General features: G+C 40.2%; 4 protein-coding genes and 1 long non-coding RNA gene across 8 annotated transcripts; 4 read left to right on the forward strand and 1 right to left on the reverse strand.

Annotated features, from left to right (window-relative positions):
- Window positions 1-47,109: 47,109 nt before the first annotated feature.
- Window positions 47,110-48,435, forward strand: LOC113174061 (guanylyl cyclase-activating protein 2-like). The gene is made up of 4 exons (XM_026377736.1): window positions 47,110-47,384; window positions 47,479-47,628; window positions 48,027-48,135; window positions 48,231-48,435. The coding sequence occupies exons 1-4, from the start codon at window positions 47,187-47,189 to the stop codon at window positions 48,356-48,358; spliced, it is 585 nt and encodes a 194-aa protein (XP_026233521.1). The 5' UTR covers window positions 47,110-47,186; the 3' UTR covers window positions 48,359-48,435.
- A 1,654-nt stretch (window positions 48,436-50,089) lies between these two features.
- si:ch211-210p4.6 (malignant fibrous histiocytoma-amplified sequence 1 homolog) lies at window positions 50,090-54,871 on the forward strand. Of its 3 annotated transcripts, none has more exons than XM_026379049.1 (10): window positions 50,090-50,197; window positions 50,598-51,462; window positions 51,645-51,942; window positions 52,070-52,256; window positions 52,352-52,545; window positions 52,725-53,224; window positions 53,435-53,592; window positions 53,680-53,854; window positions 54,234-54,301; window positions 54,384-54,871. In XM_026379049.1, the coding sequence occupies exons 1-10, from the start codon at window positions 50,182-50,184 to the stop codon at window positions 54,404-54,406; spliced, it is 2,484 nt and encodes an 827-aa protein (XP_026234834.1). In that variant the 5' UTR covers window positions 50,090-50,181; the 3' UTR covers window positions 54,407-54,871. The 3 variants fall into 3 exon arrangements, with proteins under 3 accessions (XP_026234834.1, XP_026234835.1, XP_026234833.1); XM_026379050.1 differs by having other exon boundaries at window positions 53,435-53,586; XM_026379048.1 differs by having other exon boundaries at window positions 53,435-53,854.
- A 1,855-nt stretch (window positions 54,872-56,726) lies between these two features.
- mapk8ip1b (mitogen-activated protein kinase 8 interacting protein 1b) lies at window positions 56,727-90,960 on the forward strand. The gene is made up of 12 exons (XM_026377828.1): window positions 56,727-56,883; window positions 64,738-64,849; window positions 72,585-72,842; window positions 76,978-77,059; window positions 78,865-80,001; window positions 82,138-82,213; window positions 83,450-83,622; window positions 83,931-84,034; window positions 84,341-84,457; window positions 85,012-85,082; window positions 85,274-85,372; window positions 86,086-90,960. The coding sequence occupies exons 1-12, from the start codon at window positions 56,807-56,809 to the stop codon at window positions 86,156-86,158; spliced, it is 2,379 nt and encodes a 792-aa protein (XP_026233613.1). The 5' UTR covers window positions 56,727-56,806; the 3' UTR covers window positions 86,159-90,960.
- On the reverse strand, window positions 88,258-92,721 carry LOC113174117. 2 transcript variants are annotated; one of them, XR_003299882.1, is made up of 3 exons: window positions 92,130-92,721; window positions 91,718-91,794; window positions 88,258-91,577 (listed from the first exon to the last, which is right to left on the reverse strand). It is a non-coding gene; the product is annotated as an uncharacterized LOC113174117 (long non-coding RNA). The 2 variants fall into 2 exon arrangements; XR_003299881.1 differs by having other exon boundaries at window positions 91,718-91,797.
- A 58-nt stretch (window positions 92,722-92,779) lies between these two features.
- On the forward strand, window positions 92,780-102,677 carry LOC113174116 (N-acetyllactosaminide alpha-1,3-galactosyltransferase-like). The gene is made up of 6 exons (XM_026377829.2): window positions 92,780-92,995; window positions 96,625-96,652; window positions 97,095-97,178; window positions 97,301-97,396; window positions 99,785-99,922; window positions 100,143-102,677. The coding sequence occupies exons 2-6, from the start codon at window positions 96,630-96,632 to the stop codon at window positions 100,825-100,827; spliced, it is 1,026 nt and encodes a 341-aa protein (XP_026233614.1). The 5' UTR covers window positions 92,780-92,995; window positions 96,625-96,629; the 3' UTR covers window positions 100,828-102,677.
- Window positions 102,678-144,179: the final 41,502 nt, after the last annotated feature.

Consider the following 144,179-nt stretch of genomic DNA (forward strand, 5'->3'; position numbering starts at 1 on the left):
ATAGAGAAGACAAAGCTGCATTTACATTAAGTGTCTTCGTCTCCAGACTCTCAAGTGTATCTAGTTCAGTTTTGCTTTCCCAGGTAGGAACAATGATATTTAAGCTCTACTCTGTGTCCTCTTCCCCATAGTGCAGTTTGTCAGGAATGAGAACATAATCACACTGACTGCAGGAAATGGCCCAAAAACAAAAATGTTATGAGTATAGCAAGACAATTTTTGACAGCAGTCCCCTGTGTTTGGAAAATATTACAAAAAAACGACAAAGTCCTAAAAGCCATGACTGAATGCATGATCCAGACAGATCCTTGCCCCATCACCCCAAGAGCAAGCTAAGCTAACATATAAAAATTGGTATACACTCACACTGATGCTACGAATCACACTCTGATTCACAATTCAACATTTCCTTCTCACACACTGTACATGGCCAAAATTGCGTGGCATTAATCAACAATGTGATGATTTCCTTTGTTTTTGAAATCAAGTAGAATTAACTTCACAAAATGTGAGGTGTGATTTTTGCCTCAGTGGCCTCCACAAACCCCTCCACAACCAAAAATGACCAAAAGTCAGTCTAGGAGCTAAAACCAAATGTCTTCCTCTTTATGTATTTTTGATTTGAAGTGTAATTTATCAGCTTTATCAGTACATGTGTACAGATATTTATGCATTATGGAGTGCTAAATTTCATGGTGTCTTGTCTCAGTACACCTTAGCTGATTATAATTTCTATAATATGTCTACCTATGTCTATCTTCACAGCTGTTTCACAGGCTTCACATTTAGTAGATGCTTAAATCCAAAGCGACTTAGGGAGGTCTTACCTAAGGACCTTTACTACCACAGGGATTTGAACGCCAGTCTTCCACACAGAAGGCCCCACTATACGATCCAGCTGATTTTTAACACTACTGCTGCAGTATCTTTATCTCATATGTGTTAAATATCAATAGATCCCCTGATTATTAAATCATCACTTCACTGTATGTAACTCTCATCTCCATCTAATGTGTATTCTAGAAACTCCACAGCGTTCGACTACACACATTGTGTTAAATGTTTGACACAGACAAAAAAATAGGGAAAAAGGAAAAAAAGAAGTCGTCTACAGTATCAGGGAAGCTTGTTCAGCGCCAGTGACCAAGCAGGACTGCACACTGTACATCATCTTCAGCATCTTCATCATCTCATTGCAGCTTAATGATGAGAACTTTGCAGCATCTCCTAATGGAGCTGCAGGGTTTGCACAGTTCCCATAAAACTAATGACCATGGCGTGGATGGATACATAAGTATTTCCAAAGAATAATTCCAAGTCATGGAATATCTCCTGGAAAACAGTTACATCCACCATCATTAAGTAATGGAAGAAATATGAAGTTAGCGTTGCTGCAAAGCATATTTGCCTTCATTTGGTGAAGAGTAACCTCTTTTCCACGCCCTCTCCGGCCTGCTTCAGACCAGCACGTCCTAGACCAGCCTGTTCAGACACACAAACGAGATGCCAACCCTCACATCAAAAAGGCCAAATCCCAAAATGTAGCAGTTACTGGGATTAACAACTTTAATGCGGCATTGCTGGATTCATGCAAAGACGAACAACCTGTTAGTTCAGGTAAGGCATGAAGCACGTGTGACTGTTTTAGTGCGCCAGTGCATCTGTGTGCATGTATTCATTCCCTTGTGTATTATGTTACCACAGCACACATAGGCAATGTTAAACTCACTGCCTGGCCTTGCGGCTGTTGTGTGTGATGGGACTTCTTCAAAGCGAAGGATTCTGATTTAGTTATCTGCATAATGCATCACTCTCCCTCTCTCTCTCCCTCCCTCTCTCTCTCTCTCTCTCTCTCTCTTTCCCATTTACCATCCCAAACCACAACTCTAGTCCAACCTTCAGCCAGTCTGTGTTTTTATTTGCCCTATACCTCCTGGGCGGCCTCATGGGCATTGGTCTGACAGGTGACATGCAGTTTGAAGAGCAAAAATATGCAGGAATACATTTTATTGTTCCCTTTTTTGGTTTTTGTAGGAAAATATAAGATAAACATTGGTAAAATTAAATTCTTATTAATTGAATTGTGATTTTCTTCTTTATGCATTAGTTTCTCTAATAGTGTGAATAAGCAATACAAAATCTGTTATCAGTCATCAGTCATTTTAGTTTATTCTCTTTATTTAATTATTTTAGAGGCTGTGGTTTGTGCTGCTGTTGAACTATACTTCAATACTAAGACGAGTGTTGTCATTATTTATGATAGATATATAGGAGTTTGAGAGTGTTTTTTTAACTTTAATCATTTCAAAAGAAATTCCAAACATGTGTTCACTTTCATGTTTCATGTCACTAGCAGTTACTGTTAACAGCCACCTAATGTCTTTGTTGATGGGCTATTTTCCTTTCTTGTCATCCCTCATCAGGGCTGATATTTTCTATTTATCTCTCTGAGTTAGAATAGAATCTGACCAATGACTCATAGAGCAGAGAGGCACAATGCATGCAGGAGATCAGTCTGTCACAAAGATCAGCTCTATTTGTTCCAACCAAACCAAACAATAATGTCACTGTGCGAGCATCTCTTCTACTGACTGTTATTATCATTATTATTATTATTAGTTACATTCAATAATTTAATTTAATTTGGACTATTACAGATCGGTCATGATGTTTTTCCTAACACTATTGTTTTTGTTTTTTCAGAAATAATTCTTTAGTTGAATATTAACTTTGATGTTGGAGTTTCCATGAAAGAAATGAACCAAATCATTGTCTCATACTGCTGTCGCTGAGCTTTCTTTCAGTATGACTATGAGAAAAGATCTAAAGGAGAAGCGGGACGTAAAGGTTTAGCTAAAATGTAAGACTCCTGCTTGTGTGTGTGTGTGTGTGTGTGTGTGTTTGCCACAGCTGAGTAGGCTAAGAGTTTGGACATAGTGTATTTATGACCGGGAAAAAGCTGTATGAAAGATAGAAAACGAAAATGGCTCCTCCGTAAGTGCATCCAAGCTTGAATCTGTCTGACTGGGCTGCTTATTCATACACAGAACTAGCTTAACCTCCTCACATGAACCTTGAAATAAATTGCTCTTCCAAGTGTAACCAATGCGCTCTCAACTTTCAGAATGGTTGTGACTTTTCTCAAAAAGGGAACAGCCAAAGAGTTGCACATTGCTCATCTGCACAAGTATGGATAGCCTCTTTGCCTTAAAATAAAAGCTTAAAAGGAAATATTCTCAAAGGATAATAAATATGGTGGCCATGCTCTTCAAGGTACTGTAAGTAGCTAAACATGTATGCTTTGCTCTACTACATTCACCAATTTTACAGCTATAGAATGGTTTAAACATTCATGCCGACTCAGATATTCAAGGCCAATTGATTGCCACAAATTTACAGTGTTGCGTAGATCGCAAACCAAATTCCTTTCCCAATCAACTAGTAGCCAGTGCTTTCATTTAAGGAACAACAGAATGGAACTAGATTCATCCTTAGGCGTCCACTAGTTTGCTTCCTTGTGCCTTTTACTTCCTTATTAACTCCAAACCTTTTCTGCACAGACTCAAATTACACTGTGAGGCACCAAATCAACATTTGGAACAAATGTATCTGCCTGAAAGGCAGGAAACTCACTGCTACTATATTCTTTTCAGCTTTGAATTGTTTTGCTCTACAACACATAAAAGATGGTCACTGGTCAATCTGTGAAGTGCAATTCACATATGAAAGCACCCCTGTTTTCAGAAAGATCAATTACAAGGAATATTCTACATTCTTTGATTCTAGGGATTGTTGCGAGATATAAAACAATCTATTACGTTGGTATTTCTCTGTCAAAATAATAGTGAAAAATCATTGTTATTTATTTCTCACAGGAGACCATTAGTTTGCCCTTTAACAGTTATTTCATTGTTCTACAGAGGGCAAAAAAATCTCTCACACAACTATTGTAGCTGCAACCAGTGATCAGAGGTAAGTACAACTTACCCACCTCTGCACGCTTGGCAACCTCTCTCCCAATTAAACAAAAAATCTGCTGAAACTATTCCACAACTTTCTCTTCACTTAAATCATAAAAATAATAATAATAACATTAATAAAAATCTTACTTACACCTCATAAAACGATAACAGTTCTTCCCAGAGCACTTTAAGCACTACTGTGCTTGCCCTGTGCCTCGCTTGTAAGTCACTTTGGATAAAAGAATCTGCCAAATGACTCAGTGTAAATGTAGATTTGTACAGATAACACAATAAATTAATATATAACACGATGATCAGGCGTGTGGCAGGTTTTTATGTATTATAGATCTGGGACTTCTTAGAGAATTGGTTGTCATGCCAGCATCCTGCTGCTCTTCACTCTTTGAAGCAACATTGTTGTTATATTGATGCAATGATGCAATGATGGATGGCGTAATGGTGCAAAAACAATCAAGATAAGAGCTTCCAGATGCCAATATTGTATAAATGCTCATTATCTAAATAATCATGTTCCTGGTTTCGGCACCTTCACAGCAGTTAAACACTGTTTGTAGTGAACATTTACAACAGTAGGGGACAAAGAAACAAAGGTTTTCCATTTTAATCTATGGGGAATGGTTTGCAGTCTTTTGTCCCTTTTGACTTAACAAAATGACATCAAGTTAGTTTGACATACCTGTCTGCAGTGCTCCAATCACTGCAACATTTTATGAACCTCATAATACTCTATCGTTTTTGACATTGTTTCAGAGAGACATTGATTAAACTGTGTGGGAATTTGAAGGTTTATGTCTTTTATACTGTTGTAATACACTGAGAGAGGAAAAAAAGTCAAAACAGTATGTGAACTGTAAGCACATATATTTTCATTGCACTGAATAGTTACTGAATAGTTGAGATGTTAGTGCTGCACTTATTTATTAAAGATTAGATTATGTGTTTATCACCAAATATTCGTCTTATAAATCAAAGAGAGGAAGGAGTAGCTGTTACACTGGAGAAACAAAAAAAACAAAACTAAATAAAAGACAAAACTAAAATTAACACTTTTAGGTTTTATTATTAGCTGTCATAATAAAAGACAGAGAGACCCATCATGCCAGTTATAATTAAAGTGACAAAAGTAATAATAAATAAAAAAAGTACTAAAAATGAACTCGTGAAAATCGAACATTGCTTCTGAGTTAGAAAAGATCATTAAAATAATTTAACCATAGAGACATGTTAAACTACAGTGTGTCCTGTAATTAACATCACAGGTGTGTTCAGACTTCAATCAGTCAGTCTGTGTCTGTGCTTATACACCAAACAGCAGCTCAAAGTATCCAGCCTTCTTGGAGAATTTGTGTGGGGTCCTGAAAAGGGCATTACTGGGGGTCTCCATAGTCCTGCTGGGTGGCTTTTAACACTAACTGGGGCTATGATGGAGAAACATGGGGAGTGATTGGGAGGAAGGGCCTGTCTGATCTGAAGGTAAGTGGTGCTCAGTTAGTGAACATCTGTGCTATTCATGGTTTGTCTGTAACAAACACCATGTGTGAGCATAGGGATGTTCATAAATGTTCGTGGTACTAGGACACCCTGGGTTTAATATTGATGATCAACTTTGTGGTTGTATGATTAGATCTGCAGCCATGTGTCTTGAACACTCAGGTAAAGAGAGGAGCAGAGTTGTCACTCAATCACCACCCAATGGTGAGTCGGCTGCTGGGCAGATCTCGTAGGCCCAAATGTGTAGTGAGGGTTTGCTGGAAATAGTATTTGCAGACATGAGTGATTTGTCGTGATCATGATATTTGACAAAGAAATTCCTTGTTTTCCTTCAGTAATTGTTGCCATGACATCGACAAACACACGCAATGAAGAACAGACTACATGCACTGACCGAATCTTTTTTTTTTTTACTCTAGCCATATCAAGCAAATACTTCAATGTTCAGCAACTATTTCCAGCAAACAGCTCACTATTGAACACACATTTCATCATTTCTCCTACAAGCCACATATCTGCCACTGTTATAAAAAAAAATGTTTCCTTCCTTTTTTTTCTTTGTGTTTCTAATCCTAGGCCGTTTTTCATACTCTCATGATCGCTCACTTATTCTTCTGATCAGTTCTCCTCTCTTTCTCTCTCATTCTCTCTCTCTCTGTTCACTAAGCTTTTAGAATGAGGGGGCGAGAAACCCCAAAGCATGAATCATTAAAAGATGTGAAGAGAAAAATAGATCACTGCAGATGCACCTGCAAAAATAACAGCGTGTGATGAAGGGAGAGGGAGATGGGGACAGAGGAAGAGGGGGAGGGTACATTTGGCATCTCTTCTGCTCATAAGACAAAGTACTGTATCTGTCTTGTGCTTGAGCTGCTCATCACTTTGTTTAAGAAATCCTTCTCAGCACAGAAGGGTTTTAGGGGTTTTAGATGTGTTGCTGAACATATTTTGCTGCTTGATGACATGATGTGTGTGTGTGTGAAGTGTGTATAGTATGTAATTCATGTAAGTGAATTAAACAAATAAAAAGAAAGAATGAAAAAGAAAACAAAACTGAAATACCACCTTGGCAGAAGTAGACCCTTTGCAACAACACTTGGAATTCAGCCTGGATGCTTCCCATTTCTCTTGATCGCTCTTGAGATGTTTCTACACCTTGATTGAAGGCCTATCAGCTGACAATGCATACTGTATCAGAACCCAAAACCCATGAGGTCAATGGATATGCCTACAGAGCACAGGCACAGATCTGGGGAAGGATGGAATAATTTTCTGTTGCACTGAAGTTTTCCGAGATCACAACGGACTCCACAATTCACAAATGGAAGACGTGTGGCTCAGCCAAGTCTCTCCCAATAATTGGTCACTTGGCCAAACTGAGCAACCGTAGGAGAAAGGCCTTAGCAAAAGGAAGTGTCAAAGGATTCAGTGGTCACTCTGATGGAGCTCCAGAGATCCTATGTAGAAATGGCACAGTGGCTAGACAGGAGCCTCTGTTCAATGTAAAACATGTAAAAGCCTACCTAGAAAATGGCATAAGGAGCAAGACTCTCCTTCTCTGATGGCTTCTGTCTAGCCACTATGCAATAAAGCCCAGACTGGTGTAGAACATTTTCACTTTTAAACTTTTCCAACTGCAAATGACTAAAATTATAATACTTAGGCTATGAGGTTACCACATAGTCTAAGTGCCTCCAGCAATTTGAAGAAATCTATTTAATAAATCAACCTAGCCTATGATTACGGCATTTTATCATCCATTAAGGAAGCCCAGTCTGCTAAATAATGAATGAATGGATTTCCAATGACATGCAACAGCGTTAACTTCTTGACAACTATATTAACCTAATAATTAACTTAGATAAATGCAAACACACACGCATTTTTTCTAAATCCACGTGATTAAATTGGAGACTCTTGTTTATCATGAGGAATTACAGAACGTGAACTTGACTGATGATACTTGTTAATTCATCAGTGAGCTTAAAGTTGACTGACTTGAAGCTTTACCAGAATTGTATGAATTCTGAATTTATGTTTAACCTCAGAGTTTGTTAAACCTGCTTTTTCCACCCTTCTATATTCTTAAGTTATTGATAATAAACTCTTCTTTACCAGCCACGCTGCCTGTTTTGTCTGTTTTGGACATTTTTTATGTCTCTGCCTGGTCGTATCTTAACCAGGGACTATATGAATTAACATTTTTTTTAAGTTGTATCTCTAATATTTTTTAAATATCCGGTAAACCCGGGCTGTGATTTTGAGAATGCCCCTCTCCCTAAGAGATTTTGGCCATATTGACTCTTGAATGCTTGCAGGGGTGTGTGTCAATTCATTGTGGTCATTCACTACCCCCACTGTGTGACAAGGCAGAGAAAAAAAAGGTGGTTGTGTCCACCTCTCAGCATTAAAGCAACATTTTAGCAATTAGCTTGCTGCACACAGTTAAAAGCAAAGGAAGGAGGACTTGCTTTGAAATCCAAACACTTGGCACAAAGTAATTAGAAGTAAGAAAGTTTGTGGACGAGCCAGCGGCCTGTTTGAAGTTTTGTAATTCAAAAGAACCAAGCAGCAAGAAGTGTCTGGGCTGATAAAGATCAGCACTATTATTGAAAAGGGATTTTAAATCATGAATATACATTGAGCAGCCTAGACTGCCTCCTGTAGAAGTCAGTGACAAGAGTGTTTTAGTACTGATAAACTTCAAAAGGCTTACAGTATGTCCCACATACTTTCCGCTATTTCCTGTGTGTTTCATCAGATAAAGTCTTCAGGTTTTTCTTCATTAAGTATGGGGCATGCTGCTTTGCTGCATACTGTATGTCAGCATCTTATAGATGGTCTTCAGATTGTCTCCTTTGAATAAGGCAGAAAATGCACTCACCATATTTAGCTTGAGAGAGCTACAAAACTGCTGGATGGCTGTGTTACTGCCATTGCATCACCTTGATTTCCCCACTTTAGACTTCTTAATTGCACCTCGTGCCTTGACTATAAATAAGTGTGGTGGGCTTGCATTATTGCTGCACCATTTTACTCTCTCAACAATGCATGTTCGTGCATGACTGTAACAGAGAGATGAAGACTGAAACCATTATTCGTACAATTATTTGGCCTTTTGGGAGGGTAAGTGGTTTTTGAGCACCTTCAGAGGTAAGGTGGAAAGAGTATTGTTGTGTTTAACCTGTGTTTAGTCTGTCTCCCTATTAGTACCCATGTTGCCGTTCTAAGTGTGACAGTATGACTATCGATTCTAGTGAAATGGTCTTTGACTAGAAGGTGACGCTGAACCAGCAGCACATATCTCTACTGAGTATTGATCGTAATTCCTGCTCTACAGAACTGTTCCATGTTTGTTTTAGGCCTCCAGAGTGTTGACAGAGGAAGGCAATAACTGACCAGGCAAACAAGACAAGCATGTCAAACCAGGTGTAGAGAGCCAAGAGATCCCATGAGAGATTAAATGGATTCAATTACTGTTGTTCTTATTGACCACTCATTAGGGTAGGAGGGGACGAAGTGATGCCATGGATAATAATTTGCATTAACTGGTGTTTAGGCTATCGCTTGTCTTTTCATGCACTCTAGTAACCTGGTTACTATAAATGTATAAGTCACCATACTTAAAGAGCTGATTATCAGTGGGTACCAGTAAATACCAGTAAACACAGTGTATATGCATGTATGTGAAACAATGCTTGTTTAACTATCACTGATTAAATATCAGTTAGGAAAATAGGTCAGTTACACATGAAAATGATAACAGATATTTATATTTCAGTCTCTTGGCCAACTGGTGTTTACTTGCTCATGAGTGGAATGCGAGCATTACTGCATCAGTGATCTTCACTCCAGTCACATATTGTAGCTCATGCCAAGCCTTCATTCATTAATTCATTAGCTTCACTCAACCAGTGTAATTCACTTTTAACCATACTCTCCAAGAAAGTGCAGGGAGTAACACAATATATTAAACTGTACTGTTGAAACTGGCAGTCTGCACACTACAGACCTTTTCATTTAACAAATTATAGACGCCTAACCATTGAATATTGAGTCTGCCCTCATCTGGCTTTAATTGTATTACTGTGGACAATTGAATTTATGTCTTTTGACATATTCATTACTTACTTCAAATTTGGATTTTCCATTAATTTTCATAGATAGACAGGATTACATGCTTGTATTTTGACATGGGTGATACTACCTAACTGCACAACGTGACAAGGATTCTGTGTCATTCTGAACACTCTACAGGCTTCTTTCACTCTCAGAAATTGTAATTTTGAGACATGTCTCACCAGCAGGTGCACTTTTCGATGTTGTCACAAGAGCTGTCATCTATTGTGACATACATTTACTCTTTGGGTGCCTGCTTCAACTGAGGCATACGAGGTTACTCCATCCGTCTTCTGACTAGCTGCCTTGGCCTGGTCAAGTTTTGCAGTCTGAAATAAGATGATGAATATAGACTTATTCTTTATGATATTTCTCCAGTTTGGCATTGGACATGTGTTCATATGTACATCTTTCTGTACGTATGTTTCTGACCAGACCTTTGTAGTATTGTCAAATAAGCATCCTTTTGTTTTAGTTGTTGCCCTGACCTTGTTTCTCAGGTTATGGCAGGTCCAATCACTGGCATCTGATTAGGCCAACAGCATATCAATTCCAATTCTCTAATGGAAAATGTTTGGCACAACCAGGGCACTTTGAACAGCTGGTCACCTGGCCAAACTGAGAAACAGGGGGAGAAGGGCATTAGCAAGAGAGGTGACCAAGAACCCAATGGTCACTCTGACTGATATCCTGTGTGGAGATGGGACAAGGTTCAAGTAGGGCAACCATCACTGCAAGCCTTGCCTGATCTGGGCTTTACGGCAGAGTGGCTAGATGGAATATTTTCCTAAGTGCAGAAAACATGAAAGTCCAAGTTTATAAAAAAGTACCTGAAGGATTCTCACACTGAGAGGATCAAGATTCTCTGGTCTGATGAACCCAAAATTCAAATATTTGAACTACATTATATGTGACGGAAACCAGGCATTGTTCCAACAGTAAAGCATGGTGATGGCAGCTTGCTGTGGGGGCTGTTTTCAACAGTAGGGACCTTAGGACTGGTCGATGTTGAGTGAAAACTGAATGGAGCAAATCTGAAAGATGAGTCATAAAAACTGGACTTCTTTCTTGATAGGTCAAAATGTTTCACTACTCATTAAAGTAGCTTGTTCAGTCTAAAACTAAAGAAGACAGAATGTCCTTTTGCCATGACTGAACATCCAGATAACTTCACCTGGAGGACTTGGAGAATATTCACCGACTTAAAAGAGGAAAGTACGGAGATATTATGACAACCTGTATGACACAGCACTCAGGACCTCAAACTGGGCTGAAGGGGTTTCCTTCCAACATGACAACAATCCTAAACCCACAGCCAAGACGGCACAGGAGCGGCTGCAAATGCCCTAAAGAGGACCAGGCAGATCACTGACTTGAACCATATTGAACATCTCTAGAGAGACTTTACAATGGCTGTCCACTGACAGTCCCTGTACAACCTGACTGAGCTTGAGGGGATTGCAAAGAATGAAAAACAAATCTCCCAATCCTCATGTGCAAAGCTTGTTGTGTCCCAAAAAGTCATGAGTAATTGCTGCTAAAGGTGTTTAAATAAAGAACACTTAATTGCAAATCATAATTCAGTTTCTTTTTAATATATTTACAGATATGTCTGAAATACTGTTTTCACTTGTAGATTCATGAAAAAAACGAATTTAAACAAGTGTAATATCAGGCTGCAACATAATTAAACTGAATTTGCTGTATATATGTTGTTTTATATGGGCACTGACCTCACTACTACCCTTTTATTTAGCTTGTTAATTAGGTTTGATGCAGGTTATTCTGAACCAGTGGCAAAATAATACTGTATACCAGTGAATACAATGTGTGCTCAATAGACAAGCAAACGACGATATACATTCGGTGGCTTCGTCACATTTAGGACTTGACCTGGGGCTGTCATTTCCAGTCATACCTTGTTTGAATCCAGTCCTCACAAACCTTAGCTTGACCAGGTAGTGTGACACATAAGGTCCAATCACAAAACACCAATTTGATACCGAACTCATGAGCTGTAACTGTGTGAGCTGAGCCATGTCACCAATTGTCTTCAATCAAACCAAAAATAGAGTTGCTGTCACATAGCATGTAATGCTTGTCAACACTTGTCATTCAGAGAGACGTTCAGCTTTTGGATAAGTTGCTGTTAGTCACCTCAGGCATCCAGCTGTCATTCAATGTTCCCTTCTTACACGGTTCCAAGTGCTTCATTTCAAAACAAGATGTCCATTTAAGTGGTATTCAGTGCCAAAACTCAAATCAAATTACCAGAGTGTGTAAACAATGTCTGAACTTCAGATCAGAGAAAAGAGACTATTTCAGATCAGAAAACCCTCAGCTCAGTGAAGACAAAGGGTTCTTCTCATTACCTAAAAATCTGTCCTGATTTTTCTGACTGGCATTTTAGTCCCTACCATATACAATGACACAAGGAAGCAGGGATACGATGCGAGGAGAGACCACTTCAGGAACAGAGAGAAAAGAAAGAAACAATGTATTTATATTGCAAATAAACTATGTTGTAAGTCATCAGACAATAAAAGCATGTTTTGCATGTGTATTTGGAATATTACCTGTTTGCATATTCATTATACAGACATGATTGTACACTATCTCGTGTATCCCTGCTGTAAAAGCTGCTGAGGACATTTGCCATGAACATTTTGGAGGTGGAACAGGTTCCTTTATTGGCTAGCATCATAACTAGATAAACTGATGAAATAGCAGAAGACACTGAGGCACAATTGCCAGAGGGTATTAATTAGTCACCGTGGTACACTATCCAGGCTGATGGGTGTACCACTGTTGACAACAAGGCAATAATGTTTGTCTTGCGTGATATAATTCTCAGGAGGATGTGCATGACAGTATGTTATGTACATAATTGTTGCCAATCACTTCTGCAAAACTATTCAAGTCTTTGAATGAAGACACATGAGGAAATCTGGTCATTTTACTCGATGAGTGTGCACATATGGAGCAGTTATCATGATGGACGGCTATTGGGTTTCACTAATATTGTCAAGGTGATCACATCATGCGAATCCCTCTATAAGGTTGCAGGCACTTAACCACTGTCTGCTGTATCTCATAAATTCAGACAGTTAAGTCTGAGCAAATTAACTGCACCTCTTGCAAATGTGTGCATTAAATGTTGCTTGACATCACTGAGTTTAAAGAAATTACCTTCACAGCTTCAGCCTACACAGTATCATGTTGACAAGCATGTGTGTATGCTGTAATACAACCTTCTCTCATATAAAAAGTAAGAATTTTTCACTGTCAAATGTAATTCCAATAAATCCAATGTTATTTTTATTTTTTATTTTCTATTCCTCATGTTTTAAATTAAACTACTGTTGACCCCTCTTTTACCTAGAAACACTGTCAAATTGGTGAGAGGTGTCCTTCTCTTTAAGGTGCTTTTGCTTATTTACACTGCACTTTAAAACGCTGCCATGAACATGCTCCAGTGTGCGTTTTACACAGGTAACTTTCCAGTGCTACCACTGTGATATGTAACATGCACGGATATGCGTCTCCTTCGATCAGTGAATGAACTATCATGTGCTTGTCCTGCAGCAGTGACAGGGTGATGAGATGCTGGAAGAGACGTGCTTCTCAGACTGCTGGTCTAGGACGGGATTACTGGATAAAGTTGGAGTTGGAGTAAGACTGGGGTCATTCAGTTGTGAACTGGTAATCCCATTTTTATTAAGCTTTTTAAACACATTTCTTTGCTTTATATACTGTTGGTGAATAATCAAATTCATGCACAGATATATCATATAGAAGCTAAAGTGACTTCCAGGATGAAATATACATCTTAGCTGTCATGATCTCAGTTTTAAGATCATGTTTTGGCAGGTTACTGTTTTCTTATCTTTAGGCCTTCCTAGAGCCCCGCTTCTTCTTGAAAGAAGCAGCCATTCTGACACACAACATACAAGACAAGGTAACTTGGCTGGTAAGCAGTGTAAATCAGTGCTTCAATCAGTCAATCAAGGTAATGAGTGAAGCCGGAGACATGAAACATGGTAGGGAACAGGAAGATGACCAAAATAAAAGCATGGAACAGCATCGCTTTGTGCTCAATTCTCTGCTGCATTCACCTGTTCTACTTAATAAATTAATTAATAAAACTCTCTTAAAGATTTTTCTAATTTCTGGCTCCACGGAAAGCAAAACCATCACAGTAGCCTAATTCTTTGCCAATAGTGAATCCATTCATCCATCCTTTTAACTGCTTGTCCACTTAAGGGTCATGGGAATGCGGGAGCCTATCCCAGCTATTACTGAGTAAGAGGCAGCGTAAACCATGGACAGGTTACCAGTCCGTTGTAGAGCAGACAAACATTTACTCCAATGGGAAATTTAGTGTCACCAATTAACCCTAACTGAACGTGCATGTCTTTGGAGGAAGCCAGAATACCTGGAGAAAACCCACACAGACACAGGGAGAACATACAGAATTGGTGGGATCAAACCTGGGTCCTTCTTGCTGTGAGGTGATAGACTACACCACCGTGCCACCCCCGCTGGGTACAACAGCGCAGATTATGACTTTGTGTCTCTTGCATGCTCCTGCATTTTCTGCGACAGAGCTCTATTGTAGTTTTGTGTGTCTTATGCTACTTTAGATCTAACATGAGCATGCCTCAGTGGTTTTTACAATGTATTTACATAAAACTAAAATGGTTTCATATACATCTAGGTTAATACAGAGGGGTTTGAAAAAAGCAGAAGTAGGGCAGCTACAGTTTATTTGGAGTTTTGTCAATAGAAGCTCATTCAATATGCATGGTCTGGATTGGAGATGAGGAACAAGCAACACCAGGTGCCATTAATTTCTTCTGATGAAACTGTCAATAGTAATAACAGTAGCTGCAAAAATTACTTCTTTCAGCTTTCTATAGTATCACAATTTACCTGTTTGTCCTTTGTGTTAAAAAGAAGAATGAATTGACTGGACTCAGTAATGTGGAAAAAAATAAACATCTGGAAGTGTAAATAGATTTTTTAAACTGCATTAGTTAATTAATAAAACAAACACTAAATTGCTTATTTATAGTAGTATTTCACACATTCTGAACATGCACCAGTATTACACAACATGTCCCTGTTTTTACTAATCATGTGATCCTCAGCTCCACATCGGCCTCTCATTAACCCATAATCTCCAACGTATATGTAGATGTCTGCTAACTTAGCCAAAATAAATCTTTGGCTATGGTCTGTTTATTAATGTATACCATTCTCCTGTCCCGTAGTTTTATCTTAATTAGTTCTAAGTAGAAATAAAGTAATTATAGTGGGTGACTTTAGCATTCATGTACAGTTTATAGGTTGACAATAACTGACACAACACTGCATTTAATTCACAATGTTTTTTTAGATTTGTTATACTCAAAACATACTGTAAATCACACCCTCAATTTTGTTCTGACATAAGGCATTGAAATTGACTATTTAATTTTCACCAAATCCTCTTTTGTCTGATAATTTTTTATCATTACCATTGAAATTCAGTGTCATCTTTTCCTTCAGTGCCATGTACCTACACATAGAAGGGTGGTCATCTTAATTTAAGTTTTGTACAATTTAAAAATCAATACCCGTTGATGATGCTGCAGCCTTATTGTGAATGAAACATAACTGTGAAAAAGAAGGCAATGACTCAGATGGGAGCTAGCTCTGTGGCACAATTCACAGATCCATAGCTTAAAACAGACATTGCAAAGGTTTGAAAGGAGGAGCATGGGAAGACAGTCAAATAATATATATAATATATAATATATAAGACGCCCTTCATAATTCTAGAACCACATATTTTTGCATATTTAGTATTCATCATCAATAGAGAAAAATAAGAACAACTCCAGGTTTCCTATTAGGATGACTTTATCTATAACCTACCAATAACTTGTTTAATTTATTTATAATCGTCTTTATTAGAGAAAGAATTTTTCACATTCACAGTGGTGTTGTGATTGTCACTGTTGCCTCACAGCAAGAAGGGTTGAATCCACGGGTTCAAACCCTCGAAGCCGGTTGCCTTTCTGTAAGTTTGCATGTTCTCTGTGTGTCTGTCTAGGTTCTCTGTGGGTACTCTGGCTTCTTCCCATCATCCAAAGACACGCATGATTGGTTAAATGGTAAATCTAAATTGCCCATAAGTGTGAGTGCAAGTGTGAATGGTTGTCTAGCTCTATATGTCAGCCCTGTGATAGCATGGTGACCTGTCCAGGGTGTAACCCACCTCTTGCCTAATGACAGCTGGGATAGGCTCCAGCACTCCTGTGACCCTTAAGAGGACAAGCGGATAAGATATTGGATGGATTGATGGATTTTATTACAGAGACTGGTGCGTCATAACTAGGTTCTTTTAATCTCATCTGTCTCATAGATTCCAAATCGTTCATGTTAATGATGAGTCATCCATCCACATAAATGTTAGTTATGGTGTTCTACAGGGTTCTGTGCTTGGACCCATACTTTTCACTTTATACATATCTCATTTAGGCAATATTATTAGGAAACAACACATTTCCATTACTATGCAGAAATCAGCTGAATATATTTATCTTTGAAACCAGATACATAAAGACATAAAGGGCTTGATGTCCTGTAACCTTCTACTTGTAAATTCAGACAAGACTAATAATATAAGTACTCTAGATGTCATATCCTTGGCCTCAAGAACCACCATGCAGTGAAGTTGTCTTTGACCAGAACATCTCTTTTATCTCATAGAAGAAAGAGAAAGAGTATTTCTAAAATCAGAAGGATCCTGTCTCAAAGTGCTGCTGAAAAACTAGTCTGTGCATTTGTCACTTCTAGACTACTGTAATTATTGCACTGTACTAATAGAATATACCAGTAAAGAGAGAGATATTTATTTATTTACATATTTCTCCTACACTAGCCTTAAAATCTAGAATAGACTTCAAAATCCATCTTCTTACCTGCAAAGCACCATCATGTTGACCTCATAATAGAAAATTATACCAAAAACATCACTTTTAAAATACATGTCCTTGTAGTTCCTTGGTTAATAAGATTATATTCTTGTATTTATTTATTTTTAATATTTAGCACAGTAATCGTCATTCCTCAAGTGAAAAGCAGTTTTGTGTTTTTGCAGGATGTTTTGGATCTGGGATTTTATTCAGTTTTTAGGTTTACAAACCCGAATTCACAGAGCCATTTATAAAGGTCAACTCCCATACACATTTGCCCATATGCAGCCCAGTATCAGCGCGCTCCATGTTTCAAGGTTGGCACAATTCACTGTGGTAGTCCTCGCCAGGCCCATGCCAAACATTCTGGACCACATCTAATCCAAGCAAATTTATTTGATTTTATTTGACTACGGACTTTCCTGCCATTAATAAGCAGGCTTATTTTCATAGTGTTTGGCAAAGTTTGGTCTCGAAGTCCTGTTCCATTTTGTGAGTAATTGTAATCTTCCTGGACACTGTCTGTAGAAGTTGGCTTTGTGAAGTGTCCTTCACACTGTCTGTTCACCCAGTGAAATGCCAATTTCCACAGGTAATCCTTGTGCCAGGACAAATACTTGTCTGTTTTTTATGTGCATAATCGCATAAATAGTGAATTGTGTATGGAGTCAGCCACTCCAGCCTCGGTGATCAGAGTCCTGTCCCACCTAAGGTCTCACAATTAACTTTAATTGGAGATCACAACAGAAGTGGTGATGCTGCTAGACAGAACACTCAGTTTGTCAACAGACTGTTCCCATGATATATTCCCAGCAGTGACGAACAATGTTTACTGAGCTATAAAACAACCCAGCTTGCCTACATAGACTTTTGTGACTCTGCTTCTTTAGTTAGCATCAAATCCACTGTCAATGTGATTGCATTTTATTATGGTCTATTTTCAGACTGAAACCACATACCGTATACTTTAGATCTATACAACCAGACTAACATGCACGAAATTGTTGCTTAATAAGGTTAATAAACACTCAGTACATCTGCTGCTGACGCACACATTCATAGAAAGAGGCCCATTTTTCACACTTAAATTATTGTAGAAAGCACATCATCATTTTTCTGCTGATCTCATTAACACTTTTACTGACATACAGAATACCTAGAATTCATTGTGAAAATATAACACAAGAGCTCATTACATTTACAAAACCATTTTGTGCATGTATTGTCTGTTCAATTACTCTGAGTTTGTATAAATATACATTTAATGTATGTGAACAGCCACATCTTTTCTCGCTAGTTGCACACAATCAATCTTCAAGCTTCTGTCACACCGATAACGCTGAATGTGCCTTGTGTAGAATTCTAATTTACTGTATCTTTTAACCTCTGCTATTCATAAATATATGCAGTTACGCAGTCTATGAAAGACTCTTGGAGATAACTGACACTCAAGTATCAAAAGCTAATCAATAACTGAAAGAACTGGGCACTTCATGAAAGACACGGGTTAAATATTAAAATGAATTGGCAAATCTCTCTGCAGCGTTCTTACCATGCTTGACTCTATATGGATCTGTCAGCTAGAGTTACTATAAATTCCCATCTATTTCCAGTGTAAAGCTTATTGGAGCGTTCCACAAAGTTACAATACCTTAACAAATTGGCAAATGCTGACAGCCCATTTCTCTACTTTTCCCCATTGTTTGAAATCCTAAAGTTTGGATTTGTAAAGGGGAAAATGTGTTTGTTTGTGAGTGTGGCGTTGTCGTGCTCAGCTGGCACTAGGAGGTGAAAGAAATGTGGGTGGAAATCAAAACCAATTACAGCTTTAGGTTATTGGTTTTAGGGGGTTTTCAGGTGGTAGCAAGTGGGGAGAAGATGGCAGAAAAACAGACTAGGTGGAGGGACTGACTGATGATGTCAGTGGCAGAGGAGGGAGTAAGCTCCTAGAAGCGCCTGTGAAAATCAGTGGCCCCCTGGGAGACCAGCTGAGCTCAATTACCAGGAGAATACAGTTGCAAAGGGAAGCCGAAAGGATACAGCATCGATCTGTCACACACTGACAGCGGGGAAGAGAGCACAGGCGGAAAGGGAGGGGTGGGCGGCAGACTAGAAACAGAGTGAGAAAAAGAGATGAAATTGGAAGAGGGAGTGCGCCAGAATAAATAGTGAGGTAAAGAAAGGTAGGAGTAAGTGAGAAAAACAAATTCTGCTGTTTGAAGGAGGATATTACTACATCAAATGTGTGCACACAGTAAGTTCAATTTATAGTCTAATTGTGCTGTTTAAATGTGCGTTCAGTTTTCTCTAAAATCACATCAGATTTCAGACATAGCATTTCCAAATAACTGACAGTAAGGCAGGAAAACTCAACCCAACATGCCCATACAGTATAATGTGTCAAATAAAATAAGTGCTGCATTGGTTCCTGGGAAATACTGTCTTTTTGAGCACTTGTTTTTAGTTTTTGTACCATAATTATAAAGGTAAATAATTTATTTCAATATAATACTGCAATTACAATTCTTTGATTTTATTTTAGCAAATCTCTGTGCTACTATTTATTCACATTATTTGGGTGCATAGCTCAACTCTGGTTATTAAGCCACTAGTTTGACTAGCATTTAATGATTTAAAATTTCATCCATTGTTGACAGATGGTCAGAAGATTATTAACTGGACTAGAATTTTGCATTAATTAGAGTAAAATAATATTAAGCTGGGTGATTATATAGGATCAAACAGTGAAATGATGAAAAACAATAGAATATAGCATGACACAAGATGTTTTTTTGATGTTACCCTCACTCTGTTTTCCCGCACTTTGCTGTATTTTCATCACTCTAAGGTAGAAAAGCTCTAACATACCGCAGTGTGGGTGTATGTGTATAAACACATGACTTATTGCTAACTTCCTGTTTGAATAAACACATAAAGTAATAAAACTGGCTGCTGTGTTTATTGCATGAAAAAGGTAGTTTTGCATGATGGAGCTCTGCTCAGAGCTATTTTTCGACTAAGATATATGACCTTTACAGCCAGATGGAAATTTGATCGGTGACTCGTGAACGTGTGCAACAAATATCATGACAGCCTGCCCAATGACGTAATAGCACAATATCAACCTCATTGTGGCACTAGAGAAAAGATCATGTGGTTTTCCAAGACTGCAAGCCACAAATAATCACATTTCATTGCAATCTAAAAAACTGTAACACGAAATATCAACTGGTGCAACTAAAATGAAAAGTCAGCAGATCCTAAAGCCAGTGAGACTGATTATCTGGGGAAAATGAATGTCTTTAAAATCTTAGTAGTGGCCCAACTGACAATAGAGCACTAATCATACTGTATTATTATAAATGCTTAAAATGTTAATAAGCCTTGAAAAGACTTTATTATTACCCATTCTTGAAATTCATGAACCAAATACTGGGGTACTGCAAACAAATCTTATGCAGATTTTATGAAAACATTATGGTGGTCTCTGCTCAACCTGCGCTTCATCAGCAGGACTCCTGCTGATGAATCAGGATGTCATGAGTTTGCTGTAGGCACCAAGGCGAGGTAATAGCTGTTTGTGAAGTATGATGTACAGCTGCCTGATTTGCTGCCTGATTTTTTTCTCCTCTGTGGCCTCCATCAACTGTGGGATGCATGCGACCTACACCCTGCATTCAGCTGTGTATGAATAATTTTTAAAGAAAGCCTTCATCCTTGTCTGAAAAGATTCCTGCTAATTTCCAGGACATGAGCGTATTTCAGGTTAAGAATAACAAGGACCTAAACTAGTTCAGCTGTGTTTTTGTTCATGAGTATTACAGAAGCCATAGAAATTGTACAATGTGCAAAATAAATTAATTTTGCTATTTTAAAATGAATGAATGTGCCAGAGCCGCAGGTGTTGGCTCAGGCTCATTTTCAGACGCAATTATTAGATTGGATCAGAAGGGTACATGAGTAATAATTTGTGGAAAATCAGTTTTCATGGAATTTTGATGACACCCACTGTCTCAGCGTGCGAAAGTAGCAGATATTTGAACGTTGCAGACAGTCACACTTGATTGGTTATCCCCTGCAGCATGTTTTTTCTGGCTATAATGAGGTTGTCTTTTATGTAGCAAATTTTCAAAACTATATCAATTTTTCAAGGTTTTAAAGTAAAATGCAGGCCCTCAGTCCAAGGATCAGTAATAGAATACAGTATAAAAGCAGAAGTTGAAATTGCACATATATGCTCCTTTGAGCATAGATGTGGCACCGTGACAAAGCCCGGAGTTTGGGTTCCAATTAGTCTGTTGGGATCTGATGTGCTTTTATCCTTTGTGAAACTGTATGTCATGAACCCCACTGTGTTATAGGAACGAGGTGTTAAGTGATTACAAACAACCTATGGCATGTGTGCTTCCACAGTATACAGCAGAGTGATACACAGAGTTGTTTTACTCCTTTGTGATATCGCCAATTTAAGTTGATAAACTTGATAAAGCTCATAAATGTGTTTTTGAACTTCCAAGGTTTGGATTTGGAAGATCCTGGTTCTAAATAAGGTGTAATTTCCATTGCAGTAAAAGCATAGGTTTAACCGGATTATGCTTAACAAATATGTGTGTTTGAAGTGAATGTATTGTTGATGTAGTTAAAGAACTGATGCCACCATATGAATTAGCTTTACAAAACTTTTTTAGTTGTATTTGTTTTGCTTCTGTTTAAAAAGAACATCTGCATATTTATCCAACATGCACATTCAATGCGCACTCAGGTCTGTCAGAAGCATGTAAGACAGTTTGCTTAAAATGGTTGGTTTCTGTTGGTCCAGAAAGTTCATTTCTGAACTTTTTTTGCAAGCAAGTCGTTTGCAGTGCTGGAGAATTTAAGTGCAAAAAGTTTTTTAGTGATTTGTTTTACAGATTTTGTTGTAGCAAAAGTGATGAGCTATAGTATTCTTCAAGGCATTTTGTGTTTCAAGTAAAATTTTTAAGTAAAACAAAAAAAACCTTTATGAGGCTTATGACAGCTCAGTTTTTAGACTTTATCAAAGAAGCGTATGTTGTTCATTTTATTCTCTCATTACAAATGTTATTGCTTTCAGAAGCAATGTTCTTGTCTGAATTATCACTGGTAATTCTTTCTCGCTTCACTTTTTTTGTAGGAGAAGAATCAAAACTTTTCAATATTGCTTTTCCAGAATTGAGAACAGAAGTACCATCCACACAGGCTAAGCTGCTCCCAGGTGTATAGATTTGTTAGCTCCTTGTATATTGCGGGTTTTCAGAGCGCCGTGCTCTTCCTCGAACTTCCTTGGCATCCTGCAGGGAGTCAAATTGCCTGGCCTCTCAGGGAAGTGATGTGGACATTCATTGGCACTACAGTACTCATTTGTCTCCTGTGTGATGATGAGCCTAGAGCTTGAAATATTGTGAAGGTGTTCATTCAATGATATGCCTTCAGGGCAACTTTGTAAGTGTAGAACTTATTATTGGTCCTGCAGCTCGTTAGATTTGGGATCTGCTTGTTTTTATTCTGCTGACTTCTCGGACTTTGACAATGATCCTGATTGACAATGAAAACAGACAAGTCTGATTCAAACGCAGAGACATTTTCTTCTTCAGTGTGACAAGTTTGACAACCCTCTCACTCTCTGGATATCATCCACCATGCTCGTTATTTTTCATACCTCTACTGAAGCTTCCCTCGAACATGTGTACATTATTTTTTGGTATTAGTCTTCAAGGCGTATATATATTTCAGAACTAAATGTGAACAAAAATAGTCAAAGATGATTTGAAAAGTCAGGTACTCAGAGCAGCAGCTGGCCACCAATTAAGAGGACAAATGGGCCTTTTAACTTCATTGCTCATTAAAGGCCTAATCTCCTGTCGTATATTAAAATTGCATCGTAGTTGTAAAACTTCTTGTGCTCAGATAGACTGTCAGAGGCTGATGCACATTAACATACAGCCACACACTTGAAACACAAATTATAGGGAATTTGGCCTTCAACCTTCAAATCTGATATCATGACACACCCATCTCTTAAAGCAGACAGCTTCAATGGCTCTGATCATCCACCAGCTTAATGTAGCTAATACATAACTGCCAGTGACATTCCAGTCTGGCTTTCATTATAGCGTCCTCAGGACAGAAGTGATTATCCATGAAAGTAATGTGACATCTTCAAAAGAGCAGTAAGACTTTGAAGAACAGCATGTATTCATGCGTGGAACAAATGATGTTTAAATACTACAATAGAACCCAAGCTTTTGCTGAAAATGACAGCAGTAAATTGGAAGCTATACAGCAAAATTGTATGTTCAAGTAATTTGTAGAATAGGAATAGTATGATAGGTAGAATAGGGAATTTTCTGAGTCTGAATAAAATACAAACTAAAAACAGCTTACATGAGCCGTACCACAATACCTGAATGCGTTGAATAGTGCAGGAGTAGAAATACAACAGGGAATAGTTCTGTTTGCCTGTCCGCTGTTTGCAGCGTGATGCCTGAAGTGTACACATTCAGCCGAGCCAGTATTCCCCGTGCTTAGACAGAGTATGCATATTTTCATGTGAGCAATGCTTAGTCACTGAGTGTGTCACATTGCTTTGGGCCTCCTAGACATCAGGTGATGTTTTGGTTGTGTAAAGTGCTAGACGCAAAATGGATATTAGGACACTGCAAATCACAAAAGGAAGAAACACAGTCCAACCTTGATCTAAAACACTTAATCCTTAATCCGACTAAACATTCTATATTTTACCATTGAAAATAATATTCTTGGCAACAATCAATATTTGTAAAGGAAAGCAACTGAGCCATCAGATGAACTTGATGATTCAGATGACTGTAACCTTTACTGCATTAGCAAATCTGTGCACATCAAACATTGCTGCATTGTGGTTTTATGTGTTACATAACTGTGTAGACAGACATTTTTGGAAAACAGTTAACTGATAGATGGTTGACAGACACCTAAAATCTGTACTCTGAACAGCTCCAAACTGATAAATAATATGTACAGTATCAACAAAGGCCTGGGAAAGTGTAGTATTATGTCACACTGTAGCTCTGTGAATGACAACGTCAGTGTCTCAGTCAGTCACTGAGGATGGAAGTGTCTGAACAACCATGGTGCACTGCATTCAATCCTTTACATACATTCATGATCCCCAAAGGACATCCTTCTGTGAATACCTTACCATTCCTGTTGTGCCAAAGTGATTTGGTTTTTAACAGTGAAATATGTGAGGTTGGGTTTAGGCAAGAAAAGCACTTCATCAAACTACTGCTTAATCAAAATTGAATGAAGCAGTAGATGTTTTGCTATTAATGACCCAGTGCCATGAGTGCCTGAATCCAACCATAAAAAAACTTAACTTAAATAACTCACAGACAAAAATACATTGCCTACAGTATGTACATTTAGTTGTTATGTTAAGTATCAACATATTTGTGACTTGTCATTTATTTGACTATGGTCATTAAGTTATTCAGGTTAATGTCTGTTATTGTGTTATTGGGTTGCAATAGGTTTGAATAGGTTTGTAATGGTTTTGTTCCATATGTGTGTAATCCAAGTTAAATACTCAAAACTCTCACTCTTCAGACATCTTTGTGATCTTTTTCAATGGACGAGTGTCTGTATCATTCACCCATCACATTCCTAATGACCCAATGTGCAGAGTGCAGTGTCAATAGTATGGCTATTGATTTGTCCTTGTAGTTAGTAATTTAAATTTACCCTATAAATTACTGATACACTTTTCTCTTGTAGGTTGTATTGTAGTCAGGTAGTCGGTGCAAAGGTTATGGATCATTAACATTTAGCATAGCTATTTTATAACGGTCACATTTCCTAAGATACTACGTGTTCTTTTCACCAACTTGGGCTTGCAAAGGGACAGGACATTTTGTGTGCAGTAAGATTTTCACATTATTTGTTTAAATCTATTTGTTTTATTCTCTCTTAACCTCTGTTAGAAAGTGCTAAGGAGATAACGACAAAGACTGTACTTTAACAATGTCTCATAAGATCTCTCTCAGCTGTTATTTAGGATTATGTATAGTGAAGGGAAGAGTAGGTACAACAACAGAACTGTGTTCATCTCTGTATGTGATAAAATAAGCCTCTCTCTTCTTTGTTATGTTTTTTTATCCTTCCCTTTTACCATTTTAGCTACTTCAATTTCACATGGCTGTAATTATAAAAAGCTTGGCTCCTCCAAGCTTCTGGACAGTGGCAGATAAGAGAAGGGTTCTGGACTGTTCAATGCTCCGGATTAGCCTTACACTCTTTCACTAAACACAACACATTTGACAGGAAAAGAGCAACTTCAATTAAACAGTGTTTTTATTCTCCTAAAAAATTCAAAGAAGTATCCATCAAAAATGGTGTCTGAAAGAAGTCCAGGATGCTGTAGCAAGACTATATCTGTGACCTTGACCATTGACCTACACTCATTTCCAAAGACCAAGGACATGATTTATAAAAAACTACCTCAGGCATGCACATACTGTACAATACAGTATGCACCAACAGCTATCATCCCTGTCTGCTTAGCCATGTGGTCGATATTCACTGGTGCATGACATTACACCTGAGGACGGGAGACAAAGGTTAATGATGGGGTAAAGGGCAAAACCTCCTTCCCCTGTGTGCAGTTTGTGTCCATTATAAACAGAGATGAATACAGAGAACACACCACAAGGGAATAAAACAGGACAAGGGAGAGGGTTTAAATGTCCTTAAAATGTCTGAACCTAGATTGAACTATATGATTTCTCATTGGGCAGGATTTTTTTTTCTACTACATTAGTACAACACTTTCATCATCTTTTTGTGTTCTGGTATTTCATGTACACGTTTGTGAAGTCGGGTGTCCATGTTACAGTCAGAGGCCCAAATCCTGCTGGCCAACTTTCAGGCTGGTCAGTTTGTGTTATTCTCCATATTTTTATTTAATAAAAAAAATTTGAACTGGGCTTCAAAACAATGCTTCAGATGATTATCGTGTTTACAGAAGTTTAAGTAGACTACTGGACAGGTTCTGCAAAGCTAAGAAAAAACCTATAGATATCTTTGTTTTACTTTAATGATCCCAGGGCTACAGTGAAAGCAGACTCCAGTTGGAAGCCCAGATGCCTTTAATCCTCCTTAACTGCACCTTGCGTCTCTCCCCAAAGAGAAACCAGCAGCAAAAAATCATTTTTCTACTCCATAACCCATCAACAAAGGTTTACATTTGGCTCACAGCTTTGTGCAGTTTAATCATGGAAAGCATGAATTAGCAAGATAGAGAGACGGAGAGTAAGAGACGGAAGAAGACATTAACAGCTGGTCACAAAAACACTGTGGCATGGCTGAATTTAATGACGTCTTTTATTCCAAACAAAGAACATCATCTACTATGAATTATTTGCTCAGGCTCAATTTAATTCTTTTGCTAATTAGCCAGTGTTGGCCTTAACATCCCTGCACTGGGTTTCCCGTGGTGAAAATGATGGTGATTGTTTTCTCAATTCTCAAATGACCAATTATGCGACATGTGTCTGCACAGGTCTAAAACGTTTGTCTTATTTTTTTGTGTTGAGAGATTAAGTTGAATTGTGGCAAAAAATCAGCCACTCTTAGTGTTTTTGCAGAATGAACCTGCGTTTATTGTACAAAGCTGAGACCCCACTGCATCAACACAGTGGCTTCGTTGAAATTAATATGTGGGCATCATTTCTTCACATATACTTATATCACTCTGAACATTGCCTAAGGGAATTGAAGCATTCAATCTGCACCGGGAAGTAAAGCCTGTTAGAGTTGAAAGATTTTCTGTGGTTCAAAAATCATTACTGCCTCTTTTCTTGAAATTACTTGGAGTCCTGAATGAAATTCATTTTTGTGGATCATTAATTATGAAGTGATTATTATAATTTTTCCTGCATATGTATTAGTTGCTGCGATAGAAGAAAGATAATTTCTAAGTAAAATGTATGAGATGGAAAAACACATTACAAACCCCCTGATAGCTTTGATGGACTCATGCTGAGGAGGGTTACAATATTACAAACTATTTCACAGTTAAAGTGAAATAGTCTGGTGTTTGAGATGTGATGATAAACTTTATTTGTAAGAAAGTTGTTTGTACATTTCAGCAAAAAAGGCTGAATTCAACATGTTTTAAAGCTTTTGTAATTATGAAGAACAAGAATAGTGTGTCTGCCTCCAGTATTCAGTATTTGTGCTCCCTGTAATAGTTCTAGAGCAATTTGGAGGCTCAAATGTGGAGAAAAGCTAGATGTTCAGACAATTTCCTGTGTGAGGAAACCTCCATTGTAGTTTCCATTAAGGAGTGACATTTGACTCTTGTTAGTATGAGATTTGTTTGGGCAGTGTGAGCATGTGAGCCAGAGCCTGAAAGTTTGAGTTGGCAGTCTTGTATTATATAAACAATATTTAATCATAAAGCTGCTCTGTGTGGTTATGTGATGTTTAGATCTGTCCAGTTCCTGTGGGTAGTAAACGCATCACATATATAAATATCCATTTAATTTGTCTTTGTCTGTCAATCTATCTCTAAACAGGTAATATTGCCTTGAGGTAATAAACAACTCATTAAAGTCTGGTGTTAATCTGGGATTTCTTCCATTAGACAAATCATGTGCAACTATGAATGACTAATATAGATAAAGACATGATTTTACCACCCGAGGGAGCATTTCAGGAGGGGAAATCATTTTTGGAGGAGATAGAGATGTTTTCCTTGAATGTAACAGCGCTGTTCATTGTTTCTGTTCCAGTGCTGGTTTGGTGTTGGTTTGATTTGTCCCCATACCTATGGGTACCTCTTATCCCCGCAGGATCCTTTGCACAAAAACCACACAATAACATATTCTAAAGCATTCACAAACACACAGCACTACCCCGAAGAAGAATTTTTTTTTGTATTGTAGATTCCATTTTAGTTGAAAAGTAAACGTGGAAGTAGATTTTTTTAACTTAATAATCTATAAGGGCAAAGCCAGAGATGCAAAGTGCAGAGTGAGTTTAGTGTGGGCGATGAGGCAATGTTTTCCATTTCAAATTAAATTTACAACTGAAATCTTACATTTTATTGTCACAGATATAATCAGTGGGGTGATAGAGGTGAACACAGGAAGCCGACAGGGAAGCAGGGGGATCTAGGAGTTGTTGATTCTGAATACAGGGTGCAGGTATAGTGTACTCCCCCTAACATCCATCCATCTATCTTCCTCCGCTTAACAAATATACATGTAGCCCCTAGACTATTATCTTAGGCAGATCAGCAACATTACTTGTTAAGTTTAGGAACTATGCATAACTAATTATTTTGTTTTGTAAAAATGTTACAGCTATGCTAAGTTTCTTCATTTCTTAATTTGGTGCATTGAGGCTGAAGTGTATATTGTAGTTTGGTTGTAGTGTACTATGTACAATGTGCTTGTTGTTTGAACAACCAATCATGTTTAATCCTGTTATTATGATTGGAAGATGAAGTGTCACAACAATGGTTTAGTAGTGTGATTGGCTAAGGGGCGGGAGTTCGAGAGAGGTCAAGGGGTCAGCAGAGAGAGGGTGAGCCACGAGGGGAGCGGCAGGTGGCGCTCGGAAAAGAACACGTGAACGAGAGAAACAGAGACATTAAGAAGGAAATTACAGTTTTACGGTGAATATTGTGCTTGTTAGTCCTGTTGCTGCACCCGCTGCAGCACAGTGGACTACAGTACGTAAAGCAGCCGTTTTAATGTGCACTGAGTCTCCAAGCAACGACGAGGAGGTCGGCGTAGTGCGATTAGCATTACGGGCTAACAACCAGCTAGCCTGAGCAGAGACTTCCCTAGACTTCCCAGATAGTGCTCCAGGTGACCAGGAGAAAGCCTGGCAGCTCCTCCGGCGACGAGAGAGAAGGACACGGTTCACCTCACAGATGAACTGACACCTGATGCTCATCGAGGCTAGCTGTGAGCTAAGCTACAGCGTGGAGTTGCAGTGGATGGACACTGACATTGACACTGGCTGTTTGTGAGTTATCCTAACTTTTATTTCTGCTCGCTAGAGTGAAAGGGCTTCCACGTTTTTGGCCACCACGTTCCCAAGCGCCGACCAGGCCTGCAACAGGGGGTTTGTTGTAATTTTATTTGCTTTTCTGTTTTCCATTTGGTCGCCGGCTGGTGTGTGTGGGCCCACAATATTGAGTAAAAATAAGAAGGTGATATTAATCCACATTTTCTTTTAGTTGAGACTCTAGTTACCATTTTTCATGACTGTGAAATATATTAAGTATTGTACACTTATTTTGAAAGGTTGAACACAGTACCTGTATGTGACAGCAATCTGCTGATATTTTATTTGGCTCAACAAAAGTACTTTTTATTTATTTTCTCTTTTAGTTAAGAAATTTGGAGATAATTCGGGCACATAGTTGTTTTGGTGATCTGTTTTATAAGTTGACACAGAACTATAGACAACTATAAGGAATGTTGTACTAATTAATTTCATTCTGTTGCTCGTTAACCCTTAAAGGGGTGTTCATAAACTAACTTAGGGAAGTAAAATTGTGAACTCAGGGCGCTGTCCTTCTGTTAAAGGGTGAAGGAAGCGTTATACAAATTGGAGGCACTGCTGGGATCTGTGGAACACAGTCTAGTGTGTGTTGGAAAAGGGCCGATGATTGACCCGAATGTCCAGAGAGAGTGCAAGACGCATGAGTGTGGGTGTGTAAAGTGGGTCAGTACCCCTCCTTGGTTTCTCTGTATTGGCCTTCAGGGAGTGGAATCGCTTTCCTGACCTCACCAGAGAGAACAGTCCATTGCTGTGGTGACTGAGGTCCTTCACGATCTTCCTGGCCTTGGTCCAGCACCACTTGCTGTAGATTGAGTGTAGGTCAGGGAGCTCGGTGTGGATGATGCGCTCAGCTGATCTCACAACCCTCTGTAGAGCTTGTCTGTCCTCGTGATGTTTCCTGTCAGGAAGCTCTCTATGGTGCAGGAGTGAAAGTTCCTGAGCACCTTGGAGGGCAGTCTAAAGTCTCTCAAACGCCTGAGATGGTAGAGACGCTGTCGGACCTTCTTCACCATGGTGTTGATGTGATCGATGTGGACACCGAGGTATCTGAAGTTATTGTTGATGACAGGGGTCTGGTAGTTCCTCTCCTGCTTTGTGCTAAAATCCACTACCAACTCCTTTCTTGCTGACGTTTAGAAGGAGGTTGTTCCTCTGGCACCAGTGCTCCAGATTTCGAATCTCCTCCAGGTAGGCCGGTTTAAAGCTATTGAAAATTAACTTAAAAAGCAAAAACAAGGTAAAATAGGTTGGAGCCGTTGTGACGGCGCCATGACCTAATTAATTTAACATTTTAAATATAAGTAACTATAACCTGCGCACTGATGTGCAGTGTTGTCCCTGTAGTCTCTACAGGTGTGTATCGGTCTTCGGCTCTGATGGGGACCTTGGAACTTACTCCAGTGTGTGCACACCTGCCATGTGTTGTTTGTGCTGAGGTTGTCCTCAATCCTCTGTTTGTAGTCCAGTTTGGCCTGTCGGATGCCTCTCTTTAGGTTGGCTCTGGCAGAGCTGTACAGGTTCATGTCACCGGACCTGAAGGCTGTTTTCCTCTCCCGCAGCACTCGCTGGACCTCTCTGGTCATCCAGGGTTTTTGGTTTGGATACACTCGGATGCACTTGTCCACAGTAACAGTCTCTGTGCAGTGTTTCATATAGCACAGGACTGCTACTGTGTGATCCTCCAGGTCTGGGTGGTCAAAAATCTCCCAATTGGTTCTCTCAAAGCAATCCTGCAGCTGGTGGGAGGCACCTTCGGGCCAAGTTTTAATAGTCCTTCTTTTGGTAAGAGCCTGTTTCCTGAGGGGGGTATATGCTGGGGCTAGGAGCAGGAACATGTGGTCTGACTGGCCCAGGTGTGGGAGCTGTATAGCTCTGTAGCCATGTTTTATGTTTGGTTAGACCTTATCTAGTGTCTTATCTCCTCTGGTGGCACATATCACATGCTGATAGAACATAGGGAACATAGTCTTTAATTCAGCATGGTTAAAATCCCCCGCAATAATATGCACAACCTCAGGGTAGTTGCCCTGGTTGCTGGTAATCGTGCTATGCAGGAGTCCCAGTGCCGAGTTAGCATTAGCATCTGGTGGTATGTACACAGGAGTTGCCATGACAACAGTGAACTCTCTTGGAAGATAAACAGGTCTACATCTGACAATCACATGTTCCACATCCGGAGAGCAGTGACTGGCTACAGTCTTGGAGTTGGTGCACCAGTTGTTGTTCACGTATATGCACCGTCTCCCTCCTTTGCTCTTACCAGAGTCCCCGCTCCTGTCGTGGCGATGTGCCGTGCGGCCTGCTAGCTCGATAGCCGCGTCCGGTGTGGATGAATAAAGCCAGGTCTCTGTAAAAATCAAAACCCAACAGTCCTTGACGATCCTGTTTGTTGCCACCTGAAGCTTTAGTTCATCCATTTTGTTTCCAAGGGAACGTACATTAGCAAGAATAATGCTAGGGAGCGGTGACTTGTTTTGGCTCTTATGCAGCTTCACCAGTACACCAGCCCGGCACCCCCGCTTTTGCCTTCTGTCCCTACACCGCCTTCGCCTCCTCCCTGTGGGGATGGTAATCCACAGGGAGCCCGGGGTCCTGGTAATATCCTTCGGGATGTTACCAGAGCGAAAAAAGTCGGCTGTAACCGCTTGTTCACTTTGTAGTCCTAACTTTAGGAGCTCATACCAGCTGTAGATGTTATTCGCCCAGCAGGATGTAGTCCAAACGAGTAGTAACTCACACAAAAATAGCCATTTAAAACACCGAAAAGGAGAGCACAGAGACGCTGTGCCATCATAACTGGGTTCCTCACTACATGTGCTTGTGACAGGCGTTTTTCATCTGAAGAGGCTGCCTCCTCATCCAAATCGAGCATGTCCTCTTGAGAGTGTTTTTCCACAGCCATCTTCAGTGCCTTGATTCTCAGTTTTCTTGTCTTGTAGCTTGTATGTTTGTCTGGTAGGGCCACGTAAAACTTCTCTGCAGTGCTGGGATCGTGGCACATAGATTTTGCCACCTTGCCTTTTCAGAGAGATGTTGATGGGCCTGAGTTGAAACACTGCCCCGGATTCTGTTGAAGGTGACAGTACCTGCCATCCGAGAGTCCCGCCAAGCCAGCTGGAGGAAGCGTCGGGGCTTCTCAATCTGTTTGCGGAGTTCTGTGTGGTACACATAAGTGCTGGAATGTCCAGAGAGAGTGCAAGACGCATGAGTGTGGGTGTGTAAAGTGGGTCAGTACCCCTCCTTGGTTTCTCTGTATTGGCCTTCAGGGAGTGGAATCGCTTTCCTGACCTCACCAGAGAGAACAGTCCATTGCTGTGGTGACTGAGGTCCTTCACGATCTTCCTGGCCTTGGTCCAGCACCACTTGCTGTAGATTGAGTGTAGGTCAGGGAGCTCGGTGTGGATGATGCGCTCAGCTGATCTCACAACCCTCTGTAGAGCTTGTCTGTCCTCGTGATGTTTCCTGTCAGGAAGCTCTCTATGGTGCAGGAGTGAAAGTTCCTGAGCACCTTGGAGGGCAGTCTAAAGTCTCTCAAACGCCTGAGATGGTAGAGACGCTGTCGGACCTTCTTCACCATGGTGTTGATGTGATCGATGTGGACACCGAGGTATCTGAAGTTATTGTTGATGACAGGGGTCTGGTAGTTCCTCTCCTGCTTTGTGCTAAAATCCACTACCAACTCCTTTCTTGCTGACGTTTAGAAGGAGGTTGTTCCTCTGGCACCAGTGCTCCAGATTTCGAATCTCCTCCAGGTAGGCCGGTTTAAAGCTATTGAAAATTAACTTAAAAAGCAAAAACAAGGTAAAATAGGTTGGAGCCGTTGTGACGGCGCCATGACCTAATTAATTTAACATTTTAAATATAAGTAACTATAACCTGCGCACTGATGTGCAGTGTTGTCCCTGTAGTCTCTACAGGTGTGTATCGGTCTTCGGCTCTGATGGGGACCTTGGAACTTACTCCAGTGTGTGCACACCTGCCATGTGTTGTTTGTGCTGAGGTTGTCCTCAATCCTCTGTTTGTAGTCCAGTTTGGCCTGTCGGATGCCTCTCTTTAGGTTGGCTCTGGCAGAGCTGTACAGGTTCATGTCACCGGACCTGAAGGCTGTTTTCCTCTCCCGCAGCACTCGCTGGACCTCTCTGGTCATCCAGGGTTTTTGGTTTGGATACACTCGGATGCACTTGTCCACAGTAACAGTCTCTGTGCAGTGTTTCATATAGCACAGGACTGCTACTGTGTGATCCTCCAGGTCTGGGTGGTCAAAAATCTCCCAATTGGTTCTCTCAAAGCAATCCTGCAGCTGGTGGGAGGCACCTTCGGGCCAAGTTTTAATAGTCCTTCTTTTGGTAAGAGCCTGTTTCCTGAGGGGGGTATATGCTGGGGCTAGGAGCAGGAACATGTGGTCTGACTGGCCCAGGTGTGGGAGCTGTATAGCTCTGTAGCCATGTTTTATGTTTGGTTAGACCTTATCTAGTGTCTTATCTCCTCTGGTGGCACATATCACATGCTGATAGAACATAGGGAACATAGTCTTTAATTCAGCATGGTTAAAATCCCCCGCAATAATATGCACAACCTCAGGGTAGTTGCCCTGGTTGCTGGTAATCGTGCTATGCAGGAGTCCCAGTGCCGAGTTAGCATTAGCATCTGGTGGTATGTACACAGGAGTTGCCATGACAACAGTGAACTCTCTTGGAAGATAAACAGGTCTACATCTGACAATCACATGTTCCACATCCGGAGAGCAGTGACTGGCTACAGTCTTGGAGTTGGTGCACCAGTTGTTGTTCACGTATATGCACCGTCTCCCTCCTTTGCTCTTACCAGAGTCCCCGCTCCTGTCGTGGCGATGTGCCGTGCGGCCTGCTAGCTCGATAGCCGCGTCCGGTGTGGATGAATAAAGCCAGGTCTCTGTAAAAATCAAAACCCAACAGTCCTTGACGATCCTGTTTGTTGCCACCTGAAGCTTTAGTTCATCCATTTTGTTTCCAAGGGAACGTACATTAGCAAGAATAATGCTAGGGAGCGGTGACTTGTTTTGGCTCTTATGCAGCTTCACCAGTACACCAGCCCGGCACCCCCGCTTTTGCCTTCTGTCCCTACACCGCCTTCGCCTCCTCCCTGTGGGGATGGTAATCCACAGGGAGCCCGGGGTCCTGGTAATATCCTTCGGGATGTTACCAGAGCGAAAAAAGTCGGCTGTAACCGCTTGTTCACTTTGTAGTCCTAACTTTAGGAGCTCATACCAGCTGTAGATGTTATTCGCCCAGCAGGATGTAGTCCAAACGAGTAGTAACTCACACAAAAATAGCCATTTAAAACACCGAAAAGGAGAGCACAGAGACGCTGTGCCATCATAACTGGGTTCCTCACTACATGTGCTTGTGACAGGCGTTTTTCATCTGAAGAGGCTGCCTCCTCATCCAAATCGAGCATGTCCTCTTGAGAGTGTTTTTCCACAGCCATCTTCAGTGCCTTGATTCTCAGTTTTCTTGTCTTGTAGCTTGTATGTTTGTCTGGTAGGGCCACGTAAAACTTCTCTGCAGTGCTGGGATCATGGCACATAGATTTTGCCACCTTGCCTTTTCAGAGAGATGTTGATGGGCCTGAGTTGAAACACTGCCCCGGATTCTGTTGAAGGTGACAGTACCTGCCATCCGAGAGTCCCGCCAAGCCAGCTGGAGGAAGCGTCGGGGCTTCTCAATCTGTTTGCGGAGTTCTGTGTGGTACACATAAGTGCTGGAATGTCCAGAGAGAGTGCAAGACGCATGAGTGTGGGTGTGTAAAGTGGGTCAGTACCCCTCCTTGGTTTCTCTGTATTGGCCTTCAGGGAGTGGAATCGCTTTCCTGACCTCACCAGAGAGAACAGTCCATTGCTGTGGTGACTGAGGTCCTTCACGATCTTCCTGGCCTTGGTCCAGCACCACTTGCTGTAGATTGAGTGTAGGTCAGGGAGCTCGGTGTGGATGATGCGCTCAGCTGATCTCACAACCCTCTGTAGAGCTTGTCTGTCCTCGTGATGTTTCCTGTCAGGAAGCTCTCTATGGTGCAGGAGTGAAAGTTCCTGAGCACCTTGGAGGGCAGTCTAAAGTCTCTCAAACGCCTGAGATGGTAGAGACGCTGTCGGACCTTCTTCACCATGGTGTTGATGTGATCGATGTGGACACCGAGGTATCTGAAGTTATTGTTGATGACAGGGGTCTGGTAGTTCCTCTCCTGCTTTGTGCTAAAATCCACTACCAACTCCTTTCTTGCTGACGTTTAGAAGGAGGTTGTTCCTCTGGCACCAGTGCTCCAGATTTCGAATCTCCTCCAGGTAGGCCGGTTTAAAGCTATTGAAAATTAACTTAAAAAGCAAAAACAAGGTAAAATAGGTTGGAGCCGTTGTGACGGCGCCATGACCTAATTAATTTAACATTTTAAATATAAGTAACTATAACCTGCGCACTGATGTGCAGTGTTGTCCCTGTAGTCTCTACAGGTGTGTATCGGTCTTCGGCTCTGATGGGGACCTTGGAACTTACTCCAGTGTGTGCACACCTGCCATGTGTTGTTTGTGCTGAGGTTGTCCTCAATCCTCTGTTTGTAGTCCAGTTTGGCCTGTCGGATGCCTCTCTTTAGGTTGGCTCTGGCAGAGCTGTACAGGTTCATGTCACCGGACCTGAAGGCTGTTTTCCTCTCCCGCAGCACTCGCTGGACCTCTCTGGTCATCCAGGGTTTTTGGTTTGGATACACTCGGATGCACTTGTCCACAGTAACAGTCTCTGTGCAGTGTTTCATATAGCACAGGACTGCTACTGTGTGATCCTCCAGGTCTGGGTGGTCAAAAATCTCCCAATTGGTTCTCTCAAAGCAATCCTGCAGCTGGTGGGAGGCACCTTCGGGCCAAGTTTTAATAGTCCTTCTTTTGGTAAGAGCCTGTTTCCTGAGGGGGGTATATGCTGGGGCTAGGAGCAGGAACATGTGGTCTGACTGGCCCAGGTGTGGGAGCTGTATAGCTCTGTAGCCATGTTTTATGTTTGGTTAGACCTTATCTAGTGTCTTATCTCCTCTGGTGGCACATATCACATGCTGATAGAACATAGGGAACATAGTCTTTAATTCAGCATGGTTAAAATCCCCCGCAATAATATGCACAACCTCAGGGTAGTTGCCCTGGTTGCTGGTAATCGTGCTATGCAGGAGTCCCAGTGCCGAGTTAGCATTAGCATCTGGTGGTATGTACACAGGAGTTGCCATGACAACAGTGAACTCTCTTGGAAGATAAACAGGTCTACATCTGACAATCACATGTTCCACATCCGGAGAGCAGTGACTGGCTACAGTCTTGGAGTTGGTGCACCAGTTGTTGTTCACGTATATGCACCGTCTCCCTCCTTTGCTCTTACCAGAGTCCCCGCTCCTGTCGTGGCGATGTGCCGTGCGGCCTGCTAGCTCGATAGCCGCGTCCGGTGTGGATGAATAAAGCCAGGTCTCTGTAAAAATCAAAACCCAACAGTCCTTGACGATCCTGTTTGTTGCCACCTGAAGCTTTAGTTCATCCATTTTGTTTCCAAGGGAACGTACATTAGCAAGAATAATGCTAGGGAGCGGTGACTTGTTTTGGCTCTTATGCAGCTTCACCAGTACACCAGCCCGGCACCCCCGCTTTTGCCTTCTGTCCCTACACCGCCTTCGCCTCCTCCCTGTGGGGATGGTAATCCACAGGGAGCCCGGGGTCCTGGTAATATCCTTCGGGATGTTACCAGAGCGAAAAAAGTCGGCTGTAACCGCTTGTTCACTTTGTAGTCCTAACTTTAGGAGCTCATACCAGCTGTAGATGTTATTCGCCCAGCAGGATGTAGTCCAAACGAGTAGTAACTCACACAAAAATAGCCATTTAAAACACCGAAAAGGAGAGCACAGAGACGCTGTGCCATCATAACTGGGTTCCTCACTACATGTGCTTGTGACAGGCGTTTTTCATCTGAAGAGGCTGCCTCCTCATCCAAATCGAGCATGTCCTCTTGAGAGTGTTTTTCCACAGCCATCTTCAGTGCCTTGATTCTCAGTTTTCTTGTCTTGTAGCTTGTATGTTTGTCTGGTAGGGCCACGTAAAACTTCTCTGCAGTGCTGGGATCGTGGCACATAGATTTTGCCACCTTGCCTTTTCAGAGAGATGTTGATGGGCCTGAGTTGAAACACTGCCCCGGATTCTGTTGAAGGTGACAGTACCTGCCATCCGAGAGTCCCGCCAAGCCAGCTGGAGGAAGCGTCGGGGCTTCTCAATCTGTTTGCGGAGTTCTGTGTGGTACACATAAGTGCTGGAATGTCCAGAGAGAGTGCAAGACGCATGAGTGTGGGTGTGTAAAGTGGGTCAGTACCCCTCCTTGGTTTCTCTGTATTGGCCTTCAGGGAGTGGAATCGCTTTCCTGACCTCACCAGAGAGAACAGTCCATTGCTGTGGTGACTGAGGTCCTTCACGATCTTCCTGGCCTTGGTCCAGCACCACTTGCTGTAGATTGAGTGTAGGTCAGGGAGCTCGGTGTGGATGATGCGCTCAGCTGATCTCACAACCCTCTGTAGAGCTTGTCTGTCCTCGTGATGTTTCCTGTCAGGAAGCTCTCTATGGTGCAGGAGTGAAAGTTCCTGAGCACCTTGGAGGGCAGTCTAAAGTCTCTCAAACGCCTGAGATGGTAGAGACGCTGTCGGACCTTCTTCACCATGGTGTTGATGTGATCGATGTGGACACCGAGGTATCTGAAGTTATTGTTGATGACAGGGGTCTGGTAGTTCCTCTCCTGCTTTGTGCTAAAATCCACTACCAACTCCTTTCTTGCTGACGTTTAGAAGGAGGTTGTTCCTCTGGCACCAGTGCTCCAGATTTCGAATCTCCTCCAGGTAGGCCGGTTTAAAGCTATTGAAAATTAACTTAAAAAGCAAAAACAAGGTAAAATAGGTTGGAGCCGTTGTGACGGCGCCATGACCTAATTAATTTAACATTTTAAATATAAGTAACTATAACCTGCGCACTGATGTGCAGTGTTGTCCCTGTAGTCTCTACAGGTGTGTATCGGTCTTCGGCTCTGATGGGGACCTTGGAACTTACTCCAGTGTGTGCACACCTGCCATGTGTTGTTTGTGCTGAGGTTGTCCTCAATCCTCTGTTTGTAGTCCAGTTTGGCCTGTCGGATGCCTCTCTTTAGGTTGGCTCTGGCAGAGCTGTACAGGTTCATGTCACCGGACCTGAAGGCTGTTTTCCTCTCCCGCAGCACTCGCTGGACCTCTCTGGTCATCCAGGGTTTTTGGTTTGGATACACTCGGATGCACTTGTCCACAGTAACAGTCTCTGTGCAGTGTTTCATATAGTACAGGACTGCTACTGTGTGATCCTCCAGGTCTGGGTGGTCAAAAATCTCCCAATTGGTTCTCTCAAAGCAATCCTGCAGCTGGTGGGAGGCACCTTCGGGCCAAGTTTTAATAGTCCTTCTTTTGGTAAGAGCCTGTTTCCTGAGGGGGGTATATGCTGGGGCTAGGAGCAGGAACATGTGGTCTGACTGGCCCAGGTGTGGGAGCTGTATAGCTCTGTAGCCATGTTTTATGTTTGGTTAGACCTTATCTAGTGTCTTATCTCCTCTGGTGGCACATATCACATGCTGATAGAACATAGGGAACATAGTCTTTAATTCAGCATGGTTAAAATCCCCCGCAATAATATGCACAACCTCAGGGTAGTTGCCCTGGTTGCTGGTAATCGTGCTATGCAGGAGTCCCAGTGCCGAGTTAGCATTAGCATCTGGTGGTATGTACACAGGAGTTGCCATGACAACAGTGAACTCTCTTGGAAGATAAACAGGTCTACATCTGACAATCACATGTTCCACATCCGGAGAGCAGTGACTGGCTACAGTCTTGGAGTTGGTGCACCAGTTGTTGTTCACGTATATGCACCGTCTCCCTCCTTTGCTCTTACCAGAGTCCCCGCTCCTGTCGTGGCGATGTGCCGTGCGGCCTGCTAGCTCGATAGCCGCGTCCGGTGTGGATGAATAAAGCCAGGTCTCTGTAAAAATCAAAACCCAACAGTCCTTGACGATCCTGTTTGTTGCCACCTGAAGCTTTAGTTCATCCATTTTGTTTCCAAGGGAACGTACATTAGCAAGAATAATGCTAGGGAGCGGTGACTTGTTTTGGCTCTTATGCAGCTTCACCAGTACACCAGCCCGGCACCCCCGCTTTTGCCTTCTGTCCCTACACCGCCTTCGCCTCCTCCCTGTGGGGATGGTAATCCACAGGGAGCCCGGGGTCCTGGTAATATCCTTCGGGATGTTACCAGAGCGAAAAAAGTCGGCTGTAACCGCTTGTTCACTTTGTAGTCCTAACTTTAGGAGCTCATACCAGCTGTAGATGTTATTCGCCCAGCAGGATGTAGTCCACACGAGTAGTAACTCACACAAAAATAGCCATTTAAAACACCGAAAAGGAGAGCACAGAGACGCTGTGCCATCATAACTGGGTTCCTCACTACATGTGCTTGTGACAGGCGTTTTTCATCTGAAGAGGCTGCCTCCTCATCCAAATCGAGCATGTCCTCTTGAGAGTGTTTTTCCACAGCCATCTTCAGTGCCTTGATTCTCAGTTTTCTTGTCTTGTAGCTTGTATGTTTGTCTGGTAGGGCCACGTAAAACTTCTCTGCAGTGCTGGGATCGTGGCACATAGATTTTGCCACCTTGCCTTTTCAGAGCGATGTTGATGGGCCTGAGTTGAAACACTGCCCCGGATTCTGTTGAAGGTGACAGTACCTGCCATCCGAGAGTCCCGCCAAGCCAGCTGGAGGAAGCGTCGGGGCTTCTCAATCTGTTTGCGGAGTTCTGTGTGGTACACATAAGTGCTGGCCTGACTTCGAGGACAGCACTTAGCCACCGAAACTCCTCTTTATTGAGACTTATTCTGCAGTTGTACGACCCTCTCACGGAGCTGACCCCCCCCCCCCCCCCCCCCCCCCCCCCCGCTCTAGGAACTATGCATAACTAGTTCTTTTGTTTTGTAAAAATGTTACAGTTGTGTTCAGTTTCTTCATTTCTTAATTTGGTGTTGATGTCGATAGAAGTAATGTGCATTGAGGTTGAAGTGTATATTGTAATTTGGTTGTAATTTACTATGTACAATGTGTTTGTTGTTTGAACAAGCAATGATGTTTAATCCTGTTATTTTGATTAGTTAATGAAGTGTCAGGAAAGTGGTTTAGTAGTGTGATTGGCTAAGGGGCGGGAGGTTGAGAGGTCAGCAGAGGAGGACAGCATGGCGAGCAGCACGTGCTGTTTTAATGTGCACTGAGTCTGCAAGTGACAACGAGGAGGTCGGCGTTGTGTGATTATCATTACGGGCTAACAACCAGCTAGCCTGAGCAGAGACTTTTCTAGACTTCCCAGATAGTGCTCCAGGTGACCAGGAGAAAGCCTGGCAGCTCCTCTGGCGACGAGAGAGAAGGACACGGTTCACCTCACAGATGAACTGACACCTGATGCTCATCGAGGTTAGCTGTGAGCTAAGCTACAGCGTGGAGTTGCAGTGGATGGACACTGACATTGACACTGGCTGTTTGTGAGTTATCCTAACTTTTATTTCTGCTCGCTAGAGTGAAAGGGCTTCCACGTTTTTGGCCACCACGTTCCCAAGCGCCGACCAGGCCTGCAACAGGGGGTTTGTTGTAATTTTATTTGCTTTTCTGTTTTCCATTTGGTCGCCGGCTGGTGTGTGTGGGCCCACAATGTTGAGTAAACATAAGAAGGTGATATTAATCCACATTTTCTTTTAGTTCAGACTTTAGTTACCATTTTTCATGACTGTGAAATATATTAAGTATTGTACACTTATTTTGAAAGGTTGAACACAGTACCTGTATGTGACAGCAATCTGCTGATATTTCATTTGGCTCAACAAAATAATAATAATAATAATGTATACTTTATTCATCCCCTTGGGGAAATTCGTTTTGGACAGCTGCCAGACCGAGTCGGCGCTACTACAGGGTTTCGGTGTCTTGTCCAAGGGCACCTCAGCTAGTAGCCAGGCGGAACCGGGAATCGAACCACTCACCCTGGGGTCCGTAGGCGACTGCCTAACAAGTGAAGACACAAAGTAACAGCCAGTTAAAGAATTAGTAGTCAAAAGGGATAATAAAATAACAAGGGATGTAACAATGCTCAGTCACTGCTATTTGAGCAGGTGCAGGTCCGAGCAGTAGTTTCATGTTTTGTGTTTCTATTTAGATTTTAAAAAGTCATTGTGTGACGTGATGACAGCTTAGCACACACATCAAACCACAGGAGGTTGCCATGTAGAATCATTGTCAATGAACAGACACGCCTTGTCAAAAGTTAACCATTGGAATTTTTTGCCTTCTTAATGTGTTTGACAGTTTTAGCTGTGAAGTGCGGTGGTAGTGTTAGTATGTGGCAAAGAACTCTACTGTAGTAATTCATAAGCATACTAGAAACAAGAATCAATAGTCCGCCTTCACTCGAAGACACGAAGGTCAGCCAGTTGAGGAAACTAAGAGGAAAATACATATCTCTGAGACATATCTCAGAATCAACTGCTCGTAAGAGACTGTGAGAATCACGCACATGAAACCTATCGTCTGTGCTAAATTGAAAGTCCCCACTTCATTGAGCGTTTCTGTATACGGACCAGCAATTTAAAAGGTCAAAGATATCATTATTATTATGTATTGAAAAGATACAGAATTTCATATTTTCAAATGGCAAATGGTGGCAAATGACCCCATGTCAGGAGAGCACTAGTCCTCATCATGTCTCGAGATTACTAAGTTTGTTACAAATGTCACCTGTTCTGACCGCTATTTGTTGCTCCTAAGGAATGGGGATGTGATGGAGAAGAACCTAGGTACCTCTCTTGTAAATCCAGCAAATAATTCATCTTTCTTGTCCTTGGGATACCTTTCACTGTTGTGTGTGTGTGTGTGTGTGTGTCTGCATGTGACACAAAGAAAAGAATAAGGGCCGTATGTTGACAGATCATTGTGCAGAGAGAAATTAAAAATCAATGCACCCTCCGTGCTGTTCTTCCCTTTCATCACATGCAGTGGCGACCCTTGACCTCTGCAGACTGTTCATCATGAGATGTCAAGAGAAGAAGCAAGTCTCAGGAAAAACTGACCTTGATTTTTTTGTTTTCACAGAAAAAAAAAACCACGATAAAACTGGCTATTTAATTTAGAAATTAAAATTAAGCTCTATAAAAAGCAAACTATAAAAATATTTGACGGTCTCAGCCTCTTAAGTTTGAGCCAGGGAGATTTAAACACCTGTTCTTTGTAATTTCAGGATGTCTGTTTCAAGGTCGATTAGTGTAACAGGGATTATAACTCTCTTTTTCTACAGTTATAAAATACACAAGAGGATTTAATTTGTCCATTTCCTGCAGTTAAATGATGGAAGCTTTCTGACAATACCTAATGGTGATGGAGGCACTTGGGGCCATAAGAACTCAACAATAACCTGACAAGCTCAAGGACTTGATAAACACTATTAAGGCTTTTCAATGTCAGCAAGGCATAAAATCAGCTATTTACACAACCAGCAGATCCACATCAACACAAGCTTTCAATTTGAACCCATGTTTGTGGCCACTAAAAGCTGCAAGGCTGACAGTCCTTTTTCTTTTTGGCGTTTTTTCTTATCTTTCTTATCTTTTCTTGCTAGATGTTTACAGGCTCACTAACTTTGTCTGATGGTTTGTGCTGGGCAGGTTGTATACAAGTTTGTTTATCAGCATTTTTCTTTTGCTCAGTGCTAACCTGTGCATTCATCAGTCGAACCCCAACAAAACAATACTTTCAGGACCTGTTGGGTCAGAACTAATTTCTCAACTAGCAAAGTGTAGCGTCTACAATATAAGCACCAAGATAGTTGAACCTGAGCTCTGAGCATGTTACTTAGCTCTAAAGGTTGATCGGTGAACCGGGAGGCTGTCGCCACCGTCGTTCTTCACATTTTTATGCTACAGAATATCCTGCTGCCTTGTTTGAGTTGATTACATAATATTAGTTCAGGGAAGGTTTGATCTTTTTGCTCACTTTTTGAATGCAATCATAAAATGTGTAGTATATATGTATGTATGTATGTATGTAATCCATTCATCCATCTGTCCATCATCCTAACCACTCTGCCTGTTGGGAGTCCTGGGGCGCTGGAGTTGATCCCAGATGTCATTAGGCAGGAGGCAGGGTACACCCTGGACACCAGACTATCCCAGGGCTGACTAGTTTGACTGTCTTTGGTTCATCACTCGGTTTATTTGTACACTGAGGCACTTTTTGTTCTCCGTTACAATGACAAATACTAACCAACAAACAAAAAGGTTCCCCATTTGAAGGCCGTTTCTCATTTTCACACGAGTGAGTGAATGAATGACAGAGAATGTGAGGCCACATATACACTTCCTCCGGCGTGTACATGCTGTGTGCAGTACCTTAAAAGCTGTTTATAGAGTTAAAAAAACAGATGACTTTCTTCCTTTTTGAAGTATTTAAAGAGATGCTTCCATGAACTTTTAAAAATTTAAAAAGCCTCCCAAGATCTAGATATAAATGTCCTAAAACACAGACCCCTGACCGTTTTCAACTTTCCTGCACTTGAAGTAAATCAGCATTTCAACAACTGTTAATAATAAAAAAAGAAGAAAAGATTTGGACTCAAGTTCAAGAATGAATTAAAGGTGCCAAATATGTTCTACAGCTGTATGACATGTCTGTAGATTTCTATATTTTCCCATATAGTGGACATCTTTGTTGGTTTATCCTTAAAATCAGTCCATAAATCCAGTGTTATAGCTTTTAATCTACCCACTGTTTTGGAGCCAAATCAAACAAACAAACATTGAAATAGTACCCACAAAGCCTCGACCCCAACCTCTGCCCGTTCGCCCAACAAGGAGAACATCACACTAGCAAATGCAGGAAACTCTTCTAAGATATGAGTAGATGACAAGAGCTCTACTAAAAGAGCTGTGGTGCTGCTTTGATGTGGTGTTTTGCCACCACCCAGTGGACATTGAAGTGCAGTCAACCTGAAAAGACAGAATATTTAAAGTCACCTGTTGGTTTTAATGTCGAGGTGGACAGTGTTCAATGTGGAAACATTTTTCTTCTGGACATGTTGACAGTTGACATGTGCTGATTATCTGTGTACATACAACATGTGATGACAATCTGGAATTTGTCTTTGTGGATGTTCATATTCTGCACACGCCCATTAGTCTCTATCACTGCTGAGATTTTCACTGATATGCATGAGTAATTACAGTATTTTGATTTGAACATTAGCATTAGATTTTAGGTGTAGGTTTTTCTGCGTGGACTTGGCATGTTCTCCCTGTGTCTGTGTGGGTTTTCTCATACTCTGGCTTCCTCCCACAGTCCAAAGACGTGCATGTTAGGTTAATGGTGACACTAAATTGCCCGTAGGTGTAAATAGTTGTATGTCTATATATATCGGCCCTGTGAGACTGGCAGCATGTCCTGGGTTTACCCAGCCTCTTGCCCAATGGCAAAAAGCTCTCAGGTTAATGGATATATGGACAACAGATAAGAGTTCACATGAGCACAGCAGAGGAGCTGGAGATCAGCCCCCTGTGAGGAAAATCTCTCTTTTAAATTAAGAGTTTAATCTTATTAGGGTTGTTTAACCCTAGCAAGGGAGGTGGAGTACCAATAAGGAAAAGGAGCAACAAATCATAAGTCCAAACAATGATCTAAATAACCTGTGTGAACTTTTTTTTCTTTTTATTATAAAATGTGTACTGTGTAAACTTTTATTTATTAGCCTGAAAACATTATAAATATAATGTTACAGTGGGCTAGTTTTCAAAGCACTGATGGAAAAAAATGTATGATTGTATGTCTTCAGAAATACACATCAAAATATTATTACATTGCAATAAACTGTCTCATTTCCTTTCTTCTATTGTTCCTTTTAGACTTGGCAACTTGAGGGAATGAATAGGTAACCCATGATGACTTTCATTAAATCCTTTTGGACATGGCCTGAGTTAAACCTTCCCTAAACCTCAGCTGCTAATTTTAGAGCCACCCATTTATTTAAGCCCACAGGTAGTTTGTCCTGCTCTGCCATTTGGATAGGCTGTGATCTGCATAATATTAAAATCATTAACGCCGTGAATAATACCAGACTTATCAGGTGACCACTGGAACATTTAGTTCTTTTGAATTATTTGAAATACAAAACAATGCATTTCATACAGAATTATAAAAGTTACTGATGAGTAACAATTATCAGTCATATAACACTATGAGTTCACTAAAATGCAGAGAAGTATGCAGTTGGATTGGAGATCTAATCTAAACATGCTCCACACATCTTGATACAATATCTTCTTGTTAAGCATCAGCATCATGTGACAAGTAAACTATCATTTGCTAAGTGTACTGCAAAATAAACCTTGCGCAAAAAGAACAATTAGTCCACAAAAAAGACACAAATGATGATCTGGGACAAGAAAACAGACCTGCTTATATTCTACATGGGTTCAGTTCCCTTGTTTGCAATAACTGCATAGAGCCTGTGACTCACTGACGTCACCAAACTGTTGAGTTCTTCGTTTGATTTGTGTTCCCAGTACGTCTAAAAGTGCAAACTGTTTGCCTTGGGATGTTTCTCTCTTCACCTCCATCTTCAGCTGGTGAAGTGCATGTTCAGTTGGGTTAAAGCAGTAATTCCCAAATCCAGTCTTCAGGCCCCCCCTGCTCTGCTTGTTTTCCACCTACCCCTGCCCCACCCACTGCTGATTACCTGGATCTGGTGTGTTCACGGCTGATCGATGAAGTTATATGTTGTGCCTGCATGCCGAAGCTCCCCACCTAGTTTAGGTGGATTTCTCTGTACATTGTTCTACATTACTGAATTCATCCTTTTAATGTCTAATCTTTGTGTGGCTCATCTGAGTATTTCAGTATATTTTTCTGTAAATTTCAACCTGACTGTGTAATTAATCCTGCTGATAAGGGGTTTGCACCTTGTGGTATGGTTTGGCCATAACAAACAAATTAGTCTTGTCGTTCCAATACTTGTGGGGCGGACTTACTCTGGAAAGTAGGTTGAAACATACTAATCTCTATGAACTTTAAAAAAATTAATGAGAAGAAGCAGCAGGATGTTGATGCTGAACTGATCTGCTTAAGGCTGTGAAGGTATCAGAGTATGTATTATGACTATGTTACTGCAAATTCCATAATTCAAATACTGTACGTGTTACTGACTGAATTCTAGTGGACCTCCTGATGAGTGACAATCTTAGTACCCTCTAATCAGCTCTCTGGGATTTCAAAGTGGATCACACTGTTACTTGTTCACTAACTAATGAGACATCAGCATCAAAGGAATCCCAAACTGCATCTGGGATAATTAAATAGCCCTCCAAAGTGAGCTGCGGCTCACATTGATAGGGATGGGAGCAACAGTCTTGTCGGCAAAGGAGGCCACGGCACTTTAGCTGGTCCGTGTACAACATTTAATTTTGGGGGCTTGGTTTTAATCTTTGCAAAAAAATCTTTTTAGATAGAGTTAAAAACAACTAACTGTTTGAAATTAATGAAATAATATAAATTACAAATGTTTTAGTATCTCAGAAACCTGATAAAATGGGATTCCTTAATTATTAGCAGTCACGTTGATGCATGCTTAGTTGTTACTGTCACCCATTGGTTTGGTTGGATGCTGGATATTTATATAAGTGGTCATCAATCATCCTCAGGGTTGTTCCTCACAGTTGTCTGACATTGATGGTCAATTTGTGCATGCTCTCAACCCATATCTTCTGGATCGTCTTGTCTCTCTAACCTAACCACAGAGCTAATGCAATCTAATTAAAAGAGATTGGTACCAGTTCTAAATTAGCATGACCTGGAGCCTCTTAGACTCTTGGCTTCTTTTTTTCTCAGCAGAAAAACAACAGTGAGACTGATTAAGGATGGCAACAGACTTGGATGCCGGCCATTTGGCAGATAAGTTAATGAAGCCGCGTCTGCATGTAGAAGAGGTGTAAAACTAAACTGACTCTTCTGCTAGCAGTCAACTCTTTAAAGGGACAAGTTGTACTTAACTTTAGGGCAAACATTCAAATTTAACAAATGTAGCTGGTTACAAAGGTGGAACATGCAACTGCTTAAGAGCCAGATATTGGGGTGGTGGATATCACAGTAGAGAGTGCAGTTTGAACTTGGAGTCAACAGATGCGACTCTAACACAGACATTTTATATGCATGTCAGCCTGCCACGCTTGCAAGTTTGGCCTACAACCACATTTAGCTGAAAACCTAATTAACAGAGAGAGGAAACCCCACCAACATAAGGCTATGGTAATCCTGAGGCCACACTAATCACCTGTCTCATACGTAACTTGGAGCTTTGGGATTCCACATGGTTATAAGTAACACCTGAGAGTATGAGATGCCCATTTCCAGTCCGGCTGTTTCATCGTGGAGTATACACCCAAAGGCTACCGGACTATGGACAGATAAATCCAAATAAAGTCCATCATGGGGCAGTCACAGCAAACAGAGAACAGTGAGGAGATTGATGTAAAGGCGCTTCAGGATATGTATAAAAGGTTTGTCATGGAGTGCCCAAGTGGACTACTTTTTCTGCATGAATTCAAGCGTTTCTTCGGTGTGGACCCAACAGGAGAAGTGTCGGACTATGCTGAGAACATGTTTCGAGCTTTTGACAAAAATGGGGTGAGAGAGTGAAAGCTATCACAACCTGGGTTGACTGTAAATCTTTACCAAAGTGTGATCTTAATGTTCTTATTGAAGCTATTGTATCTTTCAGGACAATACAATAGATTTTCTCGAGTTTGTGGCAGCACTGAATCTTGTTTTCCGCGGGGATTTGGAGCACAAGCTGCGCTGGTCATTCAAGGTGTATGACAAAGACGGCAACGGCTACGTGGAGAAGGATGAACTGCGGTCAATAATAGATGTAAGTCTGAGTCAGTCAGGGTCTTTGAAAAAGGAGATTCCCTCACACTAAGCTTCTCTTTTTCACTAACAATATGTAATGTTCAGATCTTTTGTTTCTATGCTCCTGCTATTGGGAATAGATGCTATTGCATTGATGTCTTTACTCTAATAAATTCTTCTTCATTTTAAGCCAAGCACCTTGCAAAGCTGGAGATTAGCTAAATGGTTTTGCAGCATTTACAGTAACTGAAATGACACCGAATCAATTGCATTACTAATAATGTGTGATTTTTCCAATACATTTCAAACTTGGTTGGTCAGTGACTGTATCATGCATCATATATGTTGCAGGTTATGCTTAAAAGGTGGTTGATACAACACATTTTATTCTGTAATGTCTTTATTTTGTCGTGCCAGAGCATCTATCGGCTGAAGAGAGTCTCAAAGACAGACACGAGCGAGCCACAGTTCACGTTAGATGAGGTTGTGGATCGAATATTACAAGCTGTTGATAGTGATGGAGACGGTAAGCATTAAGTCACAGGTCACAGAGAAAAAAATGAATATTTTGTTGGATCACCAGAGAATTTTAATCTCACTGTGACATTTCTTCCCCCACAGGTAAGATTAACATGGAAGAATTCATTAAAGGTGCACAGCAAGACCCCTGGTTGCTCAGCATGTTTAAGCTGGATATGAACCCTGCTGGATGGGTGCTGGAGCAGAGGAGAAGAAGTGCCCACTTCTGATACATCAAAGCACAGCTCTGCAATAGGACTGATACTCTTAGACTGCAACTGAATCAGGTGCCAAAAAGAAAAGTTATTATGGGCCAACATGTAGCTTTAAGTAAAACATCGGTAGCAGTTACACATCTTATCAAGGCCTAATAAGCTTCTATAATAAGCTTCTTTCTTTTACTATTCAAGCTATAATGATGATTATCTTTAGTTTTATTATCTTCGAATACAGTTCAAGAGACAAAAAGTAAACGATTGCATAAACAAATGCATGTCATATTGTTTGCTAACTCAAATCTCAGCTTTCAAGTTGTAAAGTGTTCAAGTGTAAGTAGTGAATCATTATGTCTGCTTTTTACTGTTTTTATAAACTGTTTTTATTTTTCATTTGAAACTAATAATAAGTTTCACAGTATTTGTTATGTTATTATTATTTAACACAATACTGTAAAATAATAATGTTTTTCCTGATTTCTTTCTTGTTGTTGAAGGCAAATGGTTATGAAACACTTATGAACTAAAGTTCAATAAAAGAGCAAGACTGAAAAGTCATCGTGTCTCATGTTAGGTCTGAAAAACATGCTCGACTTTTCATTAAAACGTGCAACACATCCTGTTCCCATCTAGAACAACATGAGCTACAGAAACAATCTACTGGGCGACCACCAGCCTACTTTCAGTCAGTGGTAATGACCACACCTACAAATCCATAATCCCAAGGATTTACCGAATTATTCTAGCACTACAGGTTTACCTTAGCGTCCCTTATGTCAATCTGTTAGTCTGTAGATTTTATTGTAAGGCTCATCTAAAGGCATCTGCCACCAAGTCACACCTGAGTCCACACTGATCTTTAAAAATATACACATCTTATGGGAACTATAATGAGCTATAACAAATAAAATGTACCTTGGGCCACCAAAGGTTCACGTGGGATCTGGCATGTGGATTACCACTTGAATCTTATCTTGTCAAATCCTTAGAATAAAAATAACCCTCTTGGTTCTAGACCCCTTCTAGTCAACACTGAAGGTAAGCAGTGCAGGCAGTCTTCAGGGTATCACTAAAGCATCTGTATATATTTTTTTCCTGTAATATTAAATACATTAGTGTAAAAAATTTTAATTCATTTAACAGACAAGAAACTGGTACCACAGTAGATTTAAAAGTAATGTATGCTGAGCATTCATTCCTTTACTTTGGCACCATCTGGTGGCAAGATCAAGAATAACACTGTAGAGCAGCAGAGCACTTGGACTGCTGAGGGTGTATTTTCATAAGGTCTACTGTTTTTAAACAGTGCATTAACTTTAACAAAAACTTGCCATGGTAACGGGTACCACGGCCCTAACACCAAGGCAACATTATGTATTCAGCTAGCTTTAATTTTTCGTTTTTACACACTTCCTGCCTTGATATATCGACGAACTTGCATGCTTCCTCATTGTGCAAACCCTTTTTTACTGTGAGGCAACAGGTATGACGTTTGTTGAACCATACAATATTTTCTTGTCCATTTTCCTAAGTAATGCCTTTTCAGTGGTCCCTGCATTTTTATTTTATTTTGGTAATATATCATAAAGTTAGACGCATATATGTATATACCCCAGTATGTATCCCTGGTAACATTATAGTGTCTTTCTTTTCTGTAAACTGATAAATATTCAAAATGGGAAGTAATCTGATTTCACTTCCCTGCCTCTGTTGTGGGAGAATGCGGTTTGCATTAGCTATGAGGAAACCAACTGCTAAAGCAGCTTAATCCTCTGTTCTACCCTCAGCACACTCTGAAGATAATCCAAGAAAGCTTTCCCCACTTATCTTTGAGGAAAATGGCTGCTATACGAGGTAAGCAACATGCGCTTTAAACTTTACCACAAGCAATCTGTGATTACTCTTGGGACTATTTATGTTCGTGACAGTAAATCAGTGGGTCTTTATATTATTGTCTGTATTGTGGGAGTCACCACTTCAAATATCCAAAGGATCTTTTTCAGCTGTCCATGCTCTAATTTTAGTCCTGCATAAATTTGTAATATTAAAATAAAATAATAAACCACATATATTTATTTTTTGCTTTTTCTCAAAAGCAGAATTCTGTAATTAGACATCAGAGAAGTGTTCTAAGAAACAGGTTTTTCTCAATAGCTGTTGCTCAATGACACCTCAGATCACCTGACCCTTATGTAGAAAGTACTACTCTTGGTTTCACGGATCTTTAACACACTGCAATCCTACCCGTTCACAGGGTTAAATTGGGAGGAACAGGACCTTTCAGGACAGAATCTGAAGTCCATTCCTCAGACTCTTCCATCACAAGTTAGAAGTGTGGATTTGCAAAGGAACAAACTGAAACGGCTCATTAGCATCTCCAGATTCACCCACCTAGTGGAGCTTAATCTGTCTAGGAATATGTTGATTGAATTTTCGAACGAAATGCGCCACCTTGACAAACTAGAGACACTGTACATGAACCAGAACAACATTAGATCCATTCCAGAGGGAATCTTTCCACATCTTCGAAGTCTAAAATTGGTCAAACTCAGCACAAATCGCTTGGCCAAGCTTCCTTCGGATATAAACCAGTGCACCAGTATCACTTACTTGGATCTATCCAAGAACTGCTTGCAAAGTATCCAACCACTAATCGGACTGCCAAAATTGGAGGAGCTTTTGGTTGAGAAAAACCAACTGACCGAGCTCCCGTCACAGCTCTTCCAGACCGATAACTGTAAGCTGACTGTGTGCAAGGCCACAGGGAACCCACTGAGGTGCCCACCAGAGGAGGTCTGTGTTGGAGGGGTCATGGATATCCAGAGCTACTTCCGTCAAATGGAAGAGAGCCCAGACACGCACAGTGCCTGGACAGTCAAGACCATGTTCCTGGGCTCCTCCATGGCTGGGAAGTCCACACTGTGCCGCAGCCTTAAGCAAGGGAAGCCTGTGGTGGTGGCAGTGAAGGACCGGACTGAGGGAATCGAGATCAGTCAACTGTACACAGAGGAAGTCCGTTTTCTTTTATGGGACTTTGCAGGACAGGAGGAGTACTACCTGACACATCATGTCTTTATCACACCAAGAGCCCTTGTCATCCTTACTGTTGATTTAGCCAGGTGAGCAAGAGTAATGATACTGAGTAATCCAACAATCAAAATGAAGACAGTGCATGCTGTCCTTTTAGCCTTTATCCTTTAATGCTAGGATGAAGGTACATGATGTTTATGTCTTCCATCATAACATCACCAAGTTACCTAAAATCCCATGATAAAAGCATCTGATTTTGTCCTTTAATCAGATACAACATTATGGAGCCGCAGTCGTTCAAAGACCAAGTGTGGTTCTGGATTAACAACATACAACTGCGTGTGCCGGACTCAGTGGTCCTGCTGGTGGGAACACATTGTGACCAATGCAGAGACCAGGAGGAGGTGTTGGAGAAGAAGAAGAATATCGAAGAGAAGGTAAAGACCATGCTGACAAACAGGAGGATGGTTTTAAAACAACGGAAAAGAAATCTGGAGGAAAGCACTGACCCCGCACTCTTTATGGACCAGGTCGACGAACTGGATTGTCTTCTGGAATACAAGTTGAAGGTAATTAGAGGATAATTTATATTGTTTTAAGTAATTTATTTATTTCTTCTTTTTAGCTTTGTGTTAAATTAGCTTTGTGTGCTTTGCCTTCACAGCCTTTCACAGTCGGTCTTAACCTCTCTTCCAGGTTCTGGATCTTTTACCTGTCGATTGCACAAAGACTGAGGACATTACGAAACTCAAAAGTCATATTTTGACATGTATTCAGTCAGACAGTGTTTTTCTTTGTTCTGATAGTATCTTACCAAAAAGTTACCAAGAGGTAGAACAAGCCATTTATACACTTGTTGCTTTACAAGACATTCCAGGACATGGTAAGTCTTAGTATGTTTAAACCTGACCACTGTATTGTTTCATTCAAAGTGTTACAAGAAGCTTAAGATTGATTTTGTTCTGTTTCCTATATCAGGCATTATTAGTGTTGAGGAACTGAGTGATTTAATTCTAAACCATGTTAAGCTGAGCAAAGAGAAGCTGCACTCCATTTTGCGATTCCTCTTGAGATATCTGCATCGCATCGGGGTGATCATTTGGTATGAAGAAGTGAGCGCATTGAGTGACAGAGTGTTTATCCAGCCTTCGTTCCTCATCTCAATGTTCAAGGTCAGAAACTGTTTTTTTATTATTATTATTATTGTTGTTTAATTTTATGTTTCAATGTGAAAAACAGCTATTTCCAAATATGAGAATTAAGAGTGTCTCTAACATGACCCAGGAGCAAGTCCTAAAGATGTCTGCATATATGGCTTCTTATTGCTCTTACGCCTGCCTCTTAAATGTAGACCATTGTCAGACATGACCTCACGCAGCAGCTAGAGGAAGTCTCCAGAGACCTTCTCGTGCAGGAAGGGGCTCTGGTGAAACAGAAGTTCATCTGGGTGGATGACTTGAAGTGCCGAGGGACTCTGCACAACGTGGCCATACGCATCTTGACCCGCAGAGAGTTAGAGAAGGTGGTCGGGGATGACGATGACTTGATCAGAGAGGTGGTGGGAACCAAGAGGGAGGCAGGCATAATACTAACCCTGCTGCAGTATTTTGAGGTCTGCCTCCCCTCTTTAGTTGGAAGCCTCCTGAACCCCAAAGCACTGGAGTTCAAACCCGGTGAAAAGCAATGGGAGTGTGCCAGGATGGCCAAGAGAGATCTAGATGGTGTCTGTCTCTTCCCCATGTACCTAAAGGATGACCTCATAGTGTGCCACACGTGGGGTGAAGACAAGCAGGATGACCTCAGCGTTCATGTGTACTTCCTTCCTGAGATTCCTCACGGCTTCTTCCACAGGTATTATAGCTTGGAAGAGGTTTTAATAATTAACATCGTCTGTCCATAATCACAATAATGCAGACGTATGAACGTGGGCCATGAGACTGATGTGCGAGCACAAGATAAACTGTGATACTCAATAATTAAAGCCTTTTATTTAGTAATTGCATGCTCGTTTACACTTAATGCTTCTTAACAGCTGCCTGTATCTATTAATGTAACCTTCAGAGTCATCATCAAGACATGCTCCCTGTTTCCCACTCACTGGGTAGGGAGAGAGCAGTGTCTGCTCTGCTGTGGAAACAGACTGGCTCTGGTGAGACAGAGGAATAAAGATGGAGATCCACTTATAGAAATACGCTGCCGGAGACCTGAGAAGGGTGAACGTAATGAAAAAAATTCTAACCATTTTACAGAGAGATCAAATGCTTTGCAGAGCCACAGTAAAGTTTGTCTCCTCTCCCTCTTCACAGAGTTCCAGCAGCTGTGGGATCTTATCTTGGCAGTGATGTCCAAGCTGCTTGTGCTTTCCAGGGAGTGGCCAGGACTGACTCAGCAGGTGCACACACCCTGTCCAGAGAGAGGCTGTCAACACTACTTCACCTGGAGGGACTGGCAGGAGCTGAACAACACGGACTTCTACAACTTGTGAGTGTTGTATCAGTTCGGGTAGCGCCCAGTTTGTGCCTCTCAAGTATTCTCACTATGTTTTATTCTCAGAGAGTACAGTTTAAAAACCACTGTTGTTTTGTGTGTTATCTTAGTCTTTCATTGACTCTAACCGCTTTTTGTCTTCGTGTTTTGCTTTAAAAATAAATCTGCCCAACTGAGTAACAGTATATTTACACTGACCCCACTTCCACTATAGCTGTTATAAAAACACACACACACACACACACTTCTGCTTCTGTAGTTAGCAATTCAAGTTTCAGCTGAATCGAGGTTTTAAAGCTAGATAAAAACGTGACGTTAGCTGCTAACTGCTTGTATTTCTGTGTTGATTTGTTTATTTGTGTTTTTTAAATAGTGTGAACGAAGAGAAACTAGTTTGTCAGGGAGGTCACACGCGACGGACAGAGCTGATTTTTCCAAAAGGTAAATAAAAGTTTGTGTGATTGCTCGAGGTTCGAGTAATGCAAAAGGAGGTGTGAAGTGAATTTTGTTTTCAACTTTTCAGTTCCCACTCTACCGCAGACGTAAGAAAAGTGAGAAATGCTGCACAACAATGACGACTGGTTCCAAATGTTCACCTTATTGTCACTTACCGCGTAATTCTGCAGCAACTGTTCCAAAAGGATTCTCTGATTTATATTATTATTTATATTCCTCCATGTTAACTTATCAACTGAGGGCAGGAGGTCTGATTTAAGGAACAGATAGACAGATCAACCATTACAGCATCTTTCCTTAGCTGAAAAATGAGGAACTTGTAAGTCGCTTTGGCTAAATGACTAAATGGAAGTGTAAATGTAAATGTGGTGTTCAGCCCATCTGCAGCATGCTTTTCTATATTGTAACACTTTATTTGTATGTTTGCAGTATTTTTGTATCTTTGGTTTGTGGCTGTATTGTATTCACCAAAGGTACGAGAGGAACTGCTATTTCGATTTCCTGTATGTACTCCACATGTGGTAGAATTTCCAATAAACTAGACCATCACTTTGACTTTGACACAATTACTTGAATTCTAAATTCGTCTGGTGAAAGAAAAAATAACATTTCCTTTGCCTGCAAAAACATTTTAGTGGTAAAACACAGTGTGAGCAGTGCTACTGTTTGTAACTGGTGTTTTTTTTATGGTAATTTACATCGATGTAAATGCAGGAATGTGTAGATTTTTCTTTTTGGTCTTTGGATTATTCCTTGATTGAAACGCTGGCATCTACAAAAAAAAGTGAAAGAATAAAAAGAACAGAAAAGTCAAGTTACCATGGCAACGACAGAAATAGAGAAACAAACGACAAAGATGAAGACATTGAGTTACAGCCACGGTTACAAGGTACATTGAAACAATTATTCCTCTGCCTAGTTTCTGGATTACCAGGTCCAGCTTCTTCAGTGTCTAGCATTAAATATCCATGTTGAGATCCAGGTCCTGCAGCTTTTTCTTGACTTCTGCCTGCTCTACAATATCAGTTATAACGGCAAGAGTTTTGTATAATGCAGATTTACTTTAGGCATTACTCACTAGAGTATGTAAGCAGGCTGCTCATCAGGTTACACAGTTATTTCTACTAGCACTACAACTCGGACATCTTATCCATTTTAGACTAAATAAATAGGCTCTTTCCACAAAACTGACATGATACCTCAAGCTTTCTGAAGTTCAGCGACACATTCTCTTTATCAGCTCAGTTTGCCAAGCCTGATAGAGAGTACTCACCAGATCATTGTCTGGTGTTGTGTGTTTTGTTACCAGGCGCAGTAAGGTAAGTCAAAATCAGAAAGTATACATAAAATATTAGGAATATTTGATTCAAATAAAGTAGACTGATTAATAGCCTAGAAAAATATATATATAAAGGAGTAGATAGATAAAATAAAGTAGCTGTATAAATAAATAAATAAATACATATAATAGATATGCATTGTAATCTTCATGATAGATTTCCTGTATCAGATGCACTTTCACTGGTCACATTTGAGAACAGTTCTCCCGACTGGGCTGCACGTGACTCCACACAGCTGCACTTCCTGCCTCACAGGCTCTACAACGGTTCAAGGGAGAGGATCCGTTGATCAAACCAGGTCAAGCTGTTTCAGTTATTTCCAGGTTTGGGAACCTCTGAGCTGAAGTGGTCTTATGAGCCTACTGCAATGTTTCTGTGTCCAGCACTGTCCTCTGCTGGTTTGTTTCTGACATGACTGTTAGAAACCTGTTACAGTAGGTAACATGTGGAGTGTTTTGTTTGCAGAACAGGGTGATGACAAACATAATGGTTTTTATTCAACATTTTAAGTGATTTATTTTCTGGATTTAGATTTGAACCTGTAACAGTTCCAATAAATAAACTGGGAATAGATCTGGATGGCTATTCCACATGTGTCCAACCTGGTATTAAAAACATATATCCACCTTGTTTGTTGTTTCTATATTGTTTCATCCGTTTTTCTTTTCCTTTTGTGTTTCATTTATTTATTTGTTTTTTTGTTTGGTTGGTTGGTTTTTCATCTGTTTTTCTTCCAGTTCATCGTCTCACCTCTGTGGGAGCTGCTGCTGCCTTCACTGTCGCCTCGTGAACTACAATGCAAGCAAAAGTGTAAAGTGTGTCTTTAAAAAAAAAAAAAAAAACATCAATGTCACTGTACTTTCAGGACATCGCTTTTCATTACAAATAATATAAAGAAAGTTGCTATAATCATAGATATACACATAACATCTTGTCCAATTCATTTTTGCGCTGTTCATCCGAGTTGACATTTTCCCCACGGCCCTCGAAGGCGGCACGGTATCGCAGCATCGCCGGCCCTCTCAGGTGTCGGTGTCTGTCGGTGTCTGTGTCTGTCGGTGTCTGTCTGTGTCTGTCGGTGTCGGTGTCTGTCGGTGTCTGTGTCCGGGCGGCTGCGCAGCGGCGTCGATGGAGCAGTGAACGCCGCGGCATGGCGGACAGAGAGAAGAGGAAGAGCAGCCCTCCGTCCGGCCGCAGCATCCAGGTGAACTCCCCGGCCAGCTTCAGGTAAGATCCCCGGCGGGAGGGAGGCTGGGTACGAGGGCCGCAAACCAAAACGACGGACGAGCCAGCGCCGCCGTGCGCAGGTTGGAGGTGCTGACGCTCGCTGATCGAGTCCGCTGCGGCCGCGTTTTGCGGATTGAAGTGGGAAATGTTTGTGTTTGGGCGTGTCTGCTCCCCCCGCTGCCCACTGAAAACCAGACGTCCCCAAACGCGTCGCTGATATAATAATAACCCATCTGAATACTGCACGAGTTGAAATGATGCGTCTCTTAACGCTGAAGCCTGATTTATTTGTGGTAAACGCAGCTCAGTGAATGATCGAGGTTTGGTGTCGCCTGCCACAAGCACATGACGTTTGTGATCATATTGATTCATAGTATTTCTGCAGCATATCAGTGTCCTATCACTGTAATAGGCCGTTAGATCAATTTGATAGAAGGGTTTACTGAGTCCTTTTTAGACAATATAAACTACTTAGATCATAACTGAATGGTTTTATTATTTAGTGGCCTTGAAGTTCTGGCCAAAAAATGGAAAATAAACTAAAGTTTAGTCAGTAATGACTAAATTGTTGTTGCAGAGCTGATGCAGGAACGGTTCAAATCAATATGTTCGAAAGTTGAGAAGAGTGAGGGATTAGTTTGCAGCTCAGTGTCTCCTTCACTGACAACACATGCTGTAGTAACACACGTGCATGAGGACAGGAGAGGACAGGACAGGACAGGAGAGGAGAGGCCGCGATTCTTCAGGGCCAACACTGAGGGGATGGGGGGCCTGTAATCCATGTTTCCAGAGAGACAGCATATACCCACCCTTCCTATATAAATAAAATGAAAATGTGCCATCAGGGGGAGAAAGACGAGCAGCAGAAACAACACAGTGGCAGTGAATTAAAGACACGTTCATTTAACTTAAATGTTTTTTTATCACCAACAGAATTCAGATCTTAAAGACGCCAAACAGTACAACCAGGGCTGCTCGCAGTAATCACAGCCATTAAGGTTAGAGATTAGCTGTAAGCCAAAGCCTTAATTAACCGATGAGCGTACAGTAGGTGTGTAAGTTCCATGGTAAATATAAGAGGTCATCATGAAACAGTTTGACAAGCAGCAAAATAAAACGAGGGCAGGTGTCAGAAGAAAACAACAGGCGACGGAGATCTCAGAGTTATCAGCCGACGTAAAGAAAAAGACAATGAAGACAATGACTGGTTTAAACCTCCACACGATTTCCTCATCACGTATTAAGACACAGGACTTTATTGATCGTTATGTCCGAGGTGCAGCTGACTGGAGAAAGTAATCCAAGATGACCCACAGCCTCGGGCTTGGCTCGGTCCCAGACAAGCCATATGTTGGCATGCACACTGTGGTCAAATCCTCCGAACCTCTCTCCCCAACCTGCTGCTGTCAGAGAACACATAGTCGATGAGCTGCTGTGGAGAAATTCGGTGGCTGAGATACAGGAAGAGAGCAGCTCTCGGTCTCCTCGAGCTTTTTTTTTTTTTTTTTTTCTTTTTGACCCCCTTTTCGTGCCGCCTAAAAATTTCATGACCCATCAGCGGAGAGTTCTCGTGCAGTCATGTGAGTTTGACGGTATTTCTGCAGTGTTTTCATCATCCACAACAACAAATAGGTTGGTTGAATCCAACCAAACATGGTTCTATTTTGTAGAACAGAAATATGCTTCAGTATTTAGGTGAATAAAGCCTCACGTGTGGATCTTGTCAGCTCATCCAGCAAACTCTGGTGATTTCTGTTAGGATAAGTGATTGCTTTGTTTTTTTTTTAATTAAGACACTGCTGATGTTTCAGCGTAAGTGTGGTTTTCCACAGAGCTGCTGTGCTTTGTTGATGCTTCGTTTGGCAGATGAAAACTGGGTCTTTAGATGTTGCATTGATTATTTGTTGAACTGTACCTTTAAAATGATTCTGCAGTGCAGCGGTGATCTGTGGCACAAGAGGGCGTAGCAGGAGATTCTTTCACATTAGCACCGTGTTTGTGCTTGTGTGTTCATGGGTGTGTGTGCAGGGCAGTGTGGATGTTATGACAATTATAGATAGTTTTCTTCTTATTATTTATTTTTTCCCGATTTAAAAGCCCAGGAAATAGCAGAGTATCAGCTGTCATCACTGTTCACTGTGTGCTAAGAGACGCCTGAATTACGTATGATTTAGTTTTTTATTGTTTTGTTTATGATTTTTTTGAGTTTAACTTTATACTTTAAAATGTACGAATCACTGAAGAATCAGAATGGAAGCACAAGAGCGTCCGTCTGGGACCTCTCCCCGTCTTTTTCACACGTTTATTTTTGTTCCTGTTTTTTTTGCTGCAGCTTCTAAACTGACGTGACTGCTGACATGATCTGCCGTGGCAGATGGGTTCACAGGGTGTGGGATATTAAAGGAACGTGAGCGAGAGAGAGAGAGAGAGAGAGAGAGATCGGGGAAGTTCTGCAGATTATAATTACGATGTGTTTGTTTCTCTCATTCCTTACATCTTTCATGGATTTTGATCTTTTCTGAGGAAAAAACAAAAAAACACAAATTTCATTGTTTTGGTTCTTAGTTTCTTTGTTTTATCTTCAGAGAGAGCGTAAGAGGGAGAAACAGAGGGATTTAAAATACCTTTGAATTTCCTCCAGAGCTGACAGAGTGGACAGTAATTGCTCTGGTTGCAGTTCCCCCCCCCCCCACACACTGATATTTACCGCTGTCACAGTTCTGCTGACAAAGCAGGTTCCACCTGATGGCACCTCCTCTCTGTTTATACAGCTCAGTCTCTCCCTCTCCCACTCTCTCTCTGTATTTATCCTGATGAGTGAACATTTAAACATTACGCACACTTATTTAATTTATTCTCATGTTGAAATGTTACCCCTAAACCAAACAAATGTAAGAGAAAACAAAGACAAACAGGAAGTTGATTGCTCTGTAAAGACTCACTTCCTGGTTCAACTTCAACCCAACACAAGAACCAAAGTTATCGTTGGGGCTTTTTCCTTTTTCCTCAATTCTAGCGTGAATTTTCTTTTAGTTTTCTGGTTGAATTTGCGTTAATTGTTGTGATCGCAACATTGCAGGTTCCTGAAGGGACTGGATTGTTGTTGAGATGACGGTCAATGAGGTATAATGGAGAGAAAGTAAAATGATGGGAAAATCTTGTGTGATCAGTGGGCCTTCAATAATTGAGCACCACAGTGTTTTACAGAGAGAGAGAGAGAGAGAGAGAGAGACATCCTGTGCTGACGTTTCTCCTGTTTGGATTTACCGTGGTGTCCGACGTTCAGCTAACACCACACTACGCCTGCAGTGGTGTAGTAAATCTGATGCACACAGCGTAAATTAGAGAGAGGGAGAGAGAGAGAAAGGGGGAGTAGGTTATATAACAATATAACACTACTCTCTGGCAGCTTCAGCTCCATGCTTTAAATACTCCCCTCCTCCTCCTCCTCCGGATGAGCGGTGGCAGCAGTAGCAGGGCTCTGAATCGGATGCCTCTCTCATCGACCCGGACGAGCTACACCCCTCCTCCTCTGCTCTGGCTCTTTTCTTCCTCACTCCTCCCTCTCTTCCTCCCTCCATCCTTCACTTCCTAACCCCCTTGCTCCTTCCTCTTCTCCTTCTCTCCTCTCCGCTGTGGATGCTCTCCTCACTTACGGCATGGACTCGGGCAGGGAAGGAGGAGAGGGATGGATGGAGGACCAGTGGGAGAAATGGTAGGGCACGTCTCCCGTGCTTCTGTGTGTGTTTATTTTACTGACATGCAGCAACATGGCTGTGTGTGACCTTGTGTATGTGTGTATTTGCTAACATACCTTCTTACTGCTATGTGTTGTCTCCTTGCATCGTAAAGCTCAGGACAGGCATGCCCTTCAAGGAGAGTGGATGCATCTGTCTGTGTGTATGTTTGTATTTTTAGAGAAGAGGTAAAGCGTGTGTCAAATCTTGAGAGGAGAACCCGAATCACACTTTCTGATGATGGCTTATGTGCATTATGACAGCGGTGCCCGTGTGAAAGAAGCGCTGTGTGGATGAACTTGTCGTCGGTTTGTTTTCATACAGCGGAGGATGGAGGGGGGTTGTTGAATCTGGATGGGACGGTCCTGATCCTTGTCCTAGTCCTGTCCTTGCAGGAGGGCGCAGCTAGGGAGTGTGCAACCTTGTAATCCCTCCGTGGGGAGTAAATGCATGTGAATGATTGCTGAGAGATGTGAGAAAAAGACACAGGCTAATGTGTGACCGAATCAGCATAACACAGATGCGAGTCCTGTGAGACTAACACAGCAAAACATGTGCAAGTGTAAGATGTCATGGAAAAATCTTAACATTTGCTAATACTGACAGCACCCTTCTGACACACGATGACCTATTTCCACTGCCAACATGACTTGTGGGTTTGCAGGGTCATTAAATCCATGTTAAAAATCTGGATAAACTAATCTGCTTTTCAGCGAAAATCTGTTAAAATCAAAAACCCTTCGTTTCTACTGAGGGTGGGAGTGATGTCTACAGGACTTTGTGTGGTACTGCTGTCAACATATGCAAGCAAACATTAAAGGTAAATACTACTCACAGTCGTCGTGGCACGAGGTCATGCTGTCCTTCATTATCACAAGCAGAGATGTGGGCCGAGGAGGCACAACGGTGCCAGTCTGCTGCCCTGTCACCCCCGCAGTCAGAACGAGGAGCAAACCCCAAATCTTTAGTAACACAAAGTGACACGTTTATCCTGTGGTGCTGCTACGCTCTGATGTGACAGCGAGAAATTAACAGATAACACAAAATGTAAGGAAATCACCAATGGCAACATGAACAAACCACTTCTAGAATATATCTTAAAATAGATGATTAGGAGTAGTAATGCAAATGATTCGGTGCCTCTTGCTTTTAGCTGATGATGACACAGTAGATGTTTCACAGGAGTCTCTGCCCTGCACGGCCCAGCCTGTCTGCTGTGTCAGCCTGCATTGATCACTGAGGGTGTAGTGAGCATGTCTGAGATGATGACAGCGTGTAGTACAGTCCCAGGGGGGGCCTGAGAGGATGTTTATACTTCTGGATTTGGTATTCATCCCTTTCCAAGTGGAGTGGTATTTTTATTTTTTATATATATTTTCTGTATTTTCATACAGTTTGAGTGTGAAACCGTTGGACGTGGACACTACAGCTGAGGTCAGATGTGGCCCAAAACGGCCCCTCTGTTATTTTGTACACGACATCTTTGATATAATGCAGTCTTGATGTCTTAATGTGTGACGGTGTAATTTGCTCCTTATTATACACTCTGTTGGTTTTCTGCATCGCCCCATACCCACAATTCACTGCAGCAAAGAGGTCACCCTGTCCTGCCCAGGTGGTTTATCTTCCGGCACTTGATTTTCTCCCCATCCCTCCGTTCATTTTTGTCCCAATGACTCTGTCCCTCGTCTCACTGTCCGCCCCCTTTTCCCTGTGGGTTTAAACTATGGCATTACAGAATTTCTTCTCACTCTTCTTCAGCTCTGCTCCTCTTTTTGCCCTTGTTAAGACCTAGTTATAGGGTCAATTCAGGGTCAAAATAACGTGACATACTTAATAAATTGTTTATTGGTTGCGGTTGGTTTGACTTTTCTTTACTCCCTGGTCTCTTCTTTCTCATCCTTTACCCTTCTCCTCCTTCCTGTAAGTGAAGCTGATAACAGAGAAAAGGACAGAATCAATATGCTTCTGTCCCTTTTCTCAAGCATCTAACTGTATTGAAATAAATTACATTTATCTCAAACTGATAAGCACAGGTTTTTTTTTTTCTTTCTTCTTTTGTAATTCTAAAGAAGAACAGCGTCCCCAGACAGAAGGCTGTCCATGCACTTTGCTTGAGACAGGAACAAAAGTTGTATGCTGCTCTGTGCTGGTCATGTTTAGTGGTTAAACACAGTTGTAGGGGAGTAGATAGCTTGAGTCACAATAATTGTCATTGTCTGCTTGTAAAAATTTGAAAATTAAAATAAAGAACTCCTTTAACTATTAAGCCCTGCATGGTAAGACAAATATAAAAGGTTACTGATGCTTCACCTCTGCCAGCTGGAGTATAGTGATGGTGGATAATTGGATTCCACTGGGCATCTCTTTTTCCCCTCTGTTACTGTCTTTATGTCAGGTGTACACACATCCACAGTGTTTCCCATCTGAGGTCCTGTACTCCCCATCAGGACTGGACATGAATATACTCCCTCTCCACTGTCCTGTCTTTCTGCGTCTGCTTTTCCATCTTTTACGGTAGTCCTTTCCAACTATGTCCTTTGGGTGCTCATTATAGAGGTAAACAGATGCTTCTATCCAGGCTACTTAACTCCCACATCCATCCTCTGACACGTGACTGCTGCAGTCGCAGCTGTGTGCAGAGGGCGATGCTAGGATTTTATCTGATTCAGCTGGTTTCTTAGCCCTGACTACTGTAACATCCCTACTGATGTTAATCTCTGTTAGCGTGTTAATGGGGAATTCCATTTTGTATTAGCATTGAGCTAATAGGCAAGCTTTCATTGTCATTTGACTAGGATGGGAAATATTGTTGTCAATATTAAAATGTGATGTCAAGTAAAAAAACAAAATCCCAAATTAAAAATTATACTTTAAATAAATTTCAGTAGTTTGATAGTTGATCTTTTTAGGGGGGTTGAAAGGCCAGACAGGTGTGCTAAACCCCCCCCTAAAAAGAGTCTAGAACCGCCCGTGGCTGTGTGTACATTTGCAGAAGGAGACATTAGCATCATGCAGTAACAGGGGGATCCAGGTTCACCAGGTCTCTCTGACAGCTTGCTGTTATGTTCCTTGTGATCACTGTCATCTTTTCTTTTCCTCCCTCTAATAACATTTTCCTGCTGTGCCTGTGTCTGTTACGCCCAGGAGGCTCCTGAGTAAAGAGATAACGGGCAGGCATAATTATAGATGGGGGGGAAAAGTGAGGCATTGTTTACTGGAAGCTAAATTGAATCCTGCCACAGACAACAGGACAGTGCATTCCCTGCCCTGGCACTGGAATGATGTCCAGAAGCGGTGCAGGAGCTACTGTATGTTCTTCTCTAAGTTAGGTTTTCTGGACACCTGTCCACCACAATATTACCCAAACATATGCTGTGGTGGATCAGTGTAGTTTGAATAACTTCTGCAGTTCTTGTCATGCTGTTATTTGGAATAGACAACAACACCTGGAACATGGAAATCCTGTATGTCATTGATTTACAAGTTACAATAAACTCACAGCTTGACTTGCCAACTGTGATGCATTTTCTTTCCCGTCCACCACCCCCTTTTATTCAGGCTTTTCATCTCTGTGCTGTAGCTTTATTCAAGCTGCTGATGTTTAATCAGCAGCCAAATGCACAGTCTGCTTCCTGCCACATTCCCTCCACCTGCTGTATATCCGTTGTTGGTGATGTTGTTGTCTTTGCCATTAGTCAGGGAAATAACAAAGGTTCTTGCTTGTGATAAGAACTTGCTGCTGGTGATTTCGTTTTAATTTGTTTTTGGTGATACTTGATAATCTTGCCTTGCTTTTACAATCAGTGGATGAGGATATAAACTGAGCCACAACATTATATTCACCTGGTGGATTTAATGCAGTGATGGACACTATCGACAGGTGTCGTTATGCTCACTTTTATGTTGATGGTTATGTGACCCACGTTCACGTGTTTATGTGCCACTTGGTTTGGATTTTGGCTTTAGAGTTGCCACTATATCCGGCAGATAATTCGGTCAACGAAAGATTTTGAGATGTTCTGTGGCTGCAGATGAGTAAAAAAAAGGGATTAACATTTATTTTTTTCCTCATCCCCTTCTCACCCATCTCTCCCTAATCCTTCCCTTCTACCAGGTTGACCCACGATATCAGCCTAGATGAATTTGAAGACGATGACCTGTCGGAGATTACAGAAATCACAGACGAATGTGGGATGAGTCTCAACTGTAATGGCCCTGATATAAAGGTAAGCTGTCTCCACAGGGAGCTGCTTCTCTTGGGATTTGATGAAATAAGCATTTACATTCTCATAACCAAGTCTTCCTAATGACCAGGTCCTAAAGTAGGCTAAATATTGTCTTAGAGAAGGAAATCACTCCACCATACTGTTAGCATTCATCCCACTACAGTAAGTCAGAGCAGTGTATCAACATTTCTAAGAGATAATTCTGATGCTGATTTACACTGAGCTAATTATAAGATATCATTTAAATAAAATGTAAGTGAGGCAGTGATGATTTGGCTCAGTCACAAACAACAAGTTTGGTCATAATAATTGTGTAAAAGGGGAGGCGTTGATGATGTTCATGTGTGTCCCTGGCACTGTTTCAGTCATCAACTCCAGGGACACACATGAACATCATTCCCCGGTGTAACGTCAAAGATGCTTATGTGAAAAATTGGTACTTTGCTTTAGTCATATTCTGAAGTAGAATTATTTTAATCTTCATTTTAAATTACCAGCTTCTTAAAATTACCTGCTGTTCTGACAGACAGACTAGAAGAGAGTTCAGTAAGAAGTTGAGGGGTTCAACATCTGCATCGGCTTTCCAATGAGTGCGTCTGAGGCATGGAAACAATTCATGTCCCCATTCCAACCTATATTAATAAACACATTATGATCTGCCAACAAAATGTATCTTTGAAATAGATAAAAAAACATAACAAACCAAAAATGGTATGTAATATCCATTCTTAATGCTCAAGACAATTTGAGACAATGGAGAGACACTCCTCTAGTTTTGTCCTAAAGAAGCGCAGCTGAAGAAAGCAGAGGATACAGACACCACATTAGGCACTAGGTAAAAACCTACTGGCTGATTGCATGTACAGCAATTGCTCTGCTGCATCTTGGGTATCATAGCATAGAGGCATAGAGATGAGTGGGTTATGATTAAAACTGGAGCAAGTATGAGAGAGGGAGAGAGAGAGAGAGAGAGAGAGAGAGAGAGAGATTGGGGAAGAGGAGGAAAATAAGCAGAGGTAAATTTATTGTTCTGTCAGATCTCTCTGGCTCTTTTCCCAGTGAAACCATCATCACCTCCTCCTCCTCCATTCAGCTCTGCTATAGTAACCAAGGCAACAGGAGGTCCCAGGGTCTTCTTTTCAGGATCATATATACGAGAGATTATTTTCTTGCGTGACTCGTATTTGATACTATTAGTAAGGCAGTGACCTGACTGAAGAGGAACCTGCCCCGATATTGTGGAGCTCAGGGAATATTTATAGTTTGGAAAGCCTGTTCTCCCTCTACGCCTTTTCTTGTCTTCCCATCCAAGGAGCTAATTATAGCCCCCATTATCGAATGTGTGAGCTCTCTGCTGGAGGTGTGTGTGTGTGTGTGTGTGTAGGACAGTGATGACTCATCCCTTTGCAGGGGTCTCACAAATATCAGAATGGAGCCTTGATTGGCAAAGTAATCCTGTCTGTATGACAAATCTGTGAGAACTTCAGACGAGCGAGGTGGTGCTTTGAACCTAACATACTGTGGCGCTGCTCTATGGAAAACTTTTTTGCTAGTTGTTATTTGTTAGTTTTTTCTTTTTCACTATGAATGACTAAACTTTTTGTGCTTATTTTTTAATCCTGACTCAGGAGTGAGTAGAAATTATGTTTATTGTTGCAGTATCTGGGTAGAAATCCACAGCTTCATGAAATCCTGCTGCCCATTATTAAACAGCAAACAACATTTCCAGTCCAGGCAAAAAAAAAGAAAATCTACTTGACATGAACACAGGCATTTTATCCAGTTTAGTGCTACTGAGGAACTCGTAAATTTGTGAGGATTATTATTTTCAGATTTTTTATTCTGCTTTTCACCTCTTGTCCCCCATTTGAAATTCAGGCTTACAGATTGTTTAGAGATGTAATGCCTGTGTCAAACAGACAGGCCAATTCTTTTCTGCTTCAGTGTCTTATTTCAGCTGTCATTACAGACCTTTGAGACACAGCTTCATCTCTAAGCCATCTATTTAAAAGTGCACAGTGTTCGATGGAGGCCTGCTTAAACATTTATGATGAGTAGGTGGTGCAGCTGCAGAAGATTGGGTGGGAAAGGGGTTGTGAACTGTGAGCACTTTGAGCAGAGCCCTCACTGTATGTACACACGAACACACGAGAGAGCGGTGACCTCATCAGTGAGCTCATCATCCCAGGGGAGTTACAGGATGCATCTTGTCTCATCAATAATGGACAGTCACATAGAAGGAGCATCACAGACGGGCGTGTGTGTGTGTGTGTGTGTGTGCGTGTGTGTCAGTGAGGGTTTATAGGGATGGGTCAGAGATGTGTCCAAATTAGTGCACATCAATTTGAAACAACTATTACGGGTCAGTTGCGGTTAAATTCACATTAGCATTTTCAGATTGAATTGAAATTGTTATTGCACAAAATATATCTAAATATAGAGTCTATTTATACATAATTCTACTAAATATATTTAAATATAAAGTCTATTTATACATAATTCTACTAAATATATTTAAATATAGAGTCTATTTATACATAATTCTACTAAATATATTTAAATATAGAGTCTATTTATACATAATTAGATAAATATATCTAAAGACACCTCAACAATATAATAAACTAATTCAAAAAATTCAACAGGTGCAAATTCAGTCTGGTTTCAGGTTTCTGTGAAGAGAACATCTCTAACTAGACATTTTAATTTTCACACAGTTACGGTACAGTTATATCTGGAAAGGCTAATTCCTGAACCATGAGGTTCATATGAGAGATTGAGAAATCTCCATACATGTGTGCAGGGGTGAATGTATGTGATCAGAAATCATTAGTTGTGTTCAGGTCTATAACAAAGTCACATGTCAGCCAAATAAAATGGACAATTACTTTAACTGATAGAAAAACCATTCACATCTGATGTACTACACAAAAATTCTGTCTAGAGGTCTGTTGTCACAGTGTGTTAGAGAGAAACTGAGCAAATGCAAAGTGTAAAATCAAATGTTTGATTTGTTTAAATCATTAATAGATGATTCATTTATTTTAAAACACTTTAGTGATAAAGTCTATCAATAAATATCAACAATGTAGAACCGATCGTATTAATCCTAAGAGGAACAGAAAATATACAGAGAAAGTGAGACAAGCAGAGAGAGAAATGTCTTCCTTTTTGTTCAGTTCCCTTTAGCAGAAGATATCTTACCAAAATGCCTCACAGTATTTTCTAGAGTTCTAACAAGAACAATATCGTCTGCAAAGGATGATAAAATAGAGTTTACAGCGCAGTTGGGTAGAAACAAACTATCAATACAGGAGACTTTGCATGAAAAAGGTTCTATGGACAGGGCGGACTGCATCCCTGAGAGGTAGCAGCACTGTCTGATGCCCCTGTCTGACTTTAAGGAGCACTCAACCTACCATTGATCTTCTGCACTCTCTCATTATCTGGGTACAGAACCTCGATCAAAGCAATGAGACCAAACCTCTCTAGAGTTTAGCAGAGGTATTGGTGTTCAACAAGGGAAATTAGATCAAAGTCTAGAGAGTTCCAAAATAATTCAAATCACATTATCAGTGATGAACCTACTGGGCACACAGTAGGTCTGATCTCTGTGGATCACCTCTCGTAGCCGATTGGCCAGAGCTTTAGACAGGATCTTATAGTCTGTGCACAGCCGTGAGACAGGATGCCAGTTTTTAACATTTTGCAGGTCTCCTTTCTTTAGCAGAGAGAGTCGTGTTAACTTCCTCAGATGCCACGGAAAGTTTTAAAACAGTCTTCAGTCTGCGTGTACTCGCTGCTGTAAAGGTCCCTGTAGAACTCTACAGCCCGCTGCATGATGTCAGCAGGCTCCTTCTCTCTCCTGTACAAACTGCAGACTGTTTCTTCTCTGGCTTTTTTCTTTTTTTGTTATGTTTTGTTTTGTTTTGTTTTTTTCTTTTCCAGTCAAAGCAAAACCTGAATAACTGGACCAGGACTGGACCAGGGCCCCCTGTGTTCTGGTGCCCAGTAAGCTGGCAGGAGTTGCTCGTTTTGATTTAATGACTTCAATATGCCTTCTATTTCCTGTGGGCTTGACTAGGCATTGTACTCGCACAATATCAGTCTCTAGATCTTTGATGGGTTCGGTAGCGTCCCTTGTGACATTGAGAGTGCACCGCAGACAAAACAGTTTAATCTCCACCATCCCACAGTCCCATCACGGTCTAAGACTTGTGGAGTCAGACTTTCTGGTTTTAAAATACTTCCAAAAGAACTAAAACGTTCATCAAGCAGCAGTGAGTTATGAAAGTGCCAGAATGCGCTCCTAACTTTTTATTAAAAATGGTAAATTAGAGACATTAAGAAGTTCTTGACTCAGTTTGAACACTAGTTTCTTCACTCTGTAGAACTCTTTATCAGTTTTAGCCCCCTCTGCTCCTCATCTGACCACAGACTCCACAACCACTTCAGTTTTTACACCCTTCCTGTTTTTTGTACAGGATAGAAACAGTTACCTCGGTCGACACTGCAGGCACTTGATAATCAGACATGTACCATGAGGAGAATCCTCACTGACGTCAGACTCGGCAACCTTCAGATTCCTCAGGTTTCTCCCTTTCACCGTTTTTCACAGCCCTTGATTTTTCCTGAGAGCTGCCCACGTAAGCTTAGTTTTTCCTTTTCTATTCCTGCATCGTGTTCGGCTACAACACTTTCAGTTTTTAGCTTTTCAGCACCCTACACCTTTAATTCCCTCTACGCTTCTGCGACTGCTGTATTATCAGCAGCATCAGTTGTCCTGTCCGTCCACCCCCACCCCTGTCTTCACCCACTTCTTGCTGTTCTCCTTTACCCTCATCCACAGCTGCCCTCAGCTTTTCAGGACAGGCCCTGATGAGATGCCCTTCTTTCCCACAACCAAAACACTTCATGGTCTCAGAAGTGACAAATAAAACATAATCAAAATCATTAACCATTAACTTGAGCCCGAGATTGAGCTCTTCCTGTTTGTTGTTCAGCCACAAATACACCTGACGTCTGTGGGAGACAATGCGACGCAGCTCTGGATGTTTACAGCCGAGGGTGACTTTGTTGGTGAAACTGTTTGACTAATGAACACAGACACACTGACCAACGAACCACCCACTGTATTTACACACCGCACCATACTATAGAACTTCAAAAACCACCACCGTGGGAACAGCAAAAAAGTACAGAGAGAAAAAGGTGGGGGTGGGGGTGGAGTGAGAGCTGAGACATAGTGAGGAACAGTGAGAGTCGGTGAGAGACAGCGAGGGTCCAGCACACGAGAGGAGAAGGATAACTATTTCCATGGCAACAGTGTTTCTCTCACCTCCCGCACGTGTCAGAGCTGAAAATACATGCAGTGTTGGTGCACGCATATACACACACGTCGTTCCACAGGAAAAAACAGAGAGGATGCTGCTTCATGAAACTGAGACAGGGGAAACCTTGTTTGGCTCTGGTCCTGTTCAGACTGTCTCCCACTGTCCTGTCATCTGTGTTGATTTATGGTATTGATGCTGATATTCACCATAGACACCTATGGAACTGCTACACTCAGTGTTTTTTCATTAGTTCTTAAGGTGATACTGCAGCTAGCTATGTTTGTCTGCAATTCCAGTATGTGGAGTGTTTATCAAAGCTACAGTGGCTGTTGCTGTTAGAAACAAGGTTAATGAAACCAGCATATGTGGAAACCAGGAAAAGAAACTGAGTAAATGCCAAAGAACTCGTAAAACCTGCAGTGTTTATGATAGTTCTCTGTGAGGTAGGATCATGCTCCACGTAACGCAGGCTACATGTAGTGATTCCAGGTGGGGTCAGTTACTGATTTTACAACCAACCTCAATTAGTAGAAAAACTGAATAGTATATATATATATATATATATATATATATATATATATATATATTGTGTTGTCGTATTTGATCTGTTGGCAGTGTGATTCCCTTGCTTGAGCTGCTCTGATTGGACAATAGTCAAGCATCGTGACATCTCTGGGGCAGCAGCATTTTCTCAGCCTCCTCATCGTCACTGAGCCCCTTGTCTCTTAGCAACAGAGGCCAGGGCTGCCTTAAAGGGGCCAAGTCATGAGCATGAGGGAACTGGTAGAAACCCACTGCATTAGCAGATATTGATCTGAGATGGGTGAAAATGTAAACAAGAGGAGAAGGGAAAGAAATTAGAAAACAACAATGAGGGATGAGTGGCTGTGCTGTGATCACACTCACATAGGCAAACAGGGAATAAAGATGGAACACACAAAGTGAAGGAGGAGAGTCAACAGGTCAGCATCTTATACAAATCATCTGATCAAGGAGTAACTTATGGCTACTTACAGATGGACCTGATGGATGGTGGATTATCTATCTAACCATCTCCCTATGGTCTCCTATAGGTGGATGAATAGACCATGAAGCAAGGAAAGATGGGGCAGAAGAATGTGTAATGGAGGGACATGATGGAACAGAACAGCAGTAGCTCTAAACATCGTTTACAAATCAGTTCTAGACCCAGAAAATGAATACAGTGCACAGGTTTCCTCCTCACTGTTTGTACACTCATGAAAAAGCTTTTGCCTTAGTATTTAGTCTCAAAATGTAGACTTGAAAGAAGTGGACCCTAAATAGAAATGGTGGTGTAAATGTACACTTTGTGTTTTAGACCCTCTTCTAAGGTTTTGTTGTTGTTTAGCACGTTGTAAAAGGAACCTCCCACCCCCCTCAAATGCACACGAGCCTCGTTCTTACTCAAGGAAGAAAGAGAGACCACTGGATATCGGAGATCTGTGTTTCGCTGCATACTAATGTGCTTGAAGACAACATTTAGCCCACAGAATTGGATTAACCTCCATTCCAATCATCTACTGTGAGTTAGCTCAGTGTGTGCAGCTGCTCACCCACGTTAAAACCCTCTTCACAGCATGGGAGTTATTGCACGTTCAAATACATTTATAAACCATGTTGAATGACGTGATTTTGGCTTTGGTTTTTATTTCTGTAAACATGTTTGATCAATTAATATACTGTACTGTCATCATAACTGGTATAGCTGTAGCTGTAGAGTTGACTTCATGACTCGTACTGAGTTGTGTATACTAGGTTGTTGTAATAATATGTTCATATATTAGGATTGTGCTTCACTGTGATTATACAAATTTAAGACATGTTGTCTTATTTGTGTATATGTCCAGTAGGCAACTGTTTTTTCAATGTTGGACATGTGTCTGTTTATACGTGAAGCAAAGACAGAGCCAAAGAGTGTAATAGGATTATCAGTTACTCTGGTGTCAAACATCTACATCAGCTGACAGAAGCGGTTGCCATATGTTTATAGGTCTCTCTATGTGTGTCTGTGCAGTTGTGTCTGCGTGTGTGGCTGCAGGGATGGGGATGTAAGTGAAGCAGAATGTACTGGCCTCTTACTGTGTCTCAGATGATGCTCGTGTTTGTCACAAGCTAAGATTTCAGCTGTAATGTGATCAACAGAATTGAGTCTCTGAGGGAGCCTTATTTCTCACTTCTTATATAGAAAAGCAAATGTTGGGAAGAGTCTCGATCTCTGCTTTAAGCAGATCAGAGTTGGCAGTGAGAGAATTACAGACTGAAGACAGAGCAGCTTCTAATTGGCCAACTCGCTCTCCTCAGCCCATGTACATACAAGCTCTCTCTATCTCCCTTTCTCCCTTCTGCCTCGACTGACGGTGTGTTTCCTCCAATCCCTGCAGGGCCATGTGAGGCGGGGAACCAATAGCATGTCGGGGAAGGCAGAGCTGGGCGCTGTCGGCCAGCTTCAGGCAGAGATGCTACATTTGGACCTCATAGACGGTGCTGACGGTTACCGCGGTGACAAAGAGTCCTCCAAGGCATCCGCTATCGCACCCCCACCTGTCATCAAGGATCCTGCAGTTACTGTTACCATGGATACCTATCGTCCCAAGAGACCCACGACCCTTAACCTCTTTCCGATTGTGCCACGGACACAGGTAAAGCCTGGATTAACCTTATCCGCTCACACACACACCAACACATTTGTGACAGATGAGCAAATATTGATCACAGACAGAAGCAGAGGATGAACATTGTTTCAGTGAAGATGGTCAGTCTGTGTCTGGATTCCTGTATATTCTGTATGACATCTGACGCCTAAAGATGGAAATATGAATGGACAACTTGCGTGACATCACCACTGGATTCATTACAATTGTTTCTCTGACAGAATGTGTTTGCTGGACTGAACAATAGCTCAGTTGTCAAGCGGTTGTTTTTTTTGTTTTTTGGTGCCCATCTCTGTTTGTGTTTGATTGCTGCTAGAGCTCGTGACTGTGTGTGTTCATGTGTGAGGGACAGTGTAGGCATATGTGAGTGTTGATCACTGACTATTCATCAGATCATATGTGTTCATCCACCTCCTATTGACGACAGAGCTCATCTGTATTTTCCTTTTTTAAATGGACATACTGTACACACAATTTAGGTGTGTGTATGGGGTTGGTACAGAAAATATTTTGCTGTAGACCTTAAGGCAAGGGTAAAAAATCATATCTTAAGCTTTGACTGCTCCCAGGTGCACAGTAGCCTTAATAATTATGAAATGAAATAATTCTGTAACTACTAAAGCTCTTTTTAGATTTACCTGTCCAGCCAAACTGTGTAATTGGTTGAGTAACAAGTGTCTGGACCAAGATAGAGCTTCCTTTGCAGAGATGAGAGATCCTGTCGGAAGGACAAATATCCAGCAGCACTCACTCAATCAGGCCTTTGTGAAAATATGATTATATTTGAGTTGCCCAGCCGAAGCCCAAATTTGAACTAGGCATGCACCGATCCAATATTAATGTTGAATATCACCTGATATTGCCTAAATAGCTAGATTAGGTATTGGAAAATGGGCCCTGCTACCGATACCAAGTATCAGTATCAAGTCTGAAAAAGTAAGATTGGTGTAATTTAAACCCCATCAAACATCTGAGGAGATACATGAAGATAAATATAAACGATGTTTACCGCCCAATCTGTCTGTCTCAGTTTGAGATGATCTGTCGGGTAGAGTTTGAAAAACTGACCAAACCCAGGTGTGAGACACTTGAGACACCTCTGATGAACTCCTTAGTTATTTGGCAGTGTGTTTTGGGTCATTATCTTGCTGCATGATGAAGGATCTCCCAATCGGGTTGGTTGCATCTTTTTTTTTTAAATAGGGAGACTAAACAGAACGTTGCTGCTGCCTTCATTGTTTTACATCATCAGTGGAGATGATGCAGCCCAAGCCATGACGTTACCACCACTGTTTAACAGACAAGCTTGTATGTTTCGGGTCACGAGCAGATTCGGTCTTTCTCCAGTCACTCTCCCCATCACTTTGGTAAAAGTTTATCTTTGTCTCATCAGTCCATAAAACTTTGTCACCGAATTTTTTAAAGTATAGTATAAGAACAGTTGATTCATCTACATCTTCTTGGGCAACCCGATCTCCTGAAAATCACTGTCTTATTCAACTAAACTACAACTGGAAAAGCCTTTTGGTTAGGATTAGAGAAAGTAATAAACAAACAAAACAAAACTACTTGCCTAAACTAGCCAAAATGCTCTTTAGACCCTCAGAGTTGGTCATTTGGTGAATTGATAACTGTTCGCAACCCCTTTCACATTACATAATGATTTCAGTGCAACAAATTGCAACACTCATTTGCACACTTAAAACAAATGTAAAATTGCAAAAATGAATCATTTGATGCTTGTGTGCATGTATAGGTTAGTGAGTTCGCCCATGAGATTTGCTCATACACACACTTCCCCGCAGTGCAGCCTGCCAACATGATCAACCAAGCAGCACTATATTTGTCTGCTCTTTGTTCCGGGCCCAGTTTGCAAGAGGTGGAAACAAGATTACTGTACTCACTTGTGTGCCTTTGTTCCTGTGTTTGTGTGTGTATGTGTGTGTTAAGGCTGTCAGAACTCGAAAGCATAAAGGAAATAACTGCTCTGAATTCTCTTTCCTCTCAGGACGTCTTCCTGTCTCCTGGGACATTTCTCATTTTATTTGTACAAACTTAACAAACCTGGTTTCAAATATTTCAGCTTGAAATGGTTCAAGTTTCCAGAAACCATCTAGAGCATCACATATAATGCCATCACGGAACCAACATATAGTCACATGAGCATGAAGCAAAATGCAATGCAAAGTAAACAAAGTTATTTTAGACCAAATAAGAGTGAGAGGTAACTACACAGCTAATAGGAACATAAGAACACAAATGTCAAGGGTTATGATTAGGGTCGTTTTCCTTGCCAAGACACAAAAACCCTGTAGTAGGGTCATATTGTGCACTGGCAGCTGCACACCAGTTTTCTCAAAGGAATCAATAAATATGTCATTATTGTCACTATATCAACATCTTGCATAAAATGACAGTTGTGATTGGATACATCAAAACACACTATGCCCGACCCCTCCCCTCTTCTTTTTTCTTGTGATGAAGTGATAGTAATTCAACGTCTGAAATACAAATCACCAAAATAAAATTACAACAAAGATAAAATCCATCTTTATTTCAACCAATAAAGATGAATGTTTGTTGTCGCCTATAATTGAGACTTCACTGTTTCTCTACCTGCTCCGACAGAACTGCCAGTAAAAACTCTGTCAGTGTAGGAAATTCAAATGAGAAGAGATAAATGAATGTTGATTATCTCCAGGCAGTGTTCCTCTGATTGCATTCTGTAGGAAGATAGAGAGAGACAGCACACTGGGGGACTGTTTCCAGGTCAGTGAATCAGTATAAATGCAGAATATACATTTAGCCCATGCAGCAATATTTAGCAAGTGACAGGGTTCTGTGGCTGAACGAAAGCAACTCTGAATGCTGGTTACAGTTTCTGCTAGATATGGTGAAAAATCCTAGAAAGCTTTACATTACAGACACTTAAAATGTTTTTAAAGCATAGGTGAGTAACAAGTGTGTAAAAACATGTACAGTATAATGGGATCTTAGCAGAAAGAAAGGGGTTATTGTTGGTGTTATTTAGACCGTCTCTGCTGAAACTGCTTGAGCTCAGTGATCCAACAGGCGGAGAGCCAGACCTCTATGTTAGCAGGGATTCTTCAGTCTCAATCGGAGTCTGACTCTAATCTCCGATCTGGCTTTGCCAAGTACATGCATGTGTTTGTATGTGTGTATTAGTGTGTGATTTGGAATGTATACATATCTATAAACTACACTTAGCCTTGCATCCAAATCCAACACATGTGGCTAAAAGCTGTATAAACACTTATAAAATACAAAATAATCGTATTCTATTACCAGTTTTAGTTTATTTTTGTTGGCGTTACTTTAAAGTGTTGTCTCTAAGCCAAAACAGAAAGACGTCCAAATATGTAAATTACATTTAAAGCATGAGGGAAACAAACACGCCGCCCTGTGCAGTGGACGTTTTGTTAAACAAACCTTTGCCTCTCAGATCAGCGCTGCTGTCTGCCAACTGCTGATTCACTTGTTACTACGGCAACAGTTTTGTCTCCGCCTGGTATACGTAGATGGGAAGTGAGTCATGTCGTGGGTGGACAGAGGAGGAGGACATGATCTTATTTTGGGTGACACTTTGTTATCACAGGATTTTCCAGTTCTGTTTCCATCTGTTAAAATCTCCCTTCGTCATCTCGGCACGTCTCCTTCTCTCATTCACGGCAAAAAAAAAGGAGAACTTCTGTGTGTTTGAACTGTGCCTGAATGTGTTCAGTGCACTAAAACATAGAAACTGACGGAACAAAAAGCACTTGAAAAGGTATTGTGGCGTCTAGAAAAGCGTCCCCAAATCACAGCCTGTATTGTGTGTGTGAGTTCCCAGTAGCTTGGGTATAAGGTCTGGTTCCCTTTAAATGCACACCACGGAGCACAGACAAAAGAGTCCCTGCTCATTCAACAGAATAAAAGGTTTGTGTGTGTGTGTGTGTGTGTGTGTGTGTGTGAGAAAAGTGAGAGAGAGAGACAAAAAGTTGGGAACACTGAGTGTCAGGATCCAGAACTCGGTGACCAAACTTCTCTGTCTTTCTTCTCCCTGTCCTCCACCTCGACTTGTCTTTCTCACCACGTCCGTCTTCTTCTCTTCCTGCTTTTCCAGGACACGTTGAACAACAACTCGTTTGGGAAGAAGTACAGTTGGCAGGAGAAGGTTTCGGGCTCATCCTCGCCTCTTAAAACAGGTGAAAAGGTTTTTTTTTTTTTTTTTTTTCCCAGACAATAAGCAGGATGTGCACATCTGAAATCTGTGTCTGATATTATTCATTCTTGTGCCACTAATGCAGCAGCAGGTTGCGTGTGACATGTATCCAGTCTGAATGCTTGTGTGTCTGTCTGATCCTCTGGGGACAGCGTTTAAACTTGGATTAGCGCTCTGGGCTAAGTTCTGAGCTAGCCGTGGCGATGCCGCGTACAATGTTTAGCCGGGAATCTGGAGGCGAAACTAAATAAAGTCTTTGCCATCAGCTGATGCCATCAAAACATGTGATATTAATGTGTTATATTTTTATTGACAACTGCTTTCAAATCTCCAAATTAAATGAATTCTCCTGTTCATTCAGTCCGTCTTCCAACTTGGAAGACTTCATTCACCATTCTGGGATGGCTGCCTCACTACCAGCCAAAAACCCACATTATCTTCTTTTACTGTGTTGCATTTGAAGCTTTTCTCCTTTTAGTAACAGATAAAAATGGGAAACCATGTCCAAATGAACTACAAAGTTATTACTGGATTTTTATTGGATGTCAGTGCCAGTGATGCCGTTTGCCCGAGAGTCTGAAACAACTATTGTAAACAGTTGTCTGTACAATATGATGTGGAGGCTGCACTGGAATCATCGGGAAACCAATCAGCATTGATGATTCAGTGTTGCTCAATACAACGAGCAGGATCTACTACTAACAAAAAGACTGATCTCTGTTTTCAAAAATAGATTTCTTATTGTTCAACACACTGAAAAATAAAGAATATCTATATTTTCTTTTAAAGAGATGGACATATCATACTAAACAATACAATTAATTAGAATACAACCTGACTGCATAAAAGACAATGACCTCAGTCAGCATAAAAACTCAATTCTATTCTGGGTCATGTACTGGAAGCTTGTCACATAAGGAGGCAGGTGCAAGATTATAAAGTGCTTTAAAACAAGTTAAAGAATTTTAAAATAAACATGGAAACTGACAAGGAGCAAATGTGGAAACATAAAACACAAAACAGAGTTCAGATTTAAATCATTTTTGAGAGTATTAAAGTACTATTTAGTTATTTAATCTTTTAATGGCCTCACGAGCACCATTTACATTTAGTCATGTGGCAGACGCTTTTATCCAAAGTGACCTACAAGTAAGATACAAGGTGCAGGGCAAAGGCCGGGTAAGCAGAAGGAGGTCTTACCTAAGGACCCCTCCTGGAGGTTGGTAGGCAGAACCCCGGTCTCCTGCATTGAGAGAGCTGATCTTACCACTACACTATCAGCAACGCATTAAAGACTTCAGGGCGAACGTCTGTTTAAAAGCGTCATTGGAAGAAAAGAAAAAAAGCCAGCGGAACAAAAATGGACGCAGAAATGTAATCGCTCAATAAGAATGCACTTTAGCTGTAACGTCAGTGTGGCATCATCCACGGTGAAAATATCAGGCCTGGCTCTCCTGGCAATGGATTATGACATAACACGTCATCACCTTCTCCCGGCTGCACTCTGAATTTGATGAGTAATGAGGATTTGGCTGCGTAATCCTGACATTGTTACCTAACCATTTCTACTTTTTCTCTCTTCCTGTTTGGACTTTACTCTGTCTGCGCATTTGCTGCCATGTCTGCCTTCATGTCTGTTTCTGCATCTGTTCGTTGCTTGTTTTCCACATCGCTGCGTGATGTATATTTACACCGTGTGTGTGTCTGATCTTTGGGCGTGTGTGTGTGTGTTTGTGTGTGTTTGTGTGGTCGTGTCCATGCTGTTGTTTGCGTCTGCTGGCGCTCCAGGTGAGCTCTCCCCTCCACGTGAGCACAGCTGCCTGAGTGACGAGGATAAGGTGCAAGGTGGGGGAGCACAGACCAAAGATCGCGGGACCTCCACCGACGCCCCCTGCAGACATAGCCACACATCTGGGCACGTCCACGGCTCGTCTGCAGCAACTGCGACGCGGTCCAAGCTTCAGGAGAGGCCTCCAGCGCCACCGCCGCCACAGAACTATACACCAGCTCCTCTGTATCCGCCAGGCAAGGCGGATGGAGGTGGAAACCACAGAGAAAGGATCCGCTACCACACAGACGTTCGTCTAGAGCCCACAGAGGAGATCTATCTGACTCCTGTGCAGCGTTCCACTGACCCTCTGGAACCATCCAACGTGCAGGACCGGCCTCTCCTCTCACAGCAGACTGAACAGGGCCGCATGTCCATTAGCTCCGACACAGAGGGCCCCCCACCTTATCAGCCACTCCCAGACCGGACAAACCCCTCCATCTTTGAGGAGGAAGAGGTCTATGTCCCCCCACCTTCATATGCTTCCTGTGTAGAGTCCCTCATCACACCACCCAGTGCGGCTGTCTCAGCACGCTCCTCCGTCGTGCTGGACCTGAGTCTGAAGGGGGCGGGAACAGGAGCTGGGGCCATGCTGAGAGCCGGGTCGTCGGTGGAGTATGTGGACGCCACAGATGAAAGCTATTGTGGGGAGGATGAGGATGTGGACAGGATAATAATGGATGGAAGGATAAGGAACAGGGGAGCTAAGGGCGATGGCCGCAGCAGCAGAGCAGCTCCCGTTAGGACTTCCATGAGCTCAGAAGCCAGTGGCCTTTCATATGACTCTGTCAAATACACACTGGTCGTGGATGAGCACGCTCAGCTGGAACTGGTCAGTCTCCGGCAGTGTTACCAAGGCTACAGTGACGACAGTGACTCTGCTACCGTCTATGACAACTGCGTCTCTTCGCCCTATGAGTCCGCCATCGGGGAGGAGTTTGAGGAGGAAGACGACGAGGAAGAGGACGGGGCTCGGATAGGAGGAGTGAGGAGAGAAGCCACAGCTTGTCTGTCCGAAGACTCCACCCCAGAGGCAGACCTGCACTTCTCCAAGAAGTTCCTCAACGTCTTCATGAATGGACGCTCTCGCTCCTCCAGTAAGTCTGTACCATGATAATGCTTTTCTGCAGCAGTAAGCTATGTCATGTTAAGGACAGACAAACCTTTTGTATTTGTGTGCATTAAACATTAGTTATATAATGAAACGTGAGCACATGAAGATAAAACATTCACACCAGACGTGAATGTCACATGTTAAGAGTTGCGGTGCGGGAACATAGTTTTGTTTTGGTGATAATATTCTCTGCAGTTTGGTCATTTTTGCTTTTCAGTCATAATTATGAAATTAAAATAGAAACAGAGAGGGGTTACTGCCTTAATGCAGTGTGATGTCACAGCATGTTCTCATGTCAGTATTTTGCATTTCACAGAAACATCACAGCAACATTTCTTCGCCCACCCCTGTTTCTTTGACTTGATTAACATTTTCAGAAGACGTCTCTTAATCTCAAATTTAAAATTTCCTTCTGAATGCATGTGTGAAACATCCAGGAAGTGCATCATCGCTGCAGGCTGTGCTGTGTGATTTCTTATAAACATACAGTGACAAACCAGTGAGTTATTGTCTAGCCGAATTGGCAGCATGGTGGTAAAGGCTTAAAGAGAAAACACTCAGGAACTGGAATATTCCTGTACAGCACAGACCTTCATCAACATTACTGGTTAAACTGGGATAATGTGACCTTCAATCAGTCAACAGCAGTGAGTTAGAATCACCTGTTGTTGAATGTTAAAAGTGCTTAAAGTCTTTGCTTATTTTTGCACAGCATTGTTACTGTAGTTTTATTTTTGTAGTGATGTCATGTATGCAAGTGAAGGCAAAGACACGAGTACTATGAAAATACAGCATATTTTTATCAGACTAAAGATACACACTGTGGTCTACTTAAAGGTTATATTGATTAAGGTCATAAAACCCAGCTCAGTTTGTCAAAGCTGCAGTTTTTTGTTGATTGTCTGCAGCATCCTGACAGCAGCATGCTAAATGGCCTCCTGGGTGGAGCGACACTGAGCCAAAAACAGCTTGCAGTTTCCAGACTTTGCCTTGAAACCATTCACACAAATGTGCCGACTCATTTTATGAATATTAAAACAGTTGCAGTCATCCTGTTTTTTCAAACAGGACTGTAGGAGATGTGTTATTAGCAGTTCTCTGCCAATTTAGATTTACTCCTCAGTAGACATCCTACGATACCCATAACTTAAACTCAGGCCTTTTTAACTCCAAAACCGGATTTAGTTTTTGTTCATTTAGTGGACTTCAGTCCCAGGTGATGCTGATTCACATCAACAACATCACCTGAGGTTAAACAAAACCAAAGAAAAAGAAAAAGACACTAATAGTCACATGTAGTTATGACCTACATATCTGTGGACTTTCACTTTAACACACACAGTGGAGGCCTACATCCAAGCCTTAAGGGTCAATCCTACCTCGACATCCAGGAAACTTATCTGATCTACAAATCTAAGACCTTTACACTTCTGGAAGGTTTCTCACAGAGAACACCTGTCAATTATCTAAGAGCTTTAACAGTATGAGTCTAAAAATTTGAGATACATAGAATGAAATGTGTTCTTTCATCAAGTTTGAACCAATAAAGTGTGTTTAATAAAACTATATCTCTGTGGTTTCCACATGGAAAAGAAAACAGACCAAGGAATGTGCTGTAATGCAGCACTGCGATTTGCGCTAATTAGGATCGCTGATGCTGTGGGAAAACAATGGGAAATATCTCCAGTCTTAAACTGACCCCCACTGCAGTGTGTGCAGTCAGCAGTACTGGACATAAAGGAGGTCTCATGTAAAAGAGAATGAGTTATTAGTCTCTAATGTATTTGTGGTCATTCCTCTAATAGCATCTCCTTCTTGGATGCCGTCCATGTGTTTTACAGACTGGTTAGAGACACCACTGCAGTTGATCTGAGTAGTAGTACACTGTACACACTGCAAATCTGTTTCACACCTAATAAAGAGCGATTCATAAGTTCGGAAGAATGCACATGGGCTTTGAAATAAACACAATGTCCCCTAATAGCTTTTTGTCTGTCAGTACAGAACATCTTTGTCGGCACTGGAAGTCTGTCATTAATCTTTTTGCCAGCACACTCAGTTTTCTTTCTCCATTTGAGTGTAATTCCCTAATCTGTTTTCTTTTAACTTGGACCTCAAGGTGCAGAGTCCTTTGGATTATACTCATGCATCATAAATGGAGAGGAGAAGGACCAGAGCCACAGAGCTGTTTACAGGTGAGGACAAACTTATGAATGCATCAATGAATTAGGTGCTTAGTACTGAATACTTAATACTTCACAAACAAGCTTGTGTTTGTTCGTTTAGCTCAACATTTGTTTAAGTGACTCATTATGTTTTGTATGCAATGCTATGATCATGTATTTCTTTGCCCTTTTTTGACTTTACACAGAGCAGTCATTCCCCAAACACAGCAGTGACAGTCAGAACAACAGAGTTTTCCTTTAACATGCTCGTCTCCATCAACCATTTTTCTTTTCCAGTTTTATATTTGTTTCTACACATTTCCTCAGTCAGTCACACTCCAGTTGGCAGCATAGAGTTAGGCGATAACTGCTGTTGTAGCCCTCAGACTGATGAATGTACTGTATATAGGGGAGGAGGGGGAGGAGGAGGGGGAGGGGGGGTAAAGAAAGACAAATGCAGTCATGTGAATAGAAGTATCATCATGTGATGTTGTGAGACATTATCCATGCATAGCTGAAAGCTCACTACTATGTTTCTCTTATAATAATGCCCAGCTAACACCAGGCTAGTTAACTGCTGTATATCACTGTTTCATGTTTTCTTTAAGTTTTAACAGATGCATTTTCATTATAATAATAATAATAATAATAATAATAATAATAATAATAATAATTATTATTATTATTATTATTATTATTATTATTATTATTATTATTATTATTATTATTATTATTATTATTATTTATATTGTTGTTGTTGTTATATGCCTTCATGAAAATATATGAAAACCCTGTCACACAAGAATAAACTCCAGGGTCCATGATAGTCAACTTAAAAACAATTAGTTACCGGTTTTGGAACATATTCAATTTGCAAACTGGCATTAGAGTAACATATAAAACGGACCACCTGTCATTTGAGAGGTGTGTGGATCAGGGCTGAGGCCTGATGAGATAAGACGACAATTGAACTGATATCAGAAGTTAAAGTAGTCAAGTAGATCAGTCTGAGGTTATCCAGGTCACTTGACTTTACTGAAGATAGAGAAGTCTGTTAATCATCGCCAGCTGAAACAACTGTTCAGTTACACTGAATCAGTTCCCTCAGCCAGATAAGTCAAGACTTTAAAGATCCCTAAGGAGACAATTCACAAAGATATCAGCAATAAAATAATACTGTAAGGCCCAATAAAAGAATAGTATTTTACTAAAACACTAGCGCTTCACAAAAGTACAATTTAGTAAGACTAAAATTGTCTGTGTCAGGTTTGTCCCTCGGCACGACGACGAGTTGGAGCTAGAGGTGGATGATCCGTTGCTGGTGGAAGTCCAGGCAGAGGATTACTGGTACGAGGGCTACAACATGCGAACTGGAGCTCGTGGGATTTTCCCAGCTTACTACGCCATAGAGGTGACCAAGGATACCGAGAGCTACAAAGGTAGTGGCATTCCCATGATGATTCAGTGGAGAGAGGGCTGACTGTGAATGTGTTAGTAAACAGGCTGAAGTAACAGAGCTCGTCTGTTCTTGTACTCAGAGGTGGCAGAAGTACGTAAACTCAATACTCAATAGGTATTGTAGCTGTATTTTAAACACTATTGAACAGGGGTCTGATGATAGGATAGATGTACCACTCGGGTACGGATTAAAAAGTCATGTAAAGAACAGGTACTGTACTTATTTGAAAAATATATATGCTGACACCTCCCATGCCATATTAATGTGATGTGTTTCTCTGCTGTGCAGTGAAGACCAGTGAATGGATGGACAGATACCGGCTAAAGTTCCTTGGCTCAGTCCAAGTGCCCTATCACAAAGGAAATGATGTTCTGTGTGCTGCTATGCAGAAGGTACAAGACCTGTGTTGTGTAAAGTGCAAGTGTACACTTGTATGTTTGGATACCTAGAGTATTTGACTAGAATAGTAAAGCAGCATTAGGGAGAGATACAGTAAAAACCACAAATACATCGGCTGATGTGATGAGAAAATGAAGAATCTATTTTTACTTCCAGTATCTCAAACATGCAGTGAAGACGCTGTCCTATAAGACACTTAGTTAAAACTTCAGCATTGCTTTTATCTAGTATAGACCTGGTTACAGCTTGAATGTACATAGCAAGTGTTTGTACAATCATGTTTTCCACTTGTTTTGCAGATTGCCACCAACAGAAGAATGACGGTTAAGTACAACCCACCCTCGTCCTGCATCCTGGAGATCAGCGTGAAAGGCATCAAGCTTGCAGTTCAAGAGGATTATTATGCTTGTGACAGGGTATGACACTTATTGTCCCGTTGTCCATCTTATGCCCACATAAAAGCCCACATTCACACCAGAGTCCATCTGGAAATATTAGGACATGATGCCCCCATGTGGCCACCAATGAACACTGCTGTTTAATAGGTTGAGTTCTCTTTTAAATATTTCCATTCTGTCTTTTATAGTTTGATATCTCTCATTATTTCAGAAACAAGCGTTGTATTTATTTTCTAGACTACGTTTAAAAGACAGCTGTAGTCATACTTGACTTTTGAAAGAAGACCATTAAGGCAATTTTTTTTGTTTAATGATTGTTAAATGAAAACTTGCTTTTATTTTTATCAGACTTTTATGTATGTGTGTCACGAGCGCGTAAAATGAAAACCGACAACATAAGACAGACATCACAGAATGTTCACCAATCAATTCTATATATAAATAGCAGAATAGTTTTCTATTGATTGACTAATTGATTGTTTCAACTCCAGAAAAGGTGTGAAACAGTGCCCTTGATAATAATTACAGATTACCTACCTACATCTACCTCTTTTTCTGTGTCCTATTTACAGAGTAACGAGTGCAGTCACTTCTTCCAGTTAAAAAATGTCTCATTCTGCGGCTATCACCCCAAAAACAGCAAGTGAGTAAAGCAACCACGGCGTTCAGCCAGGAAATGACAACAACAAAAGCATCATAGACAATACAATACATTATTGTACAACAATAATACATCAGAATAAAACAATTGTTTTACTAGAATGAAACAATTACTGTAAAAACTAATCACGGAATGATAATAACTAGTGATAATCTTCTGTGCTCTCTCTGCAGGTATTTCGGCTTCATTACAAAACACCCGGCGGATCAGAGATTTGCCTGTCACGTGTTTGTGTCTGAAAATTCTACCAAACCTCTCGCAGAGTCTGTAGGGTGAGTTGATTTCATTCAAATGTTCGGCAAGCTGTTTTCCCACAAACTGCTAACGTGTATTTAAAACCCTGTGGCAAATATGTATCTTGAGCCATTTTGCCATGACACGTGTTTTTATGTTAGAGAGCCAGATTAGAGCTGACAGAATACTTAAGTAATTGCTGTGCGGGAAATGTAGCTGGTTCAGGAAGTGGAATACCACAAATGAATTTATCTAGCTTTATTTATTTAGCTTCTCAAAGAACGATATCTTACGTTTTCTCTGTGATACTGTTTTAAAGTAGATGTCTTTGAATGTGAACAGTTGTATCACACATATCTCATGATGAGAAGCTGTTTTATGGTGGAAGAGGTGCATCATGGCTTTGTCCAGGATGTAGAGTGACAATTCAACGTCTCCTGTAAAAAAGACGTGACATGTGACATGCCACATCTAGTATAGTAACTGGTCTGACAGCATCACTGCTAAATGTTGCCTGCAACTTGACTGCATGACATTCCATCATTTTTTCTTTTCTCATAAATACTTTTCTGTTAACTTGTTGAATGGAGATTTCTAATTATAGCCCGTGTTTGACTGCACTTAAGACTTTGGCAGACCATGACGTATCAGGAAGTGAAAACACTGAGGTGTGCACTTTTAAGTGAGGACTAGTACTGACTGTTTCACATGTTCTTTTGTTGTTGTTGTGTTTTTGTTTTTGTGTTTCCAGGAAAGCCTTCCAGTTGTACTATAAAGAGTTTGTGGAGTTTTCGTGCCCTACAGAGGACATCTACCTGGAATAGCCCTGCCCTGCCTTCTATCACAGCATTGTACAGTACAATGTATCATAACATAGTGTTGCATGAAGGACAGACACATCTAAACTCTAAAAATCAAAAAGATTCATTAATTAACATATGTGACAAACAGGACGGGAAGGATCAAGCACTGGAACTGGAGTGAAACCTTTGTTCAGCAAGAGCAGTTGAAATGAGCCAAAGGAGGCAGATACTGAGAGAAGCAAATATGCAAAAGGGAGTCATGACGATAGTGATCACAAGCTGTCCATGGAAAGCACAAACGTTGTATTGCCACTGCTGTGGGGGTGCTAGTTAACCTGTAGCACTGTCTCAGCAGGAGCAACACTGAAATCCAGGAGCCATACTGGAATCCACTATTGTGAAATTACACTTGACTAAAGACAAAGAGCCGCTGGGATTTTGAAAAATGAGCACATGAGGAGTTTGCATTGACGAATTTAAGCAAGAGGGAGGTATATTTACAGAATAACATCCTTACACTGAAAATGTACACTACATCAAACAAAATGTACACTACACCAAACAAAATGTACACTACATCCCGTAGGAACAATGACGTTATCCTCTTAGTGCACCTAATATAAAGTCACACTGTTCAGAACTACCCTTAAAGACTATTATAGAATCAGCATGATGTTGTTGACATTATGTGCCAAACCTTGTAGTCAAATACAGACTTTTTCCATCAGCTGGCTAAAACATGCTCACATGCAACATCAATATTCATTTCCAGGGAAGTTTCCAAATAATGGAAACACAATACGAGCTGTGCACACTGCGAGGTGGGGATCAAATTACAGTTAACAGACAGGCAGAGAAGTGTTACAAAGGTTTCTGTTACCATTTGCCAATGAAAGCCAAATAGCAAGTAAGTACCACGAAATAATACAAAATTAAATACAAGCCTATCAAAGACAGTTTGAAAAACTATTGATTTTTAATGAAACAATTATTGGCCTAAATCCACGAAATAAGAGTTTTAGGTTGCATGAAACCTTTTTCCCTTTAAAAGATGTTTATTACCTAATTTAAAAAACAAAACAGAAATACAGTGAAATACAATACACATTTTTTTGTATTTGTGTGCATTTACTGTATTGAAATCAAAAAAAGTATATGTTAAATGACAGTTGTGTGACCACGTGAGCCATTTAACATGTCCAACTTGCCACATTGTCATTTACCTTAGCATTATGCATAAATAAATTAAAAAAGAAATGCACAAATTAAAAGGTAATAAGGATACCTGTCTATTGTATTTCACTCTCACTTTATGTGAGTTTTTCTGTTTGAGTTGTTTTTATTTGGATGTTTCAAATCTTAAGTGGATAAAATCCCAGTGATGCATAAATCCAACAGTAACCCAGCTGCCAGGCATGTAAAGTGATATAGTGAGTTATTGTGGTGAACCTTAGAATCATAAAGCCACACTGAGAATGAGATAAAACAAAAAATACAGAACAGAGACCGGTCAAGGTAGTAGTCTAGAGGGCAGTGCTACAGTAACAGATGTGTTGGTTTTCTGTGGGTTGACAAGCATGTGGGAAATGTACTGTACTCTGCAGAAGACGTAGGTCACCATTAGATTTTCTTTTTTTTTACATTTCTATTATGGCTATATATATTTATTTCATAGCTTTTCAAATAGAACATAAATAGAATAGTTTCTTTTTTGGCTACTATGCTTCTATGGAAAGGACTCTGAGAGACTTGCCACATTTTGACAGGTCTTCCACTCCTGTTTTTGTTCGTGACCTCTACATATTTCTCTACAGGGGTCACACTAAATATTAGTCACTTTAGCCTACAGAAAAAATAGTTTTGTGTTTATTTTTAATACTGTCTACATAGTTTCGATATTACCTAGTTGTAGTCTAATAAAGAGTCTAAGAAATAAATATGTATGATCACAATAGCATTGAGAAAACAACAAATTTAATGGTGGCCTAAGACTTTTACACAGTGCTGTGTGCATTCATTAAGTCAGTAATTTAAGCGGTACCCGACAGGGTTGGGCAGACTGAAAGAATTCAGCAATATGAGAGCGTTAACCTTTCTTTTCAGACTGTTTACGGCTTCTATTGTAGTGGAAAATCTCACCATCTGTCTTTTAATGCCTTAGTTCCTCCTGGTCTAATGCCAGACTCACTGCACTTCTTTACTGTGTGTTCTAACCAAGTATTAAATTAGATATGATACCAGGGAAAAAAAACAAAACCTCTTTTCTATACTGTATGGTGGTAGAGGACATCATATACAGTGTACTTCATGTGGCGTTCCATAGTTTCCATATCAAAAATAGTGGCAGTAATAAGATAAGAAGCCTGATTCTCTGTACAACGGGTAATACGAAGGAGCAAAAGCGAAACTCTGGTGTCTTCAGATCATCACTAGTAGTGCCTCTTTTTCATCAGATCATTGTTACATTTTAAGGTATTGCCATTGGGTGTGTGTAGAGTTTAAAAGTTTGAATGCAAATTGAGATGTATAGTAGAAGGAGAAGGAGTTTTATCTGACTTTCACTGCACGAATTGCTCTGCGCTGTGCCTGTACTGCTTTAGTTTGGTTTTTCCTGTTGTACTTGTTTCAGAAAATGATCAGTGCGGTAAAAGTATGTTAATGCAGAGCTTCTCTGCCTCCCAGTAAGAAGCTAAAAACACATGACACAAAGATACTAAGAAAATTCTCAGTCAGGATACAAATATAAAAATACATATAAAGATGTATGCATTTGCAGATTTTTTTTTTTATGTAAACATTATGAAACATAATACACATACATGATCATACCAGGAAACCAAAGGACTGCTATATTACTTTGAAACATCTTGGTTCTAGCACAGGTACAGCACAGGTGTTTTGCAGTGAAAGAACAAAGAGAAGGTATCATTCCTACATTGTTTATTATTAACACTGATTTGGTTATTTTATGTCCAACAGTAACCCAGCTGCCAGGCATGTAAAGTGATATAGTGAGTTATTGTGGTGAACCTTAGAATCATAAAGCCACACTGAGAATGAGATAAAACAAAAAATACAGAACAGAGACCGGTCAAGGTAGTAGTCTAGAGGGCAGTGCTACAGTAACAGATGTGTTGGTTTTCTGTGGGTTGACAAGCATGTGGGAAATGTACTGTACTCTGCAGAAGACGTAGGTCACCATTAGATTTTCTTTTTTTTTACATTTCTATTATGGCTATATATATTTATTTCATAGCTTTTCAAATAGAACATAAATAGAATAGTTTCTTTTTTGGCTACTATGCTTCTAAGGAAAGGACTCTGAGAGACTTGCCACATTTTGACAGGTCTTCCACTCCTGTTTTTGTTTGTGACCTCTACATATTTCTCTACAGGGGTCACACTAAATATTAGTCACTTTAGCCTACAGAAAAAATAGTTTTGTGTTTATTTTTAATACTGTCTACATAGTTTCGATATTACCTAGTTGTAGTCTAATAAAGAGTCTAAGAAATAAATATGTATGATCACAATAGCATTGAGAAAACAACAAATTTAATGGTGGCCTAAGACTTTTACACAGTGCTGTGTGCATTCATTAAGTCAGTAATTTAAGCAGTACCCGACAGGGTTGGGCAGACTGAAAGAATTCAGCAATATGAGAGCGTTAACCTTTCTTTTCAGACTGTTTACGGCTTCTATTGTAGTGGAAAATCTCACCATCTGTCTTTTAATGCCTTAGTTCCTCCTGGTCTAATGCCAGACTCACTGCACTTCTTTACTGTGTGTTCTAACCAAGTATTAAATTAGATATGATACCAGGGAAAAAAACAAAACCTCTTTTCTATACTGTATGGTGGTAGAGGACATCATATACAGTGTACTTCATGTGGCGTTCCATAGTTTCCATATCAAAAATAGTGGCAGTAATAAGATAAGAAGCCTGATTCTCTGTACAACGGGTAATACGAAGGAGCAAAAGCGAAACTCTGGTGTCTTCAGATCATCACTAGTAGTGCCTCTTTTTCATCAGATCATTGTTACATTTTAAGGTATTGCCATTGGGTGTGTGTAGAGTTTAAAAGTTTGAATGCAAATTGAGATGTATAATAGAAGGAGAAGGAGTTTTATCTGACTTTCACTGCACGAATTGCTCTGCGCTGTGCCTGTACTGCTTTAGTTTGGTTTTTCCTGTTGTACTTGTTTCAAAAAATGATCAGTGCGGTAAAAGTATGTTAATGCAGAGCTTCTCTGCCTCCCAGTAAGAAGCTAAAAACACATGACACAAAGATACTAAGAAAATTCTCAGTCAGGATACAAATATAAAAATACATATAAAGATGTATGCATTTGCAGATTTTTTTTTTTATGTAAACATTATGAAACATAATACACATACATGACCATACCAGGAAACCAAAGGACTGCTATATTACTTTGAAACATCTTGGTTCTAGCACAGGTACAGCACAGGTGTTTTGCAGTGAAAGAACAAAGAGAAGGTATCATTCCTACATTGTTTATTATTAACACTGATTTGGTTATTTTATGTGGTCTATATTTTGCAGAAGATTAAATTATGTGAAAGAAAGGTTGATTAATAAAGGATGTGGCAATGATCAGTTCAGCTACTTGAAATCGTCAGTGGTTCGGTGGTGGCTGTACAAAAAGGTGTACAGACATGCCATATATAAATAATTAATTTTTGTATTTGTAATTACAAATATTACAATGTATTAAGTTATCTTGTAGTATGTGGAATTTTTATTTATTTTGTATTTTCTTTAGGTGTGATTTATTCTTTATTTAAAATTTGTAATGCAGTTCTTCATGGTGTCCTGTCATTATTACGTTGACAACTAGCACACGTCTACAGTAATATTTGTGAACGTGTCAAATATTAAATGTTAAATCCAAAACTTAGATTTAAGATTTAGATTTAATATTAATCTTGTGCTTAAGCAAACAAAATATTCAGCTAACGTGCAAATTAGTATTAGTATTAGCCAGCAAAAGTAACAAAATTAAAGCTCACAAAAAAATATATAAAAATAACCATACATGTGCATATTAGCTGACCTCCCACAGTAGCATGTTTTAATCTCAATAGAGAAAATGAACAGAGATCTACTAGGATGATAACATTGAAAGCAGCCTCTTTTTTTGCTTAGTTTAAATCCCAAAATTGGAGTTGATGAGTACTGATGTTGTGATGATTTCATTCATTGTCCTCAAAATCTAAAAAATACAAGAAACACAAAGCACAAACCAAAAAGAAAAGAAAGAAAGAAAGAAGGCAGCATGCTGTCTTTGTGCTGTCTGTAATTATCTGATCCTACACCAGCACATGTTCAGTAGTATTCCTCCTCCAGGTTGGCTCGGTAATGGTTTGTGGTATCAGGAGGAGGAGGAGGAAGAGGGTGCGGCCTCTCGCCATAATCTGCAGCAATATGTGGCAATGAAAGAAAGTATCCATTAACTAATATTCATAATCCACTGATGTGCTTATCAAATATATGTATTTTACGATAGCTATTTTTCTTGATAAGGCAGCTTGGCAAACTGATGTGGCCATCTTACCAGCAGTAAGGCTGACAGGGCGTTGGAGCAGCCCGGGGTCAAAGACAAGCTGCAGCTCTGCTGTACTTTCTGTGGTCCTGCTGAAAGAAAACCCAACACTACATGACTTTACACTGGTAACACTGCACTGATGGCTGATAGAAAAAGGGTTTAACTAAGGCATGTATTTGCATCATGCAAAACGTTGGGAAAGATTAGTCTATAATTGCAGTGCTGTTGTTCAGTGGAGAGGATAGACCAACTGCACTGCTCAGTGATATCAATACAGTGAGAAAACGACAGTGAAGTAGTCTTGATACAGATACTGAGGCATGTTTTCTCTTTCTGGTATGCTTTTCTTACCAAACTGTGACACCAAAAATGACGGGTGTGGCTTCAAACAAGTCAGTGCAGCACTTAAAACGCAACCTACCTGTTTGGCACAGATGCAATTAGACCGTCATCAATTACAAGAAGGAAAAGAATGATGAAAATCACCCATTTGCCCATTGTTTAGTCAGCCAAACACTCCACCCTCAAATAATAATAAGAATAATCTGATTCTGGAACATCTTATCATTACATGTGTTATGTTTCCAGGAGTGGTTGCCACCACCATCACCACCGCTGTTACTTTTCAATGTAAACACACTGAAAACAACACTCATTTCAGTTGATTTGTGAGAAGTCAATTCACAACAACAGAGAAGAAAAAAAAAAAAAATCTCAAGACAAAGTAAGATTAAGACGTGACAAAATATTATAGGAAACCACAAATGCTCCTTGCACAACAGGACTAGGCCTCAATCAAGAGGGAAACAAGTTGCAACTGCACCATCAATGTGTGAGCACACGGGGACTGGAGTTGCAACATCACATGGTTGTTGGATTTGGAAAGACTTTTGTTTGCTCCGGTATCTTACTGTACTGGTGCTTAAAATACAAATAAGAGCTTCTCACAAGCGGACTGCTGATGATTTAAAGAACATATATCCGGTGATACCAGGGGATGAGAGTGGATCGCAGGTGAGATGATCCCTGCTGTTGTATGGTTGGACAGGAGAGGAGGTCGCTGCACTGAGGCGGTACCCTCCTCTCTGCACCTGTCCCTCGGCAGGGCGCAGTGAGTCATCAGTACAAACGCGGTTGCCGTGGGACGCAGACAGAGTCAGGGTGGATCGACTGCTTTAAGCTACTAAAGAGCAAATAAGAATAAAATTGGTCACAGGTCAACATAGGAGCAGTAATCCTGCTGAACGTTTTGTGGATTTATACATGTGAAAACAAGGCTGCGCGCAGGTAAGTCACCTGTCACAATGTGTTCCAGGGGAAATGAACCTGCTGATCACATTTAAGTAGCTCTTAATACCTGAGATACAAAATGTAACCACATAAAGGAAAACGATACTGATAGTGCTTTTAACAACTTCGGGTCGACAGCGTTGACTTTATTGTTAGAAATGCGATTTATCTTTCTGATCAAGTATCTCCTTTAAAATAATTTATGTAGTATAAAATAATTTATAGTTTAGAGACTTTAGGGATTTAAAAAAAAAAAAAAAAAAACAGAATAAAAAAACAAAACAACAAATCACCAAATATCGTAAATACAGTTTGTGGGTGGATCTGTTTTACTCACTCGCCCGTTGTTTATTATAAATAGAAGATGTGGGATCTGGAAACGTCTAGATTTATTAAACAAAGCTGAGCCGAGGGTGTAAGAGGATCAGGTTCGCCCAGAGTGATAATATCAGTGTTTAAGCGTCATCCAAAGCCCAGACTGCTGATTTTTCACCAAACCGGTCCTGCTTCTTGTTGGCCAACAGTTGGCCGAGCTCTAGTCTCAATAGGTGGCTCGCATACTGGGATTAAAAGAGAGCTTCGTTGATTTTGCATAGAAAGTCCTCACAAGTAGCCTGCTTGTCTAAAAAATATACTCTATACTATACAATACTCAAAATAATATCCAAATGTAGTATATATATATATTAAAAAAAAAACTACCACTTCAAGTTCTCACTGGGACTGAGGCCTAGTGAGCAACTTCTCTAAAGTTTGCTGAAAGTACAAGTAATCCACTATGATGTTTAAAAGTGAAAACTGTGACAAATAAAATAGAAATAAATTAGAAAACCTTAGGGTCTTGGTGTTACTTAGGGTCTTGGTGAGGGTCTTGGTGAGAAACAACAACTGCACAGCTGATGAAAATGGAGCAAACTTACACTTCTGCCAAATGGTTTATTAATAATTAATATTATATTATAATTTTGTATTAATAATGTACTTCTAATCCTGTTTAATAAATGTAGTGGATTTAAATACACACTGCTCCCCTCTGAGCTGTGGAAGTAAAGGTAAACTGGAAATCCTCCTTTAAAACAGTTTAGTTACCCACCACCTGACAAAGCATGTTGTCATTGTTTGAATACAATGGAGCTGATGTAAATGTCATTCTTTCATACTTCTCACGCAACAATCTGGTCTATGGTTGCGTGTCACTGGGGTCCTGATGATGACCTGTGATACTACACAAAACCATATATATATATATATATATATATATATATATATATATATATATATATATATATATATATATATATATGGTGGTAGGACATTCAGAAAATTGCCACAGAACCTTCACTTAGCAAATACAATGCAAATATTATCCAGTTTTCAGTTTCAAATTTGCTTACATTCAGTATAGGCTTAGAATCAATTCTATCTTGAAGACAGTGCATCCGCCATTACTGAGACTTGAATAGTACACATACAGTATGTAGTTGACTGCAGTAGATGTGGATTAGCACGTTATTGTGTGATGCAATGCTTTTGCGCAAAATGCTGAGGCACTCTCTGCCCACAACAGCATGTGTTACTTTATAGTACTTTGTGTAAGAATTTGGGTCTGTGTACATGTCATGGTTTCAACTGTTGCGTTAGAGACTCTTGGTAGGGTACGGTCCTGCTTTGGTAGTAATGTTTAACACTATTACTATCCTTAACCAGAACTACAGACCAAAACAATGCCTATATCGCTAGCATCTGCATATACAATGAAAATACTTTGGAGAATCTAGCTAAGCAAACAAAGGCAGATACAGTGTTGACCTAACCTTCAGCTGTTTCAAAGCACTCTTGGATGGCTTGTATGCTTATACTAGTCAGCTCATTAAAGGCTTTGCCATTTTTGCATCCATTTGCATTTTGGGCTGGATCAGCCCTAGCTCTTCTGTTGAAATAATTGGACATCGTGTCCGAGTAGAAAGCAAGGTGCATTTAGAGGCTTCGACCTTGCACAAAAAAAATCATCAGTTATACCACAAATGTAAACCATTTAAGTAGTCCTCTGTATACAATCGCAAGTAAAGTAAACAGTTCACAGTTTCCTGATTCTGATCTGCACAAAGTAGTCTAATCTTTTTGGTTTTTGGTCTCTGGTCTGGCCTTTTTTTTTTTGTTTGTTTGGTGAATGAGGAAGTTCAATTTGGAGAATTAAGCAGTTACCTTGTAGAGGTTTAAACACAAAACCTCTCACTTCTGAAGTGTCATCTGCTGGCCCGCCTGTTTCAGACGGTGCCAGCTCTGCTGCCAACTATACTGGCTGAGGTCACTTTTGTTAAATTGGAATTTGTATTTCTAATTCAAAGGAAAAATAACACACGTTGTTACCACGTTGTGAATGACACACAGTTACCACCCTGCTGCACAAAGTATTGTGGGTTTGTTTTATTAATATAAACATCTTTGTGTATGTACCCATGCTGAGGGTAATATTTCTTTCTAAAAATGATGTTTCAAATGTTGGGATGGTATAATTCAATTGGATGAGGTTTGCTCTGGGGGATGACAGTGAATAAAGCTGATCAATTGGCAGCAGTACATTTCAAATATCATATGCTAGCCAGTGCTCAGTGTTACTTTCTGTGTGTTTGACTGGTTTATAATAATGCATGGCACATTAGCCAATTATATGCCTGACTGTATTATCGGTGCCAGCAATTAAAGATATCATTAATACATCCTGTAGAGAAAACTTTAGACCATGTATTAGAACAAATTCTTTTAATTAGGCTTTTAGAAGGAGTAACAGCCACTGATCATCCTGATCATCAATTTGGTTTTAAATATAAACCCGGAACAAGCATCTGCATATGTGCATTGAAGGAGATTATAAAAAAGTACACAAGACAGAATTCCACAGTATTTATGTGTGTTTATATAAAGCATTCAATTTATCATCTGAAACATTATCAAATTACAGACAAATCATCAAATCAATCAGTCAAAGTTTGTTTACCCAAACCATGTTTCTTCCTCCTTCCTTGCAAGTAGTGAAACCACAGCAGTCATTCCAACTTTCACAGTGGTGCTTCTGGTTTACATTGTTTCAACCCCCTGTTGTCATACACACATTTTTCCACGCTCCTCATATCCTGCTCTAAATTTTACTGCATTTAAGCCCCATGCTCTCCCTCACGCTGTGGTATTTAAATCATTTGTATTATTTATGTGTTTTATATGTATTTATCCATTTATATAATTTTATTTTACAACTGTTATTATTCAAGTGTTTGTTTATTTTTAATTAATTTTATTATCAATTTGTTCCTGATGTGTTCTTCACTAGTTTCTCACTAAATACTTTAACACTAACTTTTGTTAACTGTGTTAACCCTTTTAGTTGTTTAGTTGTTAGTTGTAGTCATGTACTCTTTTACATTTTCCACTGACCATGTCACTTAGATTTTCTCTTCAGCTTGATAGGGCAGCAGACGAAAATCCCTTAAATGGAGATGTGTATGAGATAACAGTTACAAAATGATAGGTTGCTGCAATAGTGATAATAGCTATCCCGTCTAACTGGTTTTATTGTTGTATGAACCAGCAAGTCCCACCTACTTTAAGAATTTGTTCTTCTTTTGTAGGAAAAATGAAGGAGCAACTTCCTCTAAGGTACTGTTCAATCACCTTTTAGGAATTTTCCAAATATTTATAGTTAATGAGTAATGTAACTAAAACCAAAGCCTCTTTTTATAAAAGATTATCAATTATGATCACAGGCATTTTTTCAGGCTATATTAAGTAAGTCACCTCAAAAAAATATGGAGGATATGTAGGGTACATTTAGTTAGTTGCATTTCATTTGAGTTAAAACACAGCTTAGCCATTTATTGTCCTTATTATGTCCTTACTTATTTTTGGTTGTCATCATAACACAAATTTTCTCTTTAAATATTGAGATATTGTGTTTTATGTTGCCTTGTCAAAAGTCATTTCTCTTGTGTGACAATTAAGTTTTGAACTACTCTATATAGCATTTCTAACTTTGTATAGGTTTAACTGGGGTGCTATATTTTGTTTTTGAATTTTTCTTTTTCTTTTTTTTTTATCCCAGTGGGTCCATCAGCAAGGCAAAAGGTGCTGGAATTTTCTGCTGTCTTTTACTGCTTGTTGCCAGCTTGACTTTCATATATTTGAAGTGAGTTCCCAATGCATCATTGTTGTTTTTAACAAATCTATAAGAGGACATATTGGCCATTGTGTTTTTTTAGCCATTTATTCTAATTCAGTCTTATGGTTATGATCATTTTTCAATATTAGATATTTGCCATACAACGTTCCTGTGGAAACCCGGCCTGGTGCTGTTGAAGGAACACTAAAAGAAACGGACACTTGGAATGACACACTTAACTTTGGGTAAGACATCGGACCTTTTACAAAGTGATGCAGTGACAGCCTATTTTGTTTTAGTTGATTAACAATTTTAACACCTCTGTTGCTTAAACTATCGCATACCATGTTCTGAGTTCTTTGGTTTATGAGGAGATATGCATTACCATGACAAATGTATTAGGCATTATACAAGAGAAAACCTTTTAGCTCTCTAAAGCACAAGCCTTCTTCTTTCTTTCTTTTCTTTCTTTCTTCTTTCTTCTTCCTTAGTCAAGAACTAGTTGACTGTTATATGCCCAGTTCCGTGGCCTGAATTGTATCACCTGGAGTTAACATAGACTTACTGTAACAGTGAAGAACTGCATCTGCACACCAGACATTATGCTATTAGTGGCGTGATTTAGACCATACTGTCTGCATCCAGAGTTAAGACCACATGCGCTTCTTTGAGGACAGTGTTGTATCCAAAAAAAGTCAGCTGTTAGCAATAAGTCATGGATAAACACGGACATTAAGGGTCTCTTCAACAGCATTTATGGCAAGAAACAGGGAGGAGCTCCAAACCATGCAGAAGAAACTCAAATCTAAGCTGAGAAAGGCAAAGCAGCTGAACACACACACACACACACACACACCACCCCTTGCCCCATTGCCACACCTACATCTCAGCTGAAATCATATGACAATGGGCGTCCGCATATTCTACTTCATCCCAGTTCCGCTTTCTTCACAGCATGCGCCTATGCTATTGACACAGTCACACAGTTGACTTCCACCTGGAGAGGCAGCTGAGAACTGTCAGGGTCATGTTCTTCAACTCTTACAGTTCATTCAACACCAACCAGCTTCACCTGTTTGCTGCAATCCGCATGAAATACAGGTTCACACCAACACTGAAATGACACTGTAAAATGATAACAGACACCTGAGGTACCACTTTGTTCTGACTGTTTCACCACTGCACGTCCGACCTGTTTGACGAGTGACCATTTCCAGTAAACCAAACAGCTTGGGGATAAAAGACACAGGGTGTGAACACTCATTCCGCCTCTGTACTGTCATTTTAGTATTCCAATTTTAGCAAAAGGACCAGTTTATGATCTTTCTTTATTCTGTTGTACTTTTCACCAGGAATGAACAAAAAGGAAAATATCAGGTTTTATATGTTAATATCTTAATGGACTAACACGGTGGTTATGTATGTTTAAGAGAAATTACTACCATCTGTGACATTTGTACTGTAAACATCCAAACTGTGAATAAGTACATTTGGAATTATGCAGTAGAAAAGTGCAGAATCTGTTTTATATTCTTAATTCTTCGAAGTAGCCACCTTTTGCTTTGATGAATCGCCATGTCTTTGTTAGAGTTAGTCATGGTGCTTAGAACCAAAACTCTCAAGTTAGGACAGAACAAAGCACAGTTTTCCAGTTGACTGGCCTTTATTTCCTAAACTATTCCAGGTAACTTCTCTATGAATTTGATAAAGGAATGTCAGAAATGTGCCTCAGCTATTTGTAGCTACTTTGAATGATCTAAGATACAATAGAAGAGCTGCAGGTGTTGCAATAGTTCTTCCTTGTTCTTCTCCTCTCTCTCTCTGTCTGTTTACAGTTTGAAGTCAGTTCTGATAGTACTACCATTATCAGTACTTGTAATAGTACTATCATTAACAATATCAATCATCATCTACATTCCTCCATCCGCTAACGAAGCTGCTGCATAGGATGTCATACATTTCAGACTCCAGACCTGATACCAGACTTGCTTGTTATCTCTGGACACTTTAAACATGTGACCCTGACAGACAGAGTTCCCACCTTTACACAGTATGTGAACTGTCGCTGACACTTGACCTGGTGTATGTAGGTAATCACCCACAAACAAATGAAAATAATTTACTGTTTCCCAAACAGACTGGTGAAGTTTAAAATGACTTTGTAATTAATTACAATTTTATTAATTATTTAAGGTAGAGACACCTTTTCGGTTTTATGTAAATCAACAATTCTTGTTCTTATTCCATAATCCCTACCTCACAAAGGAATGCTTTATGAGGACACTGTGGAGTAAATGTAGATTGCATGTGCAGCATATTTTCATTGTTCATATAGTTCCATAGTGGTACAAATTGTTAACTTCTATTTTATCAGAATGCAAACAAATCTCCTGAACAGTATTAAACATTTCTGCAGTACATTAATTGTTAATTGTTAGTTTGTAATAATAATAATATTATTATTAAGTAACATGCATTGTTGTTATTATCAGTATTATTATTAAATAATACACCAAATGTGGTAGTTCAATCATCATGAGCATAATTATTGCTAGATTATGATTATCAACACACAGATGTCCTACTCTTATTGTGATTTTATTTAATTTCATCTTTCTGTTAATGTCTTTCAGGGCGAGACCAGAAGTTAAGACACGGACATCTTGGAATGCTCCCATCGTCTGGGAAGGGATGTTTGACCCTAATCTTTACGACCAACATCATATCAGAATCAAGACAACTGTGGCTCTCACTGTGTTTGCTGTGGGCAGGTTTGTTTCTCCATGAACATTGTGACATTTTCACCATGGCAGGATATAAGTTAATACTGGAGGGAGGGATGGCGAATTTTTAATTTTGACATTTTACGTTCTATCCCTTGAGTTCTGTTCACACAACTCTCTGTGTATATATCATAATTTATGTCCACATACCAATGGCCACAGACGTTGTGTATAAGTGTATCTCATTAGTTGTTTTTCCTCTTTTTAGGTACCTGGATGCCTACCTCAAGACTTTCCTTAACTCTGCAGAAAAACATTTTATGATTGGGTTACAAGTGAGATATTATGTGTTTACCGATGCACCAGAGAAAGTACCAAAATTTGACTTTGGCCCCAAGAGAATCTTGAAGGTTATAAAGGTGGAAAAGTACTCTAGATGGCAGGACATCTCTATGATGCGCATGAAGATGATATCAGAAGCTATAGAATCTGAGATTCGTCACCATTGCACTTATCTTTTCTGCTTTGATGTGGATCAGGAGTTAATAGGAAGATTTGGCTCAGAGGCTCTTGGGGATTCTGTGGCTGTGCTCCATGCTCATTTTTATAGACTTCAAAGTTCACAATTCACTTATGACAGAAACCCAAAATCCACAGCCTTCCTGGACAAGGGAGATTTCTACTACCACGCTGCGATCTTTGGAGGTTCCTGTGATGGCGTAAAGAATTTGGCAGATGCCTGCTATCTTAGCATCATGCAGGACAAAATAAATGATGTGGAAGCGTTGTGGCATGATGAGAGTCATCTAAACAAGTACTTTTATCTTCACAAACCAAGCAAGGTGCTCTCCCCTGAGTACTGCTGGGACCGGTGGATTAGGGACAACAGAGACATACGTGTCATGCGCCTAGTATGGGGACCAAAAAATTATGAGGGTCTCCGAACTCGATAGAGTGGCTGGAAGAAGTGCAAGATTGATTGTCATTTGCTTTAGTTTGTTTCTAAAGTAAATTTAGCACTGGATCTCACAGAGCTCAGATTCACTTTTAATTATTACTTTGTTATAGCTCAGGGTAGCTCAGGTAGCTAGCTTTCATCTTTGGTTGGTAAATTAAAATAACTTTATTGTGCTTACTGCACTTTAATTCAGGTGCTGAGTTAAATGTACCAACTTCAGACTCATTCAATGTAGAGGGTTGTAGATAGAAATGCAAATATCATTCATCAATATCAGGATTATATGCCAGTGAAAGTATAGTTAAAGAATAACAAAGCCATAGATGCTAAATTCACGATTTAAGCTTGTGATTTAAGCTGCTAAATGTTTTATCAAGATTTTACCTTCAGCTCACAAATCCAAGAAATATGATTATATTAGTATTTTTTATTAGTCACATTCTAGGATGATCTGGTAGACTGACCAACTTTGGTCTAGACTAAAACACCTCAACAAGTATTGGATGAACTGCTGTGAATTTACTACATATACACATGTTCATGCAGTCCGGTGAATGAAACACCTTCTGATTTTAAGTAATTGCCTGGACCTTCCCCCCTAGATCCAACTGTTCGACAGCTCATTCTTAGTTATTAAGTAATTTTTTACCAAGACTCCAGGAAGACTCCATGGGAAAAAACTAAACAAAACAAAAAACAATAGAGTTCAAGAAGTCATCTGTTGTGGACCACCCCTCAATGTAAACATAAAACAGACAAAATCAAAATCATATAATTGGAAAAGAAAGGCATCAGCCCTTTATAGTTTAAAATAGTTAGCATACATACATAATGTTTATAATGAAAAGTTTTTTCAAGAACTTTTTACCCAAAGTGACTTACAAGTGAGGTACAAAGCAAGAGAAGTCACAAGAGAAGGCACAAGAGAAAATTCTTCATTTTTATCAGACATATACTGAGTGTCAGCTTTTAATGCATATAATGAGAAGAGTTTTGTTTATTGAATGACAATGTGAAAGCACAGTAAAGGGGTTGACTTATACTTATACAAATCTGCATCTTTCTGCGTTTTTTATATTTTAGCTTTATAGCGGCGTTACGGTGTTAAGTTGTCTAATCAGACAGCATAAAGCTGGTAAACATGGTAAAACATTTGGCAGCTTAACAATGTGTTATTTCCCTTAGTAGTTGGTATAGACCAAACACTGATGTGAAAGTGCTGGGTGGACCTACTCCAACTCTTAATTGATTGTAATGTTGTTTTGTAAATGTTGCACGTGTACATTAGCATGACGCTACTCACCTGATTAGATGAATAGTTTTTACTGTTAACTTTTTTTTTACTGGGTTAAATTATTCTATTTCCTCGTCTCACTGTATACATGCTATTGTTGTGATCTTTAAATGACTTACATGATGTGTCGTTTCTGTGAGGAAGGTTATTCAACTTAATTCACCAAGTCATTTGTTGAAGTAAGATGGCCAAAGAACACATCCATTCTAAGATTTTCTATGGAAATTTAACTTGAAGAGGGTAGATCGTTTTTATATTTTTTGATATTTTTTTTCTTTAAACAGAATTCTTATCTTCATCACAAATAAGCAACGGAGATTAGATGCCTGGATCATGTCTAACACAAATGTAACTAAGTGACCCTGTGACCCTTACAGTGCTCTGTAGAAAGAGCTATGATGTATTGCTGTTTAAAAAAATGAAGGGAACACTTCCTCTTCACGGTATAATTAATTGAAACTTCAGGGATATCAGACTCTCCTGTTAGGAAGTGATTGCCAATCACTTTCAACTGCTTGGGTGCAAATAAAAGTAAACCTCCATAAAAGGAATGTTTTTGCATGTGTTGGCGACAAATGCCCTCTCCTAATCCTTTCTGTCTGATTCTTTTGTTTTGCAAGTGTTATTTTCACTACTGATAGCATGAGCCAGCAGCCAGAATGGGATTACAGCTCGGGGATTTTGACTCAGAACAGTCCAGCAAAATAATTACATACAGCCAGCCCGCTGGCAGCACCATTTTCTTTCCATTCTTCATGATTCTGTAACCAGTGGTACATTTACCCAAACGTTAAAGGTATGATTTACGCTAAAGCTATTAGAATTATAATTTTGTCTCATTATCAGTGTTGAATGTTTGTGTGCACATGTAAAATGTGTTCATAAAACATATTTCTCCTTTTAAAAGGTTGTGTGTCACTGGTGTTTTCCCCAACATTTAATTTTTATTGCTTCTAACTATACTAAGGTTGTTTTCAGCTTTGCTGTTCACATAGAGTGACTCAGCACTATGTGGTTGTTAAATTTGGTTCAAGCAACAAGTGCTTAAACCACATTTACTACATTTCAATTATCACTCTGTACACACATTTTTTTTAATCGTTAAAAAAACAACAGGATGAAGATATGTTTAATTTGGGCATTGGGACTAAGCAGCTGTGTAGGTCTACCCTAGAAACCAACTTCTAACCAGTTCCACAAGTCACCATTAAGTATGAGATTTACCAAGCAGATGATCTGTCCCTGCTGTTCTGCCTAGGCCTGAACCCCCTTACCCAGGTGATCAACAAGAAGAGTCATAAATACCGACTACAAAATAAACCCATCAGCCACCTCCCCTACATGGATAACATTAAGCTGTATGCCAGGATTGTACGAGACATTGATTCACTGATTCACACAACTAGAATGTAAGATAGAAGCCACTCACATCAAGACAAGGAAGCTCCAGGGAAGGAGGCCAAGGCCTAGTGAGCATTAGAGCCACTATCCATGAGTACATCAGGAAGATGACCCCATATGATGGGATGCTTAGTGAATAACTCAGAAACCCAAGGAGGAAGAGGGGCAAAAACAAAAATCGTCATGGAAGGAAAAACCATTCACGACAGCATGCAGCTACCACTGGCAGATAGAAGTGGCTCACCAAAGCTGGACTGAAAGACAGCGCAGAGGCACTAATCATGGCAGCACAGAACCAAGCTCCAAGTACTAAATCAATAGAGGCTCAGTTCTACCACACCAGGAAAGACCCTATGTGCAGGCTGGCTGTGCCAGTTTGGCTGGAGGTCCCAAGGTCAAACTGGAATAAACTTCCATAGGTGGTTAAGAATAACGAAGCTAATATCCTGGGACTTCCAGATACAAACTGGTAATGGCTAATCAACTGAACATAATAGTGGTTCACCATAATGATAGCTGAGGGTAGAGGGTAGAGTGTTTGTGTCTGTTGATGCTGGCTCGTGGCTGCTTAAAGAGAGAACCAGAAGGCAGCACGTGGAACTCAGAGTGTTGGGGATGGGAGCTGTCAGACAAGCTTGGCTGTACTTTGTTCAGCAGCTGCTTCCTATGAAAGTCAGACAGTCTGCTTAATGGTATTCCAATGATTTTACAACAAACTTTAATCATCCCATGTAATGAGATTTTCTGTTTAACACTGAGCGAGCAAACCAACAGATAAAGAAAATGTAAGGACACTTTTAATGAAAGCTCTGTAAAACTGTCATCAAAGACTGAGGTGGGGAAATAGGGACAACAGACAAACAGGAAACAAGAACAGTGTGAGCAATGGGGTTGTGGGTAATGTAGTCCAGGGAAGGTACAGTGGAAAAGAAGCTAGCTAGGGAACAGGAGAGCGGTGAACACATGGAAAAACAAGGAGCCAGGTCCGTACACAGAGTCAACCTCACAAGTTTCCAGGGTAAGCAGAGTTATCAGGGTCATGTCCGGCCAGCAACAGATTGTCAGGTAATCAGGTATTTAGGTGATCTAATGGCTGGAGAGTAGCTTCGTGAACGAAGTAACACAATCTGATCACAATCAATCGTGACACTTAATTCTTTCTCTCTTTCTCTCTCTCTCTGAGTCCTACAGGTTAAAATCCTAAGATCCAGCAACATTTCTACCCAAACCAAACTGCTCATTAAGTTTCTTCACCATTAGGCGTTTGACCTTGTGGATTTTACATTTGATTTCCTATTTGCAGAGAGTGTAACTCTGGAAAATATCCCTGCTTGAAAACCAGTCTTCTCTTACTAAGCAGTACTTTCATTATTCATTATTTATTTCATTAATCAACCTTTTCAGGAATTATGGTTTCCTCAAGCTGACCACATCTGTAAGTTCATCAGTATCCCTATTCTCTGACCAGATTTTCACATATCAGTGTTCAACTTCCACCTCTGTAGACATGTGCAGTAGGCAGGGGATAAAGTGCACTCAGTTGTGACTTGTCCACCTTCACATGACTAGGTGGAGCATCTTTGTCTGTGCGTAAAGGTGCACCAAAACCGTCAGTTGACTTATTGGAGTTTGAGTCCTTCTCCAAGCCAAGTCTCCTTAAGGGCCATACCTGCATTCCTGAAATCATGCTGGTAGTTGACATGAGCCTAGTTTGTAGGTTTTGTTTCAAAGAGATCTGGCATTCATTAAGATGATAGAAGTCAAGGGAATGCGTGTCAAGGGCAAAGGTGGGGAAAGGTTTCGGAGGAGTTCAATAGTGCATGGTGGTAAACCCATCAGTAGGACATTGCAGTAGTTGAGATGAGATATGACCAGAGCCTGCACAATGAGTTGTTTTGCATAATCCAAAAGATAGGGGTCTGATATTTCTGATGTTGAAAAAGGCAAATCTGCATGCGCTTGAGACAAAGGACATGTGCTTGGTAAAGCTCAGTTAATCATCAGTAATCACCCCAGGTTTCTGGCAGACTTAGTGGGGACAATGACAGAAGTCACTATATTGATGCTGATGTTGTATTGTATTAAATGTATTGTATTGAAGTTGGGCTGGGATGACAAGAACTTCTGTCATGGAGGGGTTGAGTTGAAGATGCCTTTCACTCATCCAAGCAGAGATGTCAGAGAGACATGCTTAATAAGACACTGGAGCCATCCGGTGAAAAGGACAGGAAGAGTTGTGTGTCGTCAGCATAGCAATGATAGAAAAAGCCATGCGACTGGATAATGGAACCTAGGGATGTAGTATAGATGGAAAAACGTAGAGGACCAAGAGCTTAGCCCTTCCAGCCTTACTACATTGAGCCACATTGAGCCACTCGCCCCAATTATGCAATAACACATTGGGAAATGTCCCAGCTTTCCTGATTGGCCACTCTAGCTCCACAAGGCAGTACCTCCAGCCCAATTAGGTTGCACAGATAGTCCAGTTACTCCAAGGTGGTGCAGGCAGCTTGTGATTTCAATTTTTGACTTTGATTTTCATTGTGATTTTGAATACTGCCTTCTATGGGTTGTTCATTTTAGTTTCCATCCTATGTTCACTGATGTTGTAGAGGGGTGTCTAAGCCTGCAGAAATCCACCATATAGTTTCTCTAGATGCCATTTACACCAAGTAGTACTGTGAGGAATCTAGGAGGCTATCTCCTTTAACTCTAAAGCCCTATCTCAAGGGTGTGACTCTTTAAAAATCTTGACTTGATCCAAAATGCTGCAGCTAGAGATCTGACTGGAATTAGCATGTGAAATCATCATTTATATCATATCATATCATATCATATCATATCATATCATATCATATCATATCATATCATATCATATCATATCATATCATATCATTTATTAATCTTCTCAAATATAAAGCACTTAATTAAGTTACACATCTCAGAATGCCATATTATACCAGCAGATGACTTTGCTTTCAGAGAGTAGGTCTACTTGAGGTTTCCAGAGTCTCAAATGTCTATTTGTAAGACTATATAGTGTGTGTGTGTGTGTGTGTGTTTGTGTGTTTGTGTGTGTGTGTGTGTGTGTGTGTGTGTGTGTGTGTGTGTGTGTGTGTGTGTGTGTGTGTGTGTGTGTGTGTGTTTGTGTAAACATTGCGTGAAGCTCTAATTATGAAAAGTGGCCGTACTACATTTGGAACATCACTGTATGTTTAATGGGTGTGTTCAGTAAAGACATGGCAGATCATGATTGCGTTTTGTTGATTCGTTGCCAAATGATTAAATGTAAATCTAAATATTAAGCAGCAAGCCAGCAAGCTGAAACAAACATCAAGTCACTTCTAGCCACTACTAGTTAAAAAATGATTCGTAGAAGTAAAGACAACAAGCAAAAGATTAAATACAATAATAAATAAAAGAATATTTTGTGTATGTATACTGTCAGCCATCTTTAAGATGTCCCCCAACTATAAAGTTAATAAATAGTGTAGCTTAGTTCACTTAAACAACTTGTTTGAAAATTATTCAGAGTGATCTGGGGTTTTTTGCCAGTTTCTCTATGTATGTGAAGAAAGAGTCAACAGAGCATGTGACTGACACACGGAAATTGATTGTCACACTAAGCTAATACCATCATATTTATGAAGAATAACGATGCATACACTTTCATTTTCCTTTTTTAAACATAAAACATTGATACAGAAAAGACTATCCAGCATTAGATTGAGTACTCCTCTGCACCCTATGAACCACCCAGCAGTAACTGTACCATTCAGCTGACCTTAAATCAACTTGAACCTGTCTGCCTGAACACAAAAATTAATTATTTATAGAATGTCACCATCTGGTGCACCATGCCACCTTAGCACTCACCCTTTCAAAGACATGCAAGCAAACAAAGGACAATGTATCATCAGAACAGCCCTTACTTTAGTGGCTAAAGTTCACAGGCCAAATGAAAATGACCTGTCTTTGTCTAGTAGAGAGGTTTACGCTTCCTATAGAATGCAACCTACAATGTTTTAAATTAAAGGGAAAAGGGTGAATATGAGAAAACATCCATTATCTTGTATTGTTTTTTCAATTGCTAACAACCATTGGTCAATACTCTGCACTTTGTCGAGGTGCAAAATAATTTTATACACACACTCTAACAAGCAATTACAGAATACTGAAAGTACTTTTTTGAAACTCTTCACACAGTCAGCTTTACTGTCATGCACCACAGCAAAACAGAGTTTTCAAAAAGCAGTTTTAATGTTTATATAGTGTTTTGCAGGGGATGGTCTCTGACTGAGACTTAGAGCTCATGAATTGTGTCGCTGCATTTTGTGTGAAAGCAATGAAAAGTGATCCACAGTTTGCTCCACATACATCTGTTTTACTGGCTGTGTGAAGAGTTTTGACAATGTGACTACAGTTTTGACCAGTGCGTGTAAAAAACTGTAATACAACACAGTGTAGTATTCTTTTATTCCACTAGAGGGAGTGTCAAGTCTATTTACATTTGGTACACAACATGTGTCCTTGGTTAAGTTCCGCTGTCCAGTCTCGCCTTCAAAGATGGTGATCACTGAAAGACTACACTACTACTACTACCCCTATAAAGAAGGCTAATTTATTTTAGAATATCTTATCATTTCTGTGGTGGGTTTCGATTTGTTTTGTCAAGATACTCAAGAACACTCAGAAACAGGTTCATTTTTTTTGGTTGGAAAAACCAAGAAGAATGCAAAATGCAAGTAAAAGTAAATATTCAGAGAAAGCATAGATCGAGTTATTGAATTTAAAAGTCAGACAGGTGGTTCCAAAATTAATTTTAAAAATTAACTAATAATAATTATATAATGAGCCTATAGTTTTAAGGTTCATTAAGAAAATTAACAAAAAGGACAAATATAGCTTGACACAGTCATACTGTACATATAATCATCATAACTACATTGTGTACATCCATTCTGTCCAAACTAACTACTTACTCACCACTTGGGAAAACACCACACAGTGGTGCTCAAAGCACACATATAATACAAGCACATGTCATAAAAGTGCTAAAGAGCACAAAGTACATTTCATAAAAAAATCATTATATGAATACTGTTAAACAACAACAAATTATATTATAATTTCTTTATTTAATATTATCGTTTTTTTGTTCGTATTTTTTTAAATAGAACCATTTGAACACGAGATCTGAAAGTTTAGCGCACAATTCCTGTGCAAGTCACTGACAAACAAAACCTGGTGCAAACCTCATGTTTGCTTAACCTGTTTAGCTAAGTCAACATATCTGGCTTAAAAACATCCTTGATGAGTTATTGAGCTTGTAATTACGCGGACACAAACATCCTGATTAGTCACAATGCAGAGTGATAATATCTGTTTAATAATATCTGTCGCTGTATTAAACAAAACGCACATTTTGTTTAGATCATACCAGCAGAGATGCTGCGGAACGATGATGTTGTGTGATTCTTTGATTTGTGTCGATCCAAGTCTTCTCCTCCAGCAGGTCACCTCTGTGTAGAAAATGAATCTGACTTTTACCTTCGGAAAACATAAATATAATAATAATAATAATAATAATAATAATAATAATAATAACTCTTTACACTTTCGGTGGTGGACAATGTAGAGGAAAAGTCGAATGCTGGCCATGATGGGCAGTCGCAGACACAGAGCCCAGTGTCCTACAGAAATATATTTTTATATACACTGCTCATCCAAAATAAAGTCGCATCCCAAAGATTCTCAATGGGGTTAAGGTCTGGACTCTGTGGTGGCCAATCCATGGTTGAAAGTGATGTGTCATGCTTTTTTTACAATTTCAGTGGTGACCTGGCTTGGTGACTTTTTTCTTGGCCGGACAGTGTATATAAACTCTCTGCTTTTACAACATTAAAAAGCTAAAACAACTGCATAAAGCAAGAGACAAATCGCCACGTGATGGAAAAGTCGCGCACAGCGACAAAACCTTTCACCTGATTGAGTAATGCAGTAATCAAAATGCTTCACTGACGGTGTGAATTGTTCTCGTCCAACAAAGCTGTTAAGGTTCTGTTTTTGGTTGAAGCTATTTCAGGTTGCATAGTGTTGACATAGTTTATTATTATTTATGTGAAACCCACTTATGAAAATAAAGAGGTGAAAGGGGATAACATAACCCACTGGCACATAAACATCATGGCAAATATGAAGTCAGTAGTGAGAGTACACCTGCACACATCTTTACTAGTTTGCAGCCCTCTGTGCCCTTTGCCCCTGAAAAGGCTGTTTTATAAAAAGCACTTTTAAAGTCGATCACATGAACAATCCAAAAAGTAGGTTCGCAACTACAAGACTGGCACAAAATTCTTTAGATATTCATAGTGATGTTTTCCTCATGCAACACTGTTGGGATGACATTTGAGATTTTTGAGTGAAATGCATCAACAGCTATTAGATGGGTTGCTATGAAGCTGCATCGAGATTTAGTGTCAGAGGCGAGGCTAGTGCCTGCCACCGGCTGTGTGAAAGAGGTGAGGTGGCACCGGGTGTTGGGCAGAAGGGAATGAGTTTAATTTTGGTTTGTTTAGTGTTATTGTGAAACCAGTTTCTGCGGTCGTGTCACTGGAGGAAAAATTGTATTAATGACATGATTTTATGTTTGTATGTTAATGATTGCCGTTACATTTACTTTGAGCAACTTTTTTAACATCATGCTGGAGAATTGTGGGTGCTCCAAGCACTGTTACAATGTGCAGCTGATGACGGGGGTCATTATTTGGCGACATAACCCAACCTAGTCTAAAAGTGCAAAGCTATCAAAAGCACATAACAGTTCGTTCACCAGTAAAGTTTTGAAGGCGAAATTCTGCAGCCTATTAAAAGGCAGTGTAAATAGGCAAAGGCGTCTTTAAGGGTTCCCATCCCCTAGCCTAGTTTTCCCTCCCATTTTTCCAGCTGACTCTGCTCCACCTATCGTATACACCTGGCTGCCATTCTGTCTTATGAACTTTAGCTCTCATTGGCATCTCCAATCGACGTCTCTTTTTCTCCAATTGCTACTGTAGAGTCAGCTGTCACTCATCCTGTGTCTGACCTACCTGTTGACATACTGTACTTCAGCCTCAGTTTCAGCTCCACATTTCCTTTAGAGCCATCCTGCTTCACCTTCACAGTGATGCTGATCTGCATACACTCCCATCAACCCAAGTGGTTCTGCCACCTATACTTCCACCAGCTTCCCAATTGGTTCTTCAATCTGTCCCGCCAACATCCACCTATATGGGGCTATCACTTGCACTGTCAACATGCACTTGAACGCTTGCTCCTTCTCTGTCTGTTGTCCATACAGCGTTATCTGCCTTCTTGTTGCCACATTGCTCCATCGTGCTGTAGATTCTCTGATTGCCAATCTCTAATTGATTCTATCAGTTTGTCTTTCTTACCTGTGTTTATACACAGAAATAATAATGTTCCAAGGCTTTTCAGACGCCTACAGAAAAAAAAAAAATCTGCTATATTATCCCTCTTGTTTCTTCTTTTGTAAGCTCTAACAGACAAAAATTTAAGACGGCTTTGATTGGTGAAATGGAAGGCAGACATAAGAAGCTTAGAGATTGTACCCCGTTTCTCACACCAGCCTTAGAAGTTGCCTTCACAGAGCCCTAAACACAATAGCTGCCCCCACCGTCGCATGCCTTTGTGAGGATATATGTCAAAGATGTAACATCATACTCCAGAGTATCATTTCGACTCTCCACAGGTCACATTCCTTCATGACGGTGGTGGACGTGAATGGATTCACCCAAAGCAGAGAAAATTGGAAGAAAACAAAAAAAAAAAAGGACAAGAAAGGCGAAGAATGGCATCATGACAGCAAAGTCCACCAACGCTGTGCAGCATCTGGAATGGCTCATCCTTCCCTTCATACACATTCCTGTCTGACACACTTACAAAGCGCCATTGTACTAAATTGGATCTGACTCATATCCTTGCCGTTACCGACCCTATAAGTTACAATCGAATACACACCGCGACACACACAAACACACATTTGGCCTTGAGCCTCATTGGCTCAAGGCCAAATGTGGCCTCTGCATCGTTGTGCAAGAGTTATGGACTGACGGTTTTAATACTACCTGTAAATGATTCTCCGCTGTATGGAGAGGAGGCGTGAACTTCAAACGACGAAGCAAGAGAGACGCGGTGTGGTATAGTGTTGCTTCAATGTCGCGTAACCTGTGGTCGAAGAAGGCACGAGGTTAACCAAGCTAAGTGTATAATGCAGTTACCCTTTTACTAAAACGCTCGGTGTCTTCAGAGGGCACACGGAGGTCAGAGACCTCAGTGTCAGAGGCGGGAAAAGCACTTTTAAATTAAAGTAGTAGATTCCCATTATTCGATGTACAATATTGTTCATATTAAAACTCCTGAATGTCACACCCATTGTTTGTGTGATCTAGTACATAAAGCTGTATTAATGTCAGCTTAAGCAGTTAAAGTATTATCCTAAAAGACCTGAATGTTTGGAGTCATCATTGTGAGCCACTTTTTTATTATCTTTTTGTGCAACAAATATGAAAAACTTCTCGCACAAATTTAAATGTGTGTCCTAGTAGTCACTCCTTTAATTCGACAACAGGTTACACTAAATACAGTTTGCCAGTTTTCATTCGTGAACGTCATGTAAACTGAAGTTCAAAGGAAAACAGAGGTTTATTTTCACATTCACACATAAATAGACACAGTAAGCCTTTGCCCCGCAGTCATTGTAAAAAGAGTGAGCTGGTTTTTGTGGGAGTGTTATACCCACAGAGTTGCATGTCCCCAGGGTGGAGGTGTGCGTCCGCTAAATGGGACAAGAGTCGAAAAATCCCCAAATTCCCCCTGTGAATGGTACTGAGTAATTAATCTCCAGCAGGGGCTTGCCCTCCTCTCTGACATATGAGTGTCATGCAGGCTATGTGAGTGTGTGTGTGTGTGTGTGTGTGTATATGTGTGTGTGAGAGGGGTGTTTGATTGCCTCTCCCCCAGGCCTGCTCCATCATGTCCTGTTCTTCTTTTGATGTTTTCCTTCTCTTTTCACTCTGTTCCCCGTGTCGTATTATTCTTCCCTGCTTTTTGGTCTTAACCACTGAATCAAACAGTGAATGTGTGCCAAATCACTGCTGACAAGCTTATGCGTATAGGTCATGTACAGTAGATACAATGATAAGGCTTCTGCTTTACTTTTTCTTTTTTTTTTTTCTTCAAAGGTGAACTGTTCCTTTGATAACATACAAGTCATTGACTTTGCTGCTACTGTGGTTGATACTTTTAACAATACATCAATGACTGTATCATGTGAAAGAGGTTGTAGATACAACGCCACCAACAACTCAACACTCAAATAAACCACTACTAGTCCAGCATCAAATGGGCAGACAGAGACAGTTGGCAACTAGTTGGTTCCTTTAGTGGAGCAGATAAAGTAGGTGATAAAGAGTCAGATATTTTCCTCAAGTGGTAGTGAGAGGACTGGAGTTGCATTTTCAATGTGGCCAAAAACATGGCTTTAAATGAATACTGCTGCTCCATGTTTGCTAGATGTGTTAAGAGCATGGCTGTTTGCTCAGGTTGTATGTTTGCCATCGTAAAGGCCAATATATAGCAAGGTAAATACAGTATAGCCCAGTGTTCTCCATAATTCACACAGAAACTATTTCTAAACTATCAGACTGGGCCACAGTGAACCATGGAGGGACAATCTGAATCCAAGTGTAGCGCTGAAGGTGCAGTCCACATGTGGTACACCATTGTTACTGAGATGAAGGATGACCAAACGTTCCTTTTTGAACATGCAAATAGAAACTTGTAGTCAGCTCCATCATTACAGAACCTTTAAATAAACAGTTACAGGCCCAAAGGTCGGTTGGGATAATAATTCAGAGCATGTACCGGTAAGCTCTGATGCATTACCTGGAGCAAGAGTGAGTGGAAACCAATGAATATATATACTTTGAATTTAAACATGTGAACTATGTGTCTGAATTCATCATCAGTAAATACTGGAACATTTTATTTACCATAATTGTGCTTCTTTAAATAAAATCTTAATGGTGCGCTGTAGAGACAGCCTATGGTCTGTAACTTGAGAAGCAGCTATTTGTAACAGTGTGTGTGTGTGTGTGTGTGTGTGTGTGTGTGTGTGTGTGTGTGTGTGTGTGTGTGTGTGTGTGTGTTAGAAAGGAAGGGAGGAAAACCTGCCACATTAATGACAACCACAGAGTAAAGCTCCGCACAGTATTTATAGAGTCAGCTGGGCTTCAGAAGGCCACACTTGGAAAATCTGCAAACCACCAGTCATGACATAGGATCACAGACACACACACACACACACACACACACACACACACACACACACATATACACATGTCCACACATACGTTTGGTAAATGGCTTTTACCTATCATATCCATTCAGTATGTATAGTACACAATAAAATACCGTTTTTTACTGCAGTATTTAATGTCCGGTATATAAAATATATCCCTTGAAGGGTCTGATTATTTCCATTAATGAACCTTTTAATTAAACTCTTTCGCTATCAAAAAGCAAAATATGGCATTTCGAGTTGTCACATATTGTCCCACAACATTATCTTAACCAAACTGCATAAATTGAAACACAGTTAAAGCTTATGTCACAAAACTCGATAAAACATGTACTGTTGCACCTTCACCACTGCACCACTATAACAAGATGAAGTTGTCTTTGACTACTAGCAACTTCACTTTGACTTCATACCAGAGCAACGTTTGTGTTTACAGAGCTGCCAGGGAAACTGCACACACAAATATACACAGCATCAGCTGTGTCACATCAGTATCTGTATATGTTACAGAGGAAATGGAAACAAATGTGTAAACTCTATGGTACAGATTAAGAAATGTTACAATTGCATATGTTGTAAGGTTTTTTCCTATTACTCTGTTTATTTATTCCACTTTTCCTGTGCTTACTCTGGAATTAGAGTATGTAGCTGATCTCAAAACCACTGCTAAACCAGTACACTTAAAATCCAAATACAGTACCTATGTGTGATATCTTAAACATACAAAGCTCTCCTTCACAAAATGAGTTTATTCTCTGATTGACTGGAACATTTCTTTGGACCTGCTGGATCTTTTTGTAGTTTTAGCTTTGTAAAACAGGTGCTGCACTGTAGAGGAGTCATAACATAATTCACCAGCCATGTAATAAAATAACAAAATAACAAAAACAAAACTAAATCTCAGGTATTATTAGCATTGTTGTTATCAATTCTATGTAGATTAACCTGCAAATACCTTAAAAATAGTTAGTAAGTTAATGTTGTAGCTTTTTGTCTGGATTAAAATAAGTTGATACTATGACAAACCATCATATAACTCCTTTAATGAAATAATGCACCATTTACTAACGTAGTTTAGCAAAGGAAAAACTCCTCATGTAAGGTTAACATAATGATGCATGATATTTTTTAATAGCTTAAAGTACAGTATAGTCTGCTCTCCTAGGATCTTTCATAATAAAAGAAATGTTGTCTGTTCTTTAATATTAAATAAAGAGTCTAAGACTTTTTCAATAAGACCAGATCTCAAAGTACCAAATAAACAATAACATACACCATGCTACAGTAAACAAAATGTGTTTAAAGTGTGCATCAGTGTGTGTGTGTGTGTGTGTGTGTGTGTGTGTGTGTGTCTTTGTGCCTTGCTGTTGTTCGAGTATCATAGATTCATAAACAAGTGTGATGATGAAATGTGCGCTTGTTTAAATAGATTGCTTCACAAGAGACTGAATTTGGAAAGTGTTTCACAACTCACAAGATGTTTACGTGTCTGTGTTTATCTCTGCTTTTCTCTCTGTAGGTTTAAAATGTAGCTTCAAACTGAAATCACGCACCCCATGGCCATGATCTCCGAACGTCATGAAAAATTCACGCTTCAACTCTGAAACATAAATTCCCACTGTCGGCAGACACATTTTAAAATTGAAATGAGTGTTATTATTTGTTGAAGAAATGTAATTGTATCACAATGTCATTTAAACTGTGAGGTTTATAAAATGATAACACGCTCAGAGTGGAACTGGGAATCGAGCCACCAACCCTGGGGTTTGTCGATGACTGACCAGCTGAGTGCAAAAGCTCAAGCTTGCAATTCTCTTAAGTTTCTTGTTGAGCATGTTCCTTTTGCATCCACCTCTCTTAGGATTCAGGAGACAGCAGGATGTGTTGTTCTTCATACAGTATGTGAGTCATACAATCTGTGTTCTGTTCTGAATCTGCAGTTTCAGCGAAACACTTCAAGATTTGGTTTGTCCAGTTGGGGGCAACAGTAACTGCTGCAAAACTTGTGTGTTGACTAGACGGAGGGGATGGAAATCTTCTGCGGGTTCATCACTAGAAGTCCTTCAACCTTTCATCGAGAGCACTCAGGTATTTTTTAGTCCTCTAGGTTTGGACATTTATTCTCTGTTTTCTCTGAAAGGTTTTCCCCATGATCAGGTTGTTAAATGCAGAAAGGGAAAACACAGACAGACAATATTGTACACACAATATTGTTCTGATAAAAAACTGTAGTATTAAGTATTATGTTCAGTCATCTTGAGGCAGCGCTGCACAAAGTGTAATGCTGCAGTGAGGGGAGTGGGTTTCACAGCCCTGACAACTGACAACTTAGACTCCACCTAGGCCCTAACGTGGGAAAGTTGTGCACTCAGGCCCCATTTTTGTTCTTCCTTTCAGATCAATTCACAGTCTGTTGCACGAGTGATGAGAAGAGTGCACAAGGTCTGTTTGGGGGTTTTCAGCTTGCTACATTCATGTCGTCCTACACTCGAAACCAAGCATGTACTGACAACAGACATGAGTGGACGCTGGCAGGTTTTAGTCCCAAGGTCACAGCATGTTTTCTATAAAAGTAGCAGACATGCAGAGAGACCTACACAGAAGCACAATTACAACATGAAATTCAAGCAGCTGTAAACTGTAAACCATAAGGAAAAGTCAAGAAGAGAAATAAAAACCATGAAAGGTGTTTTGACAGTGCCTTTCACTGACTTACTACTATACTTCTCTACTCCGTGTGTCTCTCAGCTCAGCAGGACTTATGCTGTAGCAACAACCGGCTGCAGGATGAGGATGCTTAGCTTCATCCTGACACCTGGGAGGCAGATTCAAACATTCAGACAGACACAACGCCCCACAAGTCACCAGGACGTACACAAAGACTCTGCAAAGACAAACCTTTCTCAGCATCTCTCTCTCTCTCTCTCTCTCTCTCTCTCTCTCTCGCTCTCTGTTTGCTGAGTTTCAAGGCCAGAGGAGTCTCTATGGTCCAGTAACTTCTATTATCATTCCTCAGCTCACCTTCCTCCCCAAATTCCTCCTCTTTGTACTTTAAAGGTTTAAGATGGTGTTGTCGCACTAAACGTTGTGCAATGTTCCATGTGGCTCGTTGCACACAGGAATTAGAAACACTGCTGATCAAAATGGGATAAAACCACATGATGTAATACATTTCTATGACAGAGCCACAGTGAGGGTTCGTTATTTCCTCCATAATAATAGTTACATGGTGGTTGTGTGTAGATGCTCAGGACAGCATTAGTGCTACTTTGTTTGAAATGAAGTAATAAAGTAAATTACTGATGAACCATGCCATTTTCAAGGCTTTTACATTTAAAATGTTTGGAAAAAGCTATTTTCTATTTGGCAAATTCCTCTTTGTGAATGAGGCCCATTCCCTGTAGTCTTCGGTGTGATTTTAGGAGGAAGAGGAGTTGTGTTCAGGTATTTAGCAGGTCGCAGAAAGCCACAGCTAAATTCGACCTCTGTTGCCATCAGTTTTTTTTATCCCCGACTTTTATTATTATTATTATTTGCAGGCTGCCCCAGTTCAGGTCATACCTTCTTATTTACACATAATAATGCAGTGAAATTGAAAATGGCTGTATAAATAAAAAAGTGAATATTTTTATAGGAAATAACATTTCCAAATGAAAAAATGACTTTAGAAAACAGAAATGGAAAATGTCTTTTTTTTTCACACAGGGATATCACAGTTTAGTAGTAGTAGTAGTTAGCACTGTTGCCTCACAGCAAGTAAGGCCTGGCTTCGAATGCACTTTCTACGTGGAGTTTGCATGTTCTCCCCGTGCCTGCGTGGGTTCTCTCTGGGTCCAAAGGTACAGGTGTGAGTGTGAGGAGCTATGTGTCTGTGTGTCACATGCCTCTTTGGTTCATTTCTAGCTCCCACAGCTTGTTCTTCAGCCCCAGTTTGTCAGCTCCCCACTCTCCGTCGGTTTGTCTTGTCAGTCTTCACAGAGCTGCTCACTCATTGCTGTGTTTTGTCAGCCTCGCGCCCGTCTCTCCGTCCACCACGCCTTGCGTTAGCCTTTGTCTGCCGCTGTTTGCTCTGGAGAATTGTCCGTTGTTTTGGACTTTCTCTGGTAATGACTCTGTTTAGTTGTCTGTGTCTGTTTTTGCGTCACTGGTCCAGCGGTCTATTTTTAGTCCTCCCTTACCTCACCTTTGTTATTCTAGCTGCTCACCTAGGCTCAGGTTCTTAGCAGACTGTTGTTGTTTTAATGTCTTTAAGTTATTGATCTGATCTTTTGGTATGTTTATTAAGTTAGTTCCTCAGCTACAGTTGCTTTGTGTTTTAGTGTTTTTGCAGTGAAACGTCTGCACGAAATCTTTAGGATGAAATGATCTCCATCAACCTCTGAGGCTGTGGAAATAGCGAGCATGGTTAAAAATACCTGTGATACTGAAATGGTTCATCAAATAACGTCAGATTGCTTCATTTTAAATCCATTATCATATTATACTTACGCAAAATTACAAAAGATGTCAGACTGCTCAAATACTGATAAAGATACCTGAGAAAATATTCCACTCTCTCCGGATTTATTTTATTTAACTTTTTTTGGTGTGTTTTGCGTGTGTTGGTATGCTTATTGTTAAGACATCACCAAATGCCTTATCACTTTGACTCTGCAGCTTTTGAGCTCATGCATCCATCCGTTACTATCAGTGACCCGCTGGTTTTTCCCTCACTGACACACACAGACTGTGTGCAGGTAAAATGAGCAAACACCTCTGATGTCCTGATTCAGGCTTCACACGTTGTAAACAGACTGTTTTGGCAGATTGTTCTCAGGAAATGTCCGCTTTATTTATTTTTGGTAGATATAACCTGAGTGTTTGTTTGTTTCACCGGGCATTCCAGTCAGCGATGACGTTAGTTGACTCATCAACATGCAGGACGTGCTGAGATCTGAGGAAGCAGCGAGTTTACAGATATTTAATCTAATCTACAAGTCAAACCAGTTCTCCAAAAGGAAAGGTTGAGTGTCCCACTGCACTTACTTGTGTAGTGATGCATTTTACTATTCAATCACAATTCAGTTTTTACATTAATGGTTTGATAATAAACGTTTTAAAATAAGTCTTTACTCCCTGCTTACACTGCCACTGTACTGTGAAGACAGTCTGGATGACGAGGCTTGTGTCTTTGGCTGTTCCCAAACGTCTGAGTAATTCGTCAACAGTCGCAATAACAGATCACTGATTAGATTCCACTGTGTGTGTGTGTGTGTGTGTGTATGTGTGTGATGACTCAGTGAGTCTGTCTCAATGTACAGCGTGGAACAGGCGGACTCTGCCAGCCAATCCTAGTTTCTTTTTTTTCTATGCAAACACAATCCTTCCAAAGTCGCAGGGATTGACAGGGTGTTAGAGTAAGAAGTGAAGGAGTCGGTCCAAATCTCTGTCTCTACAATTGGTGCGTAGTTGCTTGGGAACAAAGTGTTGTGAAAACACATGTGCATGTATTTTGCCACAGATCTGCATGAAGTGGGATTCCTATACTTATCAAAACTTTACTGAACAATGAAGAAATGAAAACTCCTGGATGTGTACCAAAAGCTTTCGGTTGGTTCGCGGTCTAACTTAACTCCAGCTCAAATTTCAAACATGCAAACAAGTATGATATAAAACGTTTTTATTAATTGAGACAATTTAAAATTAATAATTCTGTAAAGTGTGAAGTATCTTTATTTATGCATACGTGTGCAGCTGTGTGTCTGTGTGTGTTTGTCTGTGCGTTGTACACCCTTCTGATTATACTCCAGCCATTACGTGCTGGAAAGTTCTAATGGCATTTCCCCCCCCCCGCAACTGCACAGCTTGTCTCTAAACGCGTATTCCCCCCTTGCTGACATTCCCATGATGCTTGTCTCCTTTAGCCCCCGTTGCGCTCCTCTGTCTGCGACTGTCCAGTTCTTCATTGTGATGTTCTTGCAGCAGATGGGGGGCCTTTCAGTAACATCAGCTGGGGCTTCAGCCCACCAAGACATTAGTCATGCCTCGAGGCTACCAGGGACACAAGAGGGCTAATTGGAAACAGATCACACACTCACACTTCACATCACATTTACACGTGCAGTCACGCACACAGACAAGTGAACCCACATGCAGGCCATTACACACACACACACACACAAAATATCTCACACTTAATTACTTAGAGCCTCACACTAATACACTCTCACACAATGCGTCGCACACACTTGCACTCTCTGTCTTTCAGAGGCCCATCCGTCGCCCCAAAGTAAGCACCTCAGGGTGAGGGAAGGGGGTCAGTTCATTGTTTCTTATGAAGAGCATGTGAAACAAACAAGGGACTCCACAGAAGGGTAGTGAGACAGGGATGAAGGGACACAAAGAAAGAAAATCCTCCACCTCCATTAATGTGGCTTTTCCTCTTTCTGTAGAAAGGACAGCTCCGTCCTCATCCATACTGTGTGAATCCAGCACAGCGTAAACCTCTAATGGCAAGCACACGCAATCCCTGATCTGCTGCTCCCACAGTCGGCGAACGGCCTCTCAATTAGCTCATCAAGTCGTGACAGGTGGTTACACTTTCGATGAGCCAAATTACAGGTTATGTCCAGGCACGTCTCTGGATGACGAAACCTGAATCGCGGTAGTTTGTTGACCAGGTTAACGTTTCAAGTGGTTAACCTTCACTCACACTTTGTGGTTTTCTTCCCTACGACAACTTGACGTCACCTGGAATCCCCCATATGAAAGCACAACTGAACCAGAGGGACAGTATCACTGCTACTAAGTCACTGGAGAATCAAATGATGGGATTTGGGTGTAGTGTTTTATTCATGTCCAACCAGTGCACCATCCACATTAATATTCTTAGAGGAAATTATAGTGCAGATAGGACAAGTGGCAGCATGAAGCTCAAATGGGCAGCCATGAGTCAACTATGTGTATTATGCTGTAGCAGTGACAGATGACAATTAATGTAATTCACTTGAAGCTGGAGATTGTTTGTCTTCTTGTTGTGTCATGTTGCTTAAAGTAGCCAAAGAACTACCACCTTCAGCTATCCTCTGTAATCCTTTAATGCATCGCAGTTTGAGTCTGTCAGCTACAAGATGGGAGTGTTACCAAATGTTGCTGCCTTCAATACAGGTATTTCAACACTCCTAAATACTACACAGCCCAACTCTATCCTCTGCTCGTGTCATAATTACTACAGTGCACTTGAGGTACATAACTACAATCAGCTACTGTTAGTTATAATAACATGTTGGCACAAACAAGGAGCGTAAGGAGGTCTACTGAAGTAGGACACAGCAGGGATTCAAACACCAGTCTCCCGCATGTAGTTTCTTACCACTACACTATCCAGCCTTGCTTAGTAAGACCCTATGTATTATGATACAGCATATAAGCACAACGCAATGAAATTCAGATGCAGCAGTGAGTGAGAATATCGTACCTTGAAACTCACAGTCCAGAAAAAATGTAATAAATTACTCTATGTTTTCTTTTCTTTATGTGTATATTTGTATTAACTACAACAGAGAATGTGCTGTGTGTGAATAAAAAAATTTGAAAATGATATGCAACAATATATGATACCATGTACAATATGCCACAGGATAGGAAAGGAAGTTGAAACCTGCTGGTTAGAGCCAAGGTGACTTCCAAAATCTCTGCCTTGGCGTGGGTTTGTACATTTCTCTCTCGCTGCCAGAGGACGAAGAAACAGAGTGGAGGATGTCATTCAGTATCTGCCAATTAAATGATGCCCTGGAGCATGCCTTGCTAACGCAGTTAATTTGTGTATATTTAAGGATAGCAGTTTGGCGGTGCAGCACTAGTGGAGGCGGGTGGGTGGCTACAGTTCCTGTTCTCCACATCAGCCGCACCGGCAGCAGCAGAGCAGGAGACGTTGTGATGGACAGCACCTGATTAGGGGAAGTCCAGAGCAGGTTGGGTCTGCTCAAGTGCCCCAAGGCTTTGTCAAGGAAGAAAACATCTCAGCTAACACACCCCCATTACTTATTTATTCATTCTCCCTGGTTGATGTGTTGACAGCCGGGGGCTACACAGAGCCGCGATGTGCAGGATGTTGTTGTTTAGAGCTGATTCAGTGATGAACTACTCTATGGCCCACTGGGCTCACCCCTCGTGCTGAAAATCGGACACTGAAAGGCATTAAGGACAGTAGAGGAGGAATAAGAAGAAGGGGCACAGACACAAGCATAAGAAAATAGAGCTCTGAACCATAAAGTGATAGGAGTCATGTCATCACTGAACAGTGAGCTGAACTCTGTCCTGAGGCTGCTGGTACTTTCTTCTGTGTTAACACATTAATACTGAAATGTCCTGCTGTGCAAATATGTACACTGTGTGTCTTTTGTATTTGATGTATATGAGTCACTTAATAATAGCACAACAGCATACTGTAGTGAATTAACTGTACCATGTTGAAATTTAGTATAGACTCACTAGCTACTACTCTTTAGGGCCTTGGATTAAATGAGGACAAGACTACAAAAGGAAAAAAAAAAGAAGCAACTTCAACAAGACCAAGAAACAAGACACCTATCTTCCATTAAAATTGATGTGTAAACAGATTAGAGATGCCATTTTTACATTTCCTTAAGCACTGACATCCCATGTGCAAATCAAACACGTGACAATAAAAAAAAAAAAAGCAGCAGGGCTTTGAAATATTTCTTAAATCAAAAAAATGATTAATATGTTTTTGATTAATGGATCTTCCATGTTACAAAATGTTCGTGCTGACTGTATCACTGGCAACATATTTACTCTGCTTTTTTTTTTTTTTCAATACATTATTAGCTTATTGCAACGACAGTATGATGACAGTTTTTATGGTTATATTTATTCACCCTGTGCACCTGAGGTCATAAAAACTAAAAGTCATCAGGGACTTCAAACATGAGATGGAACATGTCAACATTATTAACATTCAACCAAAACTTTGGACTTTGCTTGAGATCAAATACAAGACGTATTGAATCCTGGCTTCTGGTGTCATGTCCTCTGTACAACCTCCACCACCTACTTGCAGTACTTACAGCTTTTGTGTAGTAAAAATGAAATGAACAAAATGAAACTGAATAAAAGAGGTTGCTGTACTATATTCATTCCAAGTAATTTGCATTTTATGCGCCACAAACAGTGGCGTTTTGATTTATGGTGGAAACCAAATTTATAGCAGTCTGTTGTGTATTAACTCAGGCATAATTACAGCTGAATCAAATTAAGCAAAATAAAAATGAAAAGTTAAAGATCTGGATGCGTGCCACTATGTTTCCCAACATGCACACAGTACAGTCCCACCAAGAGAAAAACATTTAGTGAATAATTATTCAACAAGAGTGAAATGAAAGAAAATAATGCTGTACCAGAGACCAAATGCAGTTCAACACTACAAAGCAGCACTTTATGTTAGCTCGGTTGGGAAATGTGCCCTCTGAAGCAATGGGAGACTTTTAATGTGAAACAGATTCAGGAAGTGTTGAGTTAGTATTTACAACAAGCAGCATCAAGAGCAAATGATCACAATTAAGGGTAGTGGTCCAGAAACACGAGCATCTTACAGGTAAAATGTAAAAAAACAAAGCTAGACATGAAGTCACAACCCCAGTTAGGTGTTAATAAAATGTGATAAGTAGATAGAAAGTATAGCATTTAAAATAGTCACATATAAAATGTATTTCTGAACATTATGACAGCAGAAACACCCCAGCTGGTGTCACTGTCAGTGGAAACAGAAATCAAAATAGTGAGACAGGTTAAGAATAGAGTGACTATTTGAACTCACATATAGTCCTGAAATGTCATCACCTTGGAAATACAAACACAATATTGAAGCTTCATGATCCTGTAGATTCTCCTGACATATTTCATTTATTGATTTCCTACACTCTTCTTCCAGTTATATCCACCAAAATACCCACAAATCACTCTGCTCTGCTGCAGCTCCAGCTGGCATCATCAGATGTTACACATCTAAATCAATATACACTATACCCATAATTAGAACTTCAACAGGAACTCTGTTGTAAGCATCTAATTTTGTATTTAAATCATATTGAGATTGTTACTAGTTACTACATTTGCTTAAAAAAACTAAATATGTACATTTCTTTAAAGCTATTACGTGTGTTTTTCCACTCTACACTAGTAATGTGGGAGATGCAGGCGGGTAACTGAAATATCATGGGACTAATGTGCAGTAACTATAATTTATGACAACAGGGACCTTGAGTGCGGCCACTTGGAAGCGTGCACTCAATCAGCAATCGCATTATGCACATTGAATTATTTTTATAATCAAAGTAAGAGCAGGAATTGCATTAGGGCAGTGTTATGCATAAAAGCAGAGTCACTTATTCTATTAGTGTTTTAGTGTAGTCCCCCACATGGGACCGATGCAGATTATTTGGACATCCGCTCAATGCTGATGGGCCTCGTTTTGTCTCTTGTCGGTTCCTTTTGTAAAGTGACAAAAGCTGGATTTCTGTGCTCGCTATTGTTCAACTGAGTGTACGGTCAGTGGGTACTTACGCTTGCTCTGTGGTTAAAAAGGTTGAAACTGTTACATGAATAATCATAAGACAAAAGAAATACACTCGAGGCAGATATATAATAATGGTCAATGAAAGTTACCATTAAACATGAAGAAATGAAGGCTACCTGAGGAGAAGTGTGTCATGGTGACGGTCGCGGTTGGTGTGATCATAAATATTTATGCAAACTTAACTTCGTCTTGATCAGAATTTGAAAGACACCTTAATTCCTACTTCATTTCTGCCTTACAGATTTATACGACACACAGTATGTGACTCTTAGCCCATGAAATTGATTTACAGACTGTGGGCTTCCTCCTCCTCTGACACACACTGGTGACAGTCAGAACTGCATAACTTCTAATTATTTTACCCTGCGTATCTTCTATAAGAGTTATTTTAATTAGTGATTAGTGAAAATGAGCAAAGCAGAGACCATGCATAACACTAATGTAATGATGCACAGTAGTATGATAGAAACGTCCTAGCATAGTAATAATACATAGAATCATACTGATTTGATTCTGACTTTAGAGTTTCTCATAAAAGCATAGGAGGTCTTTTCAGAACATAGCCATTCAAGCAAAGCAAACTTGTTTTATTCTCACAAAAAACAAATTTAGAGTTTTATATTTCTCAGCATGGAAGCAGCAGAGCTCCATCCAAGAACAAGCCATGAGTTCATTAGTGACAGTCTGTCTGAAACATTAAAACATTAAATCTAAGCTTTGTTTTCCTGCTCGGGGTCAAAGAAGTTTGGGGACTCTTCTTTCCCTTGTCTGTCTCTGAAGAAGATAAACTCCAATTTCCTCTCATTACCCAATAAGACTGTAAAAACCACTGCAGGCTCAAACATTTCCTGCAGAGCCAGCAAGAAAAAAAAGAACAATGACAATAAGACGGTGGAAGACATCTTCTCAGGGAGATTTGAGGGAGGAACAGAAGAGTTATGTATAGCTGACTGATGCACATTATCACTGCTCTCAATAAAAAAAGAAAAACACTCTTGAGATGTATTGTACAGATAACACTAAACAAGACGTATTACTCTATTGAAATAAAGTTTCTTCAGTGGTATTCAGCTGTGGGTACACTAGTAGTCCGTGCAGCAATGCGGAAACAAATGAGTGGCACTGAAAGAGAGAAAGAAGGAAGAAGGTCTAAAGAGAGGGGACGAGGGAGGTCAGTACTATTTAAACTCGATCCAGAGACCCTCCGTTGGGATGATTGCAGAGCAGGATGACGGACATCAGAATGATTATGTCGTCCCGCCAAACCACTGTCTCCTCACACTCTCGCTGTCGAGAGCGGTTTATGGTGGAGACAGAGGAGAGAGAGAGTCAGTGTGTAGCTGGCACGATCCTCAACAGCTGGGAGCTTTTTAACTTGGGCAGATGACATTCAATTAATAGGTCTATTTGTTTGTCTGTTTGTTGATTGTTTGTTTGTTTGTTTTTATCGCTGACAGTTCAGTGTGACCAGTGAGATTCACATGGTGCAATGACCATGAAAAAACAAACTGCACATATTGTGCCATATTAACATATTTATTTTTTTAATCAGTGGAACAGTCACATTATTTCACTGTTTTTAGACCTGGTCAAACGTTGGACTAATGTGTCCATGATTTGTGTCACTTGTGATATTTTCAATTGTGGATCTCATTACATGTATTTAAATGATGATGTGTTTATCTTCTCTTGTCGTCATGTTACATCCATAAGTCTCATTTTAACACAGGTTGGTATGACTGATTATTTGACTAATATTTACCACTATTTACTATTATTGTAATGTTTTTTTCAGTGATTGTGTTGACTATATTTTCTAACGCGTATTATCACCTGCGAGGAAACTGGAGAAAAACCCAGAACAAACCACACTGCTGCTGCCATTGTTACTGTCTCTTGCTGTTACCACAGCAACTAATACACAAACACACATGTCTAGGCATGTTGTTTGCTCTCGCGCACATGTCCGTACCCTCACCCGGACTCAATTACACACACACACTCATACACAGACAGTGGTGCTGAGTGATGCGCTCTCCTGACCTTGGAGGCACTTGGAGTTTGTCCAACAGAGAGGCTGCTGGAAGTCTAAGCAGCGGGTTGAAGGACAGGCAGCACTGTCGACGCCGGCGCTGCTCCGCTCTTCATTCTTCACCTCGCAATCCTCCTCCACTAGAGGTACTCATCAAATTATTTTGACTCCACATTCACCCACACATGCAACAACCGCCACCCCCCCCCCCCCCCCCCCCGCCCGTCTGCTTGTTACCGCTGCTGCTGCTTCTCTGTGCCTTGCCATGACACCACTGTTCTGTTGATGCTGCCATTCTGACTCATGAAACAAACGTTCAGCCTGTGAGACACTGCCAACCACAGCTATTTCACTAAATAACACACTTTACTTCCTGAGTACCAATTAAAATGCCTGTCATACCCTGTGCCCTCTTTTGTGTTAATGGTGTCAAGATAGGAGGAGGGTCTCATTATTTACTCAGTAAGGAAAAAAAAGAATTGTGAGACGTAGCAGCATTTAATTATAAAGATGATGATATCTTATCTGCCTGGTAATCAGGGACATGTTTTCTTTCAGAGTTGAATGACAACTTTTTGTCCCTTTCAACCCCAAGGTGAAAGCCAAACACTTCAGTACTTTTTGAGATGACTGCACCTACTTTCATACTTTAATTCCAATTACTCAGAGCTCTGAACAGTGTCAAGCATTCATCTGGCTGATGCTTTTATGCTAAACAAATTACATTTGGGTGGTCTTGCTCAAGGACTGAAGGAGCTGAGATTGAACCACAAACCATCTTTGTATATTTTATGACCAACACACCCTACCAAATTAGCCTCCAGCTACCTGCAGCATTACCACAAGTCTGGTGGGGAAAGAAACACAAACGGTTTTATTTGTTGGAATTCGGCCGACAGCGGCAGATTGTCCAGTTTGTCATTTGGAAGACACACTTAAAACAACACTCACAGATGAATATTGTGTGTGTATAATATCACAATTGATACGATATAGAGATATTAAGATCCAAGATCTGTGTTTTACCACATCCCCACTGCTTATGAGGGGAAGAATGGAAAAATTAACATGTCTACTTTGGAAAACTGTCAGCATTAATTTCAAGTACTCACAACTGGCACATAATGAGCTGAAACATGAAAACTTCCAGTTTGGTCCTGCAGCAATTACAGCAGAATACAAGCACATAGTTCCCAGTAATCAAGGGAGCTGCTTGTTGGTTTAAACCCAACATGAATATTGGATTTGACAGCAGCATAACACTGATGTCACTGGCTCAAAGCACATTGTAAAAGTATTTAATTTCTCCTTCCTTCTGTTTCCCAGTGTCGTAAAGTTTGGCATGAACTTTTGCCAGGGACTGACTTTGCTCTCTCCTCCTTGTTCTTTGCTGTGTTGCTTTTTTGTCAGCGTGTCAGAATAATGAGGGCAGGTGGATCACAGCATTTGGGCTGGAGCAGGGACAGTCAGCTCAGTGCCCACATGAATATTCAGTCCCGCATATGGTGCGGCGCATAAGGATCTGCATTTGCTTAAAGGCACTAATTAGGATGCTCGATTTGAAAAGAACTAGCTGTGGTTGCTGTCAAAGAACCTCTTGAGCTTAGTTAGTAGTTTTTTTTTTTTTTCTTCGCTCAGGAGGAACAGAGAGGGCAAGAGAGGGAGAGTGTGCATCCTCTGGAAGTGGATTATTTGTAAGTGTAGAGTGACCTGTAATAAGACACGGAGGAGCTTTGATTTGGGAGGGAGACAGAATGTCACGTTGCATCATGTGAGGGATCACGGAGCTTAAAGCACCGACACTTTTTTAAAGGATTATACCTTTTAAGTTAGCTTCAGTGGTTCAGGTTCACCCATTTGGATGTTTTTCCATCCTTTGGTAGAAGCAATTTTAGTCTCAATCCAGATTCAAAACTACCCTTAAACTTAATACTTGTCTTTCTTAAACCCAAACTCATGCGGGACTTCGGTCTTGAACTCTTGGCTTGTGAGCCCTGCTTGGTAAACTCCCACCATCCACCCCAACGAGCACCTCGTGACTCACTTTTTATTAATAAGTGTAGCCCTGCATTCACTCAAAAAGGACAATTCACCACAACATGATCATTACATTCGCTACAGAAATGTAATGGCGGTTTCAGTTTAGTTGCATGGGAACACGCTTTTTTGGAGACAGGGTTTTTTTTTTTTAACAATTTGGGTTTGAATTACTACATATTGTACGGCTTCATGGTTAAGGGATCATAATCATCATGGTTTTAAACGATCCACTTCATTAAGATTTGGGAATGACCATAAAAAATGGTTAAAGGAAACCAACAATTTAACACACAAAAGAAAACTAAATGTAGACAGAAGTTAAACACTTCTAAAAACACCCGTTTAAAAATCCTTTCACTGGCTAATGTTGCTTCATGATTTTGTCTGTGCAGAGTTCAGTGTGTCCCACAAATACACCATGTACTCAGATCACGGATGGTAAATTCTTGAACGCATCATGACTCTCAGGACGCATCTTCAGCTGGAGCCAACCTGTCATGTCCGGCACTCAAGATGAGTTAAAGTTTTGTCCCGCTGTAAATATCTGGCAACCCACTAAGTAGTTATTTGGTGGTTTGAGGCCATCTCTTCCCTTGCGGGCGTATCTCCATCCTGCTGATATATGGGTAATATCGCCGTGTCATCTTTCATCACAGTCACTGCTGGTAAAGACAGCAAAGACAACTAAATTGTGTAAGAAGCACTCTTCCAAGTGCACAAGTTGCTACTGGGCCAACATTTTTGTCTCTCTCCAGTTTTTAACAATGCAGCTTAGTGAAGAGGTTCTGGACACTTAATGTGTCTTCTCAGTCTGATGTATCATCAATTTTCCCTGGTTAAACCACTGTATTACGTCTACAGTAAGCTATGTTAAAGTCACTCCTTGAAAGTGTTTATCCACAGGCAGTGTATTGTTATTTAAGATCATGGCTTTTAACAGCTGGTTTCTACTTCCTACACTTAAAACAACCAGTTTCACCCACATTTAATGTCCTCAATTGTCACATAAGATACTGAACACCATACAAACAATAGGCTACTATGGAGAAAAGTACAATTTGTTGTTAGTATGAGGAACATTGGAATCGTTCGAGCTCTTCGCTGCACACAGATCTGTTTTAGTCATTGAGTCTGTTTCTTATGCTGTTGTTCATTTTATTTATTTTAGATTTTTTTGTGATGTGTTAAAATGTCCACTGGGATGAAATAAATACCATCTGTTTGTATTTCCATGCACATTTGGAGTTACAGTGTTGTACATAGAGCTATTGAGTTTCTTCAACAGAACCCTGCTGCAGTGATTCTCAGCATGGACAGTGTATTTTTGACATTTTCAATAAGCAACATGATTTTTGCAGGCTAATGTTAGACACTGACTAGGAAACTGAGAATTTGCACAGACATGACAAAGCTTTAGCATGAAACACATGTTGACTGTAGTTGTGGATAGTTTATTTTTCTTTGAGTTTGTGGTAGACAGCAGTGCAGGATTTCACAATGTGCATGGAGGCTTTAGTCTATTTTATTCTGAAGTGGCTGCCATAGCTAAGTCGGTCTACTTGTCAGTTGCAGGTATTGTATATTGTTATTGTGTAGAGAATCTGGCAGTGAAGAACAGACAGTTATTGGCTTGAAAACATAAGTGTCAATTAGGTGGAATTGTGGACTTAAAACAGCTTTCACTGTGTTCTCACTTCTTCTCATGGTGTCATAGCGAACATACATAAATGCTCTGGGATTCACAGAACGAAACCCCAGTAATTGAACACACTTTACGAAACAGGGATCAAACTCTTTTTGTTTGCTTTTTGTCTCTCCTCCATTTTTCTCCTCTTCTAATCCCACAGCTGACACAAAGCCAGTATCGCCAAGTACTGTACTGTGTTCCACCAAACTGAAACCCACTTTCAAAACCAGTCACTGCAGAAGTTTCAGCAAAAACACATCTGCTCATGTTATGTCATCTTAAACAGCACTTTGTCTCCTTATTCATTGTTTTTAAATCATTCATGTTGAGCTTTGATCTTTCATAACTGCTAGTTAACGTGAGCTTCTGCCAACCTACTGCAGCTGACTGATATCCAGTGCTGTGGGGTTTTGGCAGGCAGGCATTCTCTGAAAAATCTCCTAAGTAAAATGTGCAGCATAATAAGTAGTGATGGTTGTGTTCTGTTTTTATTCCAACAACACAGACAGCAGCCACAGACAAGCTGTGTGTGAGGTGGCGGACCTACGTGCCTGTGCACACATCTTCCTTTACTTCATAAACACAGTGACTGTGAAAGGGTGCGTTTGATTTATTGTTCTGGGATGTGTAATGTTCTAAAAATTCAAAGACAGAGACTTGTTCACTGTTCAGGTGTTAAATTAAGTGGTAAGAAATTGAAATAAAACAAGTCATGGGGATTTTGACTACTACACAGTCAGTAGTGGAGCAGCAATGCCAACAGCAGATATACTGAAACAAAGTTGGTTTAACCAATGATCTGAATCCCATACATATTGCATAAAACTGTAACAGTCATGTAAACAAAAGTATGACTGTTGTGCTTACAGGAACAAGGGGCCCACGAAGAAACACTAAATCGTTTAGCTGAAGATTTGATTTAGGCTAACGAGCAACACATCTGTATGCGGGCTAAACGGATTCACTTGCAATCAGCAGGCTTAGATTCAAAACAAAGAGCCTCTCTTTTGGAAAGCCTTCCCTGTGCTTATGTAATACGAGTGCTGTTGGTACAAAAGGCTTCTCTGCAAGTGGATACTAATATCTGTGCCTTGGGCTTAATCCAGTACTGTATGACTAGTCCTGCATGCCGAGCCTGGAGAATGACGAAGTGACTTCTCAGAATCACACTTATTGATCTTGCACTTTTTTATTAATCCACTTTCCTTATGACTAGAACAATTTTTAGAGGACAAGTAAGTCTGTATTTATTTATTTATTTTGCAGATTTTTAAATCTAACAGTAAATACAGCTATTTCAAAGAACTATCCAAAAAATGAACATGAATTGAATTTGAATGAAACAATTCCTATTCTGTTACTTCAACACATTACTTCAAAAATAGTTCCTCAAATATGGTCACACTGGAAATGTGCAATGAATAATCTAGTTTATATATGTAGCAGGTGCATTAATGTGTTTTATATTTCACCAAGTGTTCGTCCATTGTGTCTGGAGAATGTTATTTGTTTCTCCAAGTATGTATCATTATGTGCACAGTATATGTGATTTTTATTTTGAGGGTTTTTTTTTTTTTTTTTTTTTTTCTCTATGTGACCTCTGACCTGTCAGTGATGTCACTTCCTGTAGATTCATGCTACCTAACTCAGTCGGCCTCCTTGAGGACAGGTGAGTTTATGCAGGTTCTCCTTTTGTTACGTTAAAACGTGTTGACGTTAAATGATGGTTTTAAATGTGTATTTCGACGGTGACAAACAGTGTTTTTATTATTTTAGCGTCAATATTTATTTATATGTGTTTTTGAAGGACTGTACAGCTCTTTAATGTAATGTAAAAGTTTGCTGTACCCAAGCTAGCTTTGTGGAGCATGCGGGTGGTTTTTTAAAGGTTTACTGCTGTACTGTTATTTTATATAAATATATATTAGGAACATTGCCACTGGTAGGTTAAAGCTTTTAATAGCAAGTTGTTGTTTAAAATGAGTCAATATGTAATTGAAACTATATGATCACCCTGTGATTTATTTTGATTTATCGACTTTTGTATGATGTATTAAGCGATGTGATGCACAGTATAGCTGAGTATAGTTGTGCATGTGAGAGACCGGTCAAACAAAGTTGCTGTACTGTTTTTTATTTTGTTTTACACAGAGCCTTGATGAGAGGAAATAAATCTGCTACCAGTTGGCAAGACAGCAGTTGTCCTCTTTTTTACATATTCACAACACAACGCAGGTTGTTCTTCGGCCCAGAGACGAAGTGTAAGTGCAGGTCAGTTACATATATACAAAATTAAACTCTTTGGACAGAACTATAAGCTCTGTGTCTGGTGAACGCCAGGTGCTGCCCATCATATGGCTACATCCATACCTATGTGCTATGGGGGTGCTTCTCAGCAGCAAAGACGGGAGACCGGCCACAACTGAGCGACAGATCCAGGAGATCCATTGATTTAGGAATGGCCTGGAGGTGAGGAAGGAGAAAAACATCAGACACAAACTATGAAGTAGCTCCATTTTCCCTGTCAACAATGCAACACCAAGCCAGTGGTCTCAGATTTACACTTTCCAGAGGTCAGTCTGTAAAAGCTTGTTTTTAAGGGAAGAAAACTGCTGCTTCAGACTGGACTGACAGCAAAAAGAGACAGGTGCGTTTACAGATTTACCTGGATCTATGTACTGTAGATGTTGTTTACGTTTCTACATGCTGGTCTGTCACTGTGAGAGACTGGCAACTTAACTCTCACTCAAACTAATTAACATGTTCATCATAAGACTAAAGACATAAAAACTAATATCAGGTGCTAAAAATGAACACTGCTTCATCTTTGTGTGTGTGAACCCTCACGCACAGTGTCTGGTTATTTCAACAATTACTGGGTTATCAAAATAGTTTTACAGAGTTTTACAATTCATTTTGTGCCAAATTACTTTATTACAAATTATTCTATCAGTCATAGTTCAAGTTTCCTGGAAATGTTTCACTGACGGACTTTCTTTATTTCTGAAGGCATCTTGAATCCCACACTAAGCATCTCCTCTTATAGGCAATAAATTCATGCCTAATAGCTTTTTCAGGACAAGTCCTTGGCAAATGTCCATCCCGACTACAGTTTTTGAAGATATTTTTATTCTTACTGGATCTTAAAAGCTCAAATGATCTAAAAGCTTTGTGTGAAGAGAAGGCCTGTCTTAAAACTGTGATACTGGGACATATAAAATAGACTTGACACCAACGTGGAAAGATACTTGTAAGTGCTTACTTTTACCATGTGGATTTATGCATTATAAGATATGCTATAAATCACTTCCCAGCTCACAGCTGCAAAGATGTGAGCTGCACTCGAGCTGTAATTCTCATCTGCTCACAGACAAGACTTTATAAGGCAGTGTTATCCTGAAAGTGAAATGTTTGGACCTAAAAGAGCTTCACAGAAATCTGTTTACCAGTGGAGTGCTGCACTGACAGTGTTTACTGAAAACCACAGGAGAACTGAGCAGCTTACGGAAGACAAGAGGGCTCACTGAGTCACTGAGTCTGCTTAAATGCAACCAGGATAGAAGACGTTCTGAATATTTCCAGACCCACTTTGCCTTTTCTTCTTTCTATACAGTCTCATTTAATTGCGTGTCTTTTATTCATTTGCCAAACTCTGTTGCAGATTATCTTTCTCCCCCTCCTCTGTCTTTAGATATGCTTCTCTCCATGCTCTGCTTAGAGCTGGGTCATGTTGGTGTTGTTGACAGAATATGGATGTGTCCTCCCGGAGGGATGCTTGGGTGTCAGGCTGGGACACAGACTAAAGAAGGTTGCAGGCATTAACAAACCTATTTAAACACACACACACACACTAACACATACCTGTCCCATATGCTCATCACTATTCATCACTAGTCATCTGCATGTCCTCATAACCTGACAAGAAGTGGCGAGACACCAGAGGAGGCAAAGAAAGAAGGATGAGGTGAACAGAAAGGACATAAGAGAGTCACAGCGACTTTGGTGGTTTCTTTTATCCTTAATCTGATTCTGATTGAAACGCGTGCATTTGGACCTGCAGAGGACACCAACAAAACACATCATGCAAAATAAGCTCATTCCTCCACAACACTGACCACAAGTGTCCAACAGGAAGCAAACCCTGACGCTCTCAGTACAATGAATTACAAAATCCTAACAACAGAGAGCATTACATAGTTTATATTTTATCTTCAGAGTTGAAAGATTCTTTTTTTTTTTCAGATAAATCTGTATTTTTACATAGAATAAGATCTTTACACTTTATTGATGTACTAACTAGTTATATTGTATGTTGTAACAAGATGTAATCAGCTATGCAGTAATTTGCTTCTATTCTATTTATGGATTCTGTTGCACACTTCAGGTCAAAGAGAGATCATAATTTACCACATGGGGAGTAATTGTGGCCCTTGTCTCATCAGAGACCACAACTCTTGATTTGGAATAGTTCTGTTACTGGTTCTACCAACCTGCCCAGTGTTTTTGCTCCTTGTTCTTCTTTTCTCTTCCCACTCATCCTAACCAGTCGAGGCAGATGGCCACAGAGTTTAATTCTTGTGTTTTCTATAAAATGTTATATACAGTTCTATTTAGTTCTATTTTATAAGGTCTTACACTGTGTCTTGAGATGACTTCTTTTGTGGATTGGCATGATACAAATATACTAAATCAAATTTAATTAAATTCTGTTTTGATTGCGTTCTTCTAAACTGTTTTGAACAAAGTATGTTGTTATTTGAAAAATGTCCTGCAGAAGTATAGCGTTTTGCAGGAGATGGTCTCTGACTGAGACTGAGACTTCATGAATAGTGGTAACTGTGGTCACTGAATGCATTTTGTGTGAAAGCAGTAAACAGTTTGACAAGAGTTTTGACCAATGCTTGTTAGTCATTTAAAAAATGTATCTTATGTTTACAAAATTAAGTTCATCACATTATTTATGTAGCAGGAAGCATGAAGACATTTTTGGCATTCACACGGCTGCATTGGACATACTGTAGTAACTGCACACTATCTTATCTGGGCAGTACACAATTATTTGTGCAACTCTAAGGCACACAAAGCTCTTGATACCTGCAGACTGCAGATGTGTCATTTCCTATGTGCCTATATTGTGCCCTTCTGGGTCTCACATAACAGCCCTATGTAGTCCCTAAAATGTGCCAGTACTAGTGATCAGCAAGTCTAAAAAAAAGGGTGTGTGAACAGACCCTCCGTGCTGCTGTTTTGCTGTGGTCGTGGGCGGTGTTTGGACTGAGCCTGAGCAGGGATTGGGTCCCTGAGAAGCGACAACCATTGACTCTTTAAGCACAGTTATTTGTTTGTTCTTTCGTTTCAGAGACTCAGTTTCTCATGTTATCCGCATAATAATTAAAACTTATTGTAATAGATGTATCATAACTGTATTATAATAGATAGAATTTGGTTGATTTACAATACACATAATTAGTCTGCAAGGTGATTTGGAAGTGATTTGCAACAAAAATCCTGCATTTCTCAGTGCAAAAACAATAGATCCAGATCACCGTCTTGGGCCTTTTCGAATCTGCAGATGATCTGCTCTTGCAGGAATCCTAGAGATAGCAAGGGTTAAAGGGGGTTAAAGGGTTAAACAAAACTCCTTGATATCACATTAAAATGCACTAATCCTTTATGTTCAGCTGTCACTAATTTAGATTCTTTGAGATGTGTCAATTCTAGGAAATAAAAGAAACTAGGGATTTGGGATATTGGATGAATGTTATGTTCTGTGGATGGATGAGACCAAAATTGGTATGAGTAAGAAGTGTTATGTTTAGTGAATGATGACCCTGCTTTGGTACCCCCTGACCAGGATGGCTTGCCATTATTGATGGAACTATGAGCTGTAAAAGTCAATTCTACAGGAAGATAACTACTAAATGGCTCACTGATCAAAACTGATGAGTTATTTCTCAATGAAATGTTCGAACTCTTCACAGCTTGTAAACCTTCTTTCATTGTTTGAATATCACATTGGAAATGATCCATTCTCTTATCCAAATGGAAAGTCAGAAATACATCCATCCAGCCCGTAAACCAGTCATTCATCCACCACAGGCCGCAGGATCATATGTTTCTGTTCAATGTCATTAATGCAACGTGACAACATCACGGGTGAGCAATGCATGGTGGGGCATCACTGGCTGAGCTAACTCAAAATGAACAGAGAAGAAAAATACCTGTACCTTGCTCTCAGGCACTTTGTACTTTTAACACCATATATAAAAAATAAGAAACTTCCAAGAAGCACACGGTACAGACGGAAAATGGCAACAGCCCTTCCTCTTGATTGAGCAGCCCAATTTTGTGTGTTTGAGTTGAAACAGGGACAGCTGTGGATTCATTTCTGTTGTCTTAGTGAGAAAGAAATTATGAGCACATAAGTGGGTTTGTGATACAGAGACACACACAACTTAATGAAACATTGTCCTAAGATAACCCTCCATTCCCTCCCTCTAATGCCTTTCTCTTATACTTTAGCACGCCTTCGATCTGTTCTCGTTCTCCCTCGGCTCTTCTCACTGACACTTTCATCCCTTTCTCATCTGATTTCCTTTGTTCAAAAGTGAGCTTGTGCATTTGTGCACACATGTACTACAATGTCAGACTTATAATCCAAACCCAACACATGTGAAAGATATTAAAGGTTAATAATATGACCAAGCCACACCAAAGCAGCATAGATTTGGCAACAGGGATGTTACATCCTGTTTGTCTGTTTAGGAATACTTCAGTATTTATTGGACTCTAGTGGTTTTACATGGTGTAATTGGCCCTTACATACCAGGGAATATCTTCTACACATTTCTCACCACCTTTTTTCTCTACCTGTAGGACGTTGTTTCCCAGAATGATGGCGGCTAATGAAGTGTCGCAGTGCTGCAATCGTGGAGACCCAGCCAAGAAGCTGTAGGAGTTCTGGTAAGGAAGAAAAGCAGGTGAATAATAGGGAAAAAAAGTCAAGTGTAACATGAAATGAGGGAGTTGGGAAGTTTGACAGAGGTTCTTCTCTGCCCTGTAGCTGTGCACAAGGCATCAAGTCCTGAATTGAAGACAAGTGTCAAATTTCTTAACAGTCAACGCCAAGCTTCAGGATCTTTGTAGAATTCCTGTGTTGGATGCAATTGATGTGAGTTATTCAACTCAAAAGCAGAGGAATGCAGGAGTTATTAAAGATAAACTCGTGGAGGAGGACACTGTCATTACTTTCACCTATTTAGGTCTTCTGAAAGACATTTATTAAAAAGTAAAACACTAAAACCATCGCATCTTAAAGCTGAGTTATTTTCTTTGGGTGAATAGTTCAAAAGCCCAAAAATTTTATTTCTTTCAGATTTGCTGTGTGTGACAGGACCAGATTGTAGTTTGGCTGGACCTTGAACTTAGATTTAAAGAACAATAACTTTTTATGTCTTAGTTGTAGTCATTAAATAACAACATACTGTTGTTGTTTCACTTTCCTTATTGGTACACAAAAAAATACTAATGATTAAATACAGTGGCAAGAAAAAGTATGGGAACCCTTTGGGAATATGTGAAATTTTGCATGAATTGGTCATAAAATGTGCTCCAAACTTCATCTAACTCAACAACAGTACAAAAACACAGTCTGCTGAAAATAATAGTACACAAACATTATGTTTTCATGTTTTTATTGAACATAACATGTAAACATTCACAGTGCAGGGTGGAAAAAGTATGTGAACCTTTGGACTTAATAACTGGTTGACCCTTCTTTGGCAGCAATAACCTCAGCCAAACGTTTCCTGTAGTTGCAGATCAGACCTGCACAACGATCTGGAGTAATTTTGGACCACTCCTCTTCACAAAACTCTTTTAGTGAAGAAATATTCTTGGGATGTCTGGTGTGAATGGCTCTCTTGAGGTCATGCCACAGCATTTCAATCGGGTTGAGGTCAGGACTCTGACTGGGCCACTCCAGAAGGTGTATTTTGTTCTGTTGAAGCTATTCTTTTGTTGAATTACTTGTATGCTTTGGGTAATTGTCCTGTTGCATCACCCATCCTCTGCGGAGCTTCAGTTGGTAGACAGATGGTCTTACGTTTTCCTGCAAAATGTCTTGATAAATTCTGGAATTCATTTTTCCCTCAATAACAACAATCCGTCCAGGCCCTGAGGCAGCAAAGCAGCCCCAAACCATGATGCTCCCTCCGCCATGTTTTATAGTGGAGATGAGGTTTTGATGTTGGTGTGCTGTGCCTTTTTTTCTCCACACATAGTGTTGTATGTTTTTTCCAAACAACTCAATTTTGGTTTCATCTGTCCACAGAATATTTTGCCAGTAGTGCTGTGGAACATCCAGGTGCTCTTTTGCAAACTTCAAACGTGCTGCAATATGTTTTTTTGGAAAGCAATGGCTTCCTCCGTGGTGTCCTCCCATGTACTCCATTCTTGTTTAATGTTTTCCTTATAGTAGATGTGTCAACAAAAATATTAGCATGTGCCAGAGATTTCTGTAAGGCTTTAGCTGACACTCTAGGAGGCTTCTTCACCTCATTCTTCATTCTGTGCTGTGCTCTTGCAGTCATATTTACAGGACGACCACGCCTAGGGAGAGTAGCAACAGTAAACTCAAAACTGGTGTGTGTTTTTAAAGGGCAGGACAGCTTTCAGCAACACATCCAATATCATCACACTGATTGGATTCAAGGTTGGCTCACTCCTGGCTCCAATTAGCTCTTGGAGAAGTCGTAAGGCTAGGGGTTCACATACTTTTTCCACCCTGCACTGTGAATGTTTACATGTTATGTTTAATAAAAAAATGAAAACATATAATATTTGTGTACTATTATTTTCAGCAGACTGTGTTTTTGTATTGTTGTGAGTTAGATGAAGATCGGAGCACATTTTATGACCAATTCATGCAAAACTCCATGTAATCCCAAAGGGTTCACATACTTTTTCTTGCCACTGTAGTAATCTCAGAGAGCAGTTTGACATGTTGTTTCTGAATGGAGACAAAGTGGAACAGGCTACTCTGCACAAGTGGGCGCTCAGCCAAGAGCACTCCATAGGCAAGAGACTTAAAGGATTCATTGGAGCTTTTTAACATCTCTTTTCTTCAATCAACCATATGCTAAACATTGAACATGCAAAGTATCGATGGCAGGAGAACGTGGAGGAGGCCACTGCTCTCCAAACAAAACATTTCAGTAAGTCTTAAGTTTGCCAAACACCGCACTGACACTCTACAACACTACTGGGAAAATGTCTTGTTGACAGATGAAGCAAAGTGGAATTTTTTGGGATGATACAGTAAATCAGCAAATGCAAGATTTTTACACCTGAACAAATATCAGTGAGTGAGAGTGCTGCTCTGGTGTCTGCATTTGGTTTAATTCGATTAGTGAGAAAAAGATTGTGAGCAGCTTGCAGCCCAATCAAACTCTGATCAGTTTCCTGCACATGTGGAAGGCTGTGTGTGGCCCCCTTGTAGAGCAGCTGGACATGTATTTAACCACAAAAAACATCAGTCCTACCTCCTTTCCCCTTAAGTTATTTTGACAGTTTGATAAATTCGCAGGACTAAAAGACAATCAACATATTTCATTAAACACGTCCCGCGTGCACTGTTCCCCTGCTCCACTTCCACATTCTCCACATCACGTTGCTGTGTGTTTCTATACAACACCCATAATCACCATCCTCATCAGCAGCAGCAATATCTACCCCATTTCTTTCCTCCATCTATCTGTCTGCACACAGCAGCCTTTCTAAGCTTAAATCAATAGGACATGGAGTGTGGCTGCTTGCCTCTCAGCTGTAGTCGACTCACAATGATTGTCACACACAAAGAAATGAAGACGGTCATTATTATGTTTGACTCAGCCTCACAATTGCTGCGCAGGATTTTTCCTCTCCATTTCAAGCTGGCAGTGTATTACTTATTTTGAGTAAAAAAAACATGACATTTAGGCTGTCGAGGGTATTACGCCATTCGTAGTTTTCTCAAATCAGTCCTTTTTTTTCCAGATGTAACCTGGAAGAAAAATGGAGGTGGTACATCAACTGATTTTAATATTAACCCTGCTTCTCGCAACCATGTCAGAACCTCAAATCACCCCTTTGGCACTGTATGTAAAATTGTGTAGATCCATCACTGGTTCTTCTCCTGGTGGCAGCAAGTGCTGATTTATTGGATTGAAAGTTGGCACAAATGCTGCTGCTGCAGTATTTCTGCATCTCCAGGACACTGGTCATTAGTTCAGCAACTGTTTCCAGCAGGTGAACTGACTACAGTGAGCAACACACAGGTCATTGTCATGTAGATAAGATTTGAAAAAATATATATATATATCAGTGTAATTCTCAGATGATAATTGATTGAGTCAGTAAATATCTTTGGCAGTAAATACTGTCATCTCAAATATATATATATATATATATATATATATATATATATATATATATGTGTGTGTTTTTTTTTTGTTTTTTTGTTTTTTTATTCTGTTTGTTTCGCCATCGACTACCTGGATAAGAAACAAACAGACAAATCCCATTGACCGGTCCTGCTGTGTGTGTAATGAGTAGATCATAAAAAGCGATTTTTTTGTTTTCATTGCCATCCCAGCCTCTTTATTCGCTTTATTTTACAAGCTGCAGGATCTGATTCAGGGGCAGGGCTGGTTCATGCCAAAACCTGCAAAGGTGAAATTTTTCTCTGAGTGAAACGCAGAGTTTCCAAATAAAATCCAAACGTTAGGCTGTTGATTATGTAGTAGAGCTGAGAATAAAGGCAGCGAGCCCACACAGAGTTCACACCCAGCAAGTTTTGGGCAGCTTATTTGGTCTTTTCAGTCTTTAGTTTAGTTTATTTGAACAGGTGGGACGACAGTTTAGAGAGCAGAACAGAAATGTACACAGACTAGAAATAGCCAGTGAAGTTGATAATTTGTCTAACTGCTATCAGGCTATACCATTTTGGTTTGTTGACAAAGTGCACATCCACATTATCATCACATCTTTGAAGTTGTCATAAAGTTGGCCAGCTTAACACAATCTCTACTATTTCCCTTTACTTTTTTCTCAACTCAATTTGTTAGTTTTCTTTCCATCTCGCAGCCTGTATGGAAATTATCTTCAACTGCTCTGCAACTGATCCTTGTCACTCTCTTATTTTTTTTCTCTTTGTGTCCGCACAAACACTCTCCAACCTAGGAGCTATAGCTATAATCACAGTTGATGGAATTACAGTAAAAATATTGATCTGTGGCTGGCTGAAACACTGAGCAGGTCCCGAGTGTGGCTGCTAGCTTTACTCAGGCTTCAAGGTTTGTTTTTGTTCCTGCAGAGTGTTAAAAAACGCAAAAGAACATTTGAAACAAAATTACAAAACATAACAACAAAGCATAGAAATGGAGAAGGGGAAGATTGTTGGTTAGCAGAATATCTTAGAAATGATTTCAATAAAGTTGTGGAAAAGCAAGACAGTGAACCAAAGATACGAGTGTTTGTATATAGTACCACACTAACTACACAAAAAGTATTTCTATTAAAAAACTCTCCACTTTACCATTTATTTATTGAATGTTCAGGTATTGGTTGATGCCCACATAAGACAGCAGATAGTAGAGACATAACAAGAAGTGAAGGCTGAGAGAGACATGTACATGTACGACATAACAATGACAAGGCCTCTATAGCACCATATTTATTTTTGGTTTTGGGACACACGCAATATTTTTCCTGCAGTTTTGTATCTGAAAATGATCTGCATCACGACCCAAAGTAGTTTAAAAGCCATTACACCATAATGAATGTGATCTCCTTTAGCTTATCCAACTGTTTTCACCAGTTTTTCTGGCGAGTCTTTGGCTGTATCCCAGACAGAACTCCTTCAGAGTTCTACAAAGTTGACAAGACGCCCACTTTCACCCTCTATTAGGCTGTGATGATAGAAATGATTAAAGGAACATGTTCATTTCCTCCTCCAAAGACAATATCTCATCATCCAGCCGTCTCTATGATGATGTGTCTGGGCACAACAAACTCCCTTTTCCTTTCTAACTGTAAATCTAATTGTGCTACTATGTCCTGCTGCTTCCTGTCTCCTTTCCTCTGTTTACTATTACGAAGGCAAAGGTGCCCGGCCCACTGGGGGCATCCTATGTCTTTGGTGTCCTGCTTCAGGACACTTTTACATGTGGAGCTAGGAGCAGCTGGGAGACCGAACCACTGATCCTTTTGTTGGGTGGCAACTGCTATACTCTGCAAGCTACAGCGGCTCACAAGAGAAAGCTTTATTGGATCTGTAAACATTCTGGGTGTCATTAAACCTAGCGATGACTTAGAAAAATAAGAGTAACATTCCCTGAGGCACACACAGGGCAGTAACCAATGAGGTCATTCCGCCTTTCAACTGTGTTAACAGTACAGATCCTGGTTACACTCATGTTAACACATGTATGTCATAAATTCCTTTCTACAGCTACAACTACTGCGATTGTGGCCCGAGGCTTTGTTATTATTGTTTTTGAATCCACGTCTCCCATTTTTGGGTCATTGTGAGCTGCTTTGAGTTGATAAGAGTCATCATACAACTTTCTGGACTATAAAGACAACTTTATAAAGACTATAAAGGACAGAGAAGCATTGGCCTGGGGAAAGACAATTTTTAAATCACTGCTGTCAAGGAGGTAATCATCTTTACTAGAGTGTCCAAGGCCCTCTTCTATTCTTAGGTAGCTGTCGGTTTGGGAGTTCATGATATCATGCTGGTGTTGGCTTTCAGGCTGCTCTTTCCGAATCTCTGTAGCAATGGGGCAAATAAAGTAAACCAGTGTCTTCACCCAACCGTAGTTTTATTTATTGTACGTTCCACCACTTGGAGCAAGACAATACTTCCGGTTTAGACACGTGTGTCTGAGAGCATCAGCAAAGAAGGGGGACAGAGAAAAACAAACTGAGTCGAGATTTTCAGGGAAGCCTCACTAAAAGATCAACGATGTAGAAGGATGTGAGCTCATACTGATTATATGCATGTTTAAAGCAGAAGTCGTTTCAGATTTCTCCCCTACTCTTCAGAAAGACATGTTTTGGCTTTAAATTATAACTTTGATGATTTAAGCAAGTGAGAACAATGTGGTTTTGATTTGTACATTTTGTGGACCGAACCTCACATGTACCTGTGTTTATGCACCAGTTACTCCCTCCCTGTCCCCTTCACCCGGGTTTTAGCTGCTGGATTTCCATCTACTGTATCTGCTTACATATCAGCGAACGTTACATGGTGATTGGTTAATGATGACTGATGGTTGCTGTGCAGGAGTCTTGGGGAGATTTGTGCCTCTTGTGCATTGTGGAGATTCAGACTACAGTATAATCCATCACTGTAGTCTGGTCAGGCTTCAGATGCTTGAACTGCATGTTTTCCAAGTTCTGGCCACAAATTATAGAAAGACAATAAATCGTATTGTGTTCTTAAACATTCTTTCCTATGGGCTGAAAGAAGAAGTGGAGACTTTGGAATAGTAGGAATGCTTTGGCTCCTTCATACAATCAGGTCAAAGGAAAAAAAAAAAAACACTGTTTTTGTCTCATTTCCACATTAAATTTGCCATCAAGCACTAAGCAGCAAAGGAATACTTAAACCAAACATCCATTTCAGGTTTGACACTATAAAGAGGACTTACATATGGGGTGGCTTCAGAGACACGTGGTCTAATTTGCTTTAAATCAACATCTTTGTGTAAGGTTTCTTGCTGTCCAGATGAAAGGTAATTTGGCACATGCAGAATAATAACATGTCAGACACATTCGCTCATGTCTAGCTGCAACCACATCTCCATAATTTGCAAAAGTAAACGCTACATACACAATGCTGAGAGAGACTTTCAATTTCAACATTTTAGCCAACATACTATTTTTACAATAATGCTGTGTAATGTAATATAGT

This window comes from Anabas testudineus, chromosome 3 (genome assembly GCF_900324465.2).
Source record: "Anabas testudineus chromosome 3, fAnaTes1.2, whole genome shotgun sequence".
Lineage (NCBI taxonomy): Eukaryota > Metazoa > Chordata > Actinopteri > Anabantiformes > Anabantidae > Anabas > Anabas testudineus.

Bases quoted from the DNA above. Each gene is read 5' to 3' on its own strand.
- si:ch211-210p4.6 (XM_026379048.1), top strand. The intron at 52,546-52,724 runs GTCAGAAACTGT...TCTTAAATGTAG, and splicing joins TCCTCATCTCAATGTTCAAG to ACCATTGTCAGACATGACCT. The intron at 54,302-54,383 runs GTAAATAAAAGT...TCAACTTTTCAG, and splicing joins AGAGCTGATTTTTCCAAAAG to TTCCCACTCTACCGCAGACG.
- mapk8ip1b (XM_026377828.1), top strand. From the start codon at position 56,807: ATGGCGGACAGAGAGAAGAGGAAGAGCAGCCCTCCGTCCGGCCGCAGC. The intron at 80,002-82,137 runs GTAAGTCTGTAC...TTGGACCTCAAG, and splicing joins TGGACGCTCTCGCTCCTCCA to GTGCAGAGTCCTTTGGATTA. The intron at 84,035-84,340 runs GTACAAGACCTG...CTTGTTTTGCAG, and splicing joins TGTGTGCTGCTATGCAGAAG to ATTGCCACCAACAGAAGAAT.
- LOC113174116 (XM_026377829.2), top strand. From the start codon at position 96,630: ATGAAGGAGCAACTTCCTCTAAG. The intron at 97,179-97,300 runs GTGAGTTCCCAA...TTTCAATATTAG, and splicing joins TTGACTTTCATATATTTGAA to ATATTTGCCATACAACGTTC. The intron at 99,923-100,142 runs GTTTGTTTCTCC...TCCTCTTTTTAG, and splicing joins ACTGTGTTTGCTGTGGGCAG to GTACCTGGATGCCTACCTCA.
- LOC113174061 (XM_026377736.1), top strand. From the start codon at position 47,187: ATGGGGCAGTCACAGCAAACAGAGAACAGTGAGGAGATTGATGTAAAG. The intron at 47,629-48,026 runs GTAAGTCTGAGT...TTGTCGTGCCAG, and splicing joins AACTGCGGTCAATAATAGAT to AGCATCTATCGGCTGAAGAG. The intron at 48,136-48,230 runs GTAAGCATTAAG...CTTCCCCCACAG, and splicing joins TGTTGATAGTGATGGAGACG to GTAAGATTAACATGGAAGAA.